Raw genomic sequence first — 144,179 nt, forward strand, 5'->3', positions numbered from 1 at the left:
TTTACGAGAGCACCCAATACTCTACGTACAGAGCGGATCATGCGCTCCCATACTCCTCCCCAATGACTAGCAGCCGGAGGATTGAAATGCCAGTCAGTCCCTTTCTTGGCAAATCAGAGTGTATACGCTCCTGCACCCAATCCTGAAGACATTTTCTTAGCTCACGTTCAGCCCCCACCAGATTTGATCCATTATCACTGTATATCTCTTTTGGATAGCCTCTCCTGTTTATAAACCTCATCAATGCCATGATAAATGAGTCTGTGGTAAAACTATATGCAACTTCCAGATGCACAGCTCTCAACCTTAAACATGTGAATACACAACCATGTCTCTTCTCGGTACGTCTACCATGTTTAACCATAATGGGTCCAAAATAATCTACACCAACTGATAAAAATGGATAGTCACCATCTTCTATTCTGCTTGGAGGTAGTGGTGCCATCAGTTGTTGGATGGGGCAGGCGTTCCTCCTTTTACAATAAGAACAATCCTTTATCACCCTCCTCATGGCCACACCACCCCTCAGCACCCAAAATTTTTCTCGGACTGTTGCCATTACCTGTGTGGCTCCAACATGCCCTTCCAAAATATGATAATACTGTAGAATCAAATTTGTAATTCTATGCTTTGATGGTAATATTATAGGATGCTTTCTCGACTCGGGCTAGGAACTAATTTGAAGTCGGCCACCGACACATAATAATCCGTTCATCATCATTGGATTTAAAGTTCGTAACGGTGAGTTTGTTATCTTCACCTTGCTAATGGTATCAGACGATAACATTTCAATCTCTTTCCGAAATACTATGCGTTGGACATATCGAATTAAATATAAACAAGTGAAATTTAACTCATAAACTCTAAGCATACCCACCTGTAGAGACAGATCAGTTCTACCAAAAAGCATTACCAATAAATATCGCTTAAATCGGGCTTACCACGCAGCAGCCTTAAGTAATCTAGTCCAATCTGAATAATAATTAATAAGTAGATCAACAGTGGATTCTTCAGCCATTACATGCGCCGACATTGCCTTCTTTATTTCCAAGAGATGGGGGTCAGGACCTTGTACATCAGCGGCAGGCCAACACTCCTTCGGCTTCTTGAGAAAACTTGGATCCTCCTCCTATACCTTGACATCATCGATGTCAAACTTGACCCCTCTGGATGCAAAGTCTGCTATGTTTTCTTTAGAAGGTACGAATCTCCATTGGCCCACCTTGGTAAGACTGTGAATAGTCGAAATCCGATTTGCTATGAATGTTTTAAACTGGCTTTTCTCATTTCTAATATAGTGTAAGACAATCATGGAATCCGTCCAAAAATTAACCTCTGTAAACTTAATATCTAATTCTGACTGCAGCTGGGATCCCATGCGAGCTGCCAAAACTGCTGCCGTAAGTTCCAAGCGCGGTATAGTTTTGACCTTCAAGGGGGCTACTCTTGCCCTAGCCGTAACAAGACGAGAACATATTTCAGTGTCAGAAATGTAAGAGCGGATGTATGCCACTGCACCATATCCAATTTCGGAGGCATCACTGAAAATGTGAAGTTCCAGGGGCGAGCGATCTGATTGCAGAAACAATACACAACGTGGAAAACTAACGTTCTCAACCTTCTGAAATCACTTAAAATCTCTAACCAACGTTTGCTTTCCTCATTTGGAATCTCTTCGTCCCATCCTAGTCCCAATTTACCTAAATGTTGAAGTAACTGCTTCATGGGAAGTATAAACGGTGTTACCAATCCCAGAGGATCGTAAAGTGAGGCTACATTTGACAATATACCTCGCCTAGTGATAGGGCGTTTCGGTATGTTAACTTTAAATTCAAACGAATCAACCATAGTATTCCAAAATAATCCCAACGTGCGTTCCGAAGGAAGTATTTCATAGTCAATCTCTCTTACGGCTTCTGCTCTCTCTTCTGGATGAACTGATTCGAGAACCTGCAAACACTTACTTATCCACTTCGTAAGTCTGAACCCATCTTTTTTCAGAAGCAAACTAAGGGCTTTTGCCAGTCCAGTTGCATCCTGTACATTATCAATGAAGGCTAAATAGTCGTCGACATAGAAACTCTTATGTACGACTTCCTGGATATCTTCATTAAATTCCTTACCGAATATATCTACCGTCTTCTTAAGAGCGAAATTAGCGCAAAAGGAGAAGGACACGGCTCCAAACGGATGAACTGTTAAACAATATTCCTTAGCCGTTCGTCTTATATCACCGTCTTCCCACCACTATAGACGAAACGCTCCCCTATCTTTTCTCGGGATCTTTACTTGAAGAAACATCTCTTCGATATCAGCAGCTAATGCTACGTTACCTAATCTGAATCGTAGAAGTACACCAATTAAACTATTTAGTATTTGGTCCTCTCAAGCGTTTGTCATTAAGAGAACAACCTTGATAGACAGCCGCACAATCAAAAACAATTCTCAATTTTCCAGGCTTTTTAGGGTTGATAACAGGATGATGAGGAATATACCAACAAACAGCATCATGGTCAAATCCCTCTGCACTAGCTTCAATGATGTAGCTCTTACTTGAATGTTTATTCATCACAACTTGATATTTCTCCAAAAGAATGTTATCTTTCATAAACCTCTTCCTTAAACATTCTAGTCTGCGTTCAGCTAGTTCCAAATTATTCGGTAGTCTTGGCTTATCATACTTCCATGGTAGACCAACTTGGAAATGACCACCCTCCAATCTAAACGAACTGCTAACTATTTCTAGAGCTTTTTTATTTTCGACAGAATATCCATTACGAAATGTATCTGTATCCTCGAACTCATGATTATATAATCTTTCTAAATCTCGCAAAATATCATTAGTGGAACAATGACACCACTTAACTTGATGTAGAGACCTTGATACTTCCTTAGGACCTATAATCATCCAACCGAGATGAGTACGTACAGCAAACGGATGCTTCCTGTCCCTCAGACGTTGTTCCAGGACCCAGTGTGCATCCGGAGCATCACACCCAATCAATATTCCTACAAAATTACTTTGCAACCTCGGAAGGGTTATGTCCTTTAAATGTTCCCACCGTTTCAGTTGGAGTTCGGTTAAAGGTGCTGCATGATCGATCGGAATTTTCTTGGTCGTGTAAACTTTGTTGATCCTTATAGAACCCCGTTCATCTAATGAAAATACCTCTAAATTTACCTCCAAACAATCACAATTGGTAGTTCCGTTCACAGTCGCCACCCTTATCGAAGTCTCTTTACCTTTGATACCCAACTGATTAATTAATTCTTCACATACAAGAGAAGTGTCCGAACCACTATCTAGAAGTGCATGTTTCCAAACATCCTTTGGGACCGTATAGTCTGACTGGAACGATCCCCAAACAAACCTTTGAGGAGTTCCAATCCTTAGCTAGGTTCACCACATGGTCATCAATAATATCAATATGCAATAATGAATTATGCCTAACCTTGGAATTCTCAACGTCGCACTTGAAGCCTGAGTTGCATGTCATAGCTATGTGACCTTTCCTCAAACATAAGTAACATAGACCACGTTTTCTTACCTCCTGCCTCCTTTCTCTTACATTCATTTTTGCTAGCCTTGGACAGTCTGTCGCCTCATGATCACCTACGCAGATTTCACAACGTGATACCTTGACCGAGTTATTTGGGTCTCGTCTAATTGCATGAAAGCGTGATCCCCTATCAGCTTGGCCTTCAGAATTCCTTTTACCGAGCCTTGAGTTACACTGTACTAATCTACCATAACGGGTTCGGGCAATTCTGGCCCTCTCTTCTACAAAGACCACAAATTCTTCAAAGCTCGGCTCCTTCTCATGTATCATGATCTTATCGGCGACTTCCACCCACTTATTCTGCAATTCTAGTGTTAGGCATGAAACTATTACCTCCAAATTAGCCGTAGAATTAACGTCAGACATGTGTCCCATTTCCTTCAACGTTATACATACATTACGCAACTTAATCGCAAAGTCAGTTAATAAGTCAGCTGATCCTCCGACAGATTTATGGTTTAATAACTCAATAATTAGTTCTCGTGCAACAAGATGTTCTTTACCAAATAAATCATACAAAATTCGTTTAGCCCTATCACAGCCCAAATGACTGGGCAAAGAAACGCAAGATTCAATTGCTGTTCTGGCCTTTCCTTTGCAATAACATAACAAATATGACAACGGTTGGCCCTTATCTGACAATTTACTCTCTATAAGGCTATTAAACTGACTAATGAAACGGTAATACTGACCCGGTTGCCCATCAAAGTACATCATATCGATCTTAGGTAAAACCATGTTACTAACCATTGTATGTAACGTATCCTTCAGTTCCTCAACCCAATCAATATTTGAGATGTTACATACCTTCTCTGAGTGATTATTACACCCAGTATCACATTCCAAATAATTTCCCACTTGAGCATTTATCCCACATTTATCTACGGGTAATCGTTCATCGTCCTCGATGGCCTTGCATTCTAGTTCAGCGATATCAACCTCTTATTGTAGATCTAACATCTTAAGTTCCCGTTCTAATTCACGTCTCTTCTCTAAATTCCTTCTCCTCAGTAATGCTTTATCTAACTTTAATCTAGAGGTACTAAGCTGACTAGAGGACATACTATTAATACTAACATCACACTTATCATCATTAACATCAGACATACCACAAACAGCTTTAGAAATTTTACCATCCATTTCGTCATTTTCCTTCAGCCTTTTGCTCCGTGTTTCCATCGTATTTGTTAATCCAAATAATCAATAACCAAAACAAATCTGAATTAATCCAAACGAAATCGACCAATAAGACCAGGAATTTGGACCCAAAATACCAGACAAATCCTAGGTATGAACACAGAACCAATAATTGAAGAACTTTTTGTTACGTCCAAGTTTTGCTCGTCCTAGTTATTGAAGTACGGACTACCGATCTACTTGCAAATTACGAACCCAAATTAACAACAGAACCAAGCTCCAATTTAGATACCAAATTTATTCGTAATTCACAAATAATCGACCAAATGGCGTTCCAACAACAATAATTATAACAATTACAAAATAAACCTTCAATTTTGTAGGTTCCCGGAGCAAAACTCCCAAATACCAAACCAAAGACAAAGAGAGCACCAAAATACCAAACCAAAATGTCCGAAAATAATGATATAAACAAACAAGTTCAAAAGTTAAGTAAAACAATTACATCCAAAATCACAGTAAATTATTAATGTACAACAAAAGGTTTTAATCCGCCAAATGTCTTCAGTTCTCCCGTAACATTATGGTCTACTATGATATTAGTACTTCTCTAAAAATAGATCTAATCCTAAAATTGTAGAGTTGTCATGATATAACTGCCTAATCTATAAGACCTTACATGGAAGTCGCACCATCGTCTACACCAACTCGCTGCACTGTGACAATTACCAATACATGATGGAGAGGAAGCTTAGGCTAGAGTTAGGACAATATATTTAATGTGAATAAAAGATACAAGGTAACATTCCCCAGGGACCACGCCGATGAACTCCAATTATTTCAACTCATTGTTCCCGCCTTTTCCGTTGTTAGGTATTTCTCCGCGTTAAAAATATTGAGTATCTATTTTCTGAGTAGTCTCGTATTCAGCTTTGTGGATTGTGTGGTTATGGTTCAATGCCACTACAGGTTCTCGTCATAATTCCCCACTCCAATTCCGAACCCTGTTTTGATCGCAGTTATTTGCTGACATGCTTCATATTCACTTCGGTACCCCGAAAATAATGCCTACAAATTACATTATTGCTCAATAAGCTGAAAGTGTAGATATCGTTGTTAACAAACTATTGCCAATCCCAAATGTTGAATTTTGATGTTTCTTTTGAATGCCTTTTATAGAAACGACTGCAGAAGGCTATAACGCCAGTCATTTGTGACTCATTACAAGCCTGTGTAGTTTTCAGACCTATAATTGTTTTCGAGTTTCAAACGTTATTCGTGTACTTGCTGATTTCTCTGTGGCAAAACCGTATATACTGGTAAAGAAGGAGAACTTAACATAGCGTTTACGTGATTTGTGAAACTCGGAGAATGATCACTTAGCTTGGACACTTTCAATGTCTGAGAAAACCCACCAGTGTTAATAATCATGACAAAATAATAAAGATGAACTCGGAGGATCCACAAGCAAATGATTTGATTTTCTTATGCGAAATGAAACAAATTCTATGCATGAGTAATCACTACTGTTGATGAAGTGTATTCTTCTGATATACCTTAACTTAAAACCTCTACTTACTCTCAAAGCCTAACCTCTCATGGCTTTCTGCACTAAATTGTTTGTTTGTTTTACCTGTATTTTCTGGTTAGCTGGAAAGACCTTTGTAAGGTCATTCGCAGCCAATCGAGTTCGTCGTATTAGTAGTATCATAGGGTAGTGTTGTGTTAAATTATCAGGAAGCGGCATTTAATCCGGATTAGTGACTTCCTTATAAACCAAAAAATATTGAATCTAGGAGACGCAGGAACGAATGTAAGTCATACTCTGTGAAATCCTCATTTTGATGGGTAGTGAATGTTAATTGTTGCAACTCTTACTTGAAAGTGTTTTCATATTAATATCTTAGTAAATTCATATAGTCTGTAATATACGTATTAGCGTTTTGTGAAACTAATCACCGACACGTAACAGGTAATGTTTGGGTCTTGATTTTCAAGACCATTTCGCAATCAAGAATATACCTTAGACTGTAAGAGGTGAGACTAGAATTTACGAACCACCTTTGAGCGACGCTGAAGTGACTCTGAGAATGGACACCTGATAGGGACTAAATTAGGGTTATAAAACACTTGGGAGTATGATTTACAGTTGATGGTTAGAGCTAGAAACTAGACTGAATTTTCATAACGAAATGACATCGGCTATAATGCAAAGCTATTTAGCCAACTGCATGAATGAATTTCCCGTCAAGATTTATGACCGATTATCTTATATCTGATTAGTTTGTTCATTAATTGCAGCTTCGCCCCGTAAGGAACACCTGATTGTGTCACGTGTCCCATTTTTGTGAGCCTTTAAGTTTTATGCTTATAGTCGTCATTAAACATCAATTCTTATGAACATGAATATTACGGAATCATTGACTTTTTTATTGTTAAAAAATCATGTACTTCAGAATTTTAGCCCAATCTCCCTATTTTGGGGAAATTTTTATCCGTTTTGTGGAATGCGCTATGGAAACGTAGGAAAATTCCCCAAATTAAGGAAAACCCCAAAATAAGGAAATTCTGTGGTTTCAGTGTCTATTTCTGGACGTGGCACTTAGGTCATATCTCAAGTATACTTCTCGGTGAGACAATAATTTATGGACGACCTTTGAGCTAAGTTAGACTGACCTTGAGAGTCTCCACCTAATATCTATGATCAAATGAGGGTTCTAAACCTGTGTAAGGAATTAGAGTTGTGTCTTACAGTTGATGATTAACGTTAGGAATTAGATTTAGGGTTTTCATCACGAACTGACATCAGCTATAATGCCAAAGCTCTATTTAACCAAATTGAATGAGTGAATTCCACGCCAGTATCCGAGGCCTATTATCTTATACCTGATTGGCTCTTCAATAAATTATAGTCTCGCCTATTTCTAATAAAAACCTTTCGACCCACCTGAAAATCAATAGAGAATTGTGGAAATCCCGTATAAAGATGTTCATCAGATAAACATTAGTATTCTTTCCTGGATTTCATTATAAAGCTTGTTCCTGTTTCCATCAACACTGTCTTTATTCCTAGAATGCTACACTTGGACAATTAGGTCACATGTTCAGTGTTGGGATTCAAAACTACTTCATGAGTCTTAGTCCTAAAGTCAACACAGTATGATCACCTTTCATCAGACGACATTAGTTGACTTTTCCTAATGCATTTGAAGGTGTGATTTGCAATGAAGCTGGATTGTGAAAGTCTACAGTACTGTATTTGAATCCAGTGTTTAAACTTACTACCTTACGTCCTGCCCTCAGGTACAGCAGATATAGCTCTGTAAATTATACAAGTATACATAAAACATTGATTACTCCTCTCCCAAAATAACTTTACTGCAAGACTTCTAAAAGTTACTCTTAGGTGTAACCAGTCATTCTTAATACCGATATCATGAATCTATTTCTCCTGCTATGGTCGTTAGGTCTCAAATTTATTATGACATGAATGTAATGTATTTGTCGATATTGAACTTAATACTTTGATGTCGTCAGTGTTACACATGCCTTGAATCCTACTAATCCTCAGTATCTTGTGATTATGTCGCCTAATAGTTCTATGTATTTAGGGAAATTAGTCTTATTGCTCTTTCGGAATGCTGGGTATCTTTGATATGATTGTTCACTAAACTGATTATTGACAATTTTGACTTCAGTACGATAAACGAGACATCTAACTTCATAACTGTCCACTGCCTTTAATTAGAAGTCCGAGTTTGTATACAAGCTTTTCTTCGTGGAGACCTCGGAAAATCGGACTACACTTAAATCAGCTAGCTTGTATATCTATTAATCTATATTTAACTGGTTGAAATCATGAGTCAATTGAAGCTAGACTACCATAGAAAACCTGGAGGCACTGGACGGCCGTCTCGTCCTAGTATGGGACTCAGCAGTGCGCACCTACGATCCTGCCCACGCGAGGTCCGAACCCAGGACCTATCAGTCTCGCGCCAGGAGCTTAATCAACTAGACCACTGAGCCGGCATCCAACGGTGTTAATGTCTAACTTCAACCAATCCACGAAGTTGCGCCACCGTACACCATTTTCTTCAGTGAGTTGATATCCCACAACCGACCTGGTTGAACTCCACTGGTAACGGCTTCTCACAAGAACTCCAGGAGTATCTCTTGAAGTCAGTCACGAAACGGCCGTCCAGTGCTTCATGGTTTTCCATGGTGGTCTAGCTTCAATTGACTCATGATTTCAACCAGTGAAATATCTAAAATCTCCACAAAACCCCTTCCGATAATCTATATTTGTTAGTTACCGAATTTCATTATTTGAACAACTGTCACTGAACACAAAGTTACAGTAAATAGATTACTACAAGAACAGTCCATTAAAAATCAAATAACTAACTGAATGCAGAGTAAATTAATGCGACTGAAATTCATTGAACAGAACTCGCTAAGCTAAAACCTCAGTAAATTAATACATAAATTTCAAAATCACTTTTCTTCCCTATACGTTGTATTCGATTTCACATCCACAATAATTCTTCAAACTTCCTATTATTCTTCGTATTGTCTTTTAGGTAATTTATCTAGTGGTGAACACTTGCGTGTTTTGATTAAAAGAAGCATTCTATCGGGTGATTGGATTAGTCAATGGCTAATCCTCATGAGTTGGAGAAAGATGCTGATTGGTTCAAAAGACTTGCAGTGTGGGAAGAGTCTCGGAAACAATACAGATCTGCTGTATTTTACTACACTGTAGATGGCTGATTAAATCATTAACACTTTTAGGAAGCTGCTCAAGCACTCTTGAATTCTTTGGAAGCAGGCTCAAAAACTGAAGGTTTATTAGAATTAGCTCAGAATTACAACAACAAAGTGAAAGAACTCAAATCAAAAACTGTGGTGGAAGATACTTCCATACCGAACTCTCATATTTCTAAAAGCAAAGTCTGGTTACATTTGTGATTAATTTAATGCATCAGGCTGATTTTGCAAGGGCTCTTTTCTTACTGGATGATGGTACTACGGAAGATGAAAAAGGAAACTTCCACAAGGCTTTTGAGCTCTACACATTGGCTGTAGAGTTAATGTTATCCATAGTAAATCCTCTGGATTTAGTTAATTAAATGTGCATAGAAACGTGATGTCCAGGATCCCTCTTTACTTAAATCCATTGAAACATTTTCCAAAAGGGGTTTAGATCGGTATTAAAATATTATTTAATTAATTCCAGCTTTCTAGGGCAGAAGAATTAAAGGCATATGTTCAAAGAACACAGCCTCCTTGTTCTGATTCCCGTTCTTCTTGTAGCACTTTAACGTCAGGAGCATCTAAGAAATCCCACGGTTTTCATAAACCCAATATGTCTTCGTCTTTGAAAGGAGGTTGGTTTTTTAAATTTTTTAGCTTGTTACTATTCTTACCTATAATTGGCCGTTATTTTCAGTAATACATTTAGAATCAGCACCTGACGAAACACTTATAGCTAACCAAATGGAAAAAATATGAAACTCGCCATCTAATTCAATGATAGCACAGTTGCCTTTTTGTCATCGATTATAATAATTAACTTTACATTTTCAAGTTAGCTATCTTTATTATTAACTATAGCGTGATTTACGAAAAATCTCGATTGATCCTCGTGATCAAATAACTTGTGACTGAACTAACCATGAAGTAACTATTGGTTGTTACTTAAAATAATCTGTTAATATGTAGACCGTACGACATCAAGAATTTTTAAGACATTTACGTAAATTCAACGCAATGGAAAACCTTTCCAAACAATACGTAGCTCATATTTTTTACTTATTGACTCGTCGATGTAAATATATCTTCACATTTTCACCGTTTTTTGATTTTTGTAGTTTATTTTGTGGAATTTCATGTGGATTGAAAGATGGAAGAACTACAGTTAATTTTGTAATCACATTTACTTGTTTATTTAAACACATGAACATTGGTACAAGGAGACATCAAATAGATATGTGCCACATAAATCCCATCGTAGCCGGGGACCAACGATTGGTTAATACGCCATTTGTTCCCTCAGGATCCTGGAGCCCACGTGCACCATTGGTTTGGAATCAGGGTTTTCCAACTCACCTAGGTGGATCCACCAACCCGGTTAAAGCGCCGGTCATTTTATCTATAAATATAACAGCTTTGATTCCCTAATACATTTTGCCATCAAGCCATACGTTCGTTAATTTGAAATCTATTCATCGTTTGAACTCAAGGGATCATTTCTATGGGTAAATAATTCTTAGCTAAGCCACTTTCATCGATTTAGTATTTCATATCAAGCCCATTGTTCGATTATAACACACTGAAAAATATCATCAGAATGCTTGAAATACTCTCAAATGGCCACGTGCATACAACCACTGCCAAGGAAGTCCTACTCACTACCTTCTTGCGGTGCGGGTGTTTTTTTTTTACAAAATTGAGAAGACGAAAAGCGAATATCCAGCGCTTTAACCGGGTTGGTGGATATGGAGGATCCACCTAGGTGAGTTGGAAGACCCTGATTCCAAACCAATGATGCACGTGGGCTCCAGAATCCTGAGGGAACAAATGGCGTATTAACCAATCGTTGGTTACCGGCTACCATGGGACTGCATCTCCTGATGTTGCTCCACTGTCTTGTGGATTAAACCTTTAGGTCAAAGGCTCCGGGTGTGGTCGTCTAAGAAAACCACCTGCTTTGGTTTGGGCACCCAGGCAGTTTCTCAACCTTCACATAAATCGAATGATTTATGTGGTGCACATCTATTTGGTGCCTCCTTGTACCAGTGTTTATGTGTTTAAACAAATAAATAAATGTGGACACAAAATTAACAGTAGTTCTTGTATCTTTCGATTAAGAACCGTGTTGTTTAAGCGATGAAACTATGTTATCTCATTTTCGTTTTGTTTTTACTTAGAAGTTTTCACACTTTATAATGACGGTATAGCTGATCTTTGATATAGTCACCCATCTTGTTTCTTAAGTCTTGATTCTTCATTTCTACTAGGAGCCTGTACATTACTTAGGCCTTCAGTGCAATCAGTTGCCGCTAAAAAAGCGATCAGAATTCTGTCTCAACCAAATTAAGATTTTTATACTACATATTCCATAAATTTGATCATATTCAGACTTGATATCAACCGATTTCTCGTTTTCTTTAATAGACCCTGGCGGTTTCACTGTCGAAGAACTGGAGGTATTGAGATCCACGTCCGTTATAAATGGTCGTGAGTATTTACCGTTTCTTGACGCCCTTGATCTACAAGAACGATTCTCCTTTGCTAATCCTTTTGTGTAAGTCATGGTCCATGTCTACAAACGAGTTTTCTTGATTTACATTTGATTTATGCTCTATATGTTTATAGTTAACCATACTTTATACTAAGCTTTAAATATTAAGTCTGATATCTAGCATGGATCTTGTTTGAATGTTGTGTAATTACTAAATAATTTCAGGGCCTTATACAGTAGCATGTTAGCTCAAGTTGTCACAGGTCCAAGGAAAATGTACACTTAGAAACAGTTAAACCTAAGATAATAGAGTATTATTTAACTGATTTCTCCCTTGGTTACTTTATATTCATCCATACTTCTAAGTGAAATAGATACAATATTTGGTTGCTTAGCTAACAATTATTAAAGTTAACAAATCTTTTGTCCAAATTTATTTTAGTCTTTATTACTTACATTTAGGTTGTGAGCAAATTTCTTGTAAATGGCTGTAATACCCTTCTCATTTCAAATAATTAGTAACCGCATCCATACAGTTGGCAGTTTGGTTTACGGTACAATAGCGTCGACTCAAAGAATTCCCGTACATTCATTTCTACACCTATCACTATTAAATAATTGAGTTAACAATACGGTTTGTAAAGAATCTGATTGGTCTGAGTACAATTTCTGTCTGAAATTACCATTAGCTAAAAAAACCCACTGCTTTTTCATCTCACTTTGGGTCCCTCCAACTATACACACGCGTTTTTAATGTTTTGGTAATCTGTAATTTTGTTTTTGGTCAGGCAGTATAATCAAAAACAGTTGCTAGCCGATAGGGTCAGATGATGGCCGTGTTATGTTGTTGGTTGACTGAAATCGGTAAATACTAACACTTCGATTACAGTCTGGTGACCCAGGGGCAATGTGCTCATTTTGGGTTTCTCATTTAATAAATTCATCATAGATGTAGTTGAAGATGCATATCATTTAAATTATTATGTACTTGTTGGGTTTCAACGGTTTTGTGTTATACTTCAGTTTGTGCTAGTAATTAAACCCATATTTATACCAACTGCATTTATCAAATAGTCCTTTTGTACGCAAACTGAGGACTGATCCTATCTATAACGACAATGAAGGATTCCCAATTAAACCACTTAGCTCACCCAGAGAACACAATACAACCAGAAGCATACAACTGAGCTACAACTCCTCATTCTTTCATAATAAAAGCTTAGCTATCTTTAGTCACCCGATATTAAAAACGGCCAACTAGAAATAATGTATTACATTTGAAACGAGAATTGCTGTTGGTATAAGTGGTGTTCTTTCTGGAATGTCTGAATTTAATTCAATCATAATAAAGGCTACTAATCAGTTTGGGAAATTCGAAGATTACTTCAACTATTTGCCGGAAAATTCTGTCTTTATCCTCTAGCGACCTTTATTACTTAACTATTTAGTAACATCTATTTAACAAGTTTTTCATCACGACATCTTCTAGATGTACTAATTCAGTGTAGTAGTTCTACTGTCACTCATTTATCCGATCGTTTATCCCTCAACAACCAGGGTTTCGATCCGGAACACACTTCTATTTCTTATTTACAAATTGTGAAACTGTGTACTCAACTTTGAGTTGTTCATTGTATATGAGAAATAGCGATACAACCCGGCTACTCAATTTAATTATATGTAGTATAGTTCAAACTAGCGACCTAGTGGTTGAAAATCGAATCCCTTAACCATCAAACCACCACACTATGGTTTAGGTATTCATATAACATTCAACTGCCACAATCTTTGAAAGCATAATGCACAAATTTATTGAAAGTTTTTATATTTGTTATTAAACACAAGATGTACTTTAACTTTTTCTTTCCCCGTGTATCATTCTTGATATTTAGGAACAAGTTTTCATGTCCTCACTCCTAGAATCAGTTTATCTTTTCATCATCCTTAGTTGTTTTTGTTTGTTACAGAACATCACATTTCATTTTTAAGATTTTATTTAACATTCACAAGGTTTTGTTTTCTTCATTTCCTACTTCTATTGCTACTTTTCAAAGTGATAAAGATGGACTTTTAGCACTGTCAAATAAACAGAAATCTTTACTTAGCCGTTGGGTACGTCCTTCTGATTACATTAATGGACCAAAAATGATTTTGGCAATATCTTGCTTTTCTATATGCCAAACTGTAGTTACTGATTGTTCATTTGTCGCATCGATGGCGATTGCTGCTCAATATGAACGACGTTTTAAAAAAAAGCTCATTACAAAGTAAGATATTACTTGACTATTCACTAAAAAAAGCTACTTGTTCTGAATTATTTGTATTTTACCATTGTATCTTGTTTTTTTTTGCAGTGTAAAAATCACTAGAATGACAGACCATATGATGCGTTCAACGAAAGCAAGCCATGACTGGCTAGTGAATGTAGATAGACAGGCAGACATACTTTTACGCGTCATATATATAATAAGCTGTTTTGTGTTGTCAACGTTTTCAGTTTGTTTCTTCATCTGTTGCTACTTTGTATTGTTTTTATTATGACTTAATTATTGATTAGATGGTTCGATTTTGATTGGTTGAGTTTATATGGTTTAGTCATCTTCAACGTTATATAACACAATCAAATATTCGAAATTAACTTTTCTTCCAACTTGTTCATATTTTTCATTTGTGTACTGGGTTGAAATCTCAGTTGAAAGATTGACACTTGTTTTGAGATATCAACTAACGCTCTTAGATATAGCTGAAACGTAATTCTCAAACTCTGTAGTTGATTACAATTAAATAAGGACTCACAATTGTGTTTAGATTTGTTTATGTCGTGTAGTTTAACTGTTTACTGAGTTTTGATCGCACATCTATTCTTCCTTTGTAACATTTAATTTGGTTAGTGTAATTAGAAGACGAAGATTATGAGAGCTATGTGGTATGTTGGCGCTATACATTTCGAACAATCTGATCACACATATTTGTTAAGAACATTTATATATAAACATAAAAGGTCAAATCGACTAGAAATGGAGGGCAAGAGGAGACGAGGATAATTAAGAAAATAATATAAATAACAATTTTAAACCTGAATAGCATTACCAAGATAAATTTAAGGTGTGAACTATTTTTGAATACATTAAGAGGGGCTGAATTTTCGTATGGCTAAGGCTTCAATAAACCTTATTATCCACCCTTTTACGCTTTTGTACAGCATGAAAGCCATGTTAAGATCAGCCTTATGCCTATTTCAACTGTGTTTGGCGATAGAGGACGTTGGATGTTCATCATCTGCCCCCAAATGCCCTGGTACGGTCGAGAGTGGGGCGAGTCCGCTCACCCTCTCGAAATGCTCTCACATAGCCACGCGTATATAGCCTCTGCCAGGGAAGTCCTACTCACTGCCTTCTCGCACCACGGGTGTTGTTTACGAAATTGAGAGGACGAAAAGCGAATGTCCGGCACTTTAACCAGGTTGGTGGACACGGAGAGTCCACCTAGGGGAGTTGGAAAACCCTGATTCCAAACCAATGGCACATATGGGCTCCAGTATCCTGATGGAACAAATGACGTATGAACCAATTGTTGGTCACCGACTACCATGGGACTGCATCTCCTAACGTCGCTCCACTGCCTTGTGGATCAGACCTTTAGGTCAAAGGCTCCAGGTGTGGCGCGCTAAGAAAACCACCTGTTTTGGTTTGGTCACCCGGGAAGTATCACTGTCCTCGCACAAATCAAATGAGATTTGTGTGACGCATATGTATTTGGTGCCTCCTTGTACCAATATCTATGTGTTACAATAAATAATGAATAGTTTATCATCTACTCTTATTAGGTCTTTATTTGTTTTCGAAACCATTTAGTTACATGTTCAGACACCCTAATTTGGAGATCACGATTACTCCTCCCCATGTTTATGTGGCCACACATTTAAATTGATAAATACAGTTGGATGTGACGCAATCGTTTCCATATCCTTTAAGCTTTTGGGGATTCATGGACCTTGATTTTCCCTTGATAATTACCTTTTCTGCGTAATATGTCTTGTTAATAACCTATTCAAGCTTTTGTTTCAATAAAAGATTAATTGAATCACCTCTAAACGTTAAGTAATGTAGACAGGCTTTACTGCTATAATAGGTCATGACCCTTCCATCCTTTTATGCTCCATACTTCACTAAAAACTTAAAAGATGTGAAGACAATTGCGTCACATTCAACTGTGTTTATCAATTTAAATGTGTGGCAACACATAAATAGGAAAGAGTAATCGTATTCTCCAAATTATGGTGCCCGGACATGTACCTTAAAAATTTGACTTTTTTATTTATTCTTTGATGAAAGGGCTAATACTAAGTGACGAAACGTCAAAAAAATTAGAAACGTAATTTTCCTATATATATATTATTTTCATTAATACCATCTCAAGGTTAAATAGTGAGTGAATAATCATAAATGGTAAGCTCTACTGGAGGCAACGAATTATCCTCCCAGTTAAGGTCCCAGCCTATATGCCCTTGTACATATCAGACGGACAATTATATATTTTCAATAGTTGAGATCATGATTCAATTGAATTATATGTTATATAAATTATCATTATAAATTATATATTTACCAGTGATTTGTGTACCTATTCATGTAGTTGTTAACAATATTATATCCTAGTTATCACCAACAATCTCGTAGATAGTTCAGTAAGCGTATGTATATAAATCGGACACGGTGAATCGTAATAGAAGTACAGAACCAAAGCATAAATTTCAGTAGGTTACACACAACTAAGATATCTGTGACACTCAGTAATTATGACTGTATAAAAATCACCCCAAAATTATGAGGTGGTGTCTCAATAGTTAAAGCATTCGAACTGGATAATTCAACTGTAACGGGTTTTTGTTGTTCTGTGACCAACTTCTAATAGGAAACTAAGCACCTAGTAATGTTATTCAAAATGACTACAAAAACATCGCAATTTCAACTATCTCCAACTTACAGAATACAATGTTATCAATTCACTTATTCATGATACGATTATTTCCATTAATTTTGTTTTTAAATAAAAAATAAAACGACTTATTTTACAGTGTTATATATCCTCAAAGCATAACTAATGAAGCTATTTATAATCCATGTGGAAAATACATGGTTCGTTTAAATTTCAATGGAGTTCCACGAAAGGTATGTGATTAATTAACAGTGAATTGTTTGGTTTTTAATTAGTTTGAAATGGAGTACGTTCCTTGATTTCCAATAGTTGGTTCAACTAATCTCAATCCGTGATGAGAAATAACTTGAAATCAAATAGTTTCTATAGATCACATAGTTCTACATCACAAATTGCCCCTAGTTAAGTCATGTTAGGTGTAAAACAAATATCATTAACAGGAATGGATAGTAATCACAAAATATCACTAACTGTGATTGGAATACAAAATCATTGGATACCCAATCAATAGTTTAAAGGTTAGGCGCTCGTCATGAAACCTGAAGACCCTAGGTTCGACCCTTAATAATGTCGTCGATGCACACTACTGTTTAGTGCAATACTAATATGAAACAGCTTCTCAGTGCTACCTAGTTCTCAATGGTTGTTTAACTAAGATTTGTGGCGAGACTATAATTTATGGATGAACCAATCAGGTATAAGATAACAGGTCTCGGATTTAGGCGCTAAATCCACCCATCTATTTGGCTAAATAGAGTTTTGGCATTATAGCTGATGTCAGTTCGTGATGAAAACCCTAAATCTAATTCCTAACGTTAATCATCAACTGTAAAACATATTTCTAATTCCTTGCACAGGTTTAGATCCTTCATTCGATCATAGATATTAGGTGGACACTCTCAAGGTCAGTCTAACTTAGCTCAAAGGTCGTCCATAAATTATAGTCTCACCAGATTTATCGGCAATATAAACTATCAATTAATAATACTTTAATCGACCTCTCTACCTTTATGTCACTGGAGGCAGGTCAACAGCAAACAAATCTGTGAAATAATACTTGCATGCAACTATATGAGGTTTAAATTATTAACAATGCAAAATGATTTATCTTAGTGGATTGTTTACAAAGTTTTATATCTTTCTAACATGTCTAACGTTTTTTTTTCAATTATCGATCAACGATATTAGTCTTCTAGCTTTTATACAATTGTGAAGTGAACAAAAGTGAAGTAAACAATTTGTTCATTCTTCGGTTGTTGTACCTTACTCTGTTTAAAAAAAAATCTTTTTGAAGCCTCCAGTTTATGTGTTTATGGGTTTGGAATGTTTAAATCTTGTCCCAGGTATTTATACTATCAGATATCTCAAAATATACGATCTCACTGATTACATGAGCTAACCATTAGCAACGTAGAATATAGGAAAAATGTTTGTCCATTCAAGTTCCCATAACTAAAATCGTCAAACTGAAAGAGATTATACAATTAAAAAATAGAGAAATTGTAGATGGTAGCATGGATCCCACGTGAAATCACCGATGGGTACTACTTTGGGACTCAGTCATATTCAACGTAAAGAGTGGCACATAAACGTATGTCTATCTAGGCTTTCACAACACAACGAAATGAAGTTATTGAGATGAATACCCGTCACGTCCATCCTATTCAACAGCAACATTGATCAACTTTGGGCCATGTTACCCATGTCTACAATCATCTGAATAACAAAACATCGTCTATTTTTCTGTTATAATGTAATTCTATATCACGAGCATATTTACGCATCAATATCCTTTTTATCAACAGTACAATACATGAGGAAGTGAAAATTTATTGATGGTTGTAATTACTTCGTCAATAGGAATCCAGACACTTTTTACATATCGACCATATTGTTATTTTCAACGTTGGCTCAAATTCTGTACAAAAATACAGTAATTAAAAAAAACTTTCTATGTTAATTTGTGTTTCAAAGGATAAAAAACTCCTTAATTTATTGTTACCAGTTTTCCAACCGTAACACTTACTTTGTGAATACATACTTACGTGTAAATGTTGAAAATTAATTTGGATGCACTAAACTCTCAATACTATTGGCTTGTACTATCCCAATATTTACATTAGTTTGTGAAAATTCCTGCTTAGATGACGTACAGATATTCTTTTAGTATACAATTAAGTTAGAAGTTCATAATTGTCCAAATATCTTAATGTATTTGTCAACTTGGTGATTTTTATGATTTACTGTCCTGATAAACACTATACGACTTGGCGATGTAACCGATCTGTTATGACTTGACATATGTTGAGGACACCAGGACTTTTGGAACTGTTTTACGGATTACTAGTATTTTTATTGTCTAATTATCAAATTATTGTATTTCTATATTCTCCTTATTGTAAATTTCCAGTGGACTGACGAACTACTGCCGTACATCTTACTATTACTTTTTTATAACTAATTGTTCATTCACCTTTATCCTCTGTTCTTTTCCACTTTCGGCGGAGTTTCGTCTAGATCATAACTTCTTATGTTGATGTGCGACAGTATCCTATGAGTTGATTTACATAAATGCTACTGCTTGATGTGTTTTGCTATCGGACTGAATCGTTTGGATTTAAACTAGTATATTCCAAGTTTGAACAACACACTTCACTTCTGTTTGAGCAACTAGGTAATAAGTAGTTTCACTTCCCCTTGTGTAAACAGTATGATTCAAAGTCAAGTACATAAACCTGTAATTGGTCGATAAACGACAAATAATTTTTCAACCTAATCGTTTTTTTTTTTAATAGAACCCTTGTATACATGAATAATCTGTCTTAGTCAATTTTGCAATATATATGTGCCTAACTGATCTAGGTAATTATAGATGACTTTTTGCCAATGGGAAAGGATGGAAAGCTGCTATGTTGTTATTCAAATAATCAAAATGAATTATGGGTATCTTTATTAGAAAAAGCTTATATGAAAGTGATGGGCGGATATGATTTCCCAGGATCAAATTCGGTAATGTTCAATTACTAATTCATTCTATATAACATTTGTTTGTATATGTTGCTTTCGCATACAGATTTCGGGATCAAATTAGTAAATTACCAACACTTGAACGGTTCACAACTTTCTAATTTTACTTCTGTTTGATTTCACTCGTTTGGCCGTGTAGATTATATTTAAAGATGAAATTCGGTCGAGCAACGTGTCCAGAGTCGATGAGATGCTCTTGCGTTAAGCTACCAGTTGTTTACCATTCTCCTTTTAGATGCAACGTTGGGTAGTGTGAAGCACTTATAAGGCATTGGATAGCGTGCAGAATGATATCGTACTTACGACGAAAAAAATAATAAGTTACTCTCTAATTTAGACATACTTTTCAGCGGGAGAGGATGTAACTATAAAACGTTCAGTTTATAAGAAGCCAACGTAGACTTGGCAATATCTGAATTCTCACACTTTGTGTTTTCTGCACCACAAGTGAGGCGTAGCAAAGTGCCTCTGACAAAACTCAGTGAATATGCACTGCAGATGCTTTTGAAAAAGAAACAAAACTCCTAGCCGAAACGTTGATACTAAATGGTTCAACGAAGTTTACAAATTGGTGTAAAAGTCGGTTAATACAAAAATGCCTTTTTAATTCTTTTACAGAGAAAAGGTTTTTTATCTCTTTGTCATGTCGAGAAAAGTCGAACAGTATAATTTCATAACAAACTAAATGCAACCATTGAGAAATTATATTGTACTGCTAAATTGGTTTTCACTAAGCTCATGATTCTATACGAACCTAGATGTTGCACAGGTGGTTGCGTCACATCCCACTGCATTTATCAATCTGCATGTTTGTACAGATGCATATACCTAGGGAGGATTCATCGAACAATGCAATCAAGGGTTATGCAACATGTGTCTAAATGGCCTCAGGATAAACTAGTGTCAAATACTCCGATAAAAATAAGTAGGAAACCATGTTCATCAATAGCAAAGCATATAATTGAAACGAGGTATAGAATTGATGTCAATACAGCTTTTAGAAAGTTAGGCAGAAATTGTCAAGGGCGAGTTCCTGGGTTTATAAAGGCCTTGGGTGTTAGCAAATCCAAACATCCTTTATGTGTACGAAAACTATTTGTCTTTTCTGGTGAACCTTACGTCATTTTACAAGCTAGAACTGTGTGACAATTTCCTATTCTTTTCATATGATATTAGTTTTTTCCCTCCTTTATTTTCAGTTATCACCCTATGTTTATTAAAATCACGAACCGATCTGAGTAAGACGATGAATAAAAACCTGGAAGTACTGGATGACCGTTTCGTCCCGGCATGGGAATCCTTAGCTGTGCCCACCCAAGACCGCAAAAACGCGAAGCATCCGCGTGTGACGTCGAAGTTCTTGGGGTTGATTCCTGGTTGCAGGTTCGTGGGTGCGTACTCTCGAGGATTCCCATACTAGAACAAAACGACCGCTTAAATCTTCTAGGTTTTAGGTATTAGTCAAACTCAGATCAGTTCATGATTTTTATAAAATACAACAGTTTTCAAAACCCCACAGTGAAAATTAATATTCGTTTGAACTTTAATTTAATTGACATTCATTAGTTTTCATGTAAGATATATTGACAAGTATGTGTGATCAAACTGTTCGAAATGTGCGGCACAAATACATCATATTTCTCATATCAACTCCGTCTGATCATTGTTCCTTTAAAACATATTTGTATGTATTCTATATTCGTTCAGTGCACAAAATTAGTGACATTCTTGATGTGATCATGTCTAGATTGAGTTAATTACTGATTAATGACTCTGACTGTCGCTCATTATCGTTAATTTATCTTTTTCTTGATTGTACTATCCGTCTCTTCTTTTTTCATACATACTATCGTTTCATTTATTTGGCACTTTTTCTTGATTTCCTATTGTACCAGGATTTATGTGATTACATAAATAAATTTCCGTGATTGATTTAAGTTGAAAGTATAGACCATCGAATTTCAAACTCAATAGTCTGAAATATTAAACATGCATCGCGACATATGAAAGTTCTGTGTTCGAACCGTGGTTTGCACGCTAATAATTAGTAGCTTCACATCTGACTGTAGTGATCAGACATCGCGTAACAAAAACCATTTACTTACATTTGTCTGTTCCTCGTTTTTGTTTGACTCCGTTATTCATAAAATCCTTCCCGTTCTGACAAGACGTGACCAGTAGAGTTTAACCATATTGAATGTTAGACAGTTCCCCACCAATGGAACTGGAAGATAGTTACACAGTTTCGCAAATGGGTTAAAGTTAGATATATCCACTATTTGTTGCTAGCTCAATGGCCTACCTGAGAGACCTTTAAGTCTTTGATCTGACCCAATTTTTAGTCGTCGTCGGCACTTTCGAGGTGTTCCATACTAGGATGGAAAAGCTATTCAATGCTTGCTGGTATCCAATAGTTGTTTAACTGAAATCACTTCGTAATACAATATAAAAATCATGTGTAATATGTTTACTCTCCAAATAAAACAAAATTTCGTTCGATGTGTACACTTGATCTTCAAATAATCATACATTTCACATGTGCTCATACACATTTCTTTGAAAATAAGTTTGTTTTATGGTGAGTTTCACTCGAAATTTGTTTACGGATTGTTTTTCTTTTTCTTGATATTCAACAGAATATTGATCTGCATGCATTGACTGGTTGGATTCCTGAACGTATCTCCATTCGGTCTAGTTCTACAAGTTTTGATAAAGATAGAGAATTTCGTCGTCTTTTAAGTCGATTTCATAAAGGTCACTGTCTAGTTACAATTGCAACTGGACAGTTATCCGATGATGAAAGTGAACGGTCAGGTTTAGTTCCAACTCATGCTTATGCTATGTTAGATATACGTGAGGTAGAGGTATGTGCTTATCATTTGAAATTGTTATAAATACAACTCTGTATATTGCCTACTTTATCGAATTCATTTGATAGTAGAAATCCACTTATGTTTACTTGCCTGATCAATGACATTCTGTTAAACTAATAACATAATGACTGCGAAATGTCTATCGGTCCACAACTACCTACTAGTCTAAATGGATAATCAAAAGCTAAAAACAGCAAGCAGAATTAGCTTTTATGTTAATATTGTCTTTTTTGCTATCCTGGCTCAAAAACGCGTGGGTTACTGCATATTTTGTACACAACTAATTCACATGTACTACAAAACTGAGCAATAGGTTCATTTTTAATTAATGATAATTAAGGAACGATGAAACATCCAATAACAGTTTATAAATGAAGTGGAAACGTACTATAAAAGTAGTATAAAGACACTACAATCCAGACATTTAATAGAATAATAAAAATCTACTTAATAGTCACCTATAAAATAGTCCTAAGAATTCCTTTCATTTATTCGACCCGAACTGACAGACATTTTAGGAGTATTTTTTTTTAATTGTTGCAATTTTCTATTCTCCTACTTATAATATCAAAATGTGGCTGACTCAGTGCGATATCAAATTTGAGTGATTCCGAAGTAATTGTATAATGAATGACTTGTAATTCAGCGATTTTCAATCAACCAGTCGATCATAAACAATGAGAGAATTCATACAAATATATATCAACACAAATCATCACACCACATTAATATATCCAGTTGAAACTAACTAAACAACCGACAGATGTGATCAATAATTACAAGACTAAACATAGAGGATATAATCCGAAATTGACCAATGAATTTACTGTGTAGTTATGAAAATCAACATCTGATATGTTATAAAAAGTAACTGCATTCACTCCACTACCATTATATTTATAAGTCATGTCATTCATGATGAATTAACTTATAATTCTCACAAAAGAACTGTTAGTTGACTAACAAACTGTTCGTCTGATGAAAATCCAACAAATCCAAACATGTTTGTGGAAAGATTCTAAGTTTTGCTTTTTAAAATAAATATATGAGATGATATAACTGCTAATGAGATATGGCAACTTGGATGGATGCACATATTTGCCTGGTCCTACGTTGTAGCTGACTTACTAACGTAACTGCAGTAATAAGAATTGTAAATTAATATTCTAATTGAAAAATCATTGTTTATAAACCCCAGACGAGGTCTCTTATTTGGAGTTGTGGAACTTCATCTTTGACTAGTCAAAAGGAAGATCGATACTAACAAAACTTTTGTAATTTTGTATAAATGGTTGTTAAGACATTCTCTTCAATTTGTCTCACTTTGTAGAAAACAGATCGCGGCGTGTAGGCAGTGAGCAGGTCTTCCTTGATAAAGGCCATAAATGCGTGACTTTATGAAAGGCTTTCGAAAGAGTGAGAGGACGCTCCCAATGATCATACCTAGTGGTATTACCCGGTGTATCCAAACCGAATGAGGTTTTTAAGTCACCAATGCAATGATTAAAAGTCAATTAGTTCCACTAACAAAAAATTTCTTCACCGTACAAATCGCGCCCTATTTGTTGATGAACGTTGGTGATCGAACGAAAACAAGCGCTTTTAACGTATGACTGCCTAATGTGAAGCACTTGCTGAGGCCTTTCAGTCTACATTTACTTAGTTCCAGGTTCGAACTTTAATTTACCTACTTCGTTTAGCCAAATGCGTAGTAGCATTATTGGTGGGGACAAATAAACTGTGACTCGAAGCCATGTAAGTGAATCTCTACCTGATAGTTGAATTAGTTTTCGTCCAATTATTTCCAGTAGTTTTTCTTACTAAATAGGTAGAGTCCTTTTATTTTCCCACATTTTTAAAAAGAAGGAAATGAATAAAACCTTACTGTCATACAAATCATCTGGGTAATTATATTACAAATTGTAATGATGCTTGATATGTGATCGGTTTTTTCCACTGACATGAATCTAAATATTGTGATCATTATCATTATTTTATTGAAATCCATGTGATAACTGTATCGCCAAGTTTGTAATTCTATTTATGTATGTTTTGTTTCCTTTTCCACAACATAAATTTTGTTTAAAAAACAAAACACTGATCGCTTTAAAAAAAAAGAGTTATCGTTTATTTTTACTGAAAAATCCATGGAGTCATATGCGTTGGAAAGGTAATTTCTCTGAGCGTGATTCAAAACACTGGACCCCCAGTATGCAAGCTAAGCTGAATTTTGATAGATCATCTGCACAGTTAATTGATAATGGTGTATTTTGGATAGATTATGATTCTTTATGTCATTTCTTTGATGTATTTTATATTAATTGGGATCCAGGACTATTTCAATATACTACATGTGTTAATGAGTAAGTTGCTTTTGTGAAATCATTTGTTACTCATTAGGTTCCTCCCACTTTTTTACTCAAATGTGGTTATTCGGATAAAGAGAGGCCAGTAACCGGAGCGTTTCACATAACACTAAACCCCACTGCCCTCGATAGGAAAGAAGGCCTGAATATTCATCCAGCCTGGATTGTTTATCCGAATAGCCACATTTGACATAGTTTATTCCCATACGATCTACTCACACATACGCCTAATTTCAACCCCACTATTTCATATTACAAACGCAAACATTTTTCACACCCACATTCTGAGGCACAAATGAATAGTGGCAGGTCATTGGCATATTCAGACCTATTATGGTCTTGATTGTACTAAGAATATTCTGCATTGTCTCCTTTGTGCTATTTAGAATTTTTTAAATTTATTTCGGTCATTTATTTACTCTGAAGAAGTGACCTACATTAAGTCACGAAAAATCAGAAATACGATTTTTCTACTATTGGAATATAACAAAAAGTATATTTATTAATAACTTTCTATCCAATTCTCAATATATTTGGAACTATCAGGTCCTACCTTGGCATTGATACCTATAAAGTCTGTGCTGTTATATTCTCATCCTTAAGTTGGAAAATTACTTGTGTTTAGGTACGAATTGTTTACCTAGTACAAGTTTACATACCCGACTTTCAGTTACAGTTTTAATATGGGGCATATTAATACTATTTGGCAGCTTAAACCGAAATAGATAAAGGCCATCGTTTGAACCTGCGATCTAATGGTTAAAACTCAACTGATCTAACCAATAAGCTGCCTATGTGTGTTTGAAAAATAATTTGTGTGTGAATCCGATAACGTAAGTTTTTTTTCTAGTTACACAAGAGTGGTCAATCCGTTCACTTAGATGTGTACATTAGGTATTATATGATCATGGATACTAATGGCTTATAATGTGTGTAATCAACGTTAATTGAAGTACATGAAAAAAGCATCACACAAATCTGAGTCATTGAGTATTCGAGAAAAGAGAACATGGTGTACCAATACGACCTATATTTTCAGAAATTAAATTACGCGGTCATCAAACAAAAAGGAAGGCTTTGTTTTACAAAATAATCGTATACCTAATTCTACAAATTCAGTTTACACAAGGCTTGTTCGTATTCTTCCAGCACATTTATCCCTTGTCTCCCTGGTATAAAAAAGAACAGATTCACAATAATAATTTTAGTACTTACAAGCTGTTTATTTAAGTTAGACTATATATGGCTAACAAGTGCAATTAAAACAAAAATATTGGATGTCACAATATATATTTTTGAAGTGGTTAGTTAATTCTTATTTATTTGACTTTGTGCCTATCCGTGTATGGTACATAAAGGTAGGATACTTTTAACACGTACAAATATAACACTAAATACCTGTGTATTTAGTGTTAATGTATAGTGAATGTGATTCTGCAGAATTCACATAAAATGGAGGCTTTATTTTAATAAATTTTCTATTCAATTATATTGTCATGTATTATTTACAGGTATAAGCAATGTATAATTGTAATTAAAAATTCAGTTGCCACTGTTTTATTGAGATGAAGAACCAAACTAATTTTCAAATTGATTAAAGCTAATGATATGAATCATCAGATACCGACTTATTACTTTAAAGGTTAGGCCCTTGCCACGAAACTTTCCGGTCTTGAGGCTGATCCACAGTGGCATCGATGATGTACACCACTGATGAGTCCTGTAGGGAGACGGCACATCCGTTTAGTGCTTCCCAGTTTTCAAAGGTTGTCCAACTAATATTATTCCATGACGTGAATGATAAAACACAATAATCTCCACAATCCTCTCACACTAATGATAACTTAATAATAATATGGCTTCAATAAGGCGAGATAAATAGGATTTACAAAATAATCTGAATTCATTTTACTTCAAAGCTTTTCATTAGCTGCAAACGGCCTAACTTTATATCAGTAACACTATTATAAGAAGTTCTACACACTGTAATTGATAGAGTTTTATTTGAAATGACTTAAGAAATAAGAAGAGTGGTTTGCCATTAAACCGATTGTGCTTTTTTTCCTGTACCTTAATTTATAAATTTTGAGAGTATGACCATAAATATTGAGGAAATATTCGGTAGTTTTTTTCACACAAATAATTATTTATTTCACTGGTTGAAATCATGAGTCAATTGAAGCTAGACCACCATGAAAACCTGGAAACACTGGACGACCGTTTCGTCCTAGTATGAAACTCCTCAGCAGTGCGCTGTAATCCAATTAGTTGAATCGTCCTCTCATCATCTTTGAACATTCTTCTGTTCATTTAGCGGAGCATATATGAGCATGATTTTTACTAGACATTTCATCTCGATTATCTAAAGCTATCTAAATATGTGTCCTATAAACAAACCGCTGTAACCCATACCAATTTGCCAGATGAAAAGCAAATAATGTGGAAGTTAGTTTTTTGAAATAAAATCTCTTGTGAAAATCATGCTCATATTTGCACCATTAAATGAACGAAAAATTGCTTTGAAAAAATATTTATTACCTCACAGATGTTTAACATCGATAAACAAATTTGCTACGAATTCATGGAAACTTATCACATCCCCCTAATTTCTACAGCGATCAGTAATTTATTTTTAAATATTCATTCAAACATTGCTCCCAAGGAAGGTGGCTATTTATTTTAACATCTCAACAACGTTATTTATCATAGATATTATCCAATTATCAAGATTTTCAAATGTATTAATCAAAGGGAAATTGTTACTCTTACTCGTAAATAATGTTGTATGGTTAGAGGCAATAAGATAGAAGTTTTTGTTGTAACGTGAAAATGCTGCTGATTGTCGGTTGGCGAATTATCGACCGATTCAAAGACGCGTAAACACGTAAGAACGACCTCGAGTTCTGATTGGCCCGCTTCCCTGTCTAGCCCAGTCAGTTGAGTCCAGAACGCAAGTCTCAGCCTCTGAGATATGAATCATTATATTTCAAACATACTCTGTTTATATACCAATCAAGCAGACCACATCGTACCATAAAATAGAAACAACGTTTGTACAATATTTGACAAGTGAAATAAACATTGACCAATAGGAAATGTCCATTTAAAGTCCAAGGACACCATTAGACTTAACAGGATAATTATTGGTATATTTTTCTGAATATCCCAACAGTTTTAAGTTTGGATTTTTTGCTAGTTAGCACTCATTAACAAGACAGTTCTTCAGTCTTTGAGAAACTGCTTTCTCGTCGGATTGAAATTTTCGTCAATAGACAAATATAAATCTAATCATTCACTCAATGACCAATCAGTGTAAATAAGTGTATCCGTCTGAATGACGTTAAGCACACTATAGCATTCTTTTTTTATATAATACAAACACTTATTATCCTTCTTTTTATGCGCTTAATAGAAATTTCGGTCCCCTTATTGTTAGCTGACGGTTGTTAATGAACAGTAGTAAATTAAAGCTGACCAATTAATATTAATTTTTTCGTCCATATTTATGTACATTCCTAGTACTTCGAATCATTATCCCTAAGCTTCTATAACTTTGGTCATACGTTTAATAATTAATTAGTGGTCAATATCAATTACTTAACTTGACTAATGTATCCAACCTATTGATCTTTAATCTATTTTATAATAAATGAAGTTGTTGGCTTGCTGGATCTGGACCAAAGAAAGATTCTTACGCTAGTGCTGAAAATCCACAGTATAATTTGGAAGTTACTGCCCAAACTGAATCACCTATATGGGTGCTTTTAACAAGACATATTGTAGATAAAGTAAGTTCAATATAATTAATTAAAAATTTAATTATCACTCAATAATGATAAATTATTAAGCATTGTAATCGACGATTAAGTGAGAAATTCGGATATTTATTAGAATAGTACGATATTTTACGTTACAGATTAACTTCAGTTGACGAAACATAGGAAGTCATGGGATATTCAATGGATATTCTGTTTTAATTTGAAGCTCATCCCTCAACTGTACTCACTTATGATGACGTCAAAAATTGAACCTAGGGCCTTCACGAGTTACTTTAAAATCATTGTGATAACACTCAGTGGTTTACATTTCAGACCTCACCTCTTTGAAACTACTTATATTATTCCGTATCCAGTTTCGCGTCCACCTTGCTTTCAGATACCCTCCTCCTACAAAAATGTGCCAACAATCTGAAACTGACTGTTTTTGAATCTCCACACATCTTGAAATGTAAGTAAATTTGTCAGATGAATTCTATTCGACATTCATGCCCATAACCTATTTGAATGTTCCCTTGCAAAGTAACACAATAGTAACTGCAATGCTAGACCATAGATTAAAAACTCTTATTGTTCGAGATTAAAAAGAATGGAATTTTTCACACTTCAAATATGTAGTTCTTAACTTATTGCCAGAAAATCAGTTGCATAACCAGGGAAAGTTATTATCAGCGTGAGTTATGAAGTGACAAATAAATAGTTCTCCATAACAAAGCATCCCTTCATATCCTGGAAAATTACTGGCTGAAAGTTGGGAGGTTTTGCTTGCTGGATGTAAGGATACTATTTCAGTTCATCTAGCCGCAGTATGGTGCCATTATCCGGATTAAATTTCCTAAAATATAGTCACTGCGTTTCATCATAGCAATACATAGCTGTAGTGGTGGTAAAACTTCTGCAAACAAGTATACCAATCAATTTTAACATTATTTTGGGTTATTACCCCTAACGTCCTCACCCATCATGTTTTAAGGTAGCAACTGCAGTCCAGATTACCAATAATATAAGTAATAATTACAGCTGTTTTTAATCTAACCACTGACAGTACTTCTAAATGAATAGTAAAATATTGTGAAAACCTGTCGTTTACATCATTATCCCCATTTTGCTTACAGTTGCTAAATTATCATGCCATAATTACAACTGTATAATTTTTGTTGAGTTTGCATTTTCACATGAGCACCAGTTTAGTATACAAAGCATACAACGAGTGTTTGGTCACAAGTTCGAGTCCCTCTTCACTTACTTGAAATTAAGCAGCCGAGTACTATAGTTTTCTCTCACGCAAATATCATTGCTCAAAAATCCGTGTATACCTAACTTTGTAATCGGTAAATGAGTTACATTTCGTTTTCGATTCTCTTGACTTCAAAAACAACATTTCTCTTTTTTTTCACATTCTATTGTTATTTGACAACACTGAAATGCTTCTGCTCATTTTTTAGGTAGCATTCGTTACAAATCACTCTTATTTGGCTGTTTCGGTTAAGCGTTTTCCGTGAGACCTTAGGGTTATGGGTTCCTAAACCCTGATATGGTCATGGGTTCGCACTGCGCACTTGAATAAAACACCTGTCTAATATATTATAGTTCGCAATGATATATCCCCTTTCCCAATTCCTTTTGTGTTTATCTTTCTTAACTTATACATTCAACTTTTCCCATTCACATGACTTTTCTGAATCGTAATTACTTTGACAATACCTCTCTCGTTACATATGACATTCACACAACTTTATTATCATTATTATTGTTATTATTATCACGATTAACAAGACAGAATTCTTCTACTACGCACATTATTCACACAATTTATTATCTCACTATTATATTGATTATAAACTGACACTTTGATACGAATCATTCCAACCTTTATCAAATAATCCCTCTAATTTATAAATAATACTATCTTGTTGTATTTATCCCGTAACAGATGGGAAAGTTCACTAATTTTTTAAGATTGTCAATGTAATTAATGCATGCCTTATTTTGGCCTTAGTAAGATATTACAATAATTATAGACTTATAACTTTAGAGCCTAATGATGAAGTCATTGAAAACAATTGCTCCCTCAGATATTCTTTGCTTGTGAATATTGCATGAGGGAATATTTAAACTAATACTGAAGAATCAAAATACTTACCATTCGATCCCTTCGTATAGTCTCGTTTATTTTTTTTATTGTTCTTCATATCTAAATATTTAAGGCGGATTTTGCCGAAAACAAAGAATTCATTGCAGTGGTTGTTTATAAAGATGTCAAATCTCGTAAAGTCTATTACCCTTATGATCCTGCACCATTTTGTGATTCTGTACGTATTAATAGTCCACATTGTTTAGTTAAAATGCTTCAAGATCCTGGGACATGTAATTACATTCTTTTGATTTCACAATATGAGAAATCAATAACAATTTATTATACATTACGTGTATATTCAACAGCACCATTTACCTTGTCAAAAATCAAAGATCCCTATACTATATCAAAACAAGTAAGATATAAAAATCATAACTTTTGTTGTGTTTTTTTAAGTGAAACTCATTCATAATCCAATGCAGAACCTGGCATTTATTGTACATCAGCTCAAATGACCATATTGTATCGGCATAGAGAGGTGAAATTATCTATATACACTTCAAAAGTAATAAAAGCACTCGAAGTAGTAAACAGTTTTAAAACTGATGGTCTAAAAGGAAACATAGGCTATTGATTCTGAACAATATTACTGAACATCAATTTTTAATTAAAATAAACATGAGGACCTCGACTATTCTGTTTAGATCTATCAACAAGTTTCATTTCCACAGTTAATAACTGCGCAGAGTGATCTTGGGAATTTTTAATGAAATTTCTCCATTTCATTGCAATCATTTTTGTGCAATGAATATTGACCAGGTAACAGGCGTACCAACCTTGTATTGTTTTTATTTTTAATTCTGCCGTAATAACTAAGTTTACCGATTTGACTTCCCAGTTTGTTGCACTCATTGTTTAAAAGCGTTCAAATGATATTTATCAGTGAGCTTAGTATGAAATACCAACTCGATTAAAGTGACTTAGCTAAGTATTATTTACCCATAGAAATGATCCCTTGAGTCCAATCGATGAATAGATTTAAAATTAATGAACGTATGGCTTGATAGTAAAATGTATTAGGGAATCAAAGCTGTTATACTTATAGACAAAATGTCTGGCGCTTTGACCGGGTTAGTGGATATGAAAGTTAGCAACCATTATCTTTCAATGTGAGGAATGCTTAATGAGGAAGATTCCAGTCGATAGATATTCTCTATACCTAGTATTTTATACTACCACTAATATTTTATCTCTTTAGTAGCTCTAAGATTTGTCTTGTTAATTTCATTCGGCTGTGTTTATGTGATATGGGAACTTAAACTGATGAACATATGTACTGGTTTCTACATTATTTAAGATTGATTGATCCAATGTTAACGCCGAATTTCATGTTAGAAGTGTTATTAGCTATCATTATTTTAGCTTGGTAATGATATATACATGTTTTTTAATCACCTGCTATCTTGTGGTACATTCTTATCGATCATATAATAATAATGTTTAAGTGAAATCATAAAAATTGTAAGGAGTGGTCAGAAAAACCCAATTAATTAGTGATTTAAAAAAAATTTTCCTTTCGAATGTGTTTCATCATAACGCTATATGGATTTCTATGAGAAGCTATAAACTGTTGTGTATAAAATAAGTTAGAAGCCAAAAAATGAGATGTCATTCTGGAGTTGTATTGCGAGTTGGATAAATGAAATCATTTGATTTCTATACTGTTAAAATAATATTGGGCGTTTATACAAACATTTACAGAATGTATGTTATTTAGATGTATATAATTGTTTTTGTTGGTCCGGTCTATTTTTAACTCAGCTGAAAACATTCATGTAAGCGAATTAATAAAAGCTTTAGACGAAATGGAGGAGGTTTGTGAATGCACTGTTTCTTGTTCTTCTGATAAAAACGCACATTTCCTTAATGCTAATCGAATATTACATATCAAGTTTGTAATTTATTCGATTTTTTTCCTACTTTTACGGTAATAAAAATGTTACTATATACATATATCGTTTAACGTGAAATACACGGACTATTTGTTTATAATGCTATTCCATGACCACGATATTTCAACCAACTCTTCCCTAATTAAAACAGCAATTGGTAGGAAACAAAATACGTACTCGGAAAAATCCAGTAAAGAAGATACAATAGTAAAAATAGAGTTTATATAAAAATCTCCTAGTGTCTTCTCGATTCGTTCACTAGCGAAAATTGGTTGGAAATTTAACAATCAGTATATATAATCTGGAACCTGGTCAGAACATAGACATTAACACCATTTGATGCCAACTCACTGGTATAGACGTAAAACGTTCGTGCGCAGGGTCGAAGGTCTTGAATTCGATTCCTATCGATGGTGTTGTGGATGTCCGCTGCTAAACAGTCCCCATACTAGAACCAAGTAGCTTTCTACAGCTTCTTGGTTTTCGTTTCCAGACTATACTTGTGTCTTTGACTCTACTCTAAAACTACTACTACTAAACACATTTTCCAGCATTAACACCGACAGCAGGATAACCAACTGGGTGTGTTCTTACCTCTCTGAAATTGAACAGCATACTGTGCTTGGAGGAAATTGTTTTGCGTTCTCACGGACTCAAGGTGTGCCAAAATAAGCTATTCTTTTCTCAATTTCTCTGCATAATGTGACATCTACAGAAAACACTTTTGTTAGGTATACAGATGATCTCACTATATACACATCGATTTCTACCTCTTCACATCCCCTTACAATGGATGAGTTCTTGTCTCTCATTGAACAATGGTCTCACACTTAATCCTTCTACATGTTAGGATGTTAATTTTAGTCTGAAACATGAATAACACTTAAACATCCCAAAAAGCTTGTAGTAATATTCTTTGACAAAAACGGTGTCAAAGGTCATTTATTTTGGTGTAAGTTTTTCTTCTGATCTCTTAATCTATTCATGCTTTATTGATATTGAGGAAAATCCTTTTTTGAATTACTATACAAACAGACCACATGTTTTTGGCATTGCTCCGTATTTACTTTTACGGTTTAATTATTATATTGTGTTGTTCTTTACTATTCCCCATTATTCTTTCCTGGGCTTTCGATAAAAGATTTTGCCGTATTGTGGAGAGTGCTGAAGGCATTTACCAGGATTTGTGATGAATTTTTGGGCTTATTATGTATATGGTTGCGGATAGACATTTAAAATCTTGCCAGATACTAACCATCCATTTCACTTACATCTGCCTCCTCGTATATCTTCTTGTAGAACGAGACGCTATTTCATTCAAATCCGTGCACGCAAGCAAAGATATAAAAACTCTACAACACTTATCTCGCAAATGTACTACGTGACGAACAGGTTGTAAAAGCTGACCTAATCACTAACTTGTATCCTTAAATATATCGCTAATGAAAAGTTGTACATATTTTTATTTTGCTTTAAAAAAGATTCATTGAATTCCAGATTGTTTCATTTACTTATTTCATGTATAAATGTATGCAGTTATTCACTTTTTTTTCTTGTTTCGTAAAATAAGGTCGTCAAAACATTGTGTGCTGATAATTCCATATTGTCCTTAACATATGATATTAAATAAAGCCATTCGCAACAGTAATAATAATTATTGTCTTACTAAGATCAGTTCATGAGTTAACCTTTGTAAAGGATATGCAGTAGTATGTATCACACCCTTACTAACATAATTCCATATTGATAATAATAATAATAATACAATGAATAAATATTTCTCTGAATTTCCGATTGTTGCATATATTTTTGCTTCCTTTTTTAAAATTGTATTGTAGATTACTGGTGAGTGGAAAGGATCAAATGCTGGTGGCTGCATAAATGACAAAGAAAGTTATAGAACTAATCCACGATTTGAAATTAGTGTACCAAATAATAATTGTGATAATCAGCTTTTGATTGAATTGCGTGGACCAAGGTAGTCGTTTATATACCTATATTTGTCTACCATTCTTTCTCTCTCGATATATATATATATATATAACTACATTTTTGAGGAAAAGTAAAACGCCAACAGGACTTTTCACTTGAAATGTTTATTCGACAAATAAGGTAATTGTTTTCATCAAAAAGAAAAAATTAAGTCAGTAAGTTATATAATCAACGTAAAACCTCGTGTAAATGTGTTCTACCGTTCTAGATGTTGAAGCATATCAACACAATAAGATGATTAGATAAACAGTCCAAATAATACAAGTTCAAATGATAGTTAAAAAGAGATTAAGTACACAGAATATGGTTTGGAAAGAAAGGAATGGATTAGCTAAGTGGAAGTATCAGGTGGTATTAAAACGCAGAACCTAGGTAAAGACAGAATTAATGCATCTGGCCCATTGAGAACGATTTCAAAATAGTTCACTCAAGGTCTCGTAAACGGATAGTTAGCACCTACTAATGTGCCTCAAAGTATCAGTCAATGACTTTAGCTACTGATCTCACATCTTGGTTTGATGGCCTCTGACCCACTCTACGCTAACCAGAATAAGTTAGAAGAATACAATATATATATATATATATATATATATATATATATATATATATATATATATATAGAAAGCAAAATTCATATGACACCCAATAAATATTGTTCATAATAAAGTGATTAATGGTACGGTACACCATAAATAGAATACACAAACCTGTGGCTATGTGGTCATTTGGAGTCTGTCAACACAACTTATACGCGCGGTAACTACTCCTCGCATTAAAATTTACTTGACAGTATTTTGATTATTTTATCACCTATTTTTACAGAGATTATGCACTGGGCTTAGAATTAATTCGTATATCTGCTACAAATGATCAAGCACCCAATCAGCAAAATCGATCAACTACTGGAGATTACAGGTAATTTATTCTGGTAAAAAAATATCCAATTGACATTTATATTTAACAGATTCTTAATTTTAGTCATAGTTTCCACCCCCTTTCTCTACCTACGTGGGTCCGAACATTCGATTAAAATCAATAGTCCACATAATAAGCTTGTGACCTAGTTTATGTATGTGAACATGTGTACTCCGTCATTCAGTTATATTAGACGTATTCAATTAGCTTATTTTACAGTTTTAGTTCTTAGTATGTAGTTTGTAGTGGTTGTCAAACACTTCCGACTTCACACTAAGTAGTCTAACTAGATTTTTTATTTAACTTAGTCCTTGTTCGACCGACTTAATAGAGGAATAAGTGTTTTTACGCGGTTGCTGAAAGCTATCAGGAAGGATTTCTGTTCGAACTTTATTGCGCTGACTGGCAAGTTCATGTCCCGAATCTTAAGAGGACTGATAATTCGCACATCGCCTAGTGAGCCAGTTAGAAATATGTTAACACTGGGGCTGCGACTGACCTCATGTGGAGGGTTGCAATATTTCTACTGACTGAACAGTATAAATCATAAGCGTTTGCTAAGTAGTTGGAGGTAGCCCGTAGGAATCTCTAGATTCATGTTTCGTGCCAGCTGGAACTCGTCAGCTATACATATCTATAAGATACTGACGTGTGCTTGGATCTACTAGAAATCATCGGTTTCATCAAGGTTAAAGGCATCTCTTGTAGACGAGTGTTTACTAACACGAAACTTAGTTCAAGTAGGGTGTTAGGTCCCGATAAACATAATGAGTGGTAACTTTGGGATCCTTTTATGGACCAATACCAAACGTATATTTTTATCGTATAATTGTTAAGTAACTAAACTATTCATATTCACATTCCTCTTATTATAAACTTTATTTTGACCTACGAACCATTATTATAAGTTTTACCATTCTTGAATTATGCCCTGTCTATTAGTCACTGCTTCCCACATTCACAGCCACATTTGGCCAAATTTTGTACAAATGTTATTTTCTATTTTATGCTACGTTGTGGTCTGTTTGATGGGTATATAAATTCAGTATGTTTGAAATACAAGGATTCATATTGCAGAGGCTGAGACTGGTGTTCTGGACTTAACTGGCTGGGCTAGGCTGAAAGCAGGACCAATCAGGACTCTAGGCTGCTCGCACGTGTTTTACGCGTTCTTGGTCCGATCGATAATTTGCTGCTTCTGATTGGCGGCTTTGGGCCATAACATATGATTTCCTGCAGACTAATCCCAAATACTTGACATCTCAACACAGTGCATGAAATGTGGAGTCATGTAGGCTGGTGGCCTCATCGCAACTCATTCGATGGAATTCTATCAGTACCCAAAACAAACGCAACACTGATCGCTACTCAGTGACCAGTTGGTTATCAGTCCATCTGTGATGTTCCTATCCTTGTATATAATAATTTAAACCAAAGACAAAGCTCTCATGGATAACGTTTCAGTTAACCATTTGGGCAGAAATCTCCCAAACTTTAAATGGTTTAAAACTTTTTACGTACAGTGAATAACGATAATGTTAATTATGTTTGGTCAGTGGCAACGAATATCATGTTTTTCTAGTTCCTAGTTATTGATTAAATCCTCTCAATCAATTCGAAATGCGGCCACTAGATTAAATGACCTATTATCAAGGAAAGGTTCAAGCTTATAGGTTCGTTTTGTTAACAAGCGCCAGTTGGTATGTAACAAAACTCCGGCACTTTAACTGGGTTGGTGGACACGGAGAGTCCACCTAAGGGAGTTGGGAAACCCTGATTCCAAACCAATGGTGCACATGGGCTCCAGTATCCTGAGGGAAAAAATGGCGTATGGACCAAATGTTGGTCTCCCGCCACTATGGGACTGCATCTCCATACGATGCTACACTGCCTTGTGGATCAGACCTTTAAGTCGAAGGCTCCGAGTGTGGCGCGCTAAGAAAACCACCTGCTTCGGTTTGGGCACCCGGGCAGTATCACAGCCCTCACACATGTTTGATAAGATGACAAATATTTAACAAAATACTGTGCTCGCTCCGATCAGAACTAAGACATTTCACTTTCTCTTGATAACACTCAACTTTATTATTATTACTGTTTTTCTTTATATACTACATCACTTATCACTTTTTATTCTCACTTCATATATCCCCATTTTTCAACTTATACAGCAGCTCGCCTATGGTGGAAACTATTATATCTAAACTATCTCGAGTCTCTGCCTGGTTGAAAATTGTATGTTACCACCGAATACGAGAACTGAAGCAGTTTTTCTGAAACCACGTGAACCATTCAAACTGACCGCCTTCAACGTTCGCACATTTATGCAGGTCGGACAACAGATAGGGTTGGCTATGTCCTTGGAAAGTCTTAATATCGATGTTTGTTGTCTATCCGAGACCCGTATTCAAGACTCGGGTGAAGTACTACAAATTCGCTCTCCATCTGTCGCCTCAAAAACCTTGTTTTACTTGCGTTTATCCGGGGACCCTGTGGCATCTTCGTCTGGTCTTGCTGGCGTTGGTGTCGCACTAAGCGCTAGAGCTGAGGCAGCATTAATCGATTGGATCCCCATTAACAGTCGGTTATGTGCTGTTAGATTAGAAAGTTCCATCAAAGTGAGAAGAAATCGGCGTGAGAAACGATGTTTTTTCGTCATCGCCTATGATCCGACAGATTGCAGCCCAGTTGCAATCAAGGATTAATTTTACCACCAGTTATCTGTTCTTCAGAAAGTGCATCCGACAGATATTGTAGTTCTAGCGCTTAGGTGGTCGATGGGGACTTGTTGGTCACAGGACAGATAACAGGGACCGTCTACTGCAACTGTGCACAGACCACCTGTTTCTGGCTAACACTAACTTCCGGCACAGTCATCGCCAATGTGCCACCTGGCGCCCTCCCTCTGTGTCTCAAGCCTGGACTCAGATTGATCACATCGCGATCAGCTACCGCTGACGTGGTTGTGTACAAGACTGCCACTCTTTTTGGAGTACCTATCTGAACTCTGATCATGCCCTTGTTTGCGCCAATGTTACTTTACTTTTCAGTGGCCAACGAATTCATCGTGCTAAATTGATTGATGTCAGTAAACTGATTGCAACTTCTGTCGCAATTAAGTATCAAACCGTGCTAGGTTCTAGGCTAGCTACCATCCCACCGAAAAGTATAGATGATCATTAGTTGCAATTGCATGACGCCATGAAAATGGTGAGTAAAGTCGCTTGCGGCTTCACGAAACGTCCCGCTTATAAGCACTGGATTTCTTTAGGCTCCTTACAATTCATCGGGACCGTCAGTCTACTTTAGGTGACCGTGAGTTTGACCACATACGAAGGCTGTTACGTAATGAAGTCGGGCAGAGCTTGCGTAAGGACCGAGAAGCCTGGTTTTCGGAGCGTGCTAATGAGTTGGAAGCAGCAGCTGAATATGGTAACTGCCGGAAGCCACTGGCAGCAAGGAGTCTGGTGTGAGCCAAACAATCTACGAGGATGACGGAACGCCAATCACTAACATCCATCGACGTCTTGGACGATGGGCAAAATTTCTCGAAGGGCAGTTCAACCGGCCTACTGCTCCGGCAACATCGGTCAGACTGTCCTGCCTCCATAGCCGGTGACGACTGATCCACCAAATGAGGTGGAAGTCCGCAAGGAACTCCAACTCTTGAAGCGCTACAAATCACCTGGCCCAGATGACTTACCTCCGGCTCTTTTTAAAGATGGTGGTGACTTTCTGACTAAGGAACTGACGATGTTGTTTACAAAGGTCTGGGAGCTAGAGAGTGTACCAACATCATAAATGAGTCGATAGTTGTCCCTATCTTTAAAAAGGGTTCACGTCGTTCCTGTAAGAACTATCGGGGGATAAGTCTACTTCCGATTGCGTCCAAGCTATTGGCTTCCGTCATACTTCGTAGGTTGTTCAGAACCCGAGAAAGATTGACTCGCGAGGAGCAGGCTGGTTTTCGTTCTGGTCCAGGATGTATCGACCATATCTTCACTCTCCGCCGAATGTTAGAACACCATCATACTTATCAAAGGCCAACAATCGTAGTGTTTCTTGACATCAGAGCTGCCTTCGATTCGTTGGATAGGACTGTTCTCTGGGATTGTCTATTGAAGAAGGGTGTGCCTGAGAAGTTTATTAACATCCTAAAAGCCCTATATACAAACACCTCAGGCAGAGTAAGGGCATACAACCACCTCTCTCCATTGTTCCATCCAAGCAGTGGGGTTAGGCAGGGTTGCCCAATCTCACCATTCCTCTTCAACCTTGCCATCGATGACATTTTGAAAACAATTCTAATGGATGTAAGTAATGGCGGTGTGGATCTGTTGCCTGAAGAAAGACTTCTCGACCTTGAGTATGCGGATGATATTGTGTTACTGTGCGATAATGCCCAAACCATGCAATCCGCACTTAATCAGTTGGCAATCAGTGTCCGTAGGTACGGTATGTGCTTTGCACCTTCGAAGTGCAAAGTAATTCTACAAGACTGGCAGGATTCTAATCCTGTACTCACCCTGGATGGTGAGCAGATAGAAGTAGTCGAGAAGTTCGTGTATCTGGGTAGCTGCATAAGTGCTGGTGGTGGCGTGAGTGATGAGATCAATGCACGTATAGTGAAAGTCAGATTGGCTTATGCCAATCTGGGCCATCTTTGGCGCCTTCGTGATGTCAGTCTGGCTGTAAAAGGTCGGATCCGCAACGCGTCGGTGAGAGCAGTTTTACTCCATGCCTGTGAAAATCGTTGTCTCCGAAAGATTGTTGACATCCAGTGGCAACACCATGTCAGTAATGCAGAGGTTCGGCATCGTGTGTTCGGACACAGAGACGACAATCCAATTGGTGTCACCATCTTGAAACACCGACTTCGGTGGCTTGGACATGTTCTACGAATGTGGTTCCAGAGAATTCCACGTCGTTCATTACTTGCCGACTCTGGGACTAGTTGGAAAAATCGGAGAGGTGGTCAGTGTATGACATAGTGTAACTGTATGAAAGAAAGCTGCACAGGACTGGTTTCTATTGTTCCTCTACGACTCCCTCAGTCAGTCAGCTACAACGTAGGACCACGCGCATATATGCATCGGTCCAAGTTGCCATACCTCATTAATACAGCAAGATGGACACCGGATTCATAAAAGTAGTTAATTCAGTGGTAATATATAAAAGAAAGATTGTATATAAGGATATAGTACAGGAAGAAAGAATTAGTTCGTAGAAGGAAAGATATGAAGCGATTTTAATCTCTTAATTTAAGGGAAGACAGAGAGTGTATACACCGACGACATTGTGATCGATTCTGAGCCATGTCACCAAGAGACTCCAACCATTGGTTACGATAGTCACGCGGACCCCAACCAAGTAGTCTGCATCTACCAACATGGCTCAGAACAGAAGTTAGTGACTTCAAACACTGATGCCACGTTTTGGTTTGGCCGCTTCTAACTTTCTTCCAACCATCCCGAACACCGGTTAGCATTGCACGTCGTGGTCATCGGTGTTCAGGCATACGTAACACGTGGTCCAACCATCTCAGTCGATGAAGATTCACAACCTCATCAACTGATTAACCATCATAACCTAATACCCTGCGTCTAACCTCACTATTACTTACTCGGTGATCCCAGCAATATTCCTAAGGCATCTATGGTCAAATACTAGTAGCTTACGAGTGTCTCCTACTCTTAATGTCCATGTTTCGCTGCCGTAAATTAAAACAGAACGGACTGCCGCGCAGTATACTCGTCCTTTTATTGATAGACTCCCTGGTTGGGGTCCTAGAGATGGTGCAACACAGTGGCTAGATACATTATCAGATGTGGCTCAAAATAGAAGCCAGTGGCGACCCTACTGTAACCTTCTTTTACTTTCTCCATAAAAAGTGACCGTAACTTCTCTAACTGAAAGAATTCTTTCTGTTTCCTTCATCGTTATTAATATTTCACTAACATACACTAATTTGTGGTCGTTATTGTTCTTTTTACAGGCAGCTTACTTTATTTCTTCCCATTCTCATTATTATTGTGTGGCGCATATGTATCTGTTGCCCCCTTGTACCAATATTTATATGTTCAAATAGAATATATAATAAATGGTATCTAGCGTAGCTGGTCTTTAAAATGTTTTGATTTCAGCTATTTAACATTAAATTTTATAGTAAACAATGTTTAGAATCGGGATTATTAGTATCGTATACTGGAATTTCAGTGATAATTTTCAGTTACTCACAAGCGCCGTAGAACTTGATAAATATGTGTGTGTATTGGCTCAAGTTGTCACATCATATCACCACAGTGAGACTAAATTATTAAAACAAACGGTAGAGTAGTAGAATTAGTAACGGTACCATTGGTAGTAGAAAATATTAGGCATAGACAATATGAAATAAATTCGCGGAATAAGTGGCAGACAATTTTAAAACTGAAGATATGACACACGATAAAGAGTGATTGCATCTGTTGTATTGGAACAAATCCTGAGGCATCGGAAACCATTAGGTATGGTAACTGATAGGATCCCAACACGAGTAAGACCAACAGTCTATGAAATTATAAATATCGCATTTTTATTTGGCCACCCTCTAGCTTCCTTTGAACTTGAATCTACAACTAGAATTACCTGTTGCGGTAAGCGGTTGTTGGGCATAAGCAACTTAATTCCCAACCACCTCAGTCGGTAAAGATTAACAATCTTATCATCAGATTTACTCGTTTGTTTTATTAACCAGTATTAGAAATCTATACAATATACTGGACATTTGATTCCACATTATTATTGTTAAATATCTGTGTTTTACATTCGATTCCGTATATATTTTGCCTATTGTTTAAAAAAAGGAATATAAGACTTCTCAGTTACGTCGAGCGGTAGCGAAATTTTATTGATTACTTTGTTGTGACCCGTTTTCAGAACTGTTTATTCATTTGTTAACTAACAGTCAACTCATAGACTTATGCTTTCGCTAAATATTATGTAAACTAATACTATCTTTGAATTCCTATAATCTATCATCTACTTGGGGTCGATCATGTGAACAGTTAAAATACTTCGGTAATTCTGTCAAATCGGTTGATTTTGCAATATTCATTATAATGAAAACGAGTAACATTTGTGATATATATTTAATGCTTTTGTTACACAATCTGCCAATAATTTTCTTATTACCCCATTTTCAATAGTCAATGACTTTAAATTCTCTTATTTATTTATAGAAGAGGATATGTTGTTCTAGAACAAGCTGGTCTCTCTGGTGGTGTATACAATGTAATTGTTTCCACTTATCGACCTGGCCAAGAAGGACCATTTATTCTCTCGATTAAATCTATAAGTAATTTTACAATAACCCCCATATGATGAAGATAACGAAGAACATTACCATGTCTCATTGTCATCATTACTCTGTTTTCTTTGAAGTCTTACTTCCGGAAATCCAGAAAGAGTATTTTTGATGCGCTTTGTTTTTTATTTATAAAAAAAGTACTAAAATGAATATCCAGTTTATAAAATATTCAATCTTCAACTTCTGTTTGGTCAAAATGAAATAGTTCAAACTTGTTGCTTTTCAGTAGTCAATTAATAACCTGAAACCTCACGCAAATAATATGAATCGATCCCAGTCACTACATCATACCAGGATGGAATTAAATTAACAAGATGAATCACTGACGCTGAAGTGGAAAAAACTGTACGTAGAAAATATGGTCTAATTGTGAATTCAACATTATATATATCGTCGGTATAGAATTGTAGAGGTTGCTGAATTTTATTGAAATCACAAACCGACCAACGTCTCACAACTATTAAAAGGCTAGGAGCACTGAACGACTGTTTTTTTCCTAGGATGGGGCTTCCCAGCCTTGCGTGTCCATAACTTCACAACGGGAATCAAGTCCGGGACCCTCGTGCGCGGATGTTTACCTCTAGACCACAAAGTCGTGATCAAATGGTGTTCAAGTTTAACTTCAATAAATCCACAATATTGTGCGACCAAACATCATTGGGTTCCAGACCAATTGTCTAGAGCTAAGGCATTCGCGTGCGAGAACAGTTCCAGTTGTCAATACACTGCTGACGTGCCTCACACTAGGACGGAAAGTTCTAGATTTTCAATACCAGTTTAACCTGGATTGGTTCGTGGTCTCAATAAAGAAGATTAATTCGTTTTTCGGCCCACTAACAGGTAGTTCTCATTGTGTTAATCAGACCAATAACGTCCACCATAACCAGTAGCACAGTGACTGCCAACAACTGTAGGAAATTATTAAAATTATTTCTCTCCTCAGCTCCTGTCTGTTATGACCAATCATAACACGAAAACTAACCTAAAATATCTTTTATTATGGCCCACAAAATTATATAGAGATTTTATGGTAAGATTGGATCTAAAATACGTATGAATCAGATTTTCCTGATAAGATACAGGATCTGTGTGGGATCATTACAAAATAAGCTTACCTTTAAACATTACGAGTTTTAGTGTTTTGCTCACGTAGGACAAATTGAATAGAACGAATAAAACAGCGAAAACGACTGAAGTGGCTAGCTAAATACCATGTTAGATTATAGTCTATTCCACAATTAGATGATATATTTAAGGATGATTAGCACAACAATGATAGTCGACAACTGTTTGAGACGGGTAGGTTTCATGAGGACACAGCTCGAAACTAATCTCAATAACGTAAATTTATTTATTTTAACAAATAAGGACTCATTTGTTTTATTCCACGCAGCCATACAGTGTCACCGCCTACACACAAATCAAGCGACTTGTGTGGCGCATATGTATTCGATGCCCCTTCTTAACAATATTTATGTGTTCAAATAAAATAAAATTATTGTCTCTTGTGATTTACTAAATAATTCATCTGACTACTTGAAGGTAGCAAACTTGTTTATCCCAAAGTATTTTCATTTAAGTACACAATTTTCCATTATTTTATAGTTGCACTAATAATTTAAATATAGCCGCGTTTCCTAAAATTAACAAAGTATTTGGAAGTGTCCTGAGAACACATAGACTTAACACTTTCGCTGATATTTTTAAGGGAAACTATAATTAAAGAACCAAAATGAAACAATTTATCCCTTTTTTTAAAGTTTTAATTCTAATAAATATGTATTCTGGAATATGCTAAATGTTAAGACCACTGTGCTATAGTATCAACTAGTTGACTGGAAAAATTTCTGAGGAACTGCGTGCTTCCTTATTTTTAAGTCTTCGGGTCGCTTTGTAATTAAACAATGTTTCATTCATCTGAATCCAAGAATTTACGATTATAAAATGGAATCCGAGTGCATATCGTTTTCCAATCGGTAATATAAACGAACAGCATACCAGCGGTAATGGTCCAAGCTGTAGCTGGTCGGCGCCTGGTAATGTAAGTACTTGATCAATATTGTGCTTACCATTTCTTCGCAAAACTCATTAAGGGAATAACTGCGTCCCTTGAGTATTTTATATTTGCCAAAAGTGAGTCCATTTCCAATGTATCCCAAGAAACGTACCTGATGTATTACCTAGAAATAAAGAACATTAAAGGTGTGATAGCAAAAACTAAGAGTGGAATATTTTTTTAGTACCTTTACCTGTAAAAAAAGGAACAGTACAAAACTAATAACCATACAGTAGGTATTTCATTTGCAAATTACTCATTAATTGTTTCGGACTTTTTGTTCCTTTTTTCATACTAATCACTCTGTTCTCGTTCTCCTCTTTTCGATCTTCTCAACCTTTTGCCGCCAGGCATTCTACTTCTGATTAGTGACACCACATATATATCGGCATCAGTAGCACACATCGGAGTATGACTGAATTTAAGAAACATTTTAAAACTTAAGCAGAAAAAAAGCTAAGATATTGAGAGGGCTTATATCTATTCATATCTGATTGTACGAACCAACACCGAGGTTTCCTATTTTTGCTCGTCTCACAGGAACTACAATTAATAAAAGAATCAACCAAGTTCCACATACAACCACTTGAACTTCGGCGCGAGATTCACACGTCTATATGAATTAACAGTGTTCCAGCATAATGGCTGTTATCAATTCGTAAAGACCTAATTCTAATTTCTAACTGTGATTCATTATGCTAACTTTTCACATTAACTTATGATCTCATTTTAAACATGGAAAGCCCAAATGCCACCCATAAATTATATCGTCACTTCTAACCTTAAAGTTGTCAATGAAAGCAAAACTTTGCACTAACAAAGAAGACGTGTAACAAACACCTCCCAGCTATTGATCTCGTAAACTGTGAACCCACTTCTTGTAAATATTTCTTTAAAACTATAATTTTGTAAATGCAGTATACTGTGTTTAAATGCTTTTTGTGATGGAAGTAAAGAACATAGGTATTTGGGCTAACAAATGATCGTGCATAAAGTTAACAAGTCGGTGTGCATTTAGGCGATAAGTAGACAATTAGGCGTAGATTCAGAGACATTTCAAACCCACTGTGATAAAAGGAAATATTGCAATGTCTTATTGGGTTCTCGTTGGAACTCAACGTTGAATCAAAGCACGTCCTCACGCAAGTCTTCACGAGTTATCTCGTATGTTTGTGATAAGAATTATATGACGTTGGGGAGTTCCTTGCCAAAGTGCTCAATGTGACCTGCGCGGACTTTAGGTTATTACGCAATAACACTTATCTATCTACTCAACCGACCAGAAATCAACACATATTACATTGACTAGTAGTGCTTAAAATTAATAAGACGACTAAATTGAACAAGGTGATATTCCACACTAAACCGCCCAGGTTTACAACACTTACGTGAAACAAAAACAAAATTTGAGCTCCAACCTGACCTTGAAGTCATGTCAAGATAGCTTAGGTTATCAACAAAGCCCAATATTTTCCATTTATTTCCTGAGTGAGTGCTGAATATATTTAGATATATATATAGATTTTCTTCGAAATAATTATAAAAGGTATTCTGAAAGCTTTTTTCACGAAGCAATTCTTCAATAAGAAGGATAATATTTCTATGGACCTGTGTTAATGTTTGCAGCTTGTTTTTCAGTGAAGATTCGTCTTCTCCCTAAAAATGCTTCCTGATGGCGTTGATACCACGTTCAACAAAAGCGCTCTAGATACTGACTACTCGATGAGAAAAACGAAAACTCATCCTAAATTTATGAGATCACGGTAATTGAACCTTCTCAGAATGGACTCAGAAGTGATTATTTCTAGAGAGAGTAAAACGATAAGGTATATTAAGGATAACATCGTTATTAAAGATATGGGGTTACAATATAAGGTCACCACGCGTTCTCCGATATGATCAAGGGGAAAATTTCTAGAGATTTAAGCGTGGTGACATATATTCAGTGATTTTTGTAACAACAAAAATAAAAACCACATTTTTTCTCTAATCTGTCACACTTTAGTTGTAACCACATTTTTATTCAATATCTGTTGTTTTGCTGCATCATTTGTTAAAAAGACGATGATAATTGTTCCGATGAATGATATACGATTCTACTACCGCGTTGTTTAAAAATATAGAACACTATCTACGCCGTTTGTTCTTCTGTTTTATTGGCCACCGTTTTGATTGAAGACTATAATAGTATTATAACATCATTATAGGCCTTCCGACTCAACGTTGGACTTTTGGCGCGGATTACTATTGTATAATACTATTGGACTCCGTCCTCCTCATTACGTCATTGGTGCAGTCACTTGCAGAGGAACACCTGTCAATCAAGTGAACTCAGTTTGTGGTCGTTGTTCTCACAAGGCAATTCACAAGTAACATTCATTCTATAGTAACTGTTAGTGTCTGTTTGTTTAATATACCTTTTGTATTGCTAACGGTATTTTGTTACCTTTGGGTTTTACTAACGGACAGACATCTAGGTTTCTTTACTATTAATTTTTTGGTATACAACTATTAACCTAGTGTATCAATATATTTTGTGTAAGCTCTTTTTGTTTGGGAACCACCACAAGCGCTCGGCTTATGAAAGTTTTGAAAGATCCTTCACTAATTGTGCTCATACACGCTGAACTCATTCGGCTGAGTCAATATCCTTCATAAGACGTGGGATGGATGCTTGGACACAGTAGTCTAGGTTCAGCCTTACGTCAATGGGATATAAAAACGCTTAGCCGCGCCCTTTAAGGAGAACAATCGTAATTTTCCTCGGTCAGCTAATTTTATTGCTTTGATCGTTTACTGTGCATCATAACTACTCTGTTCGCTCTAACTGAATTTATTTCCGTCAGTATTCGTCAAGAGTATCGTTTTATTGGAAGTATTTTATCGTCAGCAACTTTTGAGTACATTGGTTCATTTTGTATTTATTTGCACTTTTGGTTCTTAAAATTTAGTTTTTCACTTTTTCTGACCATTTTCTCTGTGGATATTGTTTGCGCCTAGTTTCTTTTTAAAAACCTCTGACTATTGACTAATCGGTGTAAAAAAGCAATAGTCAGTGCTCATGCTGTTGATGCACTGTGGAATGTGGCATACAGTGCAATGAGTGCAAATTATGGTACCATGAAATTTCTACGAACAAGACCCCTATAGCTTTCAAACGGCTTGTTAAAATAGTTGCTTGTGGTTGTGTTACAAACGCTGTTCAAACGCGAAGCCACTAAAATGGGGGGATTCTGCTTGGAGGAATATTACCAAGCGTAATCGAGGCACATCATACAGTACTCGTTCGGCCGATACGCAAAGTCATGTGAAGTTACACTGAATAAGTTATGAGTCGATTGAATTACATGGGCCAACGGATTATGAGCGACTTATAAAGTGATTTGTTGAAAATAAAAGCCGTAGTATTGAAGGTTCTTTTATCCACCGCTCTCCAAACGTCAACGAGCAGGAAACACCTAGAAAACCTCAATGTATTGTTAGGTCCGTTTCTAACAGGAACAACAACCTAGATGCACAATCTGTCGGTAGTCATCCAGGATCCCACACTGTGTGTAACTTGACTTTGATTGCTACTCCAATGAAAGCTAATAAATGGGTACAAATCAGATATAAGGAACGACCTAATGTTGCTAAAGGAAAGATAGTCCTTCAATCAATAGTTAAGAACTTGAAGATTGACCATGGTGAAAAGTCAGTTGTCTTTCATATAGTCAAGGAGAGTGAAAGGGCAGAACTCGTGCTAAACATGACATTGGGGTGATAAGTGAGCTACTAAACCAGCTAGTGCTTCAGGATAATCTCTAATGAGCTGAATGTACTTGCTGTTGCAGAGACTCGGTTGATTCTATCTATACATAGTAGGGAACTTGTTTTTGGAAGTTTCACATTAGTAAGAACTAACAGGATCCAGAATTACAAGAGAGGAGTAGTTCTGTTCGTCAGAAAAACTATCCCGTCTGCCGTTTTCGATAACAGATGGAATTGAAGTGTGACGTGCGAATAAGCTAGTTGCCAATTGAAATGCAAAGGACAAGAGCTGCTGATTGATTCCGTCTGCGGCAGTCCAACCTGTGAGGTGAATGAGGTTTTGCTAGGAGGTTTCAACAATTATTCATCAGGTGATCAGTGTTTAATCTTGGAACAATTTAACGCATCTACAGTAGACTGGAAAAATCTGAAGACTGAATTGTCATAAAACTCTTTCAAACGAAAACAAATTGATGAAGTAATCACATGTGCCCCAGAGCAACATGTGAAAGAAGCAACTGGGTACAGCCCATAGCTCAAATCATAATAAATATATTTCATACTGACCAAATATGAGGATGACGTCACGAACCTTCATTATATGCCATCCCTATGTGATCATGCGGTTCTAGTCTTTTATTTCCATATATTTATCAATGACGACCATATGTTAGCCCAAACCGGACCAAACGAGTGGAAAGCAAATGTATAAGGTATTATATGCTCACCATCCTCAATATATCAGTGAATAGAACCAAAGTCTCCCTACCAGTGGAGGACAATTACGATAAATCTCAGGTATTTTCAAATTACTTCAGCAATGTATGAACCGCAAAGACGTCCTCCCCACCAGTTCTAACAACCATCCACACACACTCTATACACTTTGATTAGTAAAGTACTTGACGTCCTGATATATGGAAATCCATGGGAATTGATGAAATGCATACTGAGTTACTAAAGGAATAAACGAATTTCGTCGAGAATCTCTTAAGAGTATTTTCTAACCTATCTGTAACCCAGGGTTTTATTGACAAGATAATAGACGAATGCTTTTGAAAGTCTTATCATCAAAGCAACCACGAGATATAAACCTGACAACTTTCAACTCGTTAGCCTAACTAGAATGGTTTTTGACATTTTAGAAAGGATTATCGAGAGGAATTGTTTTAAGTATCTCGGCAAGAACTGTGTTCTTTCTGAGTATTAGCACGTATTTAGAGCAGGTTATTCATGTCTCATAAACTCATGAGTAGTCCTTCAATGTCAGTGCACTCTTAAATATAAAAAGCCACCTGTAGATGTAGTCTGCATTGAATTCAGCAAGGCTCTTGACAAAGATCCTCTCGACTGGCTGTGATATAAGTTAAGGGCTATTGTGTTTGGAGGCGGTCTAATAATGTAGACAAAAGACATCCTAGCTGGGCGTCAATAAAGAGTATAGGTGAACCCCAGGTTGTCTAGCTGGGAAACTGTGACTAGCGGAGTGTTTCATATCATCACGGGTTTTGTTATATGCTGATGATGTCAAGAAGTTGGGAGCGATAAAAAGTAGAGTTTATAGTTTGGAGCTTCAAAATTACCTGAAAATTATTCGAATGGTCTGAAATTTAGTAGTTGTTGACAAATGCTTCAAAATGCATTATAATGCATATTGTTAACCAAGGTACAGATACATACACGTTGAATAACAGTGAGCTACCTGTTGTTCAGATATGCAATAACCTAGCAGTCATCGTTAGCCAATACTCAAAAACCACTTCGCACTGCCGTGCGACAACTGTCAAAGGTTTTAGAACCCTATGGTCAATACGTAGAGCCTTTAGCCATATCGATGCTTCATTCGTCTTAAAATCTAGCATCGCATACCAGAAGTTAGCCTTTGACTATAAAGAGACAGTGAGCCAACGGAGAAGGTTCAAAGAACCACAAGTAAGCTGATTCCCGGAATAGTGAAGCTATAGTATGGTGCTCGACGGGCTAAACTAAATCTATTTCTATCGTCATACTAAAGAACCAGAGGGGACTTGATCACAGCTTATAAGTAATTTAGTAATAAATTTGCATCTGATATTCCCTCACTTTTATTGCCTTCCGAAGCATAGAAATTAAGAGGACATTATAACAATGTTCATAAGCTCAGAACAGATTACTCGTCGGCTGACTATTGACTTTTGCACGCCGCGCGCCACGGACTGGACGTTACTTTCAGGCCGAGGTTTTTAGTTTTATTTTTCTAGGATTCTCGCAGAGCTGGATGAATTATTTTTTCTTGGATTTATGGAAGATAACTCAATTCTTAACTATTAACATATAAACTGTGAATTTCATGCCATATGATAAGTTCTGAATTTAACTTACGGTATTTATGACCATATTCATACAATAATTCATAATAATCTAATTACATATATTCATTTTGACTATACGATCAAACTATACTCTGTCACTTTGAAACCATATATAATCATATTTGACGAAGATTTGTATTTCATATCTGTATTCTATTCCTTAAGGAATATATGGTTATATCGTATTTGAATACTTTAACCCACGTACTTTATGTATCTACAGGACCTATTCAAACCTCTACCTAATATCAAGAAATATATATAGCCGTGTATGTTAAAGGACTGTATTCACTATTTTATGAACTATCATTTAAATCGTATTTGGATACTATAAATCATTTAATTTCCGAAGCTACCTGTCCAATTCGGTAAGTCTGTCATAGTTTTTTTTGACAGTATTTTTTTTCCAAAAAGCTGTTTCATATATTTGTTCAAGAAGCAACATAATAATCTTAGACGGTAATAATCTTCTAAACTACTTGTCTCTGCACCTCCCAATTTTCACTAATACGGACTTTCAGTTTATATATGTATCACGTACCGTACTTTTTTGATTGTTTGATACTAATTATTGACATTTCTAAATTACTTTACTATATAAGACTATCTTTCATGTCATATGTGTTAAAATTTATACAACTTGCTCCTTTATATTCTATTTTGCCTCCACACAGATACTGACATAAATACTTCATCTCCACTACTATCTTTCTGCCATTGTCATCTGTTTTTAACACCACTAATCCTCACGATACATTGACCCTTGGTTAAAACATAGATTTTGATTTTTAGAATAACTTGAGCCCTCGGAATTGATTTTTTTCACCCCTTTCTATTTCCAACATTCTGTTCAATCCACTTGCTATACGTCACTTTCTTATCATGCCACAAAAGAAAATGAAGACCCCTGCTTCTAGGCGTCCAGCCAAACGTAGGAAAACGACACAATTTAACACCACTACTGACACGATTTCCAACAGTTTCAACGAGACGAGCCACTCCGTTCATCTGGAAGCAGACAAGCTTTTACCAGTTGTCTCCATTCCAGACATGTTGAAAACTCTGATGGTAAACAGTGATGATAATCGCAACTGCAACCATATGGATGCTATAAAAAAGTTGCAAGTAGACATGAAAATTCTCAATCCGCTTAAATATCTCATCAACCCCAACCTCACAGAGACTCCAGATCAAATGAATGACATAAATATTTTCCTAGATCGTGTTGCATCAGAGGTATTTGAAAGAATAAGACGATCTAGTAATGCAATTGTGTTTAATATACCGGATACACATGCCCTTAAAAATATCGAATCTAGTCTGCTTAGAGCCAGCAATATGACACACGTACCATGTGTATGCACAAGATTAAAAAGAAGTCATCCTGGTATGCACTCACCGATCTTGTTCAAATTCAACTCATCTGTAGACGCCAGTGAATTTTTAAATTCCTCCAATTCATTGAGACAAAAACAGATTTTCAAGGATATTAAGACTCTTCCGGATAAAACACCATGCCAGCGAAAAGCAGGAAGAGATAACTACAGACCACCAGCGTCAAACTCTCAAACGCATCATAATTCTTATGGTCGTAAAGTTAAGTCCGATTCTAAGAAGACGTCTAGCTTAACAATTTTGCCGTCACCGAAAAACTCTTCTGAATCTCCTAAAGTTCAAAACACAGAAGAAAGTAATCCCGATGTAGGTGGTGTCCATCCTCTTGAGAATGTTGACTTAGATTCAACCCGAAGTAGTTATGCTGATGAAGAATGGGATAACACAATCCAAACCCCTGTTAGTGCAACGCCCAGTTACAGTAACTGTGCAACGGATAACAGGAAAACTAATCATAACATTCATATAACTGACCACGCACTTAACGTTGATATATTCGAACCTCGCAAACCATCGCAAGTATGTTTAACAGTACACAATCCCCTCCAACATATGAAGAAGCCGAAATCAACCACAACCCTTGGAAATAAACGTCTTAAACACGTTACCCATACGTCAGGTATAAATAGTTCTCTGAATTGTAATTGGCCACTTGGTCAAAACCATAGACCTGATAGCCTTCTTGGTCCGGCTCCCAATATGTACACTATGCCCTTATCAGATGTTATATCCAATAGCAATGAGAAAACTTTTTTTGTAATTCCGCCGGCTTTCCTGCCGGCAACGGTAAACATATTTCACATGATGACAAAGTGGTTGAATCTATTTCCCCTCGCAACACGACTCTTACCTTAGCTAATCCTATGAGTATTCATGGAACTACCAATTGCGATTTATACTCCAACCTGCTTCACTATGATGACTCTGAGTTTCTTATTCTTTCGTTCAATGCCCGCTCTCTGTCTAATAAAATTATTCATCTTAAAACTCTTTTATTCCTTGTAAATCCAACCATTGTACTTATTACGGAAACGTGGTGTAATTCATCTATATCCGATCATTTCTTGAATGTAGATAACTACGTTTTCTTTAGAACCGATAGATGTTATGGAATAGGAGGCGGTACAATTATCTATGTCCGTTCAGACATTCAAGCGTGCGAATTTGAGGATAAGTCCCTTGATGCAATAGAAGACTCCACTTGGGTTACTGTAAACTGTGGATCCCAAAATTATTTACTGGTGGGATGCATATATAGACCACCTCATGCGGATACTAAGTTTGACAGATTACTAACAAACATATTTTCCACTGCTTCGGATCAACCGCATACTTTTAAAATCATTGGAGGTGATTTTAATCTGCAAAAAATTACATGGGGCTTGCCTCCGGTACCAGGTCGATATAACAAGCTAGTTGAAACATTAGAAATTTCTGGATGGGTTCAACAGGTCCGAAAACCAACCAGGGGGAATAATACACTTGATTTAATGTTCACAATCAACATAGACTCTATCTCAGTGCATACCAGTCATGAGTTTTTTATGAGTGACCATAGAGTTGTATTGAGCATTATTCACTCTTTAAACGCCATACAATTGAACTCTAAAGCTTCAATGACGTACCAGAGCAGATATTTTGATCAACAAACATGGAAACGGACTGAAACTCTCATTCGATGTTTACCATGGGAAACTTATTTTACCACAAATAATGTTGACATTGCGCTTTCCAATCTATATCACAACCTGATATATTGTCTTGACTGCACTGCTCCAGTTATTGACCGTGTGGCTTATAATGCTAATAGGGGCCAAAATACTTTTAAAAGAAAGCTGAGGAAATTAAAATACCGCTACTATGAGCAGAATGATGTGTATGCACTTCAGAGTATACTTAAATTAATCGACAGAAATGCTTCATCTAAACATAAGTATTTCATGAATATAGAAAATAAAGCTCTACGTAGTAAAAGCCCAGAATTATCAATACTTCGACTTTTAAATCCCGTGTAAAGTCAAATTCCCTTGGCACGACAAAATTCTTCATAGTTAACGGAAGCATTGTTAACGACCCGAATACTATATGCGAACAATTCAGCAAGCACTTCTCGCAGTGCTACAAAACTGGAACTGAAAGCCCTACCATTACATTTCCACTGCTAACATCCAGACATCTGTCGAAAATTGATTTCACACCCTCCAACATCAAGCAGGCCATAACTGCCCTGAAAAAGTCTTATGATGGTGGACCTGACGGGATACCTACATCATTTGTGAAATATGGAAGTAAAGAATTTCCACTATTTTGTTTGAAACTTTTCAATCTATCTATGGAATATGGGACCTATCCATCTGTATGGAAAACATCCCTTATCACCCCTAGATTCAAAACAGGACCACGTAGTGATATTATTAACTATAGGCCAATTAATTTGACATCCGTGCTCTCAAGAACCATGGAAAAAAATCATCCACAAACAGCTACTATCATTTTTACTTTCAGCTAGTCTGATCAGCCCATCCCAACACGGGTTCATGACTAAACGCTCATGTTTCACATCACACCGGGAGTTTTTTGATCAAATTACCCAGAGAAGAGATGTTGGTCAATCAGTGATAATTCTTTACTTCGATTTTAGTAAAGCTTTCGACAGTGTCTCACACAAACTTCTTCTTTTAAAACTCTCTTCATTTGGCATACAGAATCCCCTTTTATCTTGGCTCAAATCTTTTTTAGAAGAACGTAGCCAAATCGTTCGCTTTGGATCTTGCTACTCTAAACCTGTAAATGTAACCAGTGGGGTTATACAAGGAAGTGTGGTTGGTCCATTGCTCTTTCTCCTTTTTATCAATGATGTGTGTTCCCTCTTTCAGTATGGTAAGCCTTTCCTTTTTGCTGATGACCTGAAAGTAGTTTATTCATTCTATTCTCCCACGAAAGAAAGCTATATTTCAGCGGTAATCCAGGAGGAAATAAACAAGTTGTACGAATGGACTATTTCGTGGAATGTGCCACTTAATGTTGACAAAAGTGGATTTATTCACATTGGCCTCTGTCTTAACTTAAATCTGACTGTACAGACACATACACTCAAACCTCTCAACACTGTTCGTGACCTGGGTTTAAGATATAGCAACAGTCTGAACTTTTCTGAACACATTATATCTCAAGTATCCAAAGCTAGAAAGCTGATCGGATTGATAATGATAAACTTCAATAATATCGAATCGAGATTGTTACTATACAGAAAATGTATCTTACCCATTCTTGAATATGGTATTTTAGTTTACAGTAATTGTAGACATAATGATCTGATTAGAATTGAAGGTGTTCAAAGAAAGTTCACCAAAGCTGTTCTGGGGTATTCCGATAACAAAGACTATTACCAAAGATGTGAACAACTCAACTTGGAACCTCTTTGGATCAGACGTATCAAATTAAATCTTGTCTTTATCTACGGGCTCATTAACGGTATTTCCTACTCATCGGTATCTACCCCTTCATACCTTATAATATCATCCCACAATCTACGCAATAAGGAGAACATTCTAGCGATTCCAAGAACCCACACAAACTTACGTCAGAATTTTTTCCTTATTCGCTACTCAACCATGTGGAACAGACTGCCAGTGAACCTCCGTTGCAGTGAAACTACAACCCGGTTCAAAAGTCTCCTTGACGATTTTCTTTCCGAAAGTGGATTATGTCACCTATTGAATATCAATGTATTCAATAACGATTTATACAAACAAGGTCCATCATCTATTTAATTGCTTGAAAAGCAAAATAAAACCTCTAAATCTTTCCACGTCTATTTTATTTTATTTCTATTTATCTTAATATATGAAATCTGCTTATGTTCGTGTTTATCATTATTACCGTTATTAATATCATTATTAGTTCCCCGACACATTAGATATTCTTTTTGTATCTTCTTATCCTTCTAAACATATTTAACTCCAGATTGTCCTTTGAAATCAATTTTGACTTTCATGGCATCAATCTTAATTATTATTGCACAAATATTTATACTAATATCCGGTTTCATTCTGTATACTATTACATAAATCTAAATGTATTCATCCGAGTGCTTTAAAGGATTTTTATTTTATTTTTTTTAAAATTTCTGGTTTCCTTCTGAGGTTGATATTCATTACACAATTATTATTCTTATCATGGATGAAATTTTTCACTAGGTGTTCACTTCTTTTCTTTCCCTCTAAATAAATATTATTCTTAAGATTACGAAGTTTGTAATTAAAACAATAACTTGTGTTACACTTTAATTAACTTCTCAGATTCGTTTTATCTTCACTATGCATATATGACTCATACATAGTGATATTTTATTATCCTTTTCACTTAATTGTGACTTTCATAGCATCACTCTAAATTATAACTGCACAAACATTTATTCTAGTGTCATATCTTACTACAATGATAAATTATTTTTTCTTACTAATTTAACGATACACACATAGTCGTTTATTCTTGTCCTGTGTTCATAAACACGCCTATTAGACTGTTTGCGTATTTCACGTCTCCTTTATTTCTATTCCCTTATTTTCTCCATTTCCTTCTTTAAACTCAATTCAATATTCTTCTCAATTACAAAGACCCCATTTATTATTATTAATATTCTACTATTATTATTCTCAATTTTTTTTTAATATGGCAAGTATAATGCTAACATTATTGAAAATTGTGTATTATTGCATTTTTTGAAGAAACCCGAAATGGTTTCTTCACAACACTTATGTACCCATAAGATGTTTGTGAATAATAATAAACTGGTGGCGAATCGTCTACGAATGGAATTCACTACTTCAACACGTTATTGAAGCTCCCTATTTCGATGCTTTCAAAAGAACAGTGACTTGACCAAGAGACCGCCGTTGCCAAGATTAACACAGACTGTTTAGCCCTCAGTCCTTTCCAAACTGAAACTTTCAAGCATTTACATGATCAACGAAGCAACCACAAAACTCGGAAGCCTTTAGCGGCTGTCGCGTTGCAACGTGTAGTCGTTTTTAGGCTGCGACGTTCTTTCGCTCCTAAGTATTTCTGTTCCCACACTTGTGGAAGCGACGTACCGTCGAAAGTATAATGGCGAATGTTGACGTGTCCAGTGCGCACTAACACACCGTAATTGATTTCTAGGCTCCAAATTGTGAAACACTTACCTGATTCATTTTTCAGCTCGAGATCAAAATAATTAGTTTCACAAACTTTTTTCTACAGATTTCGACATTATGTAAAAGCAATAATGTCGATGATTTAAGCAGTCGCGGTAATCCATTGATGTAAAGAAGAACAATTAGTGAACCTAAGATGGTGTCTTGAGGCTCTTTACTTTTGGCCGGTTTTAGTTTAGATGGTGTCCCAATAACCTTCACCCTCTCCCTTCAGCCACAGTTGTAGTTCTTCATCCACTCTTGCACGGCGTCTGTTATTCCAGAGCTCCAAAGCTTTTACACAAGACATGGGTGAGAAACCTTATCAAATTCGTCGCTAAAATCTATGATCATCACATCTACAAACAAACCGTTATCTCGGGTTGTTTTCCAGTCCTCTCTCTCAATACGTAAGCTGGCTAAACGTGAAAGTCTATTCGAAACCCACTGTAACGGCCGAAGTGCCAATATTTGGTTTCAACGCAAAACCGATGAACTAACGTTTATTCAATTAGTCCAAACCACTCTCCTCTGTATAGTGTGAGAAGCGTTTCTGAGTTCTTCGTATTAAATTGCATCAAAACACAAATTATGTGTTCAGTGTAAGCGGTTTTTATTTAAGAAACAAGTTATACCAGAAATACAAAATATTTCAAGACATGAAGCCTGTGCAATACAGTCAAGGGTTTCTCTAGCACAAATTAGTGAATGAACACCTAACCCCTAGACCACTGAACCGGCATCCAACGGTGTTAACGTCTAACCTCAAGCAATCCAAGAAATTGCGGGACCATCTTTCACTGTACTGAGGAAGATACCTGCATCTAACCGACACGGATTGTTTAACTCTATATGTGCATGAATGCTGTTGGTTAGGGACATTTTATTTATATTTCTTTTAAAATAGTGCTGATTTTCACGTGTTATTGAATAGGTGAATTCGGTTTCGGGTAAATTGGTAATTATGTTTATCACATGAGTGCTTTATTTCTAGTTCATAGCGCAAGGAACTCAAGGTCATTGAAAACTAATCTCACTGGAGATGCCTGTCGGCAAGAGAGTGATCCCATTTAGATCACTTTTTAAAAGCACGTAAGTGACAGGACTATATTTCAATTCGGACACAACAACTCCAATTATCAAATCAGTTACAATGTACATATGGTTACACCTGGTGAAGTATTTCAAAATGTCTTTCCAATAACAAAATTGGTCAGGATATTTGTGAGGAATAGAATGTACTAGCACTTCAATGCTTTACGAGAAAAAGTAATTATATTTTGAGATGGAAATCTTAATGCTAGTAGTTACTTCTCATTTAAGATATGGCAAAAGCCAGACTAGTGGTTGCAGTGGGTTTTTGCTCAGATAGTTGAGAAGAACTTTGGGAGAGCAAGATTCCAATTTCAACACACAAACCTTCCAAAAGTGAGTATCTGGTAATGGAAAATATAATACCAACCCAAAATAAGGAAGTCAGTAATAAATTTAGTTGTAATGTTTTGAAATCATCAAATTGTTTACAGCTAACTCTTAATCACTGAACTCAAGCTGTTGCAAGATCACGTTCACGTACAGAAATTTGCAAATTACGTGGTTCAAAATGCAGACTGCTTAACCGTTAATCGACGTCCTTCCAGTCACTCTTCTTCGATTTGCAGCAGAACCAAATGAGAGGTGAAGAATTGCTGTTTTTTACCTTTGAAGATATTACAATTCACATTACGTTGTATCAAGCTAAGCTATTACCTCAGTTTGCGGCTTAGAGTAAAAATCCAAGGGACCAAAATGTTTCTACCTTCAAAATGCAAGGGTAGTTATTTTGCACAGAAATGTCAAAAATGGAATAAATGACGTCCGATCGAGTCTTAGTCGCGTTTGCCCAATATTTCGAGGTTTGATTATTTCGGGCAAAAGCTGTTAGGTTATGGAGGATGCAAAGTTGTGACTGAAACTTTAGTATAAATAATATGTCAAATCGTCAGACGATAAAGACTTTATAATGAGATATGTGTAATTCGGTTGCTGTTTAAAAGTGCAATGACACTAAGTTAGATATAGTGTGGAAATCAGAAAATAATAATGGACTAAATAAGAAATAACCAGAAAAAGGTGGAGTGATTAATCATTTGATTTTCTGATAGAAGGGGGTTTGTATATTTAACTATAAAGTGTGTACAAAACATTTTCAGTATCAAAACTGTGTGAGATAAATTATCAAGAGCGTCTTAAGCAATGTTAAAGGACTAAGCTAAGAGAAATCAGAAACATGTACTTTCAGACAGGCCTGAAGATCATTGTCCTGACTCGAACGCAGATACTCCCGAAATCAAGGATAAAGGTTCGAGCTAGAAAAGCATGACACCTTTCAATCATGATAGAGTGCACAAAACGGAAGGTAGATTGGCAAAATACATTTACTGCCACTTTGAAGCTGTAACACCACCCTGTACTGAATTAACCTAGGAGACAGAAACATTATAGTGGTGCTTCAATGTGAGTGACACGAAGTTCTTGGTTAAAGAAAAATATACCGATTTCTCACAGGCTCTAATGTCCCAAAAAACGAAATAATACAGCTGATACTAATGTTATCATATCTGGATTCTGACCAAATACTTATATCTGAAGACTTCAAAACTCCATCCTCAAATCTCAGCAAACAGAATACAATCCCTACGGGACGGTTCCAAAAGTGTCGAGCCACAGCCATTATAATCTCGGGACTGACTGTACACATGAGTGGAGCCATGAGATGGAAATGGGACGGAAACCCCATAAACTTAGATTGCTTACTGAAAGATGATCAGCTTATAGATGAGGATGTTCATGTCCAGCCCCAAAAGAAAGTAGTGACCGTGGCAGAGAAATTTTTAACATGTTCACAAACGTGGTATTTCAAAGGGACGAGAATACGCCCATAAATTGATTACACAGCAGCAGATTTCACGACGACGTTGAGAGCACCTTTAGCATGCCCCATGGCCACGAGAACAGTGAAAGCGATTGAGGAAATAGATGTTCAACATTTAACGCTGATAAAAACCCAATGATGGAGAAGGCGGGAAAAATGAGTTGAATTAATTCGAGTTGATCGGATGGCATGGCTTGCCCTTGCAGGCGTGGTATTACTTGTGTTACATTATTGTTATCCATATTAAATACCTCCAGCCTAAATGTGTTCCCCATCATGTATTGATGATTGTTACAACGTGATGAATCAGGGTAGACGATGACGTGACTTCCACATAAGATCCTATAGATTAGGCAGTTATACCATGACCAATCTACAATTTTAGGATTAGGTCAACTATTAGAGCAGTACTAATATCATAGTCCACCATAATTCTACTCGATAGTGGAGGCAGTTAAAGCAAAGGTAACTCTCTATTTTGTGAGGAGACAACCTAGAGCAATCATTCCAAGTCTCCCCCAACACTTCAAAAGGTCCACAAAGTCGTAAACGCCCCTCTCTGTCAAAGGGATATAAATGTCTTAGATCAAGTAAAGAGACAAACGGCCAAGTGTGCGGTAGGTCTGTAGAATTATGGTCTACTATGATATTAGTACTGCTCTAATAGTTGACCTAATCCTAAAATTGTAGATTGGTCATGGTATAACTGCCTAATCTATAGGATCTTATGTGGAAGTCACGTCATCGTCTACCCTGATTCATCACGTTGTAACAATCATCAATACATGATGGGGAACACATTTAGGCTGGAGGTATTTAATATGGATAACAATAATGTAACACAAGTAATACCACGCCTGCAAGGGCAAGCCATGCCATCCGATCAACTCGAATTAATTCAACTCATTTTTCCCGCCTTCTCCATCATTGGGTTTTTATCAGCGTTAAATGTTGAACATCTATTTCCCCAATTGTCTGGTGTTCAGCTTTGATGATTGTGTGGTTAGGACCCAATGCCTAAACGGTTCAAAAACATAAATCTTACGAGGACAGACTCCAGCACCTGGAGTCATTCTTCTTTGGCAACAGGAAAATGGGACGTGGTTCGACAATAGCATACAACATATTAAGTACACCAAGCCATTCAAACAAGAGCATGTTGTCGAATCACCATGTTCACGCCTCTAGCTGCAACACTCGACCGGTTACACATCAAAGAGACAACGTCCAGGTACACTCCAACTTATTTCCACCAATAGTTGCTACCACTTGAGATACTCTCCCAACATAAATGACCACAGCTTCTGAGTGGATAGCTTCAAGACGAGACTCAAACAACAAGCACTCGTCCATGGATTACCACTTCCTGCCTAGATCAGTTACGCCCGATGCACATCTCATAATTTACCACTGTTATCATTGACACATATCAGTCACCATTTCCTGCATAGTGAAGATGCCACAGGTTTTCGGAGTCTGACAACACCTTAACCAGTAATACCATCTGCTATGAATCGTGCCTATCTAGTGAAATCAAATTACAGAAGCGAGAACGTTCGAAGATATATTTGAGAGGCTATCAGTATATCGAGAATCGACTGATTTAGTCTGGCTGACGATTGTAGGAGATGTTGAGCACGGCGTTCCCACTCGTGATCTAGTGTGAAAGCATGACTGAGCGCCTTCAGCTAGGTGAGTTTATTAAGACTAATGTGGTCAGCATAAAATGTCGACGACCTACAGAGCTATTTATTTTAGGGATTTATTTGCCGCTACAATCAACTTCATATATCTTAGATTTATAGAGTGCGTTCTTCCTACAACGTCTTCGTTACCGGTCAATTAACCTATTTACCAATTTATTCATTAATTTTCACATTACAATCAACCAACCTGCCTGGTAATGTGATAACTACATGTTCGAGAAACCCTAATGACCTGAGATAGACTCACCCACTCGACTAAAAGATATGCAAATACACAATTGACTAGTGGCGTGGTTAAAATTGATGCAGTCAAATGGTTATATTACCATCGATTGGACATAACCAGATACCTGTGACCGTGTCGAAAAAACAAGGAGGGAGCGCAACAGAATCATTTGGTTTATACAAGCTCTTAAGTTAGCATATCTGATAAGCCAATAGAAAATCACATTTAATCAGTTCTGGGAATCACTCAACGCAACAGAAGCTACTTAATTTCCGAGCCATATCATAATACAACAAATACAATTTGAGTTGGCATATTTGACTATGACGCTACGTCACTGGAATTGGATAGCCTGAGGATTTACGTCCTTTCGTGACATCCGCGCTAAATGTCAGCCTATAGCAGTTTACTCTCAGGCCATGCCTATCGTAAACTCCCCGGTGAAGAGAGGGTTGATCATTGCTCGGCTTCTCATGTAACTTATGGTGGTCTAAATCTGCATGGTGTGATAGAGGTTTGATCCTCTTATCGCTTATTTAAAAGCTAACAAACTTTCAAGTAGTATTTATTGCTTTACCCAACGAAGCTAGTTCTGCTCGTGCACCAAAATCATTTCACGGTTCAGATAAAAAGAGATACATCTTAAAGCTGCCATTGGGAACAATTCGAAACATTGACCAGAAATCCAACCAGGGAAATATTTCACTTCATATTGTTTGTAAAGATATCCGAGAACTAGTGTTCGCCTTCCCGGTAGTTACAATATATGTTCTGACTTTATCTATTAGGACTGTGGGCGAAGTCTTGGGTTCTGTGAAAATCTTAAAGCAAACGCGTTTCCTGCTATTTCCAAAAAAACACTGTTTGCTTATTTATATGGAGCAAAGTGCATTGCAAATAGTGTTTTTGCAATAGATGGTTGGGATGTGTATAATCCAGAAGAGGAATATCACCGCCAGAACATTTTTACTAACGGCTGGAGGATTACAAAAGTAAGTCTTAGTATTTATCCATAATCTTCGTGTGAAAAGGAAAACATACCGTATACTGTGGAAAAAGTACTCAAGATTTATAAACAGATCACTACTATTTGACCACCTAGAATTTATGCTTAACTCTACAGTTATTTCATTACGTTGTATTAAACTATTTTTTTATTATCATAACCATACCATAATTTTTGAAATTCCCTACGTTTTCACTACTTTTTTGTTGATCAGATTGTATATGTTTCCAGCTCGACTGTATTTCTTAGACCTGGTTAAGATCTGTGCATTAGCCATAGTTACTACCTAAGGACACTAGATGTGATTATGACATCAATTCTCTGTCAATATTGGTCTGTAAAACAATTTTATGCCTCTTAGTCCTCTATTTCGTTCTGTCTTCCCTATGTCATAAGCACTACTGTTACATTGACTTATTTGCTGTATATCATGAATTTCTTCTCGATGTGTAAATGTGGTGGACTAGGTTATGTCGATGCATATTTGTACCAGGTCTTATCCCGTTTTTGACTAATTGATGTTTACTCAGCATCTAGCATGTATTAACACAACCCCCAGAACGTATTAATTTATACAACCACACAGAAAAAAGTAACGACGACTATGAAGTAGATCTGTGAGTAAAAGTGGTTGGAGTATAAATAAGTAAATAATAGCAGAATGTCTGCATTCCAGGTGTAGGGTATTCTTTTTACATAGTGATTTGTCTAGAGTGGTTGAAACTATCGATACTTCACTTTAAAATTCGTTATCAAAAAGCTACATTTATACATTATTTTGTGCTTGCTTGGAAGGTTTCCGTCATCAAATTTGAGAACGCCTGCTTACTGTTATCACGCAACCACTTTGACTTCTAAATACAACCTTCTTAAATTGCTTACTGTTTCTTATTCCTAACTTACAGATTAACATGGATTATAGGTTGTGTGATACTTACCCAGCTATTTTAGCTGTTCCATGGGAAGTAACTGATGAACTTCTAGTCGCATGTGCACCCCATCGCAGCCGCGGTCGGATACCTGTTTTAAGTTGGTTGCATCCTGAAAGCAAAGCAAGTCTAACCAGAGCAAGTCAACCTCTTGTTGGTGTCCAGGGCCGCCGCAGCTCTGACGATAAAGAACTTGTTCGTCAGCTCAGAATAGCCAATGCTAATGCAAATAACCTTTTGATATTCGATGCTCGCCCACAGGTAAGATGCCTGACTCGTGTTTGTGTTAGTTCGCATTAGTTTTTTCATTTGGGTCACCATTTCACTAAAAAGTTACTTGTAGTTAGCGAACAGTGAACAGAAATTTACACATTCTCAGTTGGATGAACAATGTTTTTCAGAATCTTCTAGTATCTACTAGACAGCTATAGTAGCTCTGACCTATCGGCGTATCCGAATTCGGGCCTGATCACTACATGTACAGTCAGGAATACATTCTACTAACATGGGTTGGCTAATGATTAATTACACCGTCGTAAAAATAGAGTATTACGTTCCACGACCCGTTAAATATCACGTGACAAAATCACCAATGAGAACACTGGCTTGTATGACCTTGTATCTGTGCTAAACCGATGTGTTGACTAACACGAGTAGCCTAGAATCAACACAGTCTTTATTGGTCCTGTGTATAATAACTTTTTACCTAGCTCAGCTCGTTCAGTTCGGAACACAAATATCAGCCTTCTCTGTATAAATCGTATATTCCAGGCATACGTGGTTTATGTACAAGCAGATCAGACAGCATCATATCATGAAATGAAAATTAATTATTATAAAGGACCAGACCAAAAGTGACTGAGTATGGAATACTGTACCTAATAAATTAGGAATAAGTTAAGTCGGTCAGTCATTTACAACGTAGGACCAGACACATGCATGCATCGGTCCAAGTTGCCACACCTTAATAGCACAACAAGATGAACACCGGATTCATAGAAGTAGTTACTTTAATGGTAGTAATATACAAAAAAGAGTGGATATAAGGATATGATACTGGGAGTTAGTTCGTAGAAAGGAAGGTATAAAGTAGTTTTAATTTCACAGTTTAAAACTGGACAAAGTGTATACACCTACGCCATTGTGATCGATTCTGAGCCATGTCACTCAGAGTCTTCAATCAGTGGTTACAATAGTCGCGCTGACCCCAACCAAGTAGTTTGCATCTACCAACATGGCTCAGACCGGAAGTTAGTGACTTCAAGCACTGATGCCACTTTCAGTTTGGCCGCCCCTAACTTTCTTCCAACCATCCCCAACACTACTCAGCATTGCGCGTCATGGTAATCGGTGTTCAGGCATACGCAGCACGTGGTCCAACTGTCTCAGTCGATGAAGATTCACAGCCTCATCAACTGATTTACCATCATTACCTAATAACCTGCGTATAACCTCACCATTACTTACCCGGTGATCCCAGCAGATGCGAGCAATATTTCTAAGGCATCTGTGGTCAAATACTAGTAGCTTACGAGTATCTTCTCTTAATGGCCACGTTTCGCAGCCGTAAAGTAGAACAGAACAAACTGCCGCGCAGTATAGTCATCCTCTAATTGATAGACGGATATCTCGCCTTCGCTATAGGTGACGTAAGTTCGCAAAAGCCAAACGAGCTTTTCGAATCCGTGCTGAGATTTCGTCAGATACCAACCCATTAGGGCTGATCAGACTTCCAAGATAAGTGAAGTTGTCAACGCGTTCGACTACTCCACTCCCTACCCTTAGTTCAGGTGTTGACAACAATTCACATTTGGAGGGGGAGAAACGCATCCCAGACATCCTGGCATTGTTGCTCAGTACTACCAAAAGACTGCATTTTATCAGCGTCTTCACCAAACAGGACTATGTCATCTGCATATTCTAATTCGATAAATGGGCCTCCCGGTGGATCAATTCCTGAAAATTCGGACGATGAGAACGTTATTTTAAGCACTAGGTCTATGATGAATTAAACAGAAATAGAGATCGTAAATAGCCTTGTCGGATATCACTCGAGGTTGCGGAATCAGATGACAGTTCGCCATAAGCTCTGACTCGACTAGTGTTAGAGTAAAAAGTCTTCACAAGGTTTTATGTACTTCTGAGGTACGTCTTTTAATGTCAGACACTGCCACAGAACCTCTCGCTCTACAGAGTCAAATGCTGTTTAAGTCAAGAAAAACCATCATTGTCGGACGCTGATAAGCATACTTGTGTTCGAAGGCCTGACAAATGGCAAATGTGTGGTCGGTGCAGCTACGACCAGATCTGAAGCCAGCCTGAATTTTTCGTGTTTGCAGTCCACGAGTCTTTGCTAGGTGTCCGATAATTATTGAGGCTTGTATTTTAGACGATATACTAGTCAAACTATTACCTCCATGGTTATCACAGGATGATTTTGATCCTTATATAGTGGAACAATCAGCGATTGCTACCAGCCATATGGGATGACATCCAGTTCCCAGATTTTAGCTAAAATATTACTCAACCTAATGGAGGGTGTGTTTCGTTGGCTCCCTCTTTGGGCTAAGTGTGGTCAAGTGAGTGACCACACTAGAATCCTGTGTGCATGTTTCTAGACATGGCATACATAAATGGTGCGGAATTCTAGAGTTTCAGCCAAGGAAGCCTGCTGGTCAATTTGACATAGTATTCGTACGTTGAAGGCTCCAATGTGTAGTTCGAAACGAGGTTTTAAAACCTAGAACAGTACTTCGCGCAATAGAATCATTGGCCATGGTGACACTTAAGGAGGAAGTTTAGAGTTATCACTTCCGGGCTGCCCACACCGTGGAAGGGTTCTTCTAGAGGTACGTGAAAAGGAAATTGAGTTAGAGTTAATCTTAGTGATCTGAGAGCGCGACCACAATACCCAAGGGACAACTGCTTGAGGCCAGTCACACACTTTTTTGTAGGTAGTTTTAGTGTTAGCTTCGCACTTGTTGAGACCTCACCCCACGAGCATCCGTGGGTTAAGGCGAGTTATGAATTCTTAGGGTCGACCTTTTCTAACTCCACCCTTCCTTTGTAGAAAGGTTTCATCGCTATCATGCTGGTTGTCTGACGGAGACACCTTAATGCCGTCACACTCCTCTACAGTCAGCAGTACGACTTCACTCTCGAACCTTGAGTTTGCTGCTGTTTGTCATATCGCTCTTCAACCGACCTACCTGGCATTGTAGGGCCTTGAGGGCCGATTGTTCCAGCCAGTATAGCCCGATTGGTTCATCATGATAGGTAAGCCCGACCACTACGTTAAGGTAACAGTAACTGTCGGGAATAAGTTAGGAATGGTCAATCGTATAGCAGTAACCAATAGGTCAAATAAAAGAGATATGAATATATATAGTCTAGTTATCTAATAATTACCCAATAATAACAGTCCATAAATAATTCCTAGTAGTTACCATTGCTTTATTCTTTGTTCGGGTATAACAAAAATATATCTCGATGTGGAACCACTCAGAGTCACACTAAGTCCTTTCTAGCCAACTAGTGCGGTGGAATGATTAGTTGAATCTAGAAGAGATAGTATTATTCCTCTGATTTTGTCTTCTTTCTCTCAAGGATTGCTTTATTTTGAGTAATTATTAGTTATAAATACATTGAAAATTCCCATCGCCTTATTAAAACATAATCTACCTTAAAAGACTACAATATTTCAGTCGCATTAAAAATATTTATATTTTTAATTTCTTAAACCAATTCCAGTGAATCTATGTTTTTTAATACTCAATATTCTAGGTTAACGCAATAGCTAATATGGGCGTTGGCGGAGGTGTTGAAAGTCCAGCTTATTATGAAAACGTTCAATATATGTTCTTAAATATACAAAATATACACGCAATGCGAGCTGCATTGACAAAAGTTTTCGAGGCCTGTTTTCCATTACCAGACGATACACGATGGTTTAAGCAACTGGCTGACTCTAAATGGCTTTATCATATTAAACAAATTATTTTCGCCGCAACCAGTGTAGCCGATAAAGTAAGCTAGATTTGTAATCTGCAATATAGGCTTGATGCTATGTTTAGTGGTATAAATTATTGACACTGAGAATCTTTAAATTAAATCGTGACTTAGTATTTTATTTTTCCGTTAAAATCTGATTCTAGATTGAAAATCATAAAACATCTGTGTTAATACATTGCTCAGACGGTTGGGACCGGACAACTCAAGTTACATCTTTAGCAATGTTGATGCTAGATCCGTACTACCGTACAATACGCGGATTTGAAGTATTAGTCGAGAAAGAGTGGTGTTCTTTTGGGCACAAATTCGCACAGCGCACAGGTGGACCTACCGATGGTGGGATTTATTTGCCTCCCAACTCATCAAGTTCTGTTGTTAATGAAACTGGTGGAGGACGGCCATCAAGCCCTGAGGAGCGTTCCCCAGTATTTTTACAGTTCATTGATTGTGTGTGGCAGACGATGCAGCAATTTCCTCATTCATTTGAATTCAACGAACGATTTCTCATAACAATAATGGATGAGTTATATTCTGCGCGATTCGGAACATTTCTTTTCAATTCAGAAATGCAAGGACGCGACCATGGTGTACGTGAAAGGACTATTTCATTGTGGGCATATATCAATGCAGATATCCAGTTGTATCAAAACCCACTTTATACTCCTGCTGAGATCAGTGGTCATCGTGTGATTTTTCCTCAGCATGCATTAGCTCAGCTTCAATTTTGGACAGCTTACTACATAAGATGGCATCCACTCATGCGTTTACAAGAGCCCATAGCACGTCGAGAGAGAGCCTTAATATTGATAATGAAACGATTCAGGGAACTTACAGCTGCCACGCAACGTGAATGTGCTAAACCAACTCTCAATAATGTATCTGATAACTCAACACACAGTAGGTCCCGTTCAAATAGTTCAAAGATCTAAAAATGTACCCTTCAGCAAATAGCTGATAAACAATTTCTTAATTCGCCAACTCCTAAGACGCAAACAACCGAAATGTGATATTATCTTTTATCTCTTTTTACATAATCTAAAATTGATTTTAATTCTTAATACAAAACTGCTACTAGAGTAACTTATTTTTCGGTATTTGGTCATCCCAAAAAAATGTGCTACACCGGGCAGCTGGATTGTCTGAAGCGCCTTGAGGGCGTGCACAAACCCAAAACCGCCTGCCGAGTCGACTACCTTTAGTTGTTTTTAAATTTTTCACAGTCCTCATGACGCAAGGTTCTTTGTGGCCAAGGCATACAGGAGGTTTCTTCGGCCCTGAAAAAAGATTTCGCCATGCTTCAGTTGACCGAGCTGTTTGAGATGGGTCGTAATTTTTCCTTTGGAGAGTTTCAGTCGTATTTTCTTTACTTGAAAATTGATCATGTATACGTGTAGCCGTCTCTATTGGTATAGACTCTGATAAAAAACATAGTGTATGAATTAACTGATAATACAGCAGTTTTTTTCATTAAATTATCAAAATTGTTTTAAGTAATATTGGATTCGGTTATCAAGTGTATTTAAAAATATCTACGGTTACTCTTTATCTGTGCAACTCAAATAGTAGGGAAATGGAGAAATTACTATGTTTGATAGAAAATAACTAATTAGATCCCCCAAAAATAAGATTCTTCGTCATAGGCATATAACAATCACAAAAATGAGTCAAGGATATTATCTGATTTTCACCTGAGAACTTAATGAACAGTGTTTAGACTAACTTACCCCTGAAGGTGATTTTCGTTTGCCTGAAAGCGAGACGTTTCTCTTTGGAATGCGAATTTCTTACACAGGATACGGAAGCTTGTGTGTCATGAGAAGTAAAAGCTTGTTTAGTTACTTTGGAATGACTCTTTGGCATTACGAAGCTCTCTAAGTCCATTTGCTTTCTCTGACATTGGGGCCAGTAATGAGAGCATTTAGGTGGAAATGAATAGGAAAAAATCAAATTTGAATTGTAAAAATATGGTAGATCTGCATATATTGGGCAATGATCAGATCCATTTATATGTGACATCAAGTCTGCTTGTATACTGTTATCTGATATGGTGGTGATAATCTCCACAAGTTTCATGTCGAATAAAATATAATCCAGTCTGACTCCATAATTTGTTTGACGAGCATTCGTACGCGACGACCAACATGTAAAAGCATTTTCTCGATGAGGATGGAGTAGCCTAAGTCATAATCACATAAAGTGAAGAAATTAAACAATATGTTAAGTCCAAAGTGACTACTATGGATTAAAACGCCATCCAACTTAATTAAACTACATTACTAGAAAGTGCGAACGATTCGCATTTTTACTCGATATTTTGGAAGGCATTCATGAGCTCTCAAAAGACTAAAATATTTGTTACTAGGACGCTTCTAAAACTCCTAGAAATCATTTATTTAAACGGCACAATTTATATTTAAAATCGCACAACAACTAGTGATTTATTTGAGTGGTACTATTGAGTCCAAAGGTTTTGGGGACTACACAGACACTAATTAGGGCGATTTCAGACCCATGTATTTACTTGGAACAACCTTACTCATCATATGCAATGATGATTTTCACAAAACACTCCAGTTTGCTGAATTACTTTATGTTTTTAGTGTTTATAGAGCTAATAACTCGTCTGGTTTCGGTAGGTTGCCTTAAAAGAAAAATCTTTCGGGAGTACCTATGGACTAACCACTTCATAGATTTTTATTTCGGTATACCATATATAACACAACAAATAACGAAGTAGCCATCCCAATTATTCACTTTACAATCTATATAAAATTAGTCGATATTTTATCGGTTATAGTCTCTGTAAGAAAACACACACTAGAACGAGAGGCCATTTTATGGAAGAATGATTTACTCTATCTAGAGTAATCTGCTTTTAGGAATAAAAGAGAGGCCGATTAATGGATGCTTATTCATAGTAGTTTGAGTTTGTTTATATGGCGTGAGCTTGAAAATATTTATGCAAGAAATGTTTCTAGAAAAATATAGTCTACTAATTTTCTGTATCCTAAATCCTACTTCTTATCAGTGATTTCCCATTCCCAACCAATACCATTCTCGTTAGGCGTATATCTACCCGTCTTTTCCTTTGCTGTTTCGAGTCGTGTCAGTTTCAAATAATATATTTTCGTGTAAGGTTCTATACTAGTGTGTCTTTCTACTGTATGCGTCTAATTTCCTATGACTATAAGTGTAGATTGGAATTAACTGGCCATTTCTTACAAAAGTAACCACTTTAAACGTAATAGCATAGTAATAATAATTCGAAATTTACTTTTGAAAAACCTGGTAATTACCTAAAGATATCCACGAATCTTCTTAAACCAACACTGATTTGAGTATTAAGACTTAGATCTTGCTGTTCTTCAATCAACAACCGATCAAACCACTGGCGAAAAGACTTTGAAGACTCATCCATCTGAATAGTACGCGAAACAAAATTTGCATAGCTTTTTCAAATAACTCAAACTTATGTACCAATTGTATCTAGAGTACTTAGAACAAAGCCTCAACTAACAAGGTAGTTCTAACGTTGACATACGCTTAGCTATTATCATGGTCATAAAATAACGATTGAAATCTGGGGCTCTTCACTCAAGAGATCTACTTAATAATTAATGTATATCTAAATTAGCTGTTTGTTATGATGGGATGACCTTGTTTCAAGACAGTTTTAGGTGTGTTGAAAGTTGTCAGTTATGGAAGCTTAATGGTATTTTAGTGCACAATTGCTAGTCATGTAGACATATTTAAACTTTAGTCGTACCACTTAAGGGTTATAAGATACGTTACGTTTAGCTTGTTTCATGAATTTCACACCAATCACACACAATTCAAATTTAATCGAAGTCTGGTTTCCCTGCCAATAAATGTATTTATCACTTTATATATAAGTTGGAGAGACTAATTTCTACAACTAAAGACAGGTTTTGGCTGTAATTTTCGCGCATATGGTTAAAAGTCTCTTTGAGGGATTCATACTTTTTTTTCATTACGGTGGCATCTTACTACTTAGCTAAGATAGTGTATGAATACTGAAGCATCTGACAAACTAAAAAGCATAAGATTTCAAGTGTGCTGATTTTTTCTATCAAACATAAGCGATCTGATGCATGTTCGGTATAACTTCTTACAGTTATGTTAAGTTATTCCTCAATTTTCTGCTTATCACTAATCTGTTGGAATTCGTCCACTTTGTCTTCCATTACTTTTATTTTTATCCGCTATTTCGATATATATTGAGCTTAATTATTATTGTTTTGATAAAGTTCGAGTGAACAATGAAACCACTCAGTTTCTAATCTTCAAATCACAGGTTCACCACCCATAACACTTAGTTCGGTTTGAGATCTTGAGTAGTATTACTAACTTTAACACAAACAGCATGCCTTAAGACAAAATAGAAGTACTTGGCACAAATTAAATGTTCGTAATTACGATTATCACACTTAGTTGACTTACAATAAATTCGTCTGGAGCACAATGATCGATCATTTTGTGACAAATATTAAAGTCCCCAGCAATAACTACGTTGCTGAAATATTACAGACTGAATAAACGAATAGCCTACTTTTCTACTAGAAGTGATTCAATGCAAAGTTGTACAGCAGACTGGAAAAGATGTTTGTAATTCAAACGTTCAACGTTTTCTGGATTTAACCTGGGAAAATATATGGACAACACAATCAGCGGTCGCTTTTCGTCTGGAATTCGAAAGGGGGTAAATATATCAGTAGAAAACTGGAGACCCAGTACTCTTCCTTCTGCATCCAAGTTACGAGCTTCAGTATGAGTGATATTTAGTTTCGTTTTGAGAAAACTCCATCCATCCGTTGAATTATTTCGACAGGAAATGGATTCGACAAGTATATCATTTAAGTTATGGAATGTTTTAGTTGGCTTGAGAGGATTACGACAAAAAACCGCAGTACCTATCGTGTTGATTAAGCAACGACAAACATACCTGAATATCCTGTCTTGTGTATACTATGACTAAAATAACCATTGTAATTATCCGCAAGTGCGAATTCCCTACTTATGTCAGCTTGAATTTCAAAGCATCAACCAATAACATAAACATACATGTGGTTTTAGTCTCCTGAATACAAATTATATCAGATTTAAGAGAATCTAAAGTAGTTTTCAACGGATGTTGAATAGAGCGCAACCCATTTATATTCCATGAACAGATGCGAACAGGATTCATACGAACTTAGATGTACCTGAAAAGGTGTGTATCATCACTAAACAGAACTTATGAATCCGCGTTTTTCTTTTAGCAAAGCACATGATTTACCAAATGTTTTATTTAGTACACTAAAATCAGTAGTGCTGAAATTATACATTGTGAGAATTCCTGAGCACCCAGTCTACCTATTTCGAGGAAAATGTCCGTTTTTGGTACATTCTGGGTGAGCCAAAATAGAAAACTTTAGGGGAATGGCACAAAACCACCAAATTTTTTACAGGTCTGGGGAGAATCTCCAAAGTTTTGGGTTTTCCCCAATATTTCCTTAGGACCTTATAATGCGTTGGGGAAAACTCCGAAATTGGGCGCAGAATCATATTGCCAATAAAATGAATGGTAAACTATACATATTTGTATTTGAACACATCCGTTTAAAATAGGTTGGATGCCGATGGCTTGGTATTTATTATATGTTGAGCAACTTGACGATACTAGATACTTATTCAATCAGTCGCAACGTATTTATATTTCAATTGTTGAGATCATAAGTCAATTGAAGCTAGACCACCATGGAAAACATGGAAGCACTATATATATTTGTATATTTTGCCATACACCGTCAGCACAGAGGGATGAAATCGTTAAACCGAATCCCAGAAAAATAAAGGTATTAACACCATTAGTGCTAATAGAAAACGCCAAACATTAGATCCAAGCAACGGTTCGATGTCATTGTCCATTAATAGAGGTCGCTGAGCTCTTGAAGGTCAAACCGTCGTAAGACCATTGGTGCATCATCGACAATTTGTAAGTTTTTCCAGAAGCGGTAAAATCAAAATCGTTCAAATAGTTCAATCTGTCTTCAATTTTAAGTTATAAGGATAGTGGGTTGGTGAACCTGTATTAAACCTGACACATTGCTTTCCAATGAAGGTTCAACTTCTCTATGAAAATGTTCACTGATGGGGCTGATACCACTTGTTCGGGTAAGGCGTTCCAGTCATTGACCACTTTATGAGAAAAACGGGACCCCACTTTAAGTTTATTAGATCGTAGTTTATGAACCTTCTTGCTATGACCTCGGAGATTAATAGTGCTGGAGGGGCAAAAAGATAAGAAATATTGACACCCAAATCATAATTAAAGATACGAAATGCTAGCATAAGGTCACCTCGTGTCCTACGATACGACAAAGGGAAAAGGCTTAGGCGTTTTAAACGCTCATCATAAAGGAGTCCAGAAAGACCCTTCACTAATTTCGTTCCAACAGGTCGGACACGCTCAAGTAACTTAGTGTCCTTAACCAGACATGGGCTAGCTGCTTGAATACAGTACTCTAAATGTGGTCTTACATATATGGGATAAAAATTCGAAACGTTTCCTCGTCAAAAGATTTGAACGCTCGGCGAAGTGACCATAACGCACGAAAACCTTTGACAGAGGCTGCTTTGCAATCCGTAGTTGTTTTTAAATCATGACTTAATACTACTACTAAGTCTTTATGCTCTTGAACGCATGGAAGAGATGTACCATCGATAGTATAGGGGTAACTATTACCGTGACCGATGTGCACTAGTACACTCTTCCTAGCATTGATTTCTAAGCCCCACTCTCGAGCCCATCTAACTAAATCGCCTAAGTCAGCTTGAAGATCCACATGACCAGCCGCACTTTTTATTGTTCTCCAGATTTTTACATCATCCGCAAACAATAATGTTGACGACCTAAGTAACAGAGGTAACTCATTAACGTAGAGAAGGAAGAGGAAGGGATATAAAATTCGAAACGTTTCCTCGTCAAAAGATTTGAACGCTCGGCGAAGTGACCATGACGCACAATAACCTTTGGCAGCAGCTGCAATGCAATGAGTAGTTGTTTTCACTCCGTGACTTATTATTGCTCCTAAGTCTTCATGTTCTTGAACGCATGGAAGAGATGTACCATCGATAGTATAGGGGTAACTATTACTGTGTCCGATGTACGTGAGCACACTTCCTGGAATTAAATTCTAAGCCCCAACCTCAAGCCCACCTAACTAATTCATCCAGGCCAGTTTGGAGATTAAAATGGTCAGCCCCATTTCTTATTGTTCCCCAGATCTTGACATCATCCGCAAACAATAATGTCAACGACCTAAGCACCGGCGGTAACTCGTTAACGTAGGGAGGAAGATCAGAGGGCCTGAGATGGTGCCTTGGGGTAAAACTTTGACCGGCTTCCAATCGGATAGCGTTCCGTTGACCCTCACTCTCTGTCTGCGGGCATATAAGAAGTTTCCTATCCACTCATGTACAGTACCTATTATTCCGAAGCTCGTGAGCTTCTGCATAAGACCTACGTGTGAAACCTTGTCAAATGCTTTGCTAAAATCTTTGAATATCACATCGACAGACAGACCTTTATCTAATGCTGCTGTCCAATCCTCTCTCTTAATGAGTAAGTTAGTCAAGTATGAACGCTTGTTACGAAATCCGTGTTGCTCAGGAGCTAACAGATTGTAAATCTATGTGGCTTAGCAACCTAACTCGAAATATCTTTTCAAGTAACTTAACGACTATGCTAGTTAGACTGATAGGCCGGTAGTTAGATACGATCTGTCTCAGACCACCCTTAAATATAGGACAGTGGTATTGTTTTTTGTTGAGTTAATTAACTGTTTTGATCGTAAATTACGCATCAAAACTACTGTTTACACTTTAATTGCATCTACCTTAGTTAAAGTGATATTGTATTGAGTGTTTCGGTTTTGCTTTTGTGTATTTATTGCATCAAAGCATACTTGGTCGACTTTTACTTGATTTATTTAGTTAAGGTTTGAGAATTCTTTTACATATCCTGTTTTTGTCACTATTGTAGTTGATATTCAAGATGACCAGCTCTTCTCATAGATGTCGACAGCCATATCGTTTATTTCCCGTGGGGGAAGGGATGTAATGTGATGGGCGTAATGAGTGGTCCCATAAGATGTGCACCCGATTAAGCCCCACTGCATATAAAAGGTGCTCAAAGCCTAACTCTCATTGGCTTTGTATGTTTTGTTGCTCGAGAAAAACACTACTCATCCAGGAAGCAGTTAGCCTCCTGATGTTGGCTAATAGGAAGGCTGACGAGAGCTATACTGGTAACATTGGTACTGATAGCAAAGATTGCGTCATCTAACTATGCGACCCGCAATTGAACCTTCTACCCCGAAACAATCAATGAGCGACACGTCATTAGATATTTGTGGTCAGGTTGCTACACCAGCGACCGGTGATCCAAACAAACTAATTACGGTCCCGAGTTGTTCTAATGTAGATGCCACGACTGATGGGAAATGGATGACGCGGAAATGCAGAAGAGTAGGAAAGATAGCTAAAACTAATGCCCGTTTACTTGAAAAGTCCTTCGTGAACTCACAGTCTACTCCGCCGAAGTCCCGAAGTAAACATTGTTGTGAGTCACTTGCTCGACTCCCAGGATTCTGTTACAGTGAAAACTGGTCGTAAGATGCCAGTAGTTAAAATACAGGATCTAACGTCACGGTCGAAAGCTGTGAACACAGTTTCAAAAGCAGCTAAACCCCTCCCTAGTTTAATTATTTGAAATCTAGAGTAGTCGAAAGACAACGATCCTGCTAGAAGACATGCACATGACCTGCAGTTAGTGGAGTCTGTGGTAAGAAATGTACTACCTGAAGAGGTTTCAGGGGTACTATTACAAAAGTTATACGACTTGGTAAATGAGCTTGAGGCGAGACCCAACCAAGAAGAATCCTGGAGCTGGTTTTCGGGAGTTTTGAAGAAAGAGACATATTATTGAAAAACGCACTGAAAACGCACTGAAAACGCATGATTCAAATAACCGTATTCGACCACATTGGCCTCTTGAGTATCGAATTAAGTGGAAGAATGCTCTTACGAAGTTGAAGACTCGCAAATTAAATGGCGAAAATAATCTTACCATTAAGGGTTTTTGGGTGGTCAGGCTTTGGAAACCAATGCTTCCGAGGCCTGTATGGGTAGAACGATTGATTGGCAAAACACCTTGGGTGTGTGCTACACGAACGCTCGTAGTCCTAGAAATAAAACGTCCGAGCTAAGTCTGATGGTGGATGAATTATGTCCCGATATAATTGTTGTTACAGAAACTTGGCTCACCGCAGACATAGAATGTTCTCCCATCATTGCTGGCTATATCTGTATTAGAAGTGATAGAGTTTTAAGTCGCAAGTGGGGAGGCATAATGTTATACGTTAGGGATCACTTTCGTATACTATCAATCATATCGAAGGTTCATATTCCTGGTACATGTGATGTAGCATGTTGTAAAATGGGTTAACGACTAAAGGGGGAACATACCGTGGTCCGTGTTGTCTTACTGAAGACTTTATCTTAAGGCACATCTGTTCTTGGAGCATGGCAGAATGCTGTCTCATCATTAGGAATTTCGACTCACCGCATATCAACTGGATAGAGCCTACAGCTCCAGGTGGTGGGTTTGATAGAGACCTTTCACCAAACGTTATTCAGTGTGCACCTGTATAACGTATCACAAAATCGACACATATAGACTTGAAACGTGGTCCGTCACTACTGGACCTTGCCCTCACCCACCACTGCGAGGATGACTTTGATATTCAGCACCTTCCCCCACTAGGTTGACAGTGATCACGTTGCACTTAAACTAAGGTTTAAGACACATGGGACACAATTTGTATCTGCTCCACCCCGTCCCAATATCTGGCGAGCCAATATTCCGGCAATCAGAAATTGTGCTATCTCGACTGATCGGTCGGTCGACACGGATGGATTGATCGAAGATGAATGGAATACATTTAAGGCTACATTAGAGACCGTAACGTCGCCGTTTATCTCATGGTCAGCACGTGAGCTATCACACTGCTCTCCATGGATTAATAAGGAAACCTGGAAGCTGTTGAAGCGTAGGAAACATTTCTGGAACTTATTCTTGTTGACAGATCACGCATCATTTAAGCGTGAGTACCAAAAATTCCGTAACATTTGTAATAAAATAATAGCTAAATCCCGTACTGCTAACGAACGACACTTGGCATATGATAGACGTACTTGTATGAAACCATTGTTTTCGTATGTTAAACGGCGAATGAAACGTAGTTATGGTATTCCCCCGTTACTGTTACACGAAAATTCAGAATTACTAGCTGAATCAGATTAGGCATTAGCTGAGACTTTTTCAAACTATTTTAGCGAAGTCTACTCTACTTTTATCGTAACAAATACTTGTCCCAATCACACCGAGATACCAGCCATTGACTCTGTACAGGTGACTGAGGAAACTGTCCTTCCGTTGACAACTAACCTCAAACCTCGTAAGTTACCGGGCCCTGACGGGTTACATCCACTGTTGCTGTCATCTCTTGCGTACATTATTTCAAAACAGCTCGCGACACTCCCTTCGGCAGAGTAGACTGTGAGTTCACGAAGGACTTATCAAGTAAACGGGCATTAGTTTTAGCTATCTTTCGGGACAGTAATTAGTTTGTTTGGATCACCGGTCGCTGGTGTAGCAACCTGACCACAAATATCTAATGACGTGTCGCTCATTGATTGTTTCGGGGTAGAAGGTTCAATTGCGGGTCGCATAGTTAGATGACGCAATCTTTGCTATCAGTACCAATGTTACCAGTATAGCTCTCGTCAGCCTTCCTATTAGCCAACATCAGGAGGCTAACTGCTTCCTGGATGAGTAGTGTTTTTCTCGAGCAACAAAACATACAAAGCCAATGAGAGTTAGGCTTTGAGCACCTTTTATATGCAGTGGGGCTTAATCGGGTGCACATCTTATGGGACCACTCATTACGCCCATCACATTACATCCCTTCCCCCACGGGAAATAAACGATATGGCTGTCGACATCTATGAGAAGAGCTGGTCATCTTGAATATCAACTACAATAGTGACAAAAACAGGATATGTAAAAGAATTCTCAAACCTTAACTAAATAAATCAAGTAAAAGTCGACCAAGTATGCTTTGATGCAATAAATACACAAAAGCAAAACCGAAACACTCAATACAATATCACTTTAACTAAGGTAGATGCAATTAAAGTGTAAACAGTAGTTTTGATGCGTAATTTACGATCAAAACAGTTAATTAACTCAACAAAAAACAATACCACTGTCCTATATTTAAGGGTGGTCTGAGACAGATCGTATCTAACTACCGGCCTATCAGTCTAACTAGCATAGTCGTTAAGTTACTTGAAAAGATATTTCGAGTTAGGTTGCTAAGCCACATAGATTTACAATCTGTTAGCTCCTGAGCAACACGGATTTCGTAACAAGCGTTCATACTTGACTAACTTACTCATTAAGAGAGGATTGGACAGCAGCATTAGATAAAGGTCTGTCTGTCGATGTGATATTCAAAGATTTTAGCAAAGCATTTGACAAGGTTTCACACGTAGGTCTTATGCAGAAGCTCACGAGCTTCGGAATAATAGGTACTGTACATGAGTGGATAGGAAACTTCTTATATGCCCGCAGACAGAGAGTGAGGGTCAACGGAACGCTATCCGATTGGAAGCCGGTCAAAAGTTTTACCCCAAGGCACCATCTCAGGCCCTCTGATCTTCCTCCCTACGTTAACGAGTTACCGCCGGTGCTTAGGTCGTTGACATTATTGTTTGCGGATGATGTCAAGATCTGGGGAACAATAAGAAATGGGGCTGACCATTTTAATCTCCAAACTGGCCTGGATGAATTAGTTAGGTGGGCTTGAGGTTGGGGCTTAGAATTTAATTCCAGGAAGTGTGCTCACGTACATCGGACACAGTAATAGTTACCCCTATACTATCGATGGTACATCTCTTCCATGCGTTCAAGAACATGAAGACTTAGGAGCAATAATAAGTCACGGAGTGAAAACAACTACTCATTGCATTGCAGCTGCTGCCAAAGGTTATTGTGCGTCATGGTCACTTCGCCGAGCGTTCAAATCTTTTGACGAGGAAACGTTTCGAATTTTATATCCCTTCCTCTTCCTTCTCTACGTTAATGAGTTACCTCTGTTACTTAGGTCGTCAACATTATTGTTTGCGGATGATGTAAAAATCTGGAGAACAATAAAAAGTGCGGCTGGTCATGTGGATCTTCAAGCTGACTTAGGCGATTTAGTTAGATGGGCTCGAGAGTGGGGCTTAGAAATCAATGCTAGGAAGAGTGTACTAGTGCACATCGGTCACGGTAATAGTTACCCCTATACTATCGATGGTACATCTCTTCCATGCGTTCAAGAGCATAAAGACTTAGTAGTAGTATTAAGTCATGATTTAAAAACAACTACGGATTGCAAAGCAGCCTCTGTCAAAGGTTTTCGTGCGTTATGGTCACTTCGCCGAGCGTTCAAATCTTTTGACGAGGAAACGTTTCGAATTTTTATCCCATATATGTAAGACCACATTTAGAGTACTGTATTCAAGCAGCTAGCCCATGTCTGGTTAAGGACACTAAGTTACTTGAGCGTGTCCGACCTGTTGGAACGAAATTAGTGAAGGGTCTTTCTGGACTCCTTTATGATGAGCGTTTAAAACGCCTAAGCCTTTTCCCTTTGTCGTATCGTAGGACACGAGGTGACCTTATGCTAGCATTTCGTATCTTTAATTATGATTTGGGTGTCAATATTTCTTATCTTTTTGCCCCTCCAGCACTATTAATCTCCGAGGTCATAGCAAGAAGGTTCATAAACTACGATCTAATAAACTTAAAGTGGGGTCCCGTTTTTCTCATAAAGTGGTCAATGACTGGAACGCCTTACCCGAACAAGTGGTATCAGCCCCATCAGTGAACATTTTCATAGAGAAGTTGAACCTTCATTGGAAAGCAATGTGTCAGGTTTAATACAGGTTCACCAACCCACTATCTTTTTTATTGAAGGTTAAATACTGAAGTCTGAACCGTATGTTTCCCGCGTAAATCCACATTTACGCATTTAAAGTTTGTCCAGCCCCACACATTTATGTTCACCCTTATTTCCTTCACAAATCACATGACGTGTATTTTAGACTACATATTAAAAATGTGACTCATGTGTAGGGGTATCTTTTTACGTGAAATAACAGTCCACAAGGAGATTAATGACAAACAGGACCTCGCTACTTGTTTTTATTGTAAGTGGAAAGTTCCGCAGACATCTACGAAAATCTGAAACGAATGTTCGTTGAACAAGGAACTACATAATTGTCTTGGTTCTTTTTTCCATGGGTAGCATGTCAAGTTCCTCGGAGTTTGGATATCTGCTGAGGTTTATAAATGACTACCACTCTATTATTCCCTTAGTGAATCTCGTGCTGTGATGCTCACTCGTTCATGCTGTGATACATCTGAAGACATGTAGCGCCAAATAAATCCTCGAAATAAATAGTTATGTGACTCTTCAGCAGTGATGCCAAATATATAGCTGAAGGCGCTCAGTCACACACCCTCACGAATCAGTACATCGTGCTGCTCACCCTTTGCAATCACTAGACAGCTTAGACCAAACGCTTCTTGATATATCGATAGCTTCCCAAATAGGTCTTCGAACACGCTCATTTCTGGCTTGTGATTTGACTGGGTTGACACGTTTCGGTTGCAGAGTTGTTACTTGTACAGGCGTTGTCAGACTTCGAATACTTGTTGATATGATAGAAAGAAAAGTCAATTTTCGATTGATTTACACATTATGAGTTTTGTTCAAGATTACTTCCGTTTTGATTCAATGTAATGATTGCTCAACGTAATATTTGTTTTCTTTTCTCCTATGATATTTTATTTTATATAATATGCGATATTCTTGTAATACATTGACATGAAATATGCTCAGTATGCGATTTGTTATAACTCTATTTTTCATATATGTGATTTCATCCTAACTATTAATCAAAATGGGTGTACAAGAAATATATATATGAGTATATTTTCTACTAGGGTCTTCATCGAGTTTTGGAGTTAATAAATCATCACTTATACCAGTCTTTGTGTTATTACTTTCGCGTCGTGGAAATTGCAGAGTTACTTCGTTCCGAGTATAAGTGATAAGCGTTTCCGACATAACAATCAGCGACGACCAGATACCAAAAGTAGCATTGGAAGAGCCAAGACAATAAGCATTCAAACGACAAATTATAACACTTGTGTCATCTTTATACTGCAGCAGTAAATAAATCCCTAAAATAAATAGCTCTGTAGGTCGTCGACATTTTATGCTGACCACATTAGTCTTAATAAACTCACCTAGCTGAAGGCGCTCAGTCATGCTTTCACACTAGATCACGAGTGGGAACGCCGTGCTCAACATCTCCTACAATCGTCAGCCAGACTAAATCAGTCGATTCTCGATATACTGATAGCCTCTCAAATATATCTTCGAACGTTCTCGCTTCTGTAATTTGATTTCACTAGATAGGCACGATTCATAGCAGATGGTATTACTGGTTAAGGTGTTGTCAGACTCCGAAAACCTGTGGCATCTTCACTATGCAGGAAATGGTGACTGATATGTGTCAATGATAACAGTGGTAAATTATGAGATGTGCATCGGGCGTAACTGATCTAGGCAGGAAGTGGTAATCCATGGACGAGTGCTTGTTGTTTGAGTCTCGTCTTGAAGCTATCCACTCAGAAGCTGTGGTCATTTATGTTGGGAGAGTATCTCAAGTGGTAGCAACTATTGGTGGAAATAAGTTGGAGTGTACCTGGACGTTGTCTCTTTGATGTGTAACCGGTCGAGTGTTGCAGCTAGAGGCGTGAACATGGTGATTCGACAACATGCTCTTGTTTGAATGGCTTGGTGTACTTAATATGTTGTATGCTATTGTCGAACCACGTCCCATTTTCCTGTTGCCAAAGAAGAATGACTCCAGGTGCTGGAGTCTGTCCTCGTAAGATTTATGTTTTTGAACCGTTTAGGCATTGGGTCCTAACCACACAATCATCAAAGCTGAACACCAGACAATTGGGGAAATAGATGTTCAACATTTAACGCTGATAAAAACCCAATGATGGAGAAGGCGGGAAAAATGAGTTGAATTAATTCGAGTTGATCGGATGGCATGGCTTGCCCTTGCAGGCGTGGTATTACTTGTGTTACATTATTGTTATCCATATTAAATACCTCCAGCCTAAATGTGTTCCCCATCATGTATTGATGATTGTTACAACGTGATGAATCAGGGTAGACGATGACGTGACTTCCACATAAGATCCTATAGATTAGGCAGTTATACCATGACCAATCTACAATTTTAGGATTAGGTCAACTATTAGAGCAGTACTAATATCATAGTAGACCATAATTCTACAGACCTACCGCACACTTGGCCGTTTGTCTCTTTACTTGATCTAAGACATTTATATCCCTTTGACAGAGAGGGGCGTTTACGACTTTGTGGACCTTTTGAAGTGTTGGGGGAGACTTGGAATGATTGCTCTAGGTTGTCTCCTCACAAAATAGAGAGTTACCTTTGCTTTAACTGCCTCCACTATGGAGTTTTGATTGGTGTTTAAGTTCTCTGTGTCTACAAGCCTGAGCTCACGTTCTGTGACAGTAGCAAGTGGATTTCCCTGGAGGATGTCGGTTGATTGACGTAGGTCAGAATTTGCATAACACGACATTTCGTCATTTTACGTTTTAAACCATTTGCTTCTGCCCATTCCTCCATTGTCGTAAAATGTTTTTCAAGCTCATGTGAATAAATTTGGCTTTTAATGTACCTCCAGGTCGAAAACAACGGTGGATCTATGATTGTTCCACGCGAAACTCTTGACGTTTCAACCCGCCTGTTCGCGTGCATTCTATTCACGTTGGTATTAAACATCCTGTTCTCAAATACTTTTGGAGTCAGGATAAAGCTGTGTCAGTGAAACCCCTTTTTCAACCTTTGCTATAACATGTGCATGAGACATTGTGTCGAAGGCTTTTACAAAATTGAGTATCATTATATGAACTGGTATCTCATGATGGTTGTTGGGCATTTTTCGATTTCTATTGATATTATGTCTCTAGAAATCTTTCGCCTCTAGAAATTGTGATTGATAAACAGATTCAAAAATGATTATAAAACATCTATCACGTTGATTTGGTCCAACCTTGTTGTGCCTGCACGACCTTTCCGTATGTATTTGTGCGCCTGTAAGAGAATGGAGTAAAACGCATCCTACACTTATTCCATACATGATATTGACACCCTATTTTGCCTTGATTAGTAAGTTTCTATTCACAACTCTTCATCTTTTGTGTATCAAGCTTAGAGCATGGTTACTATTGATATTAACGTGCAGTTCTGCTTCTCATATCACGTTATTTCCATTTTAGTTCTCCCTGGTCGATAGTTGTTCACTTGAGCTTTGATCTTGAGAGATGTTACATCGGTACACCGCCCCTTGATTGAGCTTGCGTTAGTTGATTGATTCTAATTGTTATCTTATGTATTGGGGCATCTTATCTTCTTTCTGGAAATGCCTGTCACCTTGACAAGTAATCGACCTGTCAGGGTCAGCTTGTCCGCTGAAAAATTTATAGCTTTTTTTTATCCAATCCCGGGAACGAAAATTCACCATACAGCTAATCGAGCGAGACCTTTATGGTACATCTTATAATTTATGTCTTTATGATATTTTTAGAAAGACATATTACCACAATTACCCTGATAGGAGCACAGTTTTGGATATTACCAAACCGTACCTGTCATTTATTATGAGATCTTTATGAACATGTTACGACTAAAGTGATCCTAAAATGAATATTGGAAAATTTGACGCTCGTACGTAAAAAAAGGAAAGCAGATTTATCACCGAATATCAATACTTACATCAACCTTGCTTTGTAACGATGCTTAGCTTATCCCTTATTTCACTGAAGCAGCGTTGAGTTGTGATGTCATAAATTTTTATAAAGTCCTTTACATGGGTAGAGGAACATACAAATCGTTAATTTGGTGCTCTTAAAAAATAAAAATCAAAAAGCCTGTAATGCTTCTCGTTTTGTTAAATCTGAACCTGAGTAAACTACATTGAGTGCTAATCGCAAGCACCAAAACTTACAGGCGTGCTCAACATCGATGAATTGGGAAAAAAGGGATGGTTTTAACTCATTATTCGTTAGTTACGCAACCGCCATCATCTTCATCTTTAAATAACTGTGGCCTCAAAAATTATGACCTTGCTTAAGCCAAATGAAACGAAGGCAAAACATTTCTCTTCGAAACCATCTGTATTAATCATGCAGAGCTAAAATCTCCGGTGACTGATGACTACGGTATTTACTGGAACGAAAAACACATGTATGTTTTATAGCCGAGTTTTTATTAACTCTCGGACTGTATAAGATAGTTTACATTGGGACAAAGTTTTACCACAGGTCACCAACTGACCTGACTGGCAACATGCACTTGGAGCTCGAGGTGAAATAAACTCAACGTGCAATGCAAATGTGGGTTCTAAATAAAATTCTGCCAAACTCACCTCCGATTCAAACCACTTGTACGGCATAAACTAGGCAACAGTTATAACGTCTCCCAAGTGTCCCTGAGGAATTCAAATCTGCCACATAAAACATATGTTACAATATGATTACACAAACCCTCTTCCTTTATATCTAATCACTATTTGAATGATTCTAGTGTAGATTATTTCGAGTGAGGTAAGGTATTAAACCATTTATCTTGTTTGGTCGTGTCAAAATTTCGTTTGAACATGCCAGTACCACCATATTGTGATCTCATTGGTGGTTATTTAGTGTGCGGTCTGCAAGCAGTGGTTGGAATCCAGAATCATAGAGGATATTGAACGAAAGCATGAAAAAAATTTATTCTTCTTATTGTTTTTTTGAACAGTTGTAACTGACATAGTGCTGGTTTATTTGTACTAGTGAATAAAATCGCTTTAGTTGTTGAATAAACGGATTCATGTGCCACTGTTCGTTTACTGATTCTGATTTGTCAGTTGTAGGATATTGCTATTACAACCGTAACGACTTTTACTATTCAAACCGTTCGACACCGCTCTAGTAATCACATGGGGTAACCCAAACATTCGTCTTGGTATACTTTTTGTTTTTTTGGGAATGTGGCTGAAGGAACCTTAATGGAACTTTTGTGTATGTATATAAGTCTCTCCACGAAAACACTGTCATTAAATAACTTGTTCTATCTTGAAACTTACCGTTACACTTCATCCACTCAGCCGTACACTGTGCTGACCATTTGATTCTGAGACAGTAAGTATCTTATGTTGTGATTTTTGTTTTCGCCACGTTTCTTTCAAATTTCTATGACTCACGGATTATATCGACGTTGTTTTTCTTGGCACTTTGATGATGACAACTGCCATATTTATCCTATTTTTATTTAATTGTATGGCTTAATCTGACTGGAATTGTGTAATTTTTGATTGACAATTGAGGCGCACTTCTGGAATTGAAAACCATCAGTTTTGTAACAACTGGTCAAGATTGCAATTCTGAATACTCTTGTTATTGATATTTTTGTAGAGTTAGATATTACCTTTAGAACATGCTGTGCATAGTCTACGCAAAAAGGATATAATAAGAGGCTGAGGAGTCCTACAATAGGACGATACGGCCATCCAGTGTTTCCAGAGTTCCATGGTGGTCTAGCTTCAATTGACTCATGACTTCAACTGTTGAACTTTCTAAAATCTCTACAAAACCCCTTCTGATTATGTTATAAACATCGATAACAACGTTCAGTGGAATAATAATACGAAAAGTTGAATGACCTAAATAACATTGACAGTGTTATGAAGGAACTCTCAACAGATTACTATCATGATAATTCCTTTCAGTATACTAAATCCGAAATTCCCAGTAGTGTAAATAGACCTGGACTGGAGGAATTATAGTGGTATACGCAGTTGTGTATGACGTAAAAGACTCCACAAAGTAACGTGCATCAGTGGTAGTGAACGATATTTTCCTCAACATATTCAGCCTCTGATTCATTGGCAAACTTGTAAGTTCAGTAGTGAAAGAGTAAAGAGGATCCTGTCAACCCAGGAATACTGTTCTATCCAAAAAGACAAATGTATCACCAGTGGCATAGTTTCAAAGTGAACAGTCAACCGTGCGCATTAATAGGCTTACCGAACAACTAGAAAACCAAATGTCTATCCCACAAAGAACAGATTCACACAATTAAATCAAAGGGGGTTACCCATTGAGACACTCATCCATTATCGTAGTGGCTGGAATTCGAAACTTTGAGTTGAACAGGAGCGAAACAGTAGTCGAAGCCATAACAAGATCCCTGAGTAAACCACTATTATTATCACTAGAATTATTATTGATTGATGGTTTTATTCGGTATCATATTTTGGTACAATATAGAACTCTCAGCACGATGCTTCAGCAATTGTAGGCACTATAGTAATAATGATTGCAAATAAACTAAATGAAAGGCACACTATGTGTAGGTCCGGTCGGCAACACAAGAATCAAAGGGATAGTCGGACGGAAGAACACAAAGGGATTTCCCCAAACATTTTCACGGATATACACAATGGAATGAGATAGCTACCTGAGGTAGTGTAACCAATTGTACTGGCCAGGTCACACTGATTCTTCAATGTCAGTTGAAGACAAACGCAATATTTCCACATAAGGGATAGAAAATGTAATCTTCTTGGAGTCTGGCCATTACTTCTTTTGCGCCGATCTTGTCACTCCAGGCTGACCGTATCAATTAAATAATTTAGTGGAAGGTTCGAGTTAGGTGGCTCTTTATCCCAATTTTGTCGTTTATTGTGGATGTAGTTTTTATGTCATATCAGGAATTTACCTTGAACATCAATATCACACATCACGTCACCGACTCTTCTTACGAGTATGTCCGCATGCCATTCAGGCCCTTATTGTCCAAAGTTCATTACATACACCGAAAACCCATTGGAAAACTGATGTTCTATTCTACTTGCCTTCGGTTTATAATCTCATTATCACTATATATACATAACAGTAAACAACGTCGCGGTCTTCCTTCTGAAAACTGATTCAGCTGGCGATCAACCTTTGGGTAAAGCTGAGTGTGGGATTAGACCGGGTGTTTTTCTCGGTCGTTTCCCTCCCTTGTGATTATTTCGAAGTTCACTAAAAAACTTCTGCTCTCATTTCCGTATCATATGAGGATGGATAGATACTTGATTGCAAATAAGATTGGATGGCTGATTGAGCATTTTCGAATCCGGACTATATACTCAACACTTAAAATGGCAACCTTACCGTTTTAAATGATCACCTTTAGCTACACATCTATATCTGCTGTTGTGTTACGTATAACTTAGAAGCTTGCATAAGAGCAAGCCGACAAGTCTCATGTAACAGACTCTAGTTTGATTGTATTATTTCTTTGACCTCTGTCAACGTAGTTATGGAATTTAATGAAGAAGCATTAATTGAGCATAATTGTGCATTCATTTTGGAATACTGCATCAAACTCATCATTAATTCACCTCTATTGGTTAACTTAGATTCAGTTATGTGATTAATTAGAATGCCCTGTATGTGAATCTTCCCGAAATTCCTTTATCTGGTTGCTTGTCTATCTGTATTTCTTAGTCATATTCCACTGATATATTGACCCAGAAATGCTTGAGATACACTGACTGATAAAAATTATGAACAGTTTGCATTTATATGGTGTTTCGAATTATTTGAATTATAGTACGAACTAAAAGTCCCAGAAATAACGCAATTGAATCAAGAAGTACTAGATGAGCACAAACGAATGTATTGTACTTAGAATTCGAAATCAAGCATTCAACAAGTACAAAGGTATCATTAGTTCATTCAAACATCACAAGAAGGCATCACAATCAACAAATCCTAGTTTGTAAACATGATTCTGTATTGACATGAAGGGGACTTTTTCCTTTATGTGGACTAAAGCATTTCAAAGGATGTTCGTTGTTTCGTAATATACTTCATTTTGTGTTATTTTAGGACTTTTTGAAGTCTTTCTGTTGTACCATAGCGGTATGGTAAAACTACAGTACTAATCCATGGTATTTCATTCGGATTATTATTTAGTAGTAACACGTCTCGTTTTATGGCACTTGATATGGCGGGAAGAAAAGTCAAAATTAGGTTGATTTACTCATTACGATTTTTCGTTCAACATTAATTCCATTTTCATTCAATGTTATGATTATTTAGTGTAGTATTCGGTTTTGTTTTCCCGTCTGACATTTTATTCTATATATTCTTGTATTAAGTTGACATGATCTATACTCAGTATGCAATTTGTTATAACTATTTTTTATATATGTGGTTTCATTCTAATTATTAATAGATGTACGAATCAATGTGTAAATGAGTGTATTTCCGACTATAGGGTCGTCATCGTGTTTTGGAGTTAATAAAACTTCACTTATATCAGTCTGTGTTCTCACTTTCGTGTCGTGGGAATTGTGTTGGTTCTTTGTTTTGCAAGTATAAGTAATAAGCGATTCCGACATAGCAATCAGCGACGACCAGATATAACAAGTAGTGTTCAACCTAGAAGACATATAAGTACTTTTAATAATCTCCATAAGAAAATTATCAAATTGTAAAATGTTAATTGCATTCTTCCGTCCTTTTTGTTTGTCCTCCTTGGATGCAATAATCCTGTTTGCTCTTCCAAAGAGATTTAGCGTTAGAGATGTTTTTGCACTGAATGGATGAGCTGAATTAAAGTTGATGAAACGACCTGAGTGCCTTGGTCTTTGATAGATGGTTGGATTTAAAGCTCCACTTGAATTTTTTAACTAAGCAATCTAAATATGGTAGGTCACCGTGTTGATTTTTATTCTCGTGCGTAAGAGTGTGTATTGACCAATTTAGAAAAAGATCTTAAGTGAGCCTTTTTTATGACGAAAAAGTATCATCTACATATCTGAGGTAAATTCCTGGTATAATATCATTGACGAAAATATTTGATTCTATATATGATATATACAGGTTGGCTACAGTCGGGGATACGGAGGATCTCAATGTTTGTTTACTTATAGAATGTCTCATTAAATGTAAATAAGATTGAATTTAAACACAGTTTTAGGGATTTCATAAATAGACTAATCCTTAAAGAACACCTGTCAGATAAAGTATCGTAATTCTCTAGTATATATATTCAGCTTGTTAGGCCTAGCATGAAAAGTTCATTTTACCAAGGATTTTATAGGCTTTAAGATACATTATCACCAGTAATTTATAAATAAAAGCTCATACCAATGATAGAGCCACATTTGTCCTTCATTACACTCTTTAACTGACGTATTCTTGTAAGTATATTGCAGTATATACAAATTGGAATGATGAACTCTTTAGACTTTAGGATAGTTAAGCCTGGAATTCATACATACAGTATCAATTAAACACCTCAAGTAAAACGAAATATACAACGTTTGATAGTTGTTTCAAAAAGATTCTTTATTTATTCAGGCCATAACTACATAGTTAAGAGATTTCTTATTGAAGAAAATTGATTCGAAATTACTTTTTCTCTAAATAAGTGATGATTTCGTACACAGTTTAGTGGCCCGGGATCTGACTCGAATTAGGTCGTATGAATGTTCGTTATTGAATGATTGCTGTCGAAATATATGTGTCGCCTATCCTCATATATTTCACCAACTTAAATCGCGTTAGTCAATAAAGGAATTAAATAAGTCAAATACGAGAATGAATTTCGAATACTTATATTTCATACAGTCTTTGATCCAGATAAAGTATCAGAGAAGCGAATGGAATAGAGCGGAGCGAAACGACGCACAGTGGAGATGGCGGGTAAGCCAACTCCCTTTAACCAGGAGTTAATCAATATTTGCAGTCACATAAAATTAAGCTACAGATGTGTGATGAATGGGATAAGAGTGGCACACACATATGAGCTCATATAAAAACAGGCAAGATTGATAAGCGAATACTTAACAAGGTCAAAATGACCTGTCTGAAAGCTAGAATAGGGTATACGGGCTTAACATAATAACGGACACTACAAGTTTCAAACTACTTACTGATTTGCACAGACCAAACTCTTACTGAATGTAATAAATTGTCGCTTTTGTATGTCAAATAAATCTAAATCATTTTATAGGCTTAAGTTTAAAGTTCAAATTTTTGTATTAAACACATAAATTTAAATCTAGAAGAAAGTCATTATGTTCATTTACAATACTTAATATATTTAAATATCAGAGTGTTTGTTAATGGTTCGTAACCAGTTCTTTTGAAATACACCTATTTAGAAATTTTCCTTATGAACAGCCTCATTTTAGTGACAGTTCAATACTTATTTCATTCGTTATACCAACTTCATTCTTAACTCAGAAGAAAACTGAGGAATAGATAATTAATCTTGTTTCTCGGCTTTGTTAATAGTTATCCAAATGTATTTCTTCTAGAGAGATGGATTCTATCGTCTCGATCCCTCCACAATACTTCCAATTTAGTAGCAACTTTATCTAAGAAAACTTCATGTGGATCACGAAACTGAAGTCGATGTCTCTGTTGTAGAAAAAGTCAGCATTATTATATTCAAAACTAAATAGTTTACTGTAAAACATCTCTCTCTGTTTGGGTATGGATCTTTTGGTAGGTACAGTTCTTTTTCCCATTCTTTATCTTGTTTTAATGGCTTCAGGAATGAGCTCGGCAGTTTTCGTACTACTGTGTTTTCACAGTTAGTTCCCCATACTATAAAGCACAGTTAAATTTGTTTGTTATGCACACTTACTTTGTTGTCTTGTCTTCTTTAGGAAATTGAGATTCATCGGATCTTTTTCATATGTTGTGATAAACTTCGGATGTTTACTTTCATTCGTAGGTGTCAACTGAAAAGAAAGAAATAATTATTAACTAAACAATTTTAACATTTTGGCAGCGACAATAGTTACATCATAGGGGAGAAAATGAACCTTGATATTCGATGTCGGCTGTGCATAATTTACACGAGTACTCAATATTCCACCAATAATAATTGAGAACGGAATTTGACCAGACTGTAGCTTAATTAACACATAGTACGTGCAGTTAACATCGAGTACAATTATATATACATATATAATTAACTAAGCTACAGTCTGGTCAAATTTCGTTCTCAATCATTATTGATCGAATATTGAATATCTAAGTTGATGTGATCTATTTGATGATCCGATTACTTACAATCTACTGGTTGTGGCAACTTTATCCAAAGCGCGGTGTGAGTTTTATATTTTCTATGATTGACTCACTGATTGTATAATCTCGTATCCTTATATCTAGTATCCGGATGGAAGGTTTGCGAGTACAAATCGTAATTCCCTCCGTTATATCAATTTTATTTACAAAAAACTCACTAAATGATAGGTTTCAAACTGTTTTCGTTCAAGGTAATTCAAGAAATAGCTGTAACTTTCAATAGGTTTATGGCCTTCCTTACCATTTACTAAATCTTAATGATAACTTAGAGTAATGATAACATTTAAGCCAACAACTTACCTCTTAAAACTTTTCACTATATAAACGTTATAATACATTTTTTGCAACAAAGGATTGAAAGCAAAAGTAATCAAAAGAACCTTGTTCTCCATCTGTAATTCTAAACATTATTTGATGTTTGGGGCTAGTTAAAGAATTCTTGTCTAACGGTGTTACTATTGGGCTATCAATGTAGTAACTAATAGTCTCGATAATGAGAGTTTATTCTAAGCCTAGTTGATAAACGAAAATCAAATTCATTGATTGACTAATCCTTGTCACTAACCTGGAGGTAACTATTCGAAAAACAATATGTATGATAAAATGTGTTTGTTGTAATTAGTACGTTAATGACAATTTCAAGGCATTTATAAGTAAAATTATGACCCAATTCAATGTTTCGATAGGTTCATCACTGATTAACCGTTACAGAGAACACTTTGAAACATATTTGACCCAATCAGTTCATTAAATCAACTTGATGAAACAATCCAATCATTGTCTAAAACTAGATAAATATTAACTAATATTAGGAAATCATGTTATCTTGATATAGTTATGCAGATGGTGAGTTTACTAGCAGTACATGTTTCTGGGAAAGTAAACGGTTTCTTAATATTTCAAGTGTTTTGTTAATCAGTACAACTAAGTAAAAAGCTTAGTTCACGGCTTCCTTTAATCTCATCAACTATAACTCATTCTTTTTCTCTGATTTTGTTTAATAATACTTTAAACATAGCTACAAATACCATAGCTTCTGATAGTTAAGACTCAAATATTTAGAAGACAGGAAGATTTTGAAACTGATTTCAAAATACCACCTAGCTTTTTAAGTCTCCATTTTGGACAAAACTAAACTCATCATACTCCAAAATATTTCTCACTAATATTTAGAGGAATCTGAGACTAGGTACTTCGATAAAAGTTGAAAACTACTCTTGTAGTGATCTACTTTTATGAAGTGAACACGACTGGTATAATGGAAACAATTATTGTTTTAACCACTTGTACCAGTGATTGTTTTACTGAACTTGTTTGTTTAAGCGTACCAAAAACGACGCTCATCGTTGTTTGTGACCTTGCACGAACTCTCGTACGCTCAGTAGTCTCGCTTGTGGATTTTGGCGCGATCTCGGTATTGTTTCGATAACACGAGATTGCCAACAAATGCATATTACTACAACCTTCAACTGCCTTCTGATATTTAACATACGGAGGGGTCTAATCTGGTAACTGGCACGTAGTCTTTCCTGTAGTGGTGATTATAGTCAACCGCGACTCGACGCCTACTACACTGTATTCTATGTAACTAAATGACCTTTGTAACAAAATCAAAAGAGTTTTGACTAATTGACGAAGTCTCTGAGTTTATTATATATTTTTATTAATGGTCAGCCTTGTTATGTTGGTTTGGTAATTATTTATTACGGAAAACATCAATTAATTAGGAAGAAACTTTTTTTAATGGATCAGCACGAAATACATTTTACTCCTAGTTCTTAAGAATTTTACTTCAATAGTGACTAGTCTACTTTGTAAAACGAGCAAGATATAGATTATATGAATTACATCACTGAATCTTAAGACAAAGAGTATGGTAAAATTGCAGTTTCATCCACATTTTATGTGAAGTTTAAAGTGTGTAAAATATATAGAATATCACAAAAGCCGAATATTCTAACAAATATCAGCGACAATGGCGTTTACTACTGAGGTATTTTGTGGAAGAATCAACCAATTTGATTTCAGAATATATCATACCTCAGTGTTACCTTTTAATACATATATGATTGAAAGAAGCTGACAAGAAACCACGAAATGTAGTGAATTCATATTATTTTAGAGCAATTATTGTACTGGCTTTAATAGAATCCGTAGAGGGAACTACAAGAAATAGACAGGATATTACATCCAATGACATGTCAGATTGCAGCACTTTAGTGTGCTATTCTAACGAGCAATGTAAATATTTATTATAAACATGACTATTTATTGTTTTAATACATAGTTGGTTTATGATTTAGAAAATCCTTTTAGTATCCTGTATGTTTAATTTAAGCATTGACTACGTATACCCGTTTCTTTGTACAATATCAAATACATGATTTCGAGTACCTGTATTTCTATTGAAACTTATCATTCATAACTAGTTTAAAGGTTATAATATTAGTTAAATCTTCTTATCAGGATATTATTCTATGTGGAGAAAATAGATCAGAATAATCTATTCATCATCGTAGTCAGATATCACTGTAACGACACAATATAATGATTTAAATAAAATCTAATATTCACTTCCCAAAACATAGTTCTAAAGAAAAACTTACTCCTCGATGGTCATGTGGTTTAGGCATTATGTACGGACCTGGTTTAAAGGACCCACATTTGACAAATAAAATCTTAGCTGTGTAAGGTCTCATAGATCTGACAAATTTTAATCTAGGAATTGTCTCTCTATCGTGTTCCCCAGTTGATTCCATAATCTTATTGTCAACACTGTCGTTTTCCTGTTTCACAGTTTTAATTCTTTCAGGTTTTATCGATTGACGACTGTTTCTCTTAGGGGGATTCGGTTCCCACCTGTATAAACTGAAATCTGGTGCTGGTATATTCCATAAACACTTTGGAGAAGGAGCTGGCAAATGTAGTTTATGAGTGCTACTTCGTTTATTAAATGAAACTTTTGCTTCAATAAATGATTGTAGTGGAAATGTGAAACAAGGAAAATTGGTTACAATATTTTCTGACATATTTAAATCATGTTAGTAAAATAACTTTTTAGCACATTTGATCTAATACAACAAAACAGTGACTTCTCGAAGAGATTTAGAATGATTATATGCTTGGTCGGTTAAGCTGTCCTCAGTTAACCTTGCGTAAGTTCAATGATTTGATCGATAAACTAAATAATAGTTAAAATATTTATTTAAATTAGCTTTCAAATTAATAAGTGAGTAGTTGAAAACTCCAATTGATATTATGAAAATGAAAGATTGATTATTGGCAAGATACTGTACTTATTATAAGATGTAAATCTTTGTCTGTTGATTCTTGAAACCTCTCTGTCAGATGATATTCTTGACATAATTTGAGTGAAACGTATTTTCACAAACAATATAAAGATTAGAAAACTGTGAGAAAATCAAAGTCATTATTTCAAAATAGCCGAGATATTTGAAAGCTTCACTTCTTTTAAGTACAGTCCTATTAAGTCCCTGTAGAATTCTTGAGTCACCTAGGATATATATTACCATCCTTTTCGTAGGTGAAGCGTCAGCTCAATGTCTGGTGTTCACTAATCATTCTATTACACACTGTCTTATAGTCCGGATATTGTTGCCAACAAAGTCACGAGATAGACATGTTAGTTTAAGATCGGAAAACCATGACATAACATAAAATTATGAAATCACTGATTGTTGAAACTAACCGTCACAAAATACGGAGTCTTAATGCTTCGATTGCAGTCAATAATGAATGTCTACTGTTGAAAATGTTATATTTGCTATTGCTTAAGCTTAGAAACATAGACTTATTAGTTTTATATTTTCAGCTGAATTTTAAGTTTCAACATGATTTGATACTTTTAATTTCTCCACTTCATCTCTTCGTTTTGGGTTTTTTTAGTTCTAACTATCACATCTATACTGTTATTTTTACTCTTGTACAATAGAAATCCAGGAGCCTTATGTTGGTTTGTTGAAACGAAATTTTCCTATTGCAAACGTCTTTTGATCGAAAGATGTACGCTATGATATGAGATGTCCGAGTATGATTTCAATTACTGTACATTTCAGACGACCGTTGATTTTTGTTTTTACTTTTAATACATTCTGAGGAAAAAACCATCGAAATAATTTGGTGTTCAGATTTTTTTAGTTTGTATTATTGTGTCTTGGTGTGGAAGGGTTACAAAATTATACAAACCCAGCAACGTGGCTTGAGGATCAGAGGCTGTATAAGGAACACATAAATTATGATGGGTAGTAGTAGCAAAATTATTTTTATTACACTAGCAGCTACCAAATGAGAAAGCTATGAGTTTCCATCAACTCCATGTATATTAATTGGTTTGCATTTCGTTTGCATTTCGTATTGGTAATAATCATAACCTAAGTTTTGACATATTCAATGGTCACTATGCAGCCATTTTAATGAATTCAACAAAAAATAGTATGTAGTAGTAATTTAAGTCGATTCAGTTGACTGTGAAGTTAGGAAATAGATTCGTTGTAAACGGACGCACATGATAGGATGTCAGATGGACAATAAAATCAGGCTGCACGTAGCTGATAAGTTATTTTTTACCCTCCTAACTGTTCTACGCGTCCAGTAATCAGTCATCATCAATACATGTACGTCTCTATTCGTTCTTTGACTTCATGTGCTTCTGTTTCTTACCTGCCTTGTTCATCGTCCACCAGAATGATATATACTCAAAATTGAAGAATAACTCCGCTTGTAGCTCTTCTATGGCTGCTGACGGTCCAGTTAAGTGAGGAAGATTAGACACGGGGTCAGTGACCCATACATTAGAAAACAATCTTGCTAGAAAGCACTGACCAGAATGGACAAATTAAACCATTTAAACTTTGTCCTCCGAGTTGAAGAAAGAATTATGACGCCTCATGGTTAAAGCTGAGATTCTTCTAAAGTCACGAGACAGATGCACCTTCTAACAACCAGAGCAACAATTAATATAGGTACGTAGAATGTCCGAACAATATTAAAGACGGAGAAGTTTAGTCAAACAGCTACGAAAATGAGGAGACATAACTTGACGGTTTTCGGAGCCAGTGAAACCCTTTGTACGCAGCTGGACAGAAAAGAATAAATTCGGAAGAAATGCTACTGTATTGTGGCTACAAAGAGCAAAACGTTTCTCGCACACAAGAAGTTGTTCTGAAACACGAAATGAACTTATAGGATGGGAAATCCATGAATCCAAGATAATCAAAGCATCCTTCAAAACAAAGAAGAAGGGGATCCTAATGTATGTTATCCGATGCTATGCACTTACCAATGGTAGCAAGGAAGACGATGAAGATCAGTTTTATGAGGAGCAGCAGTCAATCATGGCAAAGTGCCCCACAAAGGTCCTGACCATTCTGATAGGAGATCTAAACTCCAAAGTCGGAATGGACAATATTGAGTATGAAGATAACATGGGACGACATGGACTAGGTACTGGAAGAAACAAATGAGAATGATGAGATTTGCGAATCTGTGTGAATTCAACAAAGTGGTTATAGGCAGTACATTATTCCTCCACAAAACTACATTGGTTTTACGAGATCACATTACTCAGAACCAGACTAATCATATTTGGTTCAGTAAAAAATCCAGGTCACTGGAAGTCATGAGAACCAGGAGAGGATCTGACACAGCTTTAAATCACCACTTGGTGGTTGCCAAGATGAAACTGAGGCTAAAAAAGCTTTGGAAAACTAGACAAATAGCATTACAAAGTCCCAATACAGCCTTCCTTCAACATACTGACAAACTCAATGAATTCAAGATAACTCTCAACACCAGGTTTCAAGCCTTACGGGATCAAGTAAATGAATAAGAAACTACTATGAAGGACAACTGGAAAGGGATTAAAGAAGTCCCAACTTCAAAGTGTCAGGTAGTTCTAAGTTTCGAGAAGCATTATCATAAGGAAAAAGCTAAAACAGAAGGAAATATGAGACAACTATGTGATACAAGGAAGAAACTGGTAAGTAAATATAGCAAATCAGAAAGACTAGTCAAGGACAAAGAAGAGGAGCCAATCACTGAGATTCAAGAACAGAGGAACAGATTGGTGGAACACTTTGAAGAATTTTTGGATAGGCTAGTTTCACTGAACACGGTACATTGGAGTAGCACCTACAGATTTTCCTATGGATTTCACTCCACCGGTGGTTGAAGAAATCATCATGGCTATCGGATAAATCAAGAGTGGGAAGGGAGTAGAACCTGACAGCACACCAGTTTAAGCGCTGAAGTCAGACACAGAAGTAATTGCAAACATGCAGGAAGATTTGGCAGGAAAAACAAGAGCCCATGGACTGGAAAGAAGAATATATCATAAAAATGCCAAAGAAAGATCTGACAAGATGTCGATACTACAGAGGTATCACACTACTATCGATACCAGGAAAAGTGTTCAGCAAAGTGTCGCGGAACCGGGTGGGAGATTCAGTGAACACCTAATTTCGAGATCAACGGACTGAATTCCGTAAGGATTGGTCATGCACAGACCGAATCGCGACACTGCGGATAATTGTTGAACAATCAGTTGAATAGAATTCGTCACTACGCATCAACTTCCTTGATTGTGAAAACGCGTTTGACAGCGTGAATATGAGAATCTTTTGGAACCTTCTTTGACCCTATGAAGTACCTGAGAAAATTTTCAAAATCATCCTGAATTTATACGACAGATCACAGTGCAAAGTCGTGCATGAAGGACGGCTGACAGATCAATTACCTATAAAGACCGGAGTCAAACAGGGTTGCTTACTCTCCCTTTCCTCTTTCTTCTGGTGGTTGAATGCATTATAAAAACCCCAACATCGGAGAGAAGACACGGAATTCAATGGACAGCACGGAATCAACTAGAAGATTTGGGTCTAGCAGATGACCTAACTCTCCTATCCCATACACACGAACAAATGTGGATGAAGACAACTAGTGTAGCAGCAGCCCCTGCATCAGTAGGCCTCAACACAAACAAGAAAAAAAATCAAGATTCCCAAACACAACATGGTAAACACCATTGCAGTCACACTTGATGGGGAAACTCTGGAAGTGGTGTAGCTTTCACGCACCTGGACAGCACCATCGATGGACAAGAAATATATGATGCTCATATGATGTCGGGTATTGGAAGAGTAAGAACCGCATTTATACAGCTGAAGAACATACGGAAACTATAACAACTGTCAATAAATATCAAAGTGGGTATCTTCAATAAGAACTTCCAGGCAGTTCTATTGTAAGGAGCTGAAACTTGGAGAACCACCACAACCACCATAAAACATGTGCAAGTGTCCATAAACAAATGTCTAAACAAGATACATGATATCCGTTGGCCGGATATCATTGGCAACAGCCTATTGTGTGAGAGAACAAACCAGCCTCCAAGTAAAGATGAAACTAGGAAAAGACGTTGGAAGTGGATAGGACATACATCGAGGAAATCATCAAACTGCACCATGAGGCAAGCAGTAACGTGGAATGCTGAAGGGAAATGGAAAAGATGAAGGTCGAAGAAAACAATGCGTCGAGAGCTGTAAGCTGACGTCAAAAGGATAGACAGTAGCTGGAAACAAGCGGAAAGGATTTCCCAAGACAAAGCTCGATGGAGAATGCTGGTCGGCAGCCTATGCTATGTAGAACTATGGTCTACTATGATATTAGTACTGCTCTAATAATAGACCTAATCCTATAATTGTAGATTTGTCATGATATAACTGCCAAATCTATAAGATCTTACGTGGAAGTTACATCACCATCTACACTAACTCATTGTATCGTAAAAGTTACCAATACATGATGGAGAACAAGCTTAGGCTAGAGATAGAACAATATATTGAATATGAATAAAAGATATAAGATAACATTCAACAAGGACCACGCCTGCGTGGCCAAGCCATGCCATTCGACCAACTCCAGTTCATTCAATACATTCTTACCGCCTTCTCCATCATTAGGTACTTCTCCGCGTTAAATATTGAATATCTATTTTCTGAGTAATCTCGTGTTCGGCTTTGTGGATTGCGTGGTTATTGTCCAATGCCACTACAGCTACTTCACGGGGGGTAGCAGGTGTAAGTATTTAAATAGGCAATCTAGGGACATGTACTCCGATTCGGCTTTTGGTCAACCCGCGCGATTTACCGATTCAGTTTACACATATGATCGGGTGTTTGGCCTTTTTTACCAATATTTTAAAACCGGGTTAGCCCAGGTAGACATGAGTTATCCCACTAACCAGTCCAAACCGTAAGCTCATTGGGGACATATGTCACTTTATTCATGTCTGTTGGTCATGCTAGATGCTATCGCTTTAATTTTCTCACTTTGTTTAAGTTATAGTTTCTTTGCCGTTAATGATTTGACAGTTGACATAAAGGTGCTTACTTATACCGTGTCTGGAATAATGCTATTTTATGTCAAATGGAATAACTTTTTTAAGGTTTCTAATAATAGGACGGTGATAAGTTGGTTGTGCTGCAAACTTTTGAATTCTCATTAGCATAAAGAGTTGTTTCAAAGGTTATGTGATAGCTATCAGACTGCTGCTGCGTTTAGCGGTGATTCAGTGTCAAGGCTTACCACTTTTGTTGAGGATTTCTGGTTATTAGCATACGAACTTAACTGATTGGTGATATAACTGCATTCGAAGAGGTAATGTATTGGAAATCAACTGGTGACCAAGTTTAACCTGGGGTAAAACGAGTAAGTATAAGTAAAAAGCGAAGTAAACATGTTGCTAGTGAACGTGTCATTTTTATCCCCTTGATTACTTTCTACCAATTCGCATAATTAATTATGACCTCTTACCTCTTTCCTATTTATATCAATGCCTGAGTACGTTTAATGGTTGGCCTATCATTGTAGTTTGAGAACAAAGTCTTCAGCTTTCTGATAGTTTTTTTCACATCGTTTTGTGAGACTTCGATTTCTCTCTACATCCTAAGTTAGCGTACCAGATATGATTAAGTAGTAATTTCTTGGGCGATTCATATTGGTAGATTGGTTGAAGTTAGATATTAACACCGCTGGATGCCGGCTCATTGGTCTAGAGGTTAAACCTTCGCGCATGGGACTGATAGGTCCTGAGTTGGAATCTCGCGGGGCGGGATCGTGGATGCGCACTGCTGAGGAGTCCCACACTAGTATGAAACGGCCGTCCAGTGCTTCCAGATTTTCCATGGTGGTCTAACTTCAATTAATTCATGAGCTCAATTATTAGATTCATATGAAAATCAAATTGGTTTCTCTGGACAAGCCGAATTCTTTATTAGGTTATAAGCTTCTTTGTCGATAAGCGTCATAAAATAAGCTGTGAATTTATCATCTTTAATGTCCTTTCTAATCATGCGCCAGATTTCGAATTGCTCCATGAAGTTAACAAAGTCATCCTCATGTAGCGTGGCGTCGAGTCGCGGTAGACTATGAACACCGCTACAGAGAAACACGTGCCAAATGACTCCATAAAATCCCCCAGAAGCGAAATATCAGAAGGCAGTTAATGGACCAAGTCGAGATATATTTGCTGGCGATCTCGTGGTATCGAAAGGATACCGAGATCGTGCCAAGATACAAGCTTGGTTACAGAACGTAACCGAATTCGCGCGAAGTCACAATCAAAGTGTAAGAATAAGAATGGAAGCACAATGTAGCTGTCATTAGGACAGTCAAACAAAAGCACATTGAAACAAACACTGGTACAGTTGGTTATAATAGTAATTGTTGTTATTAAACCAGTCGTGTTCTCGCGGTAAATGTGGGTCACTACACTCACTTGAATTAGTATCCAACTTTCCAAGATTTGACACCGTCGAGACATCAGTGTGACGATTTAAAGTAATCAGGTTAAGTTGACCGCAAAGAATTATCGAAATATTACAATTTAAGGCAGGTTGAACCGGATGAGCACAATGAACGCATTATATTTCGGAATCCTTATGACCACTCAGTTAAGCACAAAGGTATCATTAATTCGTATAAATACCACAAGCCACTTTTTCTTGAAACTAATATTAAGATAACTAACGTATATCACGACAGCACACTTTATTACAAACAGCCTAAATTTATAAGCAGGGTAAAACATTTGTAATACCGGACTAACCTCTTCGTACTAGCGAGTCGAAAATAGAGATATATGATAGTGATATATGATTACATGGCATGAGTATTGACCAGAAACCATCTACTGTGATTGCAAGCAGGTTACACATGACTATGGAAACCAAAATACGCATAACCATAACTTTCTCATATGGGTCTTGCTTACTTCCGGGAATGTAATGGTTTAGTTGCTCATATATTTATCCCGGGAAGACTATATTTGCAGCTCAGCAATAGTTTTGGTGATAAATAAATCAATCCCTCAGATAAATGGTTTTGTACATCATCGACGCTATTACTGACCTCATTCACTTTACTGGATAGAACCTAGCCAAAGGTGCCTGGTCACGCATGTGCATCAGATTGTGAGTGAGTACACCGTGCTACACATCCCTCACAACTCATAGTCAGCTTAGATTAAACACTTCTAGACATATCGATAGCTTCTCAAACCTATCTTCAAGTCCCTTAATTTATGACTTCTAGTTTGACTGAGATGGTGCACTTCGATTATAGAAGCGTCACGTGTAAAGGGTTTGTCAAACCCTGAATATTTGTGGCGTCTTTAAGCACTATTATCACGGAGTCATTATGAATCGAAGCTTGTTAACCATAGCGAACCCCGATCTATGGATGATAAGTGGGGGAAGCAAGGTCAATACCGATTTTACGCATGAAGGGTCCCGTGGTCTATTTACATATATAGCACCGAACCTGTTGGAACTCTTAGTTGAGCTACTTCATGTACTTCAAAGAGTATGTATAATATGCTTTTTATTAGGCTTCGAAAGAGAAAAATACAAGTAAAATGGCGTTTTTACTTTTGTTTGGAGTCGAATTCATGAGGCTTGTTTGGATACCTTCTTTACAGAGGCGCCTAGTTTGAGCCCTCAAGTTCTAATGGTAGATTTATTATGAAATATCACTTGGACTCTTATAAACTAACGGAAGATGAGAAGAAGGTAAAAAAAACTTTTGCATTGCCTTTTTTGTTAGTCTTCCCGCTTATCAACATATTTCGTCGCGTTGTTTCTAATGTGCAGTCTTTTAAATGTTTATTTCTATAGAAATAAACATTTAGCAATATATATTGCTTTTCCCTGTTGGTTTACTTATTACAGGTGTTTTTATTTTTATGAACATCACTTTCATGTTTTTTGATTACGAGGCAGTAAGCTTTATTGTTAGGCTAAGATTTATAGGTAATCAAGGTAAGTAGAATTGCCTTCAGTGAGCGACTGGTTGCGGTGTCTGAGTACTCTTTGACTTTCAACAAGTAGTTCTCAGGTTCGGGTTACGCTTCACCTTCAGCTTTGAAAATCGGTCACTCACGAATCCTCACAAACATGGCCTGAAGCTGAATGCATAAATATATACTTGGTGGATAAGTTACATCAACATCAAGATCCATTGCTTAGGATATATAATTACCTACCTTGTACTGCCCATGTTGGGATTCTTTCAGCAATCTTGTCATAGGGACTAATGTTCTGATCTAGATGAGTTACCAATCAACCGTCGTTTTGGCGTCAATTGAAGATATGTCCTTAGTATCTCCGTATTGTGCTGGAACTTTACCGTAGTTCAGTCTTCTTAAGGATGAGTAGGTTAGTTCTCTGCCTGTCATTTAGTTGTGTCTTATACTTTGGGTTCTGTAAACCGACCCATCTTTATTGAGTAACCCATCAATTGTTTTTATCGTATTTAGGATGTTTGTGTAGTTGCATGAACTGCCGGGTTTTTAATATTCCATTTCTGATAAGCTTCGTACATTTTATTATATTTCATATTTTTGCCTTCGTACATTAGGTTGCATTTTATGTACCACCGTACTAGCGGTTTACTGGATTTTCGTGAATTTCAGATAAAGCTTTTGATTGCACTGCCTATACATAATGCTTTCTAGGGAGCCACTGCTATTTTTCAAGTGAACTGACGGAAAATAGTCTCTTAAGCAGTCAATAAAAGCCAAGGGATTTTTCTTATATTTTTAAGTGGGAATATTTGCGTATGTGTACACGAGTATGGTATTTATGGAGGGATTTGAATTCGGTCCACCCCGCTATCCGTACAAACGATTTTACTGTCGATCGCTTCCAAACTACTGTCTTCTAACATGCTTTGCAGATCATATAGAAACTCGTGAAAAAGCGACCATCAGGGAGCAAGTTTACTTTCGGATCATATGTGTGTTGATTGCATTTCACTCCCTTCAAATACAAGAACATCATTACACTTATTGCAATCCAACAATCGTCTTGTTTCTTGATATTAGTCTTGTCTTCGATCCGGTGCGCAAGAACTGTACTCTAGAATTTTCTTCTGTGGAGTGATGTACCTGCAAAGTTTGTTTACATCTTGTTTAATGAATGTCACTTTAGATATGACTCAATAGTACCTAGTGGCAGTCATGTGGAGCAGCGACTCATTAATTAAGGTGCTTGATTCCCAAGCACCATGCCACAAGTTCGAACCTTGCTCCATCTACTTTGGTTTTGGAATCTGGTTGTCTACACCAAAGTAGATGAGACAGAGTTCGAACGTGGATAATTGCTAAAGGTCGAGCGTTCCTAACACTGGACCACCTATCCACGAAACCTGTTTTATTCTAACATGGGTCTCCTCAGGATTGAGATCCTCAACCTCACCTTCAGGTCTGTGGGCTAACACTTAAGTTTTAAATCAATGAGATACATTTCATATTACGCCCTGTATGTAGCAACGTAGTCATATACATACTGTGATGTTTTAGACATTTCGGCTGTACGATCTACTATCACTTGTAATCATTTCAGATATGTGTGAAGTTGTCATTTGGCTATCGTACGGAACTTCAGAGTAGTAAATAAATCAGTATAAACGCTTACTTTTTTCATATCTATACCATTATTATTTCTACGTTATGATTATTTCTTTCCGAATTTTAAATGTATGTTTAGTTTTTCCTCCAAAAATTCTGGTATCGAAGAAACTTTCCTTTTTCTTTTTTTTTAGAAAATTGAGGAATTTCTTTCACTTATTCAAAACTCTCAAAATTCTCCTGAATATCATCAGCTAGCTTTTAATATTTTAGCTGCACGCAAGTTTTCTGTCCCACAGGCTATGGAGCTGTATCATAATTATCAAGTATATTTCGTGCTCTTATAGTACTCACCTGATTATTGTAGACATTTTTGGCCAGTGAACAGATTACTCGTGTTGATCCCTTCGAAGAGGATGTCAGACGTGAACTATTGTCAGGGAAATTCGTCATTCTCGTAATTATAATTTAAATTTACTAATTTTTTTCCTAAATAGAATGATAATGACATACCTGGTGTTCGTGTGGCACAGTTTTTTGTCAGATTACATCGAAAATCAGGAAATCATCGGGCTTTGTTGCATAGTATCATCTTTCAGCTAGATGCTGCATTGAGAAGGTGAATTAACTTAATTTTTACAACATACGAGTTAAATGCACACATATATAAACCATATCCATAGGTGTATTAAACATCCACCTCGGGGAATAGTACTGATTTCTTAATTTAAGGTTGTCGGTTTATCAGCTTGTTAATTTAAACGGTATATCTTACTAATTTGAAAGTGAATTTTATAATTTTAAGAATCTTTATAGTGGCTAATGATACATCATGTTAACGTAAGAATTCTCAAATAATCGATCTTAGGAAGTGATCATATAATTTTTAGTGTTTCATCACAGTAAAAGTAACGTTTTTTCTCATAGACGATGTATTTCTTTATGTGTAAAATTATGAATTTATTAAGTAGAGTAGCGTTAATAATAAGCTTTACTGGTCATCATTATGTCATGAATATGTAAATGATCAATGATTTCTTGTGGCCCATACAGTAGAGGTTAGTTTTCTTCAAGTATACAGTAGTTTTCTATTAATTGACTACCGGAGTCAAAAGAGATCTGTTTGTTAACTTATTTCAACTACGATAATGTGATATTGTAGCGTGAAACGTAATGTGGAGATTTTTGGAACAACCCCTTTTAATTTACTCTTTAAAAAAAGACTATTATCTGAAATGATCACCATTCACGAGGATAATATCATCACTCCCAATCTTTAGTAAGACCAAATTCCTATCATATTTCAATTCTCTGCAATGGTACAGTTTTTTAGTGGTTTGTCTATACAGTCAATCTTCTTCAAGAAATAGGCGTTCTAGCTAATCTATACTTAACTAAACGCAGGAAAATTTCATTGTACATGCCAGTTTATACGCCTTGTAGTTTTCCTCATCTATCATATCCTCAAGATGTTTGCCTCACGTATAAAGATCACATGCATATGAAAATTTTCGTTTGTTTTTGAAGTATTCATGTAAAGTATGATTTGTTTCGTCCGAAAAATGCAGTTGACGTCTTACTATATCTGTTCCATAACTTTATCAGAAATCCGAACACTTACAACATTGAAATTATCAAACTTAGTCATTGAGGGGAATATAAAAGGAAGTCAAGATAATGAAGATAATTGTCTTCTACTAACTTAACTATGGTCAAGTCTACATTAAGCAAAAAGAAATATGATACAGTTGATTTTCCTCGTGTGAAGTTTTTGATATTTTGTATTTGTAAGCCAAGTTATATGGGTGTGCAATTTGGAATTGTGATGGATATTTTCGTTGTTATGTTTATCAAACAAATTTCATAATAATTTAAATGATATCCTATGTTTACTGTAGTTCTTCTTTTGTTATACTAACAGACGCAAATGCAAAGCGATCTAATTGATAAATTGTTATTGTAATACTTTCGTTGGTTGTAGTTTCAAATTCCACTTATGATTTTTAGTTACAATAAATTTAAGTTATAAATATTCTTATTCCCAACTACTTGGTTAGTATTCGAATAATAACCTCGATCGTTGGTTGGAAACTTTAAGTGACATGGCTCAGAATCGTTCACATTAGCGCATATGCATTCACTCTTTATCCTATTCTCTGCTTCGGTTTGGGCACCCGGGAAGTATCCTAGCCCTCACATAAATCGAATGATTTATGTGGCGCATATCTGTTTGCTGCATCCTTGTGCCAATATTTATGTGTTTAAATAGATAAATAAGTAAATAATTTATACTATTCTCGATTTTTAATCTCAGTATCCCTTCATACATACCTTTTCATTCTTTTCTTTTGGGGAGATCATATTCTTAACGCTTAGTCTTTCTCGCTATGATTGGCACAACAATTATTTCATCTTTTCTATCAATCTTGTCAATTCCATTTTGTCGTGCCAATGTAGTATGGTAACGATCCGATGTATATTTTTACTATGCTCTACGTTGTTTATAACTAATTAACTGACCCTTAATTTTAGTTTTTTGAAAGCTTTATGTACAACAATTTCATTGTCACTAAACAACATTTGCTTTTGTCTTTGGTGTGTGTAGAGAAACAGCTGCTAGAAATGGTCTTGTATTCATTTTTGATATGACCGATTCAAAATATTCCAATTTCGATTATACATTTTCATGCAAGTTATTCAAGATGTTACGAGTGAGTTTTCTTTTGTTTGTCAAGAATAGTTTCATTAGTTAATTAGTATGTCTTTTTCATTGCGTCATATGTGTGTACACACAGCCTGTTTTCATCATACTTATTCTTTTTTTACATGCAAAATGATTTCAGTTTATACTTAATATAAACTATTGTATATGTTAGTCTCAAGATTATGTTCTGTTAAGATGTCTGTAATTGGTGACAAACTGATAAGCAAAAAGATATTTAGTGCCTTCGAAGACTTATTTATGAACCTATTAAATTATCCCTGTACACGTGTGAGTTGAAGCTAGCACTAAAGACAGTTTAAATATGTGTTTCGTATCACCCGAAATTACTCATCCTTTTATGTTTTTCTGGATTTTTTATTCTCACTACTTACTATGTTTTTTCTCTAACATTTTCACGTAAACCATGCAAGATAGATTGTTTTCGAAGTACAAACTATTTTTCTTGATTCTGAGATAGCTCTTCGATTATTTAGGGGTTTGTAATACCAACCGGCTGCCGAAACCGAAGTATTCTGATGAAACAATGTACATAGTTTCATGTACTTTGTTGACATACCTCTCAATGACAAACATTTTACTATGTTTTGAGAACTGTCGAAGTATGAATTCTTCATCTATAAATTCCTGTCTAGGTTTGAAACCAGCCTAGTTTTTATAGGTTTGCTTTCTCTGGGCTTTACGTAAGCTTTGGATTATTATGGAAATTAATATTTGGTTTCTGTATTAATCAACCTGATTCTTTTGTAGTTATCACAAAATTTATATTTTACTTCATAAATTGTTATGACCTGCGATTAAGATTAGTTTTATGGGATTATGTCCACCTCTCAGGCTTTCCCTAGTTTCTCGGTCAATCTTACTGATAAGAAAGTACCGTCACGCTTCTGAAATAAACTCTGATATCCTAGTCCTCTCACCTATTGAAAGTTGGTTGTAACCTCCTCGAGTGCTGTAAGAGTTGGAGGCAAGTTTTTAATCACATGCTTACGCTGTTACTGGGTAGTGGACAACTGTAGAATAGCTGGAGGCAGTTGTAGTTTCTACACCCATCGTCTTGGTGCCTTTTTTAACAGTGAATCTCTGTTCTCTCCAATGACTGCCCGTTAAGCTTTCTTTTGAAAGTTTTAACAACCGTTTAGTACTGCTTATCATCACTGCCTTCTCTCTCTTGCTTTCATTGCGTGTTACTACTTAGTCTTATTGTGCAGACTTTTCGTTAGACTGAAGTTGATCTATTTAATTTGTGGTGAATTCGGGTTGGTAGCTTTGTCATATTCTCATTTCATGGAAAAAATGCAGCTGCTGAATTTGTAGAAGACTGAATGATGAACGCTGAGAGATAGTTTGTTTTAGCTTTGATCGTTAAGCGTTTAATTGTTCGTTCAAATTATCTTTAAGATCTATGGTCATTAACTTGATAGAAATCCACAATTAGTGATACTTACACTGTTTGACAGTGAAACATCATCTTATGCCACATTTTTCTGTACGGTAGATCAATGTTACGACTTTGAGTACTTTTTTAAGACTGCGCTTCATTCGCCATATTTTCAGTCATCTTCGAGTTTAAAAAAGGCAACCTACAAAACATTGTTCGACTTACAGAATATTCTGGTTAAAAACGTATTAATACCAATTTTACTCTTTATTCGTTTATTGCTACGACAGTCACCAGTTGATGACCAGTAAATTTCAATGGATTTTGAACTCATTAGTCTGAATCGGGTACTGTGATTGTTTCACTTGAAGACTAAGATTTTAAAGAACCACTTTTTTGTAATTAATTTGTTGGAACTACAAATGGATGACTGCGTAAATCCGTTTAATATATACTTTCGTCAGTATGGGGTTTCGAAGATTGTTGAATTTAATTGAAATCATGAACCGATTTAATTTGGACCACCATTGAAAAAATGGAAGGATTAGATGACCATTTATTCCTATTGTGGGACTCATCAACACTGCACATCCACAACCTTCCTCTTGGGAGTCGAAGCCAGGACCCTCAGTCTCATTTGCGAATGCCTAACCTCTAGACCACTGAGCCTGTAACCGACGGTGTTAATGTACAAAGTTAACCAATCCACGATATTGCGCGACCATCTTTCATTCTTGTCAATGGGTAACTACCTCACACCCGACACGGTTCAACCTCATTGGTCACGGCTTCTCACTGGAACGACCGTTCAGTGTTTCCAGGTTTCCAAATGGCGGTACAACTTAGATCAGTTCATGATTCCAGTGTAATATTTATCTGTTTATCAAATTATTTGTTTTACAGGCCTTTATCCGAATAACCTAAAGGAGGTTGGCTTGAAGATATGTCTTATCTATTTAGACTGGATGTTTGCAATTGAAATTTACTACTTTATTAACTTTATTAACTCTTTGCTTTTATTATGTTTTTCTATATAAAGTCCTCCTATCCTGTACGTCTCCGGCGTGTACTAATCCTAACTGCTCCTCTCTGGTTTCGTGCTCCTTTCTTATTAATGCGAGTATTTATTCGTGAATTATTTCAAGATTGTGTATATGTACTTCGTCCTTCACCGGGAACCAAATTAGAAGCACTTAGCCATCCTGATCCCATTATTTTAAAACGTGATCATTATGCTTGGCTTCAAACTGCTCTGTTAAGGACTGGATGGTTATTGACTGAAGCAGAACAGGTGTGTCTTGTGTTCTTATCTCTACGTTATAACACTGTGTATTATATAATAGAATTTTATATTACTTTTTAAAACTATTCGATAAAAAGCTGAATTTTCGTCTTCACACGTAAAGTGATGTATTGTAAGTAATAGTATGATCAATGAACAGGCTTAAATTATCTATCTAGTCAAATTTAGTTCGATTTAATAGATAAAAACTTGTCTGTCCTGAATACATGTAAATTATGTAGAGCCTAATTATCAGTATGGCGTTTTGTGAGGGTTGTAGAATTTTGATAGTCTTTAAATCACGAACTGATCGTAGCTAGACCTCCATTAAGAGTCGAGATGCTCTGGAAATTTACTTCATCCTAGTTTAGGACTCAGTGCCCATCCACAACTCTGCGACCGGGAATGGAACCTAAGATGCTCGGTCTTATTCCCAAACTCTTAGCTGGCCTTCGACGGTGCTTATGTCTAACTTCAATCTAGTCGCGATATTGTGTGACCATCCAAAGCCTAATTGATTGATTAGTCTGCATGCAAAAGTATCTGTGAGTGTCTCATCCACTTAACTTGTTACACACCATTCAGTATCTGTCCAAATGAATGAAGACTAAATTAAGATAGATATATAGTTCTTATTTTTAAACACTGATATCTATTATATATGGGTTTCTATTCGAACAGTAACCAGTCTCTAAGACTACTCTCGATTCTTTGATGCTATCATTCTGCAGCACTTTTGCCGTCTTTTTGATCTCAGCACTGAATTTACTGAGCAAGCATATCAAATGTTCAAAACTTTTGAAGTCAAAAAAGTGCATAATCTCATTACTATCAGATGAAAATATAAATAAGCTTGGTATCGATACAATCTATTAGCTACATGTGATTATTGTTAATGTTATTGAGGTTGCAAAGCGAAATGTTTATTTATTTCATGTTAGTATGTAAGGAGTGGTAGTTTAGTGGTTATGGTGTTAGGCTTTCAGCTACTAAGTCTCAGGTTTGAGCTCCATCCCACCTACTTCGGTTCTGTCAACAGAGAAGTATCATTAACCCCTAAATTTATTGTATGGTTCATGCTCAAGTACTCAGTAAATGAATTCACTTAATTTAACATCATTTGTAATCTTTTTTTTACAGGCCGCACTTCCTATTGGTCATCGTAATCAAACAGTTGGTGCATTTTTTGGTCCACCCCCAGAATCTACCGGGTCATTATCGGATTCTAGTGATTCTGAGTTTCGTGAAGATGATGATTCTTTTTCCACTAATCAACTAGATGATGCTGCTGTCGATGATGATTTAATTAGTGTTGGTGATTTAGATCCATTTTCTTTGACTAGTTCATATTCCGGTGAAGCTGAAAGTTCAGATTTAGAAGAATGTACATCGGATGTAATAATGAAAACATTCTCATCATCTAATTCAGAAAAAATGAATGATAGTGTTAGTTTTTATAGATACTACATAATTTTATTTGATTCATAACTCATTATCAATAAGTCAATCATGACACAACATGTTATATGACCTGATAAAAATGTATATGTTACCTTAAGTATATGTTGATGAATTTAGCTTTAAGTCGTAGACGTGACGGCTGGTTAATTCACATCGGTTGTTCAGACTAAAGTAGGTGAAACGGGGCTTTTTAATACGACTTATTTCCTTATTACAAACACGTTTCTATATCAAGTGGTTGTAGTTAACAGAAAATACTGATTGGTCTAAGTTTCATGCTCATCAGTATAGGATACCTGCAATATTGTAGAGATCGATGTTCGGTATGGGACTCAGACCCTCATCTCCCAGCTTCACTGTCCGAGATGTTAACGTTAACCTATTCGGACGATAAGTAATCTGTAGGACTCCAATATTTACAATTAATTTATCATTGAGTAGTGATCATTGTCATATTTGTCTAATCATTTAGTATTGATCAAGTTACTATGTAACCATTGGTTAATTGACCGGACATTGTGTACACTATTTTGAGGTGTTAATTAGTTGGAAGTAGTGGGATATTAATCCTATTTGACCTGTGTCTTATACTAGTTGGCACCTGTCGTTAAGGTGTACCTAGACTTTTAAGGAAACTGATGCTCCCTGTGGGAGAGATAGAATTTGACCGGGACTAAAAGACTAGACAAACATGACAAATTTATTCACTACTCAATGACCAATCAGTTTTACATAATATATACTCAGCTTTGAGGCCTAGTGATACATATGGAATAGTAGAGAAAAGGAGAAGACTAGGAAATGTACTAGTGAATTTTGTCTGCAGAAAACACAATAACACCAGCACTGATAACTGTAATAATAATAATAATGGCAAGTGTCTGGTAACTGAAGCAATTTAAACAACCATAACCGATTTTATCTAACCAACCAATCAATCACCCCTGCAAGATAGGTAAAACTGTGAATGTGACAGTATATATATATATATATGCTGTTCAATTTCGTTCTAGAACAAGTTTCCACTGCATACTCCTCTTATCTGTAAATATTTGTTTATACACAGTTGCTCGCTGCTGTGTATATACACACTAATATGTGTTTGTCTGTTTGTATGTGCGTGCATGAAAAAGAGTTTGATTGATTAGACAATATTCTTTTTGGACAAAGCTTTAAAAAATCGATTAATAAAATTATTTCACTAATTCAGTCAGAATTTTAAGTTTGTTGAGGACTGTGATATCAACTGTTGAACCACTAGATTATACACAGTACAAAGGACAGGCACTACGTTACAGTCTAGAACTCACCAGCAATGCGAATATACGACCTCACCCACTAGATCAAACCCAGGAACTTCATGTTTCAAATCCAGTACGATAACTTAAAAACACTACGTTACAGGGAGATTAACTTTCTAACTTCGGTCATCCAATCATATTGTTTAAGTTACAGACTAACCTTGGTCAGATAATGATTGGAAATAACTAAGCACCAGACAGTTGTTTTATCCTAGCATTAGGTTCAGCAGTTCACATCCACAATCTCATGGGGGATCGAACCCAGGACCAATTCAGGCTTCTCAATGAGTTTTTAACTTTTAGACTATTGAGTCCTCATTCAAGGGTTTATATTTCTGACTTCATTCATTTCACGATATTGCGCAACCATCTTCCATTGGCATTGATCGGTAAATTGCATTACACTCAACATTATCGTTTTCTCACTAAAACTGCGAATCACCTATCAAGATTATTTATTAGTGAACACATGATTATTTTGAATGTAAAGGGGTTCTTAAGGTTGTTGACCTTTCATAGTTTACATCACGAACCGACCTTAGTTAAATAACCATAATTACTGGTTTTAAATAGTTATCCAACTGAAAGCTTTCCGTGATTTAAATTACAAAATTTAAACATCTCGACAAATCTCCTACTATCAAAACTAACTTGAAATTAATTATGGTATATGTACATTATAGCATATGTTATAGCATATGCTATGTTATCAAAAAGAGAAAGCGAGTGTAAACGGAATTTAATTGATGCGTATAATTAACAATCAAATAATTTTTAACCTTTATGCTTTCACGACACATTTTTTGTTAACAATTATGAAATCATAAAATTTTGTGGAATTCCTTAATGAAAAATGATATCTTTTCCTCTCAATTGATTTGTATTCCAGAATTTCAATCCAAATTCCGTTTCAAATTACTCGGAAGCATGTTCATATGATCATAAACGTCAAACATTATCGAATTCAGAACATGGTGGGACGCCTACTCCTCCGACAGTTGCTAAACGCCCACAACTGTCAAATACTGCGAATTTGAACTATTCCACTCTCATATCTGATCATACAAATAGTCGTTCTTCAAATGCAATCACCTCAGGGAACCATGTTATGGGTTTTAATGAAGACGTATCATTGGTACGTATTGACCCTGTAACTCCTACTGCTGATAATTCTATCAACTCACCTTTAATATCCGAAGCTTTTGATACCAAACAAACTGGTTTTAATTATGGGAATTCTCATGCACTTAACTCATCTTGTTCATCCAATACATCTTTCTTCTCGACTGGTTCTACTGGTGTACATTCTACAAAATGCAGTCCAATCAGTGATAAACTCTTAAACCAGTTAATAACATCAGGTTTACCGAAAACAACTGAATTCGAAAGACGTGGAATGTCAAAAGTTATCCATGAAGTTTCAGGTTTAACAACTTCTAAGGATCATGACTTACCTCTTGCAGATGCTGAAATTTCAGATTCTATTTGTTTAGCTCCCGTCCAAAATAAAGTTGCACCTCTTGCTCAAGATGAAATAGGAGATCGAACTATTTGTAATAATAAAAATCCAGTTCATATGTTGCCAAGAGTTCCAGGTAAATCAATTTTGTATTGTCATTTATCTTACCTTTTATCACTTATATTTTGCTTTTGGTTAAATTCATTTCATATACCTTCTCCAAGGTTTTTAATTCATTATACAAATCATTTAACTGAGAAGCCCATCATGGACTAGCTATAAGAAAAGATTTCGTATTTGTTGTGAACTCCAAGTTAGTAGACCACATTTTTCAGGTATAATTATTGTGTAACACAGTTCAATGACTATAGTAGTAAAGCTTCAACTGTTAATTTTACGAGTATCAGAAGAGATATACGTGTATAAACGGACCCTGGTTCTCTAAAGGCGTGACATTGTATTAAAAATAGATCTGATGGAGAATATTTGTTACCCAGGTTGAGGAATTTGGTATGTTTTATTCCTTTGGCTTAATAGTTTAGTCGTGATGTTTTCATTGATTTTGTAACCAAGATCGTGGGCTGTCAGAATTTCTTCACAATTAACTAGCAACTTGTTTCAGGTAAAAAAAACTATCTTATTTTATGTATAAAGTCAGTTAAAGCTTCATAAATAAACCACCTAGCTCAGAAAATAAAATACCTACAGAATACATACGTTTATGTAGACGGATATCTCACATCGATGAGAGATAGACAAGGATAAAAATATACAACCGCTTCTCCATACTGATATGGTTCATAGACTTTTCATGAAAACCCGTAAATGCGTTATGTACCATTATTAAGATAGATGTAAGACAGGCAAATATATGTCAGTAATTGTGTAATTGGAAAACAGTTGGCCCGAAAGTTTAACTATTGCACAAGTGAATAAGTTTTATGTTATATTATATAGATCAGTAACTTTTCCATCTGAATAATTTAACGTTGGAATATTTTCTCTGCTTCCCTGTTATGGTCTATCTGATGTTCGTTGGCCAACATGTATATGATAAACGTATATTACTTAAGCTCAGCGATTTAAATGTTAATTGCTCGCATATAGACTTGGAAGTACTGAGTTCGATCTCTGGTGGGGTGGTTGACTCACACTACTGAGGAAGAGCGGCTCCATATATTAGAATGGATTAGCTGTCCTGTTCATCCTGATTTCCAGCGGTTGTTTAACTACAGTCAGTCCGTAATATAAACTATTTTGTTTCTGTTTCATTCTATTTATTCTTTCTTGCTTTTCCTATTTCATCAACAAAATAGCGTTTGATTCCAGACTAGTTAACACTAGTCATCCGTCATTAGATGTTATCCCTAATTGGGCAATTGGTCGCCCTCAAGGGGAGTCAATTCACCAAGACCATGATTTAATATATCCTGTTGAATTATCATCATCAATGAATAATAGTCAAACTACAGAAATTACTCCGTTGAATTCCTCATCATTAAGTTATTTGGTTTCTTCAAGCTATGATAAATGCAATGAATGGGGCGAAGAAGCTCCTCCTTCTTCCTTTTCTCCTCTTCATCATACCGCTAACAGTTCAACAGTGTCTATTGCTTCACCAATCAATAATAATCATAATACATCCTGTGATAATAATCGAGATGCATCATTATCGTCATCAATAGAAAGACAAAGGATATACGATGAAATTGACGCAAATATGATTGAAATCAATAGTATAACATCTAGCAGTGATGGTGTTTCAGCTAGAAATGATGAAGGCGTAATCGATGTAGTTGTTAACGATGATGATTTCGAACCCGAAGAAGAAATGGAAGAGGATGATGATGAGGAAGAGGAGGAGGAAGAGGATGAAGATGATGACGATAACTTGGAAGTGACTCAAACAATTATTATGCAAGAACATTGGATGAATCCAAATGAACTAGTACAACACATTGAAAATGTTGGTTTGACTGGACTTAATTCAGAGTATAGTGCACTTGTTCAGTTGAAGAACGAATATACGCATATTGCTTTCAAGTGAGTATTTCATTTATTGTTATTGTGTGTACTAATGGGTTAGAGTGATTCCCACTGATCTTCCTCTATGTACACATGTTATTTAAAATTGTATTTGTTAACAATAGAAAATACGGCTGTAGTGTATACGATGGGTTCATGTACATATATGATTAATTACCGAATAGAAATTCTCATAATAAAAGTTGAAGTGTTATTATCAAATGTCTCACTTTATTATAAGAAAACTAGTCATAGTCACTTAGTATTTGATATATGAAGGATCTAAGATATTTCTTTTTAACGTTGGTGTTCTGTACATCTGTTTCATTTAAGGGTTGTTGTGTTGTTTTTCGCTCATTATTTGCCAGAAAAAAGTTTTACTACGAGTATCTGTTTGTTTGTCATGCGATAGCTTATGCCTGTCCATCGATCCGACGATGGATGTATGTTCGAAGGTCGAGTATACTGCTCAGAAGACCATTTGGTTACTGCCCTCACCCTGTGAGTCATGGCAGCTGAGATTGAAGAATATCTAAAAATTACAAGTACTCAAAAAAGGAACAAATTATTTCGCCCAATTAATGGAATGACCCATCGAGAGATTAATGTCAAGTTTAGTCTCAAAAAGATTGTGAACATAAATCAATTGAGATTACTAGTTCATATATCTTTACCTATGGCAAGTAGTCGTCCACTCTGATGTATGTAATGACAGCCAAAATAGCGACAGGGTTTTAAAAATTCATGGCATTACTATATTGACACATGCTGCTATGCATCGATAAAGTTATTCTGTGCATAGATATGATTGGTGTAGAAATGTGTAGACAATTGTGAATTACTCCATACCTTTTGTTCTTCGATTTCATTTATCTTTCGGGCTACATTTTTCTAGTAATTATTTTTCACAATTGTTTAGTAATGTTTTTTCATCCTTCAGTTTTTGTTCTGTTGGATTTACTTTCTGCATGGTATGCGGTTTAAGGACTTGCATCGTTGCTCATCAGTGCTAGGCCCTACTTTAGTAACTGTTGTATAAGACAGCTTTTAAGGGATTGGTGATTTTAGTGACAAAAATGAGTTGAGAATTAATTACAAGGGAGACTATCATTTTTTATGATTGTTATTTACGACGTATCGTAAGTTTAACAAATTAACGCTATTTGTTGTTTACAAGTAGTTGGTAGGGAGCCTTGCTAGCTACAGATTTCATGATAGCCGGGACTCATCAGAAAGGCGTACTTGCAATATTGAGAATGACTTTCAATGTGAGATTACAACCCGCTTCACTATGCTTTACATTATGAGAATCTACTGCTTTATTTAATAATCTCCTGTAGGACCGCAATATTTACAATCGATTGATGATAGAGTGATGATCACCGTCATTCTTGTCTAGTCTTTTAGTGTTAATCAGATTCTATCGATCGATTTGGAATGTAAACACTAGTCTAAGTGAACTCAGATTGTGTGCACTGTGTTAAAATGTTAGCTGGTCGGAAGTCCCATATTTAGCTCTCCAGTGCATTCTAATTCTTAATGGCATCCCAACTGCGATCAATCTTTGGTGTATACAACCTTAATAATAATTGACATGTTAAATAAGCAATAAATTTCTTGATTATTTTTTGTGACAGTCATTCATAACACATCTCATGGATTGTCTTCATGTCTAGTATAGTTAATTTTCGATTTCATGACGTCTTTGACTGTTTCTTTCCGAAGAAACCGCTACACTCATGTTGTCGAAGGCATTCTTAATATATATATAAAATAAACACTGTATTATTATGCTTTACTCTTTATTTTGAGATTTGATACGCTTAAATTTTGGAATAAATACGTCTTTCAGATTAGAATGTGCATTATTATTTTTATTATTACTATTATTATTATTATTATTATTATTATTATTATTATTATTATTATTATTATTATTATTGAATATGAGAATTTTCTCTTACAACAACTTATGCATACCTTTCATATTGTGTCATATTAATTTTTCTCTCATAAGTTTTCTCTTTTTTAATCGTTGATGTTAAAGTATTCATCATTAATATTAGTAGTGTAATTACGACTAAAAACATGACATATATATATAACGTTGAGACAATTGCCCTCAGCACTGTAATCAGTCCATCCACCCACCTATAAATATTTTGAGATTAACTAGACATTCTATTTTTATTTGAAGAGTTGACTTGTCAAATGTAAATTATGTGAATTATGATAGATAACTAAACAAATAAGTAGTGTAGGTGGATGTTAACAAACTGAAAAAAAGCTCAAATTTATGCCACTTTTATTGGGTATATTATTTTAGTTAAATTATAATGTATAATGACGAGCCAATCAGATATCGTGAATACAGCTTCTAGGTTTTTTACAACAGATTAAAATATCAAGTATAAAGAACAGTAGAAATACCTTTTAATGGTACTCAAAACATTGCAATTGATTGTGAAAGATTAATTTTTACCAACACAGAGCAAAAAATGATAATTTTAAATCTATCAGGAGCTTTATTCTATCTTTGTAGATTGTACATAATAGACGAATCAACGGTCCCTAAATTCTAACCTACCGACACTATATTCTGTGAGTGTACTAATGAGATAGCGTCTCTTGTACTTTTGCAAGTGAAATCGATTCATCTTTGTGGCTACAAAGCATTTTTACATTTTAACTGATATGAATCCATGATAAAAACTCTAACCATAAACTTATATACGGTTCCAATAGATTCTTCTAATATATAAAATCTTTGCCATATTGTTATCGTTTCTTTTTTCAATTAACCGTTCATATTTGCAAAGACTTCTTTCCAATTGGCTAGGAACTGACTTGGAATTTGTTACGATTTTTGTTTACGAATCGCTCAGGCTCATTTCTATATTGCACTCTTATCATTGTTTCTTTCGATATTCTTTTTTAATGGTTTTCTGGGTTTTTTTAAAGAAAACTATTTTTATCTTCTGAATATTTTTTCAAATGCTACGAAAACGGCCCTCAGTCTAGTAGCGTAAATCAAAACCTAATACGTGTCTACACTCGGTCATCTGGGAAAGCTGAGACATAATGTTACACAGTCGCAACCAGCACCTACTTCGGAACACTACTTGCTGGTATATAAGCTTAAAATATACCTGACTAAGTTATATCCATCGACTCATGAGGAAATTAGTAATTAATGTTTTGGACAATCTATAGATTTACAAACATCGTCAGAATCTGCATGACAAATAATATTAGTTAAGACGTTAGTTGATAGAGGTTAACATCAATTACAGAAGTGTAAATGTTGTCATTTCTTATTTCCCCTTCAGTCATCTCCACAGTATCATAGCATACTGTCAGTTCTGGGTTTTGTTAATCCTTTTTAACTTTTTTTATAATTTAGTTTGATCTTTTCTCTGATGTTGGTATATTGTCGTTGACTTTAGTTGAACTGACGGAAAATCTAGCAGCGTAAATTGATACGCTTTTTAATCAGATGTTTTTGTATCTAAACAGAATGTTATCCAGTCATATTCGTTTTATTTTTTATTATATTTCATTTTCCTGTCGTTTTTTTGTTATTCACACAAATATTTCAGGCATATACTTAATCGGAGTAAAAATCGTTATTGTGATGTGATTTGTCATGATGCAACTCGTGTTTATCTCCAACCATTATTATTATCGTCGGATATTTCTAGAATTTCCACTAGTCGTAGTGATGAAGATCCTACAGTATTATGTAATGCTCAGAAATCCCTTACCGCGCGTCTTCATCGTACACATTCAGCACCAATATCAGCGCATACACTAGTAAAAAATTATATTCATGCCAATTGGGTCGATGGTTATCGACAGAAAAATGCTTTTATCTGTACTCAGGGTATGTGGTAAAGTTTTATTTGTGATTGCTCATCTAATAATTTTTTTATGTTTTTAGCAAAACTATTTACAGCTTCTTACTTTAAATTTTGTTTTATTAGTGAAGTCGCAAATGAAGTACTAATATAAGCCACGATGAAGATGCTTACAGTTCAACAAAGTTTATTTTTTATGTATTTAACCAAGTCATTATTATGTTTGCATATATATCTGTATATCGCACTATTATGGATCGAAATTCATGCAACTCTCTTAGATCCGCTACTCTCGCTTCATTCAGTCGGTAATTCATCACCGTAAGACGTGAAACCAGCGTTCAACGGTCCAAGTTACCTCACTTTAGACCAGCCCAGAAAAAAAATCAAGATGAATGAAAAGCATAAGGTGAGAAATTATATCGGCGGCAAGGGAAATCGAAATATGAGAAGCTCAGTTCAAAAGGATAACTTTGAAAAAATAAAAAATAACACCCGACCGAGTATTTGCAAGAAGGTAGAGAATAGTAATTGTAACCGACTTTATACCATTTTAATCCAATATTTGGAACCGTTGATTACTATCATTAATTTGGCCGTAACCCGGAAGTTAAAACCTATTGACTCAGCTAAGATCACCGGTCAATGAATTCATGAAATGATGATATATCTAAATCTACCCACTGGTAGCTACTAATCAACATACTCCAATCTCATACAACGTTGGTTTCCAGAATTGGTAGTTGTTCCGGATATGTAGCATGCGTCCTATGCGGTGACAAAAAATTTCTATAACACAATACATATACTATGATTCAATATATTTTTTTATGAGTAAAATACTTTATTCACTACCAATATGAATCAGATCAACAGTCATTGACTTCATAGTCTGATGTCACATATCAGATTTACTAAATCAGAAGAAAACTCTCTATGGCCTTTCGAATACATACCTTTTTCTAATAGACTTTTTAAATATGTTATCGCAGTGCTGTTTCTGGTCGACTATTCAATTTAAATCATTAATAATAATGTGGAGAAAATCGGGCATGGTAAATGTTTTTCTTTTTAAGAAAATCTGGATAATGTAATTTGATGATGCATACGTCTGTTGCTAGAAATTAAATTGACTAGTTTAAATCAATGCAACAGTTCTTCATTTTGATCCCGACAATCAATCAATAAACTACCCATAAAATTAGCGTGACTAATTGATGATACTAATGATGATATACGATATCAGTAATAGATTCTTCATTTATTTATCTTAGAATATCTATAAAGAATTCTGTGATTTTAATGTGTTTATTGTGTCCGGTCACATGATTCACATTCCGTTTGGTAGAATAATTCTAATAGATAGATAGATATAAGGAGAGATTGATCTGAGACATTCTGACGGAAAAATTTACTCACCCTTTCTATAACTGACATCTTGTAAAAGTTTGTAAACTGAGTTATTCATAAAAAAATCGTATATAGTCAAAGAGTTAGTCAGTTGATCAGCCAGTGTTAAGCTTGAAACACAAAATGCATTGACTCAAGTTGTCACACAGATTGTGGTTAAATTTTAAAAAATTAATCCCATCACTTTACAGATGATCAACAGTTTGATATTACTACTACTACTACTACTCTTTAAACTCAATGTTTATCAATTAGCATCTATTTAATCACTAGTCATCAATAATGTTGGTTCGTTCCGTGTTTACATTTTGCGTAGTATTTAACTTGAATTATATTTCCACTGAATGTTCTATGGGAGTAGTCATTTGTCTAGAATGGTCTGTAAAAGTCAGTAAGAGGACTCACAACTTTTTCTGCCAAGTTTACCTTACATTGTTGACATAAAGACAAAATAGAAATATTTTCATTAGCCACGATTTACTACTATTATATAATAATGCGACCCATACACAGACTGGGATCCAGTTGTACCAAATACGCGATTCGTGACCGAATATAGTAAGAAACGTAGTATGTAAGTCGGACACTGGATTTATCTAAAGCAATACTAATTGTCCATACAAATTTTGAGTCCAAGGTACAATTATTAGTGAATAGGAAATCGCATTTAATAGTGAGTAGTCTGTGTTTGTTTTTCCACACTCAGTAATCAACCACATTTCACCTTCAATGACCACACATCGATAACCATTAATTGTGTACACCTACTCCTTTCACATTATTTTTTTTCGAACCAATCAACTATCTTGAAATGATAATCAGTGACGAGAAAAGTCGCTTCAAATATTTGTACGTACATTATCCGCTTGGAGCATTATTAGGAGGAAGAGTGAGGTAACTTGTTTATTAAGCACCGGACTCTGATGCACATTTTATGTGTGGCAACTAGTGATATTAACCAGCTGTTCGAACCGAAATTGGTTGGGAGGGACTCGAACCTACAATCCAGTGGTTGAAAGTCGAGCCTCTGGCCATTAAGACACTAATTCATGCATTGAAAGAGAAGGACCAACACCATTGTTATGGCTTTATGTTGAGATCGATTTTTACCCTGCGCTAATTGTTATGTCCTTGACTGGAAAATTAGAGAACAGCGTACTTATCGATCGATTACAGTGACACGTAAACACGAACGGACGGCCTAGAGTCTCGATTGGTCTCGCTTCCCTGTCTAGCCCAGTCAGTTGAGTCCAGAACACAAGTCACAACCTCTGAGATATGAATCATTATATTTCAAACATACTTTGTTTATATACCAATCAAGCATACCACATCGTACCATAAAATAGAAAACAACATTTTGTACAATATTCAACAAGTGAACAGATACCGACCAATAGAAAATGTCCATTTAAAGTCCAAGGACACCATTGGACTTAACATCATAATTATTGGTCTATTCCTCTGCATCCACAACAATCATTAAAGTGAACTTTTATTAGGAAGGTGAATTGAGTAAATCACTTATATTTTATGTTATTATTCTATAGATAACAACAAAGACAAAACCTTTACTCACGCCACTATTCACCTTAGCCAGTTCATCTACTTGGAAAATATACTTAGCTATCTTATCAGGGTATAACCCCTTGAGAAAACCGCTTGTTTTTGGTTTGGGCGCCTGGGCAATATCACAGCGATGGTTTTGCGTCCAAATAAATAAATAATTTGTGACTATGTCGAAAGTTTATGTCAGAATGCGGATATGGTTTCCACTTTTTATTAGCATTTAGAAGATTCTACTCCCTATTAGATGTTTCGTCACTCATAACATAATTTTTTTCAATTTAAACTGATATTGAAATTAAAGAAAGGTACTAGCCTGGAACACTTTTAATTCAGAGATGGGAGAAATGTAACTATATGTTCTCAACTCCCATACAGAGCCTCATATAGGCACTACCAATAAATTCATCAATAAATACTATCAGATAACATATTCGCATTGATAATTTTACTACTGTTTTAAGACAAATATCTTTGTGTAGTAAAATTCTATGTAATCTGTAAAACTACTCTGTAAGCTATTTATCTTGAGTGCTAGTGTTTTTAATTTGTCTCTGTGGTTCGACTAATCACCCTTTTTATCATAATTTTAGAAATATGTCACATTCATTAGTTATTTGATTTATTAAAATTGGAAAGTTATTAAGCCGTGTTTCTAACTCTTAGATGTCACTGAAATCTTTTTATGGCTCAACGTTTTGCTTGTGTGTATCATTTATTTCTGAAAATGACCAGTTATATCTTATGAGCATCATGCATATATCCATTGAGTGGAAACAAAATCTCAAGATTGTTGAAAATCCATAACATTTTTTCTTGAATCATAAAACAATCGGAAAAACATTTCCATCTTTTAAATAGTAATAATAAAAGATGTCTTATTCAGTTTTTCAAGATGAGTAGCAGTTTATAGTCTTTTGATGTTTCGCATGTTATAGAAATAAGTAAATAACGTACGTACCGATGAAATTGTCTACTGTATGTTCCATAAGTTAAATGTAACTTTGTCTGACAAATATAATATTTGGAATTGGAAATCCAACATCCATATCTACTACAAAAAATGTATCAAATGTTATCGAAAAAGTTCAAGTTGACGAATATTTAAATAAAGATTCTGCATATAACATGCTTTAAAAATTAATCGATGGTCATCTTGCAGAAAGCATTCGTCAAAGATTGATCTCAGTTGAGATAACGTGGAAAATCGGGAAGTATCCATCATGAAACTCTTTATCTGTGAGTGACTATCGTAACCAATGTTTAGAGACTTTGGGTGACGGCTCAGGATAGTTTTCAGTGGTGCATTAACATTCGCTCTTTATTTTTAGTTTCTGAAACCTGTAATCTTATAAAAATTTTCCTTTTTCCTATTACTGTTATACGACTGCTTTTACTCATACTATTTATACTACTCAGCGATTTGTCTTGATATAAATTTATCATTCTGGGTTAATGTGGTGCGGCAACTTGATCCAATGTTTCAGGTTCTACGTTGCATATGAGTAACTGATTGGTTGACCATCTGTACATCCCCCCGGTCACACCAATGTCTAAACTCAGGACATTGAGTCCTAGTTTTAAACACTTAATCATAAGGACCATTTGGTCGGCAACAAATTTACAGTCTTAACCTCAATCAGCTTATTAGTTCCAATGACTAAGTGTTCATCGTGAAAACTGAGGATCTTTAGTTTGTTCACTGGCTGGTTTGTTTGTGCTTAATTCTGAGAAGTCCTATGCTAGGACGAAAGAGCTGTTTAGTGCTTTCTGCCTTTCAATTTATTTCAAATGAGACCAATGTTTAACGACTCATTACCCACAAATTAAACCGATCTCTACTACACCTCCTCAATTAGTAAGTGACATTTATTTGTTGTGTATAATTGCTCATTGTACTAATGATACCGTTTTTCATTGTTGATTAATTGACCATATTCATCATTTTTGATTTTTAAAATGGATTTGTTTATATTTTCAACTTTTACAGAAGTTTTTCTTCTGCATTTGTTTATTTTATTCTGACTGATCTTATCGGTGAATCAGTAACACCAAAACTATTCTGTTCTATTGAATTTAAAATGCAGATTTTCCTTTATGCAGGCTTGTATTATGCAGTTGTGTGTTACAGATTTCAAAAAGACACTTTAATTGCTATACCTAGATTATAGACAAAAAATATTGACTTGCCGTGTTTTATATTATACATAGTGTTGTTGAAGCCTACGTTATATTATACATGTTTAATCATATAGTCTAATAAATGCTGAGAGGACTGTATTCTTCCATAATCTGTTTATGTGTGTGGTACCTGATTCAGGTACGTTTTATAAAAGTGAGGTTCTCTACGCACTCATTTTTGTTTGGGTATGGTTTGATCATAGTGATGTGGTCCATACTCTTTCTCAGTTCTCTTAAAGCGTTTCCGTACGTGACATCATGTTAGAAAAAAGATTGTAACATTGGGTGGTTGGTTTTCGGCAGCAAAGTGATGTGACGGAAAGAAAAAGAACTTTTCTTTAGTTGTTTCTGATGCCCTTGTGATCGGATCGTAACTGAAGAGCAACTGCATTGGTCTTGTTCGAGTACTGATTAATTCACCTCAATTGTCTATCTAGTATTAACAGCCTCCTGCTAACCAATAACACAATGACAATTAGAAAACATCAATACTTAATGACTATTGGTTGAGAATGTAGTTCTTCCACGGTTGCTCACCCGAAAGCCAGAACAGATTACAATAAATTTGGCAGAAACTTTTAATTAGACAGTTTAGATTTCTGAATCATTCATGCAATAAAGTAGAGTAAAATCTTGACGATATATCAATATAATCAGAAATTACATGGTTGTCATACTACGTCATGAGTTAAAAAGAACTTTATATTAGTTCTGTAATAAATTAACGGTAAATTAATTACGTTACAACATATAACAACAGAGTGAATATCGGAAGAAAGCTTACAAGCAGGAGAATCCAAAAATATACCAACTTAATTATTGAGTAACCATACCTCAAAAATGAATGCAATAACCTCAGGTCGGACGGTTGCAACAGTTCACTATCGCTTCATATGTATCCCTTTATAGCATAAAGTTAGATGTGACAAAATCGAGTTGGCATCAGTTCATGAAGTCATTAATTATTGATCTGTGACATATTGGTAGGTAGGCAGTGTTGTATCCAAAGTAGATTAAATTACGGGTAACTTCTGGAAAGTATTTATGGACTGTTATTATATGTATATAACTATCACGTAGCTAGATTATATAAATTTTTTTCTATTTCTCATATTATGAGTCTTCATTCGACCTATTGGTTACTGTTATACGATTTACTAATCTTAAGTTGTCCCCAATGTGTAAGTTACAGTATCTCACAGTCACTTTTGGTCTGATGCTGTGTAATTGTTATTTTCTATTTTGTGATATAATGCGGTCTGATTTGCTTGTATATGAACTGCTTATATCTGAAATACATGATTCATACAGTAGAAGCTGAAATTGTGTTCTGAACTCAAGCGTACAGGGTTAAGCAAAATGAAACAAAAAGGACTCAGAGATGACTCTAGGCTACTTGTACTGGTTAACGTGTCTTTGGTTTGCACAGTGCTAAGGTCATATAACTCGGCATTCTAATTGGCGATTTAGTCACTTGATATTAACAGGTCCGGTGGACATAACATGCAGACTGCTACCTGGTTGGGATCTGCGATGACCAGAGAAATTTGGTGATTTGTCTCAGAATACGTTGCAATAGTCCAAATACATTCGTTCTTTGTCTTCCTTCTAATTTTTAAAATGATCTTATACTTTGCTATTCTATGTATCCACTGTTTCTTCTTGAATTATTATATTGCCTATTTTTAATCTTTTGTACTAGTATCTCTGTACTTGTTCCAATTATTTCATCTCGCTATAGTTAGGCCATATGATGTGACAACTTGAACCTATGTATATATGTATTTCAAGTTCACCGTTGCTCATCGCTGCTTAATGATTGATTCTTTAAAATGCATGATATTGCACTTTTACTGAACATTGAGAAAGAGAATGGTTACCATCGCAAGTTATTGTCTTGTATCAGACAATTAACTAGTATTAGTAGCTCTCTCTCATTCACGCACATTTTATTTATTTATTTATTCTATTTCAACACATAGATAATGGTACAAAGAGGCACCAAATATATATGCGCCACACAAATCTCATTCGATATGTGTGAGGGCTGTGATACTGCCCGGGTGCCCAAACCGAAGCAGGTGGTTTTCTTAGGGAGCCACACCCCGAGCCTTCGACCTGAAGGTCTGATCCATAAGGCAGTGGAGCATCGTAAGGAGATGCAGTCCCATGGAAGCCGGTGACCAACAATTGGTTCATACGCCATTTGTTCCTTCAGGATACTGGAGCCCATGTGCACCATTGGTTTGGAATCCGGTTAAAGTGCCGGACATTCGCTTTTCGTCCTCTCATTTTTGTAAACAACACCCTCGCCACGAGAAGGCAGTGAGTAGGACTTCTCTGGCAGAGGCTATATACGCGTGGCCATGTGAGAGCATTTCGAGAGGTAGAGCGGACTCTCCTCACTCTCGGCTGTACCAGGACATTTGGGGGCCATTCACGCACAAAAATATACCTTTAAGCTAAGTTGGTGAACTCGTACTTGTAACTTGTTTCTAGTAGTTTTCTATGTTTTAAATAATACCGCCGTTATGGTCGCCATTCATAATGACACGCTCTTATGCTTAATCGAACCAACCTTAAAAATCCAGTAAGACTAAGAATCTCTACGACGCTTTATGCCACAGGCGGAATCAACATGTATATAATTGGGGGCGGGACTGATATGCATGAAGATATTTAATTGGTGGCTTCAAATAAGTGAATAATTCGCTTACTTGAAATAGTCTGTCAAGGTTTTCATTTCTCAGTCCTATGTGACAATAAGACAACAAATGCCTAAAATCACCCGACTCATCACCTCCACATTCCAGAAGTTGGGTTTTCCTCTTCAGTTTTAGATATCGTGACTTCAAATAAAGTATTATTTGTTGTCTTTACACTATCTGTGCCTATTTACTTGTCACGAAAATAGTTATAAGCTCATCCCTGATTATCTTTAAATAGTCAACCAATTTAAGAAGTCACAGGTTACCCTCAACATTTTCACTTTCCTGATCATCTAGAAAATATATTCTCCGTATTAGTTTGTTTTAAACTTACTAGAAATTTCATTTATGATCTTACTGGGTAATTTTACACCCCTCATTTGTTTATGATTCACAGTAGAACTATCATGGAAATATTACATTAAATGCAATGGTATTTTCTCCGACTACATAGTTATCACATTGTAATCAATCTTCTGTCATATGTTTCTTTTTGATTATATTATTTTCCTTGCGCTCTGAATTTATTTTTGTTACTTCCTTTAAAATTTAGGTCCATTATCGGAAACTGTAGGTGATTTTTGGCAGATGATTTGGGATTATCACTGTCCTATTATTGTCATGATCACAAGGTAAGTCATGTTTGCAATGTACTCCTATATATATATATATATATATATATATATATATATATATATATATATAAGCCGTTTATTTTGTTTTGTAATATAGGCAAATTTAGTTTTCATACGCAATGGTTTTCTTTATCGTGAATAGAGCGAAAGCAAAGTTTTTTAAGCAGAATACCTTGAATTATTTTATTTCATCTGCTTCTCCTCATCAGCTTCTTTCAGTTTGTAATATTTAAAAACTATAATTACGAAATGGGTTGAAAGTATGTACCTAAATAAGTTTAGTTAGAGGCCGTTTTGAACACATCAGTATGATATGATATGGTTAGGATGTAAATAAACTTAACAGACTGAATAATGTATTGCAAATATTCTATAAAATTAATAGTAATAAAAGACCAAATAACTAGAAGTAGGTGGTCACATAATGAAAAAACGCTGATAGTCAGTAATAATAGAACCAGTAAAGTTCACTCAATTAAGATAAGATTACTGATCTAAAAGAAAGTCGAAAAATAACTCAATAATGCGGTCAATTGAAAGATTCAAACAGAATTTTATTTAAATCACGAACTAATTCAAGTTAAAGGTGACCATTAAAAACCTGGAAGAAATGTTTCTATTATCAAAATACAGAAAAGCTTAACTATTATCTCTTTAGACATAAATCAAATTTCGGACGCTTGATGGTGATGACTTCAGAAAAATCCAGAATACTGGCTGTTTGTTAATCACCTTGAGAGATTTCAAGGTATCTACTTGGTGTCTTGTGTTCAACAAATATTTCCCGATTTGTTCCATTTATAACACGCTATAAGCAGCTGATGAGATCGGAACAAAACAAAACGAATTCATATAATACTGTTTAAATCTTTGTTCTCGTATTCTTCAAGATGATAAAGGGAACTATATGTGTAAAATTCCTTAATATACACCTTTCTGCATTCTCATGTACGTCACTGAGTTGTTTGGTGGTAGTATGTTGCAGAATATTATGAGGGACTTAAGTCAAGTTTTATAATGAATTTTTAGAGCCATGCTGTTTGTAAAAATCTTGCTTCCTTGTAACGTAGGCGAACACATATTTGCTTTACAGTTAAATGATTATCCTACACCGTATGCCACTACTGGTGAAGGATAAATTCCCAGTATTTTAAGTGATTCTAGAATAATGAAAATTAAGTTTTCCATGCGAAATAACCAAGGTGGTAATTAATCCGATCAGATTTCAGAATTCAGGTCATTTTCATTTAGTTTTAATAGACAACATGTAGATCGTTAAAATGGGGGTGTTTTTGCATCGGTGATAATTGTATTTTTTATATTTTACATTAGAATTCTTGAAGCTCAACGTTCCAAATGTTACTTATATTGGCCAGATGTGGAAAATCAAAAACTCTACTTTAGTTCTGGCCACACAGGTTGTCTCTATGCTCCTGCTCCATCTGATCGATCAAATAATAGCTTTTCGAAATTTACTAGTAATAATAATGTTACTCCGGATTTTTTAATTGAAAATATCAAGTGTGAAAGTAATGGGAATTTTGCTCAGACAACACTACGAATAACACATTTACAGGTTAGTGAGTGTTATTTTTTCCCTTCAAATGATATGACCCTTATGCCTTTAGGTATGAAGCAGTGGTCAGTTAGGGTTATGTCATAGAGTATTAAGCGAAGATGATAAATTGATTAATGAAGTTGTGAACTTTTATCTGCTGAAGTGATTGGGATATGCGCTATTAATACCCGACCATCGGTTACCTTAATGTGCGATGTTTGTCAGTGTAGAAGTAGATGATAAGAAAGTTGAGACCACTCAAACCAAAACGTGACGCTGGTGTGTAAAGTCACTAGCTATTCATTTGAGCCATGTCGGTAGATGCATATTACTTGGTTTGGTTCTATGAAATAACAGGAAACAGTTGGCGTGGCTCATATGCATTGATTTTCTCTTCCTCGAAATCTTAGATTCCAATATTCTTTGACGCTTATTGATCTTTTACAACCATGTTTAATCTTCCTCATTGTTGTTTCTACTACAATTATTTCGATATTTCCGCTATTTATTGTGTTAATTTGATCTCGTCGTGCTATTGTGTACTACAACTTTGGCTAATATATATATATAGGCATGTTCAAACTTACTTATACTTTAACTTCAGACATACTGTTTATGTTTAATATTACGCTTTTATTTTAATAAGTGTAGCGGGAACATACCGATCTATGCATTTAACTGTCAGTCATAAGGTTGCCGATTCAAACTCGAATCGACCTATTTAAGTTATACGGAAGGATAGTTTCACTATTCCCTTCACTCAACATTGATCCAGTTGATTTTGTACCACGACATAAATCAACATCAATCCAAATTATTCTCTACACATGCCTGACAACTAGGTCTGATGTTCGCTTTATGGTTTACATGTAAAATTGACCTTATTTAGACTATCATTAACAAGTGAGAAGCATTGGACAGCTGCTTCGTCTTGGTATCCGACTCCTCTGCAATGGGCACTCACCAGGACCTTCTGGCCTCGCACCAAGTGCTTGAACTTTGGACCATCTAATGGTGTACGATTTCTAAACTCAATTAATTTACAATATCGTGCGACCATTAGCCAGTTCTCAGTAATATTTGACTCCACTAATCATGGCTTCTCACTAGAACTTCGAAAACAACTTCTCAACGTTATTCACTTACAAGTGAATTATTATTCTTGGTGTGATAGACTTGTGGAGGTTTATGAATTTTATACTTTATATAACCACTGAAAACCGTGAAGCACTGGACAGTTGTTTCATCGTATTATGCCCACTTTGTCTGTTCATACTTTGGATTACATCGGGATTCGAATCTTTCAAAAATCTCATCATATATGGATGGGATATATGATATTATTCAGTTGCTCATCCATTTCTTCCGCTCAAACAACCACACAGTGTCGGTAGATATAATTGTATTCATCGAATCGATCGATATAAACTAAATATTTTATCATGTGTGTTTGTAATATGTGTATGTACTGACAGGTAGTTCCTTTTTTCACTCTGACATGCCATCTTTATATATGAGAAAGATCAAAATTCTCTTATACCCGCATAAATACTCTAACTGGTGGATAACTGAAGGGTTGATTTTCAATTAATAAGCTTAAATAGTCGATTTTTTTGTTGTCGTTCAATTTTGTGCCTGTTTAGTTTATTACCAACCAGCATAATCTTGTTTAGTATGTAAGTGTGTGTGTGCGCTCAAATAACTTCACATCAAGTTTGTAAGTTCAAACGGAAATGTTGGAGATTTTTAAAAGCGTCATATGAACATGTCGACAGGAGAAACTGTGTGTATGAAAATAATTGTGACGTTAACAGTTGATTATCTCAAGATTTAACTGCTCCCTGTTCTTGTAGACATTCAATTTATGGTTTGCATCATAGACTGACTCTAGCTAGATAAGCATTGAACATCAAAAGGCACTAGATATCTAAAGCATCCTAACGTAGGACTTCTTTTTCCTGGTTATATTTTTATCAGAGACAGATTCATATCACTGGTAAAGTTTCACAACAAGGCTCTACAGATATCGAGTCCACCTTGGTTAGATTCTTTTATGTCTGCGAGGTTTATCGATATCACTTGGTAAATTTACTAATCAGAATTCGAATTATAATATTTTTTTGGCCGCACGTATGTTTAGTCTATAGCCTATCGTCCCTAGTCTTGAACAATGATGCGTTTTGACCAACGCAGTTAATTTTAGGCTGACGTATGCTTCACTCTTGTTGGTCTACAGATTCGTATGTCTGGGCTAGCTATTATCACAATTCAATCACCCAACATCTATCTCAAAACTCGTTAAGCTATACACATGGACTACCGGACGTTACAGCACACCGAATAAGCACTCATGCTCCAAGGATGATCACTCCATGAGTGTGACAGAGACAGAAGCAACTAGTATATAATTAGTTAGCAATAATTAAGGTATAGTTAAACGCATAACAGAAGTTAATAAGTCCACTGAATGCTTACAGTAAGGCAATGATAAAAATACAATAATACAGTTATCTACTAATTAAACAATAAAAATATAAATGATCGTAAATTGTAAATTAGTCCAAAGAGTTACACTTAACTCATTATTCTTTCTGCCATGGCAGAGTCATTCTGTGATGTTAACTTCATATTGAAAAAAATTTCCACTAACCTTTTGTCTGAATAATAATCATACTCTCATCAGTGAATAACTTGAGGATTCTTAAAGTTCTATCAAGAAACAGTCACCAGAGAATTATTACTGATGCCAGTGTATGATGTTTACACAATATTGCAAATCAACTGGTCTTGAAAGTTGAAACCGCGGAAATTTAACTTAGCATTTTAAATATATTTTATGTTTGATCTAGTGTATGATCATGAGAGATTCTGATTTTGATTTTTCGATCGTTTCATCTTTGTTATAAATCAGAAACAATTAAATTATCAGTCAAACATTAGTAATAACACTTGAGCAGTTTTTCTTTTTGCTTGTGAATATCATAATAATCATTTGGTTAACTACTCAAAATAATAATGTTTATTGGTTTTTAGTTTAATGTTGCTTACAGTTTTATTGGAAATAAGTTATTGTTCACTAATTAATTAAATTACTGTTTACATAAAAAATATAAAAAAATTTTTCTTGCATAATTGGTTTATCTTCCAGTATTATTGCACAGTGAATGGATAATAATTATTTACACTATCAATGCCCCTTTTTATTCTATTTTTAAAGAACTTTTCTATGCTTTAGTGAGTGTATATGTTTGTTTATGTTCAGGTTTTCACACAAATGATCTGTGTATTTATGTATTTACAAGTGTGTTACAAATTTTCTCTGCTATTCTTCCTCTTTTTCATTTGAAACAACTCATTCTATGTAGTTTTCCTCTTCATTTCTACATCTTGATTTTGGGTTCATCAATTTCTTCTTTTCGCACACGCTTGTGTACGTTCTAAACTATTTTCTAATATTTTGCTTTCAGTAAATAGATAAATGTAACTTCAATTCCTCATTTCACTCTTTTTTGCCTCCTCTTCAAATTACTTCTTATTCCTAGTTTTTTCTTAACGCTTTTCTTAAATTCACTTTATACGATTGTTCGTAAATGATCATGTTGTTTGCATGATGATTATGATCTTTCTTTCACTATTTTCTCTTTTTTTCTCAATAGAAAATATCAATTGGACTTTTTACCTGTAAATAGGCTTGGTTGCTTTATGTTTGTATGTAAGTTTAGGGTAGAAGTGGTTTTTGCCGGACCGACAAGGTGTGGTTAATTCTGTGATAAACCATCAGTTTATTACATAATTAGTTCGTTGACTGAAGTGAAATCTAAGTTAAACAGACTAATTCACCAGGTTATTAGATACGTACCACACTCTGAGCCCGAGCGCTAATACTACTACCCGATTACCTAAACTAAAGTATATGGATCGGGTTTCGAATCCGTTACTTAGCGGTTGGAAGTCGACCACCTTAACCATTAAGCTGCCACTCAACTGAGGTATATATTTTATATATGGATATGATATGTTTATTACCAAGTTGCCATCTTTCTAATAGCCTGTAATGTTAAGAGTCGGTCATCATCGACAGATAACTTAACCCATATATATATATATATATATATATATATATATATATATATATATATATACCACATTAGCTTTAAGAGAGCTACTTGGATAGATGAATAACAAAGGAATCAACGTAATATTGGATCAGTATTAATAAGGAAATGTCGAACACTGAGTAATATATTTCAGAAATACAAAACAAAAAGATATGTACAGTGGATTACTGGGTATCAAGATTTAAAGGAAAATAAACAGTCAATAGATTTGCACTATTATGACAGATTCTTAACTGTCTCTCACAACGTCTCTAACCAACGATCGCGGTTATCACATGGACCCCAATCAGTTACTATAGTCCCACAATCATAGCTTAGGTCAATAGTCAATGACCTAATGGTTTGTCGTCATGTCTTTGTTCAACCACTGCTAGCTTTCTTCCAAAATACTCTTACAGCAACGAGCAACACTCGTCGAGGTAGGCCATGGTTAGGAGTACATAATATGTTCTGACCAGTGCAGTCGATTAATATTCACAACTTCATCAGCCAATTTGCTGTTTTGCTACTATGCTACACCTAATCCTAATACTACTCATTCGTTTGGCCCATGAAACGAGAGCAGTGTTTCAAAGCAAAGGGAAAATGAAACGAACTAGATGTTAAAAAGTTCTGGCCTAGTCATAAGGATTATTTGATTTGATATAGGACTAGCTGATTAAGAAGACTTCAGGTCTAATCATTCCAAAGTACAAGTAATCTATGGCAAGGAACTGTAAGTTTTATGACTGATGATACTTCGTGATCTGTATCGTAATCTTTTTGTTGTACATACTTGGTAGCACGTTCTGCTGTTAATTGCTTGTAATGTCCTCTTTGTAGGTCACCCTAGTGTCCTGTAATCATCAGTTTCTTTTTCACTGCGGTGGTTTTCATTGAAAATATGATGTGTGCAAACTAACATTTACTGTGCCACATTAAGTTTGTATATCTGTAAATCATTATTGTTTATCATATAAAAAACCAAGTGTTGGGCTCCATACTTATTATGTGAATAAATAAACACAAATGATTTACTAGCAAAAAACGTTTTACTAGAATGTAAGTATTTGTTTTACCAGGTGTCATAAATTAATGAAAATTAAGCTCTGAAAACACCACCTCTTTGTTAATAATGGTCTTATAAATTACCTCTTTTCAATGTTTTTATGTTTATCCAGCAAAGCAAATGATTCATTACTATCTAAGTTCCAGTTCGTTTTTCTCAAAAATTGTATAATTCATCAACAGTTCTGTCTTTTTATACATTCATTTTATTTTTCTGGAAGTTTTATTTTCTCTAAGCTGAATCATTTAGTTCTGTTCCTGTAAAAACTAGCTTCTTGGAGAAGTTCACTTATCTCCAAACGACGAGAAACACGCCACGTTCGTATGATTTTAAGATAATTGAGAATATTTTGATGCTCATGTTGAAGATCTTAGGGGTTGCAACTCAAAATTTATCATCTTGATTTACAGATATTTCCTATCATATGAAAGTTAGGAAAACGTAACACGCTTCTTGCTATTTGAAAATGGTAGAACTTCGCCAAGAAAGAAGCTTCTACTAAACTAATCCAGTTTAATGAACACAATACCTCCAGCATCTTCATTCTAAACTACAAACATTCCCCATCATCTCGTTTTATGTCGCATAGCTTGTTTTTTTATAGAAAAATCGATACCTCACTGATGAGAATATTAATTGTTTGTTTCCACTCAAATTTTGTGGTTATTTCTATTTCAAATCAATACCTTTTATTTGTTATTTTAGCTACACGAAGTAAGGACTGTTGAACATTTTGCTTTCTTTTCATGGCCTGATCATGGTACACCTCAAACAACTGAAGGTTTACTAGATTTACTCACTTCCGTTCAATCAACTTATTTGAATGAAATTGAAAAATTGGGCTATAAAACCTATGAAAATCAGAAAATTCCACCTCCTCCAGTCGTTGTACACTGTAGTGCAGGAATTGGTAGAACAGGTAAGTGGTTTGACCTGTGTATTTATATATATAAAGTACTTATTAGTTATACATACTTATGCATACGTTTGCAGTAATTCGATAGAATTCCCTGTGTTTTCTTCTATTATGCTGTATGGTCGTACGAGTCTGATCCTAGTGTATGAGCTTCCTATGCGTGACCTCAGACCAGTACTTGAATAAGAAGGAAATTTTATTTACTAAAACCAAGTCGGGAATGTATGCAGACTCATTCATAAATATACATCTTTCCCCCTTAGACAATGTCAGATAATCCGTCAATTTTGTGTATTATTTTTGAAACTTCGTTTTATTGACCTCACGTATCAGCTTATCCTCCCGAAAAAAAAATCTGGCCTCTTGGATTCAGCTGTTAAAACCGGGATGGAGGTACATTAACTACTGCCACTGATTCGTAGGTCAGTTGTTAAAGCCCTCAACTTTCAACCACATAGTCTCTCGAGTTTAAACTCCGTTTCACCTACTTGAGTTCGGATAACCTCACAATTAAAGTGGGGATTAAAACCGTATACATATATCTTTACCTGGTAACTGCCTATTCAGTCCAATCAATACACGAGTTGAAGTCATAAAAATTTATGATACAAAATTTAAAGTAAAACAGTTTTATCCCTCTTCAAAGAACACTTCTCGTTTGTAGCACTGAAGCCGTTCCGTTGCCTAATTATTCAAAACATGCCTGGAAGATTTCAAAATTCAGGCTTTCTAGTTGCATTGTTGTTGTAAATTTCTAGTAACAATTCCTTCAACCATAAACGTATGTGTACAGACGATTTTAACCGAATTCAACTTATTTATCAATGTGATAGGAAGGTGTCGATCCCTGGAATAGCAAAACAAACCATACATATTCAATTTTTTTCATTAGTACTTGAAGCTCAAAATCGTCTTGGCTTCATATCATCCTTATAGTCCTAATGACGACTCTGAAACCTTTCATCCATTAAAAGGGTACTATCTTTTCTTCTGTCGTTATCTTCGTAAACATCACTAGAGATTTCATGGATTTTATGGGAGTTTACCGATATTCATAACTATCAGTTCTTTGTGGTAACCAAACAATCTGTAACTTTGTTTCCATATTCAGATACTTTTCTTGAAACGTCTGTGTTTGTTTTTACGGTTACTTTATCTCTCTTAAGTTAAAATTTTCCAATAAGATCTAATCAGTGAAGAGTTTGCTTCAAAATCTTAATAATCACTTCCTTCACCAAACTTCTTCATTTCTTATTTAAACTTTTAGTATTCTTATCAAGTTAGCTAATCAACCGAGCTACTCAAAACCTTACCATTTTCTGTGGCTAAAGTAACTAAATGTAGCGTATTTCTCCCATCACTGTTAAATTGTTCTGATACCTAGCTTAATTCACTTCATGTATTTCACCCACAGTGATCTCAAGAGCATTTGTTAACCTAAACAACTGATGTAATCCATTCAGTTAATTGGTGTACTGAGACTTGTTTTATTTTTGAAGGTAGTTTTCAACGTGGACTCAACACTGTCTATGAAAACCATTAAAAACCAAGAGAGTATTGAGCAACTGTATTATCTTCACTTGGGAATCTTTAACTGTAGTACTCACTCCCAACCCTTATCTAAGCAAGATCAAATCTTGTTTTTTCCGAAATAATTTATATCTGTAATGACTAGGGTCCGATCTCGTGGGAGATGTTGAATATGTACTACTAAGAAATCACAGAGTAGGTTCGAACAGCTGCTAATATTTCACTATTTTAAATATTAATTGTAGAGATATTCATTAGTCTGCTAGCTTTAGATTATTCAGTTTTATGGGGAGTATTTAGTTATCTACATTTCAAGCACAAAATAAAGACATGTAGAATCATAATAATAGTAATAATAATACATTTCAACTTAATTGTGGATACATTAAAATATTATCTAAGAGAAGTGTAAACAAACACAATAGTTAATGAATTCACTTGAATGTTACAAACCTGAAAACATTTAATTATCACTTCCAAATTCATAAGATCATGTAAATTGATTAGATACTTGTTGACCAAGAGATTAGATTGAACACTATGAATGGATAATGAGTATGATTATTTCTCTCTTTCAATATCTTTGCGTCTTGTTGAATCATAAAAATATCAGACAACAGTTATTATTTAGCATAATTAATAATTATTTATTTGAACACATGAACATTGGTACAAGGAGACAACAAATAGATTTGCGCCATACAATAACAATGAGTTTGTGAAGAGATAGACAATGTAAAGTGAGCATAATAGAAAGAGAAACAACGAACAAAAATTAGTTATGAGAGTGAAATAATAATAATAATAATAATAATAATAATAATAATACGAGAAACAGTTCAGCTAGGAAAAATACAACCAGAAAGAATCCTTTCAGTTAAAGAAGTCACGTTCATTTTTATGAAAATAAAAGAGACTTACAGCAGGATCGCCACTGACTTCTATTCTGATCTATGTTTGATAACGTCTCTAGCCACTGTGTTGCACCATCTCTAGGACCCCAACCAGGAAGTTGTGAAAGACCAACAGAAACCAGTCCCGTACAGCTTTTCGTACCACGACACCATGTCATACACTGACCACCTCTCCGCTTTTTCCAACCGGTCCTAGCGTCGACCATTAATTCACGAAGTAGAATTCTCTAAAATGACATCCGTAGGACATGTCCATATGTATTGAGACAAGATAAAATTACAACAAGAAAAGATTTAAATAGTTTACACTGTATGGTTCGTCAGCTAAATGGGATTATTATTATTACCCCCAAATGCCGGGTGGAAATAATCCGCTTCCCTTCTCCAAATGCTATCACGTGGCCACGCGTATACAACCACTGCCAGGCAAGTTCTACTCAGTGCCTTCTGGTGGCGGGGATGTCGTTTACGAAATTCAGAGGACGAAAAGCGAATATCCGGCACTTTAACCGGGTTGGTGGATACAGAGGATCCACCTAGGGGAGTTCGAAAACCCTGATTCCAAACCAATAGTTCACATGGGCTCCAGTATCCGGAAGGAACAAATGACGTATGAACCAATCGTTGGTCACTGGTTACCATAGGACTCCATCTCCTTACGTAGATTAGACCTTTAAGTCGAAGGCTCCGGGTTTGCCCCCCCCCCCTAAGAAAACCACCTGACTTGTGTGGCGTATATGTATTCGGTGCCCCTTTGTACCAATATTTATGTGTTCAAATAAATAAATCAATCAAAATTTGAAGTAGATAAAATTTTAGTTCATTGACACAAACATCCTAAATCACTGTTGGTATCTAGTGAGATCGGCTTTTTCAAAAAAATTAGTAATTGTTTTAAAAAACACTGACTTTTCTTTTAAAGTGGATGGTCTAGAGTGATTAATCAAATTATTACATATTGCATCCATTTACTAAAAAAATTTCATTAAATAAGTAAAAGGCATTTAAATGTCAATTTTTAATTTACCAAAAAATGCAGTGTGCACTAATGAAGACTGAATAATTCATCCATTCCAAATTGATAGATATTCGTCATTGTTTCTCGTTTTTCTCTTAGGTACTTATGTAACTGTGGATATATGTACAAAATGGTTAGCTGATTCACGTAATACAGAGCATAAAATCAATATTCCTCTAACAGTCGCTCGAGTACGTTCACAACGTTTCGGCTGTGTTCAAGTATCGTCACAGTATGTATTTTGTTATCGTGCAATTATTGATTTTGCAGTGAACTCCGGTTTATTGGATTCGATTAAAACTCAAGAAGCGCTAGATTTATTGTGCACTGAATCAAATTCTCAAACATCATCCTCATCATCAGTATTACCGAATTCATCATTTTATCAATCCACCTCATTGCCTAGACCATTTCCTGGACTGATAACAAATTATATTAATGATGTTGCTAGTACATTATCGTCCTCATCTACTTTTCGATATCACCGAAATATTGGTAGTAGTAGTAGTGCTACTATTACCACTACTACCACTAGTAATAATTCACCCTTAGTTACTTCTGTTTCGATGATGTCTTCAAATTCCTCATCGCTTAATCATCACAGTCGTAGTCCATTCCATGAACTATTAGCTTTATTCTCTCCTGCCAGTCTGGCATCAATTAAAAATTCAATTCGCTTTAAGAAATATAAAGATGATCTGAATAGTTCGGACTTTTCCACAGTAAACGGTGTTCTAGATATGGACGAAACTTGTTGTTTGGATGTAACTACTGAGAACAATAACCAGAACACAAATACTTTAAATTTTATAGCATCGACAACCATTTTCACTGGTAATAATACCACAACTACTATCTCTGATAATATTAGTAGTTCATTAAGTAATAGCAGGAATAATAATGATAATAATCGAAGTGAATCATTTATTGTAAATCCACATTTCGATTTTAATATCTCCTCATCGTCTTCATCATTATCAACAAATAGTACTACACATTTACCCATATCCGGACTAACAGATACTACAACTACTACTCAATTAATAAATAATAACATTGAAAGTACTATAATTGTCCAACCACCATTCACTCGTCCAATGAAACCGGCTATTTTCAATGATGATAAATCGAATCTGACTACTAATAATATGGACAAATGTAAGTCTAATAATAGTATGAAGAAAATTCATTCGCCTACACAATCATCGGATACTGGTAACTCTTGATGAATTTGAATATTGGGGCATACCTCACTATCTCAAATCTGCACAACTAATATTACTGGTAAATGTGCTACATTATTGTTATTGATAAACCTAGTTGTAGTACGAATTTGATCAGCTTCAATGTGTATACGTATGTGTACACTGAATTTTACAGGCTTCTCTTTACACATGTACACACGAAATCTGTCTTTTATTCTTATTGGTATTTTTGACGACTCGTCATTTGTCACTATCACTGTTGTTATTAATGGCAAATATACTACTTCCATATACTACTACTACTACTAATAGTAAAAATCGTAACAAATATAATGAATGGTACTTTTATGTTTATTATCAATGATATGCCAAATGCATTTGTCAATTAAGTTCTTATCTGTATTTATTTGACTATTTACTGCTAGTGTCGCTTCTTTTGTATTCGAGTAAAAAATACTCGTTTATCAGTTTGTTTCTTGTATATGTTTTCCTATTCTTGATAAATCTCAAACTGTTGATTGACTTTTGTGTATGTATATGTATCTGTGTATAAACTCATACTTGTGTTTTTTGTCTTCGCTGTACGAGAAGGCTTCCTTATTTTCTAATGTCGTTCAATAATTTTCAAGTTTTTTAAACAAAATTCACTCAATAATTGTTCCATTCGTGTTTTTTTCAATCCACACCCCCCGCCGTCATCATTTTTTATGTTTTAACATAAATTTCATCAGTGCAGTTAAGAAATTCAAAGCGGACACTGGAACTTGGGTGTCAAATTTTGTTGCATGTTATTGTTGTCATTGCCTTTCTTTTTTTCTTTCTTTCTTTCTTTTCTTTCTTTTCTTTCTCTCTCTCTCTCTCTGTATCATGTTAACTTTTCTGCTATTTCTTCACTTCACAACCAATTGCGATTGTTCCACATTGTTACTACCCAGTATGTCTTCCTGTGGATTTTACTTTTAATCATTGTTATTTTTTAACACCACGATATTATTATTATATCAATGCAGATGCATATCCGCTCTCATACACATAAAAGATAGTACCACGTACACTTGCACATACACACACACAAACTTAATTCATTGTTTTCTGGATCAGACCAACAAGTATTATTGCCTTTGTAGTAGTGGTTATTGTTATTATTGTCCACTTCGTTTTTGTCTCTTACACACGTATACACAATACATGTTTTTATTCCTTACAGTCATACTACTGATCTGTATATGTTTTGTTTATAATCTTTAATTCATCTAGTAATTTTCTTTTCAAGTATAGAAAAAAGAAATATTCAGCATGTTAGTTTTTATTCGATACATGTGTATTTGTAATAAATTGGTAACTAGTAGTAATATTAGTAAGTAGTGTATAGTTTACTACATGAAGCAGCAACAACATCTATTTATATTGAATATTCTTTTCGTTAACTTAAAAACTAAAAGAAGGGAATATAGTTCATATTGTGTTGAATCATCCACGTGTAAATCTATACAATTCTGTCTCCTTTTTTGTCTAAAAAAGAATTTGTTTATTTATGCAATAATTTTCTTTGTTGGATTGACTGATTGATTGTTTCTGTGTGTGTGTGTGTGTATGTATCTAGTTTCCCTCTCTGTTCTGTTTTACATGATGTTATAGAGTAATGTAAGATGGAATTCCATTTACTTATAAAATATTTATACATAATTATGTAAATACTTTTTAATTGAATATGAAATAGCAATGACAATTTTTTTTCTAAATAAAACGTTTGAAGTTATCAGTGAACTGTTTATTTTCTTATATGTAACTTTTAATCACTAGGTTTCTGTAGTGGTTAAATTGCTTGCTCCGTTTATTTCGTCTTTTCAAGATACACTTGTATTCTAA

General features: G+C 35.9%; 5 protein-coding genes across 8 annotated transcripts; 3 read left to right on the forward strand and 2 right to left on the reverse strand.

Moving 5' to 3' along the window:
• The first annotated feature begins 6,356 nt into the window (after positions 1-6,356).
• On the forward strand, positions 6,357-43,361 carry CAPN7_4 (calpain 7). Of its 2 annotated transcripts, XM_051212943.1 has the most exons (18): positions 6,357-6,510; positions 9,278-9,455; positions 9,489-9,647; positions 9,683-9,799; positions 9,837-9,904; positions 9,942-10,084; positions 11,874-12,003; positions 13,995-14,207; positions 14,295-19,887; positions 22,542-22,769; positions 24,109-24,533; positions 24,897-25,141; positions 28,800-28,932; positions 29,061-29,371; positions 31,128-31,412; positions 34,788-34,927; positions 35,764-35,856; positions 43,077-43,361. In XM_051212943.1, the coding sequence occupies exons 2-9, from the start codon at positions 9,351-9,353 to the stop codon at positions 14,479-14,481; spliced, it is 1,122 nt and encodes a 373-aa protein (XP_051068870.1). In that variant the 5' UTR covers positions 6,357-6,510; positions 9,278-9,350; the 3' UTR covers positions 14,482-19,887; positions 22,542-22,769; positions 24,109-24,533; positions 24,897-25,141; positions 28,800-28,932; positions 29,061-29,371; positions 31,128-31,412; positions 34,788-34,927; positions 35,764-35,856; positions 43,077-43,361. The 2 variants fall into 2 exon arrangements, with proteins under 2 accessions (XP_051068870.1, XP_051068871.1); XM_051212944.1 differs by lacking the exons at positions 24,109-24,533; positions 29,061-29,371 and having other exon boundaries at positions 17,018-17,111; positions 19,741-19,887.
• A 19,315-nt stretch (positions 43,362-62,676) lies between these two features.
• MTMR2_1 (Myotubularin- protein 2) lies at positions 62,677-70,770 on the forward strand. Of its 2 annotated transcripts, XM_051212945.1 has the most exons (6): positions 62,677-63,293; positions 63,323-63,532; positions 63,568-63,771; positions 64,691-64,975; positions 68,498-68,740; positions 68,869-70,770. In XM_051212945.1, exons 1-6 carry the CDS (start codon positions 63,168-63,170, stop codon positions 69,652-69,654), a joined length of 1,854 nt encoding a protein of 617 aa, XP_051068872.1. In that variant the 5' UTR covers positions 62,677-63,167; the 3' UTR covers positions 69,655-70,770. The 2 variants fall into 2 exon arrangements, with proteins under 2 accessions (XP_051068872.1, XP_051068873.1); XM_051212946.1 differs by having other exon boundaries at positions 63,105-63,532.
• APEX2_1 (DNA-(apurinic or apyrimidinic site) lyase 2) lies at positions 69,786-74,739 on the reverse strand (the record flags this gene model as incomplete). Of its 2 annotated transcripts, none has more annotated exons than XM_051212947.1 (7): positions 73,808-74,739; positions 73,689-73,769; positions 73,296-73,656; positions 73,187-73,251; positions 72,022-72,143; positions 70,450-70,901; positions 69,786-70,140 (listed from the first exon to the last, which is right to left on the reverse strand). In XM_051212947.1, the coding sequence occupies exons 4-7, from the start codon at positions 73,217-73,219 to the stop codon at positions 69,797-69,799; spliced, it is 951 nt and encodes a 316-aa protein (XP_051068874.1). In that variant the 5' UTR covers positions 73,220-73,251; positions 73,296-73,656; positions 73,689-73,769; positions 73,808-74,739. The 2 variants fall into 2 exon arrangements, with proteins under 2 accessions (XP_051068874.1, XP_035587244.1); XM_035733319.2 differs by having other exon boundaries at positions 69,797-70,140; positions 73,187-73,259.
• Positions 74,740-92,289: 17,550 nt separating this feature from the next.
• On the reverse strand, positions 92,290-96,119 carry MS3_00010573 (uncharacterized protein; the record flags this gene model as incomplete). The annotated part of the gene is made up of 4 exons (XM_051218948.1): positions 92,290-92,415; positions 92,465-92,604; positions 92,645-92,741; positions 95,697-96,119. 4 exons carry the CDS (start codon positions 96,117-96,119, stop codon positions 92,290-92,292), a joined length of 786 nt encoding a protein of 261 aa, XP_051068875.1.
• A 7,959-nt stretch (positions 96,120-104,078) lies between these two features.
• MS3_00004953 (uncharacterized protein) lies at positions 104,079-144,075 on the forward strand. Its single transcript, XM_051212948.1, has 14 exons — positions 104,079-104,177; positions 106,210-106,341; positions 106,383-106,472; positions 106,513-106,634; positions 108,621-108,726; positions 111,158-111,409; positions 112,541-112,846; positions 115,052-115,757; positions 116,938-117,664; positions 121,246-121,529; positions 129,922-130,000; positions 131,336-131,579; positions 137,433-137,646; positions 141,205-144,075. Exons 1-14 carry the CDS (start codon positions 104,130-104,132, stop codon positions 142,329-142,331), a joined length of 4,437 nt encoding a protein of 1,478 aa, XP_051068876.1. The 5' UTR covers positions 104,079-104,129; the 3' UTR covers positions 142,332-144,075.
• The last annotated feature ends 104 nt before the right edge of the window (positions 144,076-144,179 follow it).

Source organism: Schistosoma haematobium, chromosome 3 (assembly GCF_000699445.3).
Source record: "Schistosoma haematobium chromosome 3, whole genome shotgun sequence".
Lineage (NCBI taxonomy): Eukaryota > Metazoa > Platyhelminthes > Trematoda > Strigeidida > Schistosomatidae > Schistosoma > Schistosoma haematobium.

Excerpts from the sequence above, each read along its gene's own strand:
- CAPN7_4 (XM_051212944.1), top strand. The coding sequence starts at position 9,351 with ATGGCTAATCCTCATGAGTTGGAGAAAGATGCTGATTGGTTCAAAAGA. Across the intron at positions 10,085-11,873 it reads GTCTTCGTCTTTGAAAGGAG|ACCCTGGCGGTTTCACTGTC; the intron begins GTTGGTTTTTTA and ends TTTCTTTAATAG. Across the intron at positions 22,770-24,896 it reads TAGATATACGTGAGGTAGAG|AGTTATCGTTTATTTTTACT; the intron begins GTATGTGCTTAT and ends TTAAAAAAAAAG.
- MS3_00004953 (XM_051212948.1), top strand. The coding sequence starts at position 104,130 with ATGAAATATCACTTGGACTCTTATAAACTAACGGAAGATGAGAAGAAG. Across the intron at positions 106,342-106,382 it reads AGCTGTATCATAATTATCAA|ACATTTTTGGCCAGTGAACA; the intron begins GTATATTTCGTG and ends TGATTATTGTAG. Across the intron at positions 112,847-115,051 it reads CAGAAAAAATGAATGATAGT|AATTTCAATCCAAATTCCGT; the intron begins GTTAGTTTTTAT and ends TTTGTATTCCAG.
- MTMR2_1 (XM_051212945.1), top strand. The coding sequence starts at position 63,168 with ATGTCAGCCTATAGCAGTTTACTCTCAGGCCATGCCTATCGTAAACTC. Across the intron at positions 63,294-63,322 it reads ATCTGCATGGTGTGATAGAG|CTAACAAACTTTCAAGTAGT; the intron begins GTTTGATCCTCT and ends CTTATTTAAAAG. Across the intron at positions 63,533-63,567 it reads AACTAGTGTTCGCCTTCCCG|GACTGTGGGCGAAGTCTTGG; the intron begins GTAGTTACAATA and ends TTTATCTATTAG.